Raw genomic sequence first — 125000 nt, 5'->3', positions numbered from 1 at the left:
TGAACCTCAAAAGCGATAAAGCAATTTACATCTAAACATTATACATACACTTTGGGTAACGGGTAATTTAGTCCAATGTTAAAATGGCTGTATTTCCAATGGAGAACAAACCGTAAAATCATAATTAAAAACCACACTAAACACTAGAGGAGGAAAATATAGCTGTGTAGTTTTATAACACACAAAGACTTACCAGTCATAAAAAATACAGCAATTGAACAGCAATGACCAAGACTCGAGCAAGCAAAAAATATATCCATGTGCATACACTCGCATTTGAGATTGAGTCACGAGTTTATCAAGTCAAGAGCCATGTAACTTTCAGTCCACCCCCATGCAATTAGGCACACGCACAAACACGCACGCACATACTCACAAACACACACACACACACACACACACACACACACGCACACACACTCACACTTTCATTCTCTATCTCCCTCCCTTTTCACACACACACACACACCCACACACACACACCCACACACACACACACACACACACACACACACACACACACACACACACACACACACACACACACACACACACACACACACACACACACACACACACACACACACACACACACGTCATGTAATCAAGTTCTATCACTCTTCTACCTAATGCTTGGGATTCAAACACAAAGCCCATAAATCTGCTGGACACGCCCTCTGGTGTATCATTTGTGCACTCAATCAGGCAACCATCAACTGCCTTATCCCTTCTGTGATGTCCTTATAACAGCAGATTGCGGACACGTTCAGCTTGGACTCAGATAGCTTGGATCTGGAAGACACCATAATCATATAGAAGTGGGTAATTATTTTAGCATAACTATTTACAAATGTGAGCGGAGAGTTGTTTTACTGTATTTATAATGTAAAACAAGATGGTTAACACCTCTGGCTCTGTAAAAATATTCTCCTACAAACACACACACACACACACACACACACACACACACACACACACACACACACACACACACACACACACTGTGCACTACGTGCTCAGCCAAATCCTAAACCGCATGCTTATTGCCATGCAAACACCACAACTCTGGCTCCTCCCCCCTTACAGTATTCACCTGGTTGCCCCTGACTACCAAGCCTCAGTCTCTCTCATGGTGACCACACGCCCAACCTTCTCCAGGTCTGTCTTTCCGTAACCGTGTTGACCTGACGGCGAGAGAGCAAGACCATAAGATCCATCTGGTTCACTCCTTCAGATGGGAGCAGAGCCATTTTACACACTGGGTGATGGTTGTCGTGGTGCCGGTGGTTAAAGGCGGGTACAGTACGCTGGGAATGCTGTGTTAAGGACTTCAGGAGTGTTGCTGGGATACAACATCATGCCGGTCCACCAGATTGTTGTGGCTCCAGTCCGGGACCCAAAGAGCAGTCCTCGCTCCAAGGACAAGCTTGAGGTGGGATTTATTTATTTATTTTTTATATTATTTCTGTGTGTTCTGCAGGTTACTGCAGGTTACGTAACAGTTCTTGGGGAGTTAATCTATTTCTCTGAAAAGGGTTGCACTGGGACTTCAGGGTGTTTAGGTTGGTTGTGTTTAGAGAGAGAGAGAGAGAGAGAGAGAGAGAGAGAGAGAGAGAGAGAGAGAGAGAGAGAGAGAGAGAGAGAGAGAGAGAGAGAGAGAGGGATGTTATCTTAGCCTATCTTTATCATCAGCTACAGGGGATCCACCATTTTACTTTCGGTCATGAAGACAGAAACAACCTCAGTATCTCTTTGAAGGTCTTTTCATGGCTTTGGTTACTTTTTAGTTCTGTACATTTAATATATTATATCAATTGATTTGTATATCCAGGCAATATTTCAACCATTCATTGGCACTGGAGCAGCTTAAGGAAGTAACACTTGATGGGACAACCAAAGATGGGTCTTGGGTGATCCGGGCCGACAAAAAAACCCATTCATGCTGCCAAGGATGCGATAGCAGACATACTTTTAACAGAAGGAAGTGATGTCTTGACGTTGTTGTCATGAATTCAGGATGAAGTCCTTAATGTATAGACAGCTTTGGACTAAATAACAAAAAGACTGTTTTGCAATTTTGGCAATAAGTAGTCCATGTGTACGGGGAATACACACAATATTTTAAACCTGTGCATTATCGTTTATCGTTATATATATATATATATATATAATTATTATTATACCACAGGGAACTCACTTAACACTCGGCAGGAACAGACAGACTGGACATGAGCAGACACATAGGTTTGGATTTTTGGGGGTGACACACAATATTTTAAACCTGTGCATTTGTCCTCCCACCTGAATTAAAACATGGAAGAAGCAGAGGACCTTTATTTTGAAGGAAACACTAGGACGTAACTCACAGATGCAACAGAGCCTCTAACAGTGGCAGCTCTTTGTTCTGCAGCACTGTGTGGATCTCTTTTGATCCCCAAAATACACCAATTCCCCACACAAAAAAAACCAAACAGGACAGAAGAGTAAATCATGCATACGTGTGTTGACTCAGGGATATTATTAAAGTAGGAACTAGGGTGAGGTAGTGATGCAACTAACCAAATATTTGAAAGCAATAAAGCATGTCTGAGAGCCTTATTGAATAACATTACGTTTATATTTGGATTTGGAGCGCGGTGAGACATATATATGTGTGTTTGTAGTGTTTTATTCTCAAAATGTCTCCCCGCCTCTTGCTTATTCCGCCCCCCCCTTAAATGTTTTAACTACACTACTGCACAGAATCATCCTTACTGTTTGCAGACATCTATAAAGAACAGAAACACAACCAATAGTAAAGAAGGAAGGGAATAGCCTAATTGAAATGTACAGCTAAACGCAATTAACTAATTGGGACAGGTGAACCTGATTGAGACACAGAGGACTCAGGCCTTCTGAGCGGGTCCATTCCAGAGTAGGGATTTGGGCCAAACTATTTCCTACAGTCCATGGGGCAATAATGCCTGCAGTGTTTATCCCTTCAAACACACAATACAAAGGTGTGGACAGGGTGTGATTATTTTTCCAGTAGCATGAACGTAGTCTTTGCCTCTTCTGTTATTTGCCTTGCATCGAAGGTTGGCCCTGCGAGACTAGCATTGAATTAAGGATTGTTAATCTATAGCCAAAGCATTTTTACCCTCAGTCACTTTTTTTTACCTTTTCTTACTGTTTAGATCAACTTCATCAAACCTGCCCATAGATGAACGCATGAAGCTGTCTATAAATATGTCGATTGGATTCTACTCACTGATAAATACTCTGAGCTTGAACGAGGAAGTGAAACTGTATTTGTGGTTTCGTGAATTGGTGCCGCAACATCTGATTGCACACTTGTTTTGAGAATACAGTTAAAGTAGCATAGAGCATTACTTCCTACAGTCACTTGCAAAACATTTGACTTTGAAAGATAATGAGCCGAAATAATGTTATATTATATATAATTTTTTTATTAAACAACAGCCATAATGCATGGATTGTTCCTATTGACACAACACTTAAAATCATATAATATTTTTGTTATAAACATATTATTATTATAAACAGTGGCTTGAAAAAGATTGTATGAGGTTGCCGTTTCTCAATTTTCCTATATAGCCTGTTATTATATTATTGGAGAGTAGGCTATTGATATAAGAATTACGAACGAGCGAGAATAGAATAGAAACACATGCACGCACACGCACGCACACACACACGCACCCACACACGCACACACACACTCGCACACACACACACGATCAGATGGATCCGACCGGGATTTGCGTTGCGATGGGAAAAACCCCTCTTTCATTTTAAAATAATAGTATGTAAATATGTTGAATAGGCCTCCCTCTTCGTTATACTTTTAAAATGTTCCCATATAGTCTATTTTATAGCTTACACACTGATATTTTAAAACAGGAATGCGAAATGCATCCTGGGATATTTAACGGTCCCAAGTCTACACCATGGACATAATAAAGGTGGTCTACACAAGTCACCATCGATCCGCAGGCTCGATATTTCGGCCAAATTAAGAACGCATCAAGAACACTTACGGGTTTTATGACAGTACTTGGCCTGATGCGTACTTTGAATCTCTACTCTCAGCCTCGTTTCCACATACGTATGTTTTTCGTATCCGTGCTTCCGTAAATTTACGGAAGGAGTCGCTAGTGTTTTACGTACGGACATGAATTTATTTACGGACAAAAGATGGGGGAGCGTATGATAATGGCCGTTTTTAGGAGACCGGTACTTTGGAACATGAGGATCGACATATACAGAGATAAAAACAAAACCAACCAGGCTTGGAAAGAGATCGGCGAGGAGTTTGGCCTGCCAGATACTTACATGTTTTGTGAAAAACATAAAAGCTTTCATACGGTTTCTCCGTAAAACGACGGCGAAAGTTAAATTTTTTGAACGTATATTACGGACATCCCGGACAGAAATTTTACGGAGGGGGAGTCTCGGAGGAAAAACGGACATTACGGAGAATCACATAGGAATGATTGGACTTTCGGTCGGAGACGGTTGGATCGCATACGAGAATGTACGTATGTGGAAACGAGGCGTCAAGGGTCTCAATGCGGCTTTGGTCCGTCTCAGTGTTGCCAACTCTTCAGTAAGGAAAGTAGCTATTGGCTCTCCTAGAAGTCGCTAGATGACGTCATCGCCTAATTTGCATAACCGGAAGTAAAAAAAAACGTTTGAGTATGCTATTGGGTTGAACTGTGTTTCTTCACATCACTGAGTTTGGCACAGAAATCGACCTTGCAATAGTTACAGTATGCTCGTTTATCGTCTCCAATAAACGGCTTTAACCAGCCCTTAAAAGCAGTGTTTGCTTCCCACTCTTTCCTATATTTTTGTTGGTAAAGTTTTGACTGCGACATGGTAAAGACACACACACACACACACACACACACACAGTGGACGAGGTGAGGTGAAGTGACTGAGCCTGAGGCAATGTGAGTCAATGTAACACAGCGATTTATTATTTTATTAAGACAAAGAAAATATTAAATTTTCCCACCCTGACTGTACGTCAGGGGGCGGGATCAGTCGGCGGCGGCTTGCTGGCCGCGACGCGGATTCATTTGCAGCCCGGATGCCGAGGCGGGAACGTCTCCTGTTAGCTCCTGCTAACAGAGCAGCTGGGAGGGACTGCTGCACGAGGACTGGGCTGCCTGTAAGTGCTTTGAGACGGGGAGGGGCCGCGCAGGCACCCGGTGCTCGTTGTGAAGAGGTAATAGCGATAATGCTTTCACCTCAAAAAGTCGCCAAAAGTCACCAATAACAGCTGAAAAAGGAGCTTGATTTGTCGCTTGTCGCTGTTTTGAAAAAAAGTCACCAAATTGGTCTGAAAAGTAGCTAAATATAGCGACAAAATCGCTAAGTTGGCAACACTGGTCCGTCTCTCCAACGTGACGTCATGCAATGCATTCTGGGGGAAATGAGAAACAACAGCAAACCGCTAAAATAGTACCTACTTTTTCGTATAACATTCCGTTTTGTGATACCTAACAACATTAAATACAATAAATAACAGTTTAAATCTTAAATACCAACAAGCAAATTGCACAAATTCGTTGGAAAATAAACCCTGCAACACATCCTTTAAGCAAGGTACGCTTTGATCAACAGCTGGCTCAGAAGTGAACCAAGTCCTTTCTCTTCATCCAGATGCTCCCATGCCATACAAGGAACACCAAGAGCCTAGACACTTCAAACTTAAAGCATTTAAAGGCCTCTACACTTTCAATTCCATGCCCATTATGTTTTGGCAGCAAAAGTTTTCCATTTAATCCAAATCAGAAATACTTCATTGATCCCTTGGTGTTCAATGACGAGTCCATTGCGGTCTGTCAGGATTAGTTGTTTATTGCTCCCCAAGGCTTCTTCACTGGGCTCATGTTCAGATGGCCTCCATCTCACAACCATTATTCTGCCGTACAAAAGCTTTTCACACTGGCAATACAATAAAAATGGTGTGGTGTGGTGAGGTATTTCTGGGATGTATCCCGTGTGTCAACGAAGGACTTGATGAGCTAGCAGACCGGCGAAAAAAGTTTGGCTACGCCTACAATAAGAGTTATAATAACTTTACTAGTTATATTTCTGTTTTTGGTGCATACAAAACGAACGAAAAAAAAACAAAAATGTACTAGTTTTTTGTTTGCCAGATAGAATGGAATTGAATAGAATGATCGGGATAGAAGGCCAGCGCGGTTGGCATTTTACCGTTGGACTGTGTGACACACTGGGATTATTCTGTGGAATGGATTTGGCATCTTGCTCTGGGTTGCCAACGGATACTTCAGACACTGGGACTTTGAACCCAGTAATTTTCAGCTGGGAGTCTGACACCCCAAGCACTAGCTATTGTACAAGCCCAAAATCAGAATCTGTATTAGAGCTGAATTACTACACAAGATTATATTTCATTCTTTAATGATTTAATGCATTTAACAGGAGTTTAGTTTAACTAGCCAAACATGACAATAAGGTATATTACATCTTAAACTACTCTGTTGGGCTTTTTATTTGACAAAAGCAGGCTGAGTGTAATAATAATAAAGGTTTGTGAGATTGGAAAAACATTCGATTTTAATGAAGGCATAGCAAAGGTCAGGAATGTATAAAACATAATAAGAACACTTGTGGACAGCTGTGTTCAAACAGCTTAAGTTGAAAAAATGCTAGCTAAAATTAACAATGGCTGCATTCAGTTGAAATGTTATTTGGTCATTATAAGATGCCATGGAACAATGGGAAGAAATGCTGGTTTAAAAGTGAAACTACTCTTTTACAAAAAATATGATGAAACAATCATTAGTGCAATCTTTTGGCCTTAAGGTTCCTCAGCCGCGAACGGGGACCCCTAGACTTGGCTGACCTGGGTGGTGACCACCGTAGTGTTGCCATTACGACCCCTAGTCTTGACTTCACGCGCCATTTGGCACCAGACGCATTGGTAACACCATAACAGTTGACAATAGTCGTCACAGCATGAACCCTGTGAGAGACAGTGAGACAGAGACGGAGGCAGAGACAGAGACATAGGGAGGCAGAAACAGAGAGAGAGAGAGAGAGAGAGAGTGAGAGAGAGAGAGAGAGGGGTAGTTCATGAGGGATTTATTTCCATTTAATAATTTATCACACTTTTATCCAAAGTCACTTCCTGGTGAGTTTGAGAACAATAACACTCTACAATCCAAATTGGAGTGTGTTTTTCAACCAAAGTCAGGGGTGTCCTGAATTTGACCCACAGACAGGTCAGCTGATGAGCTGTTCCAGGAAGCGACGGGGGTGCAGGAGACAGGGAGGGAGGGATTTGGCTGCCGATCGTTCGGAGCTATAGTTAACTCAATACGATTGTTGTACATGTGAGTAAGAGAGAGAGGAGCTCGAATGTAGACATCAGGAATTGGCTGCCAACGGATACAACATCATCAACAAAATCCTTGCTATGAAAGTCAGATTCATAGCAAGCAAGACCAAATTCCAATTCAAACAACCGATACACTTCAGGTTTACATGCAGATGTTATGGTTGTGACTGCCACCCAATCGTCTGCGCGCGTTCTAGTTCTAACCACATCATTGGTCCGGCCCATGACCCTTGACCTTCCGCTTACATTTATGCCGTAGCGCTCTCGCATGGAGGAGCGCAGGCAGCAGGACACGACTCAGCAGACGTCCACCAAGGTCAGACAGCAGCACCAGCCAAAGTCACCAGTGGTGCAGGGGAAGCACCAGTACCCGCAGCAGCCTGGGAGAGGAAGAATAATTGTTTTACTGGTCCTTTCTAATAAGTGTTTATTGTCCACTCAAAAGAAGGTAAGTGATGGGCTAAATATAGTAATATAATATATTAAAATATAATATATAGTATATAGTAAATAGTAAATAGTAAAATATAGTAGTAAGTAAACCATATAATTATACTTGAATATCACTACACTCTCTCGCTTCGTCCATTTAAAAATCAACATGGGCTGGTGTGGCAATTCTGCTGCTGTTTGTGTTTTAGTCATTCTTTTCCGGGGCTGGAGCTGTAAACCATTTTGCATGTAGAGCCCAATATTGGACTACAGTACCACATTTACCACGATAAGAATCTGCAAAACAAGAGTATGTTTTGTTGATCCGTTGATTGCTAAACTACAAATCTCTCTGTTTTCCATTTCAGGACTTACAGGTTTCCATGTCCGAGCAGCAATCACACACGCCACTGCTCCACATCCCCGACGTCACTGATTGTGTTGTGGTGGTTACGCTGGTGATGGCTGGCCGAGGCTGCTGTTGCTGGGGTTGCTGCTGGTAGGGCTGCTGCTGGTAGGGCTGCTGCTGGTAGGGCGGTTGCTTGTAGGTATGCTTTTTGTAGTGTGGCGGGTGTTGCTGTTGGTAGGCCATGTCTAGCAACGGTGAAAATGTTTAGATTAATTTTTTAACATGTTTCGCTTGGTTTCTTGTGTTATACATAAACTGATATCATGGCTAACCCCGAACATAAGCCAAATAAAAGGACTTTAAGCTAGCTAGAATGAAAATGGCGACTAACGTGTGGTGCCATATTCATGAAAGTAAAAGTCTTACCTGATTGTATTAAATGCTGATAAACTCAACATTATTGCAACTTTACGTTCATCTTATGTCGTCCTCTTTGCATGGGCATGCCTTTGGTTTAAGAAAATCTATTTTAGTGAACCAAAGGCATGCCTTGGATTCATTTTTGTTCTGAAGCAACGTTAACGCTTCACTGCATTTACGACTGAAAGGGGTTCCTAAGACATACATTCGTATCGTGGATATTTATGAAAGCCAAAAGGCACGAGTAACCCCTGACTGCAGCTCGCAGATCGAGGAGGGGCTTAAGTTTTCCTTAAATGTGGGCTGGCTTAAACGTTTAAGCCAGCCCACATTTAAGGAAAATTCCGCGCAGTATTATGGACTCAGACGGAAATACGTTCTCCCGCTTTCTGCAGAAAGCGGGAGAACGTATTTCCGTAAGTCCATAATACTGCGCGCTTTTCTGCCTAGAGGTAAGTTGCCGCTCTCTGTTCGTGTACATTATAAACTAATGTATGGATAGACCAACAAGTTGATCATTAAAATGTTCATGGAAGTAACATGCATAGGCCTCATGTTTATGTCATGAGGTTGTTTGAAAAATAGCATTTAGGCAGTGTTTTTCAGCTTTTTTTAACGCCATGCCCTCGTGCATGGCGTCCACATATGAGGACAATTAAATAAACTCCAATATTTTGCTTATCATGGTAATATTCTCCAAACCACATTGGTAAGATATGTTTCGTGAAACATTGAAACCTGATTTAAATTTTGCTATTCCCCTCCAGATTTGCCTGCACACTGCACCACGACATTGCACCACATAACATAACACACACATTACAAAACCAACAGTTATTTTAAGAACTCCTCTCTGTCTGTCTGTCTGTGTCTGACTGACTGACTGATGGCCTGTCTGTCTGACTGACTGACTGTCTTTCTGTCTGACGGACCGTCTGTGTCCTTATTTTCTCTGGCCGGTAGGTTCACTGCAATGCTTAAAAAAAAATCATATTTCATATCCAGGTTTATAAAAACAGTTACTAATGCGCTATATTTGTGTGTGTTTCTACCCTAGAGTATGTCTGAGAGAAATAAAGAAGGTAATCAATAAATCATTCACTTGAATTAGAGTATGATAAGGCATAATAACAGGATTTGAATATAAACATTTAATGCATGGCCTTACTCTTTGCATAGTGCATTCCATTTTGATATTGGAATTCTGCGTTGACAATGATCAAAATAAATGTAATGATATACATTCATTTATTCATTCTTTGTGTCCATTTGTTACCCACAGCTACTTTCATTGACCTTGTGTTGCCTTCGGAAAACATGCTGCAAATTAGGAGATGGTGGTGTCTCGCTCTCCTGCAGAACTTCCCCATACCGTAAGAGCCCTGAATATCACACTTTTGAATCAAATGACAAAAAAAACAGTTCTACGCACTGCCAACAGACCAACGTGAATGTTTTCATAGTTACTGTATGTTGTCATAAAATCACTAAGGTCTGAAGAAGACCGATTGCAGGACAGAAAACGGCGACGAGTGCAAGGAGGGCTACAGGTGAGAGGTCATGTGATTAATTAGTCTTGGAGTCAACTATTGCTAGACTAAAGCGTAATCCCTCCACTTATTTCAATTATCTGTTTCACATCTTGCATTGTTATTGTGCCTATAAGAACCGCAATCTGTTTCCTTTCTAGACGCTGGGAAATTGACAGAACTGGAAACCGGGAACAGGGTTGCCTGCTATGGGCCAGAAAAATACCTTGATACTTGCCTTTGTTAAACATTTATGGAAGCTTTTTTTTTTTCTTCTTTACCGATCAAATTTTTTTTGCCTTGGGTGAAAATAAAAATCAATGATGCAAAGTCTTCTGTCTTTGGTTTATTTGACTTAGCTAATATAATTGAGTGTACGAAATAATATGTGTCTATAGTCTTATGGAAATGCTATGGTTTATTTTTATATATATATATATACACATAATTATTTTCATGGTAAAAAAAGACATTTGAAATGACAAGTTAATAGTAGGAATGTCTAAGTCTATCAAATGCATGAACCTTTTTCCATATTACCGGTAAGTAATTGGGCCCTATTTTAACGGTCTGAAACGCAAGTGGGAAGCGCAAAGCGCAAGTAGCTTTGTGGCCGGTTCTACGGCGCTATCGCTATTTTACAGGCGGATAAATGACACTTGCGTCGCGGCGCAAGTGTCAAAAGGGTTGGTCTAACTAGACAATGAAATAAAGTTAGATGTTTTTCTTTTGCTGTATTCATTCATGTTTTACAGAGGATTCAACCTGAACCAGGCTTTGCAACAATAATAATCACATAACATTCATGCAGGCGTAGTAGTATATGCTAACTCCTAGCGTTACTGTGTGTGTGTGTGTGTGTGTGTGTGTGTGTGTGTGTGTGTGTGTGTGTGTGTGTGTGTGTGTGTGTGTGTGTGTGTGTGTGTGTGTGTGTGTGTGTGTGTGTGTGGCCTGCCAGTGAGCAATGGACATACGACAGTTCTTTGAAAGAAAAAAGACGATTCAGGTGAGAGACTAGGGATCTTCTTTTTCTTTTTTTTTCTGAAAAGTGTTAAGCTAAAGTAACATAATATAAACCAGCAATCTCTATGTTGTATCAAATTACTTATGTAGGCAAAGGTCCCCTGCTTTCTTTTTTTTCTTTCAAACCCGCAATGGAGAACAGCTCTGCTCTTGTGAAAGGAATTTGTGATTAAAACATTATTGTGTTTCTAAGCCCAATAATAATAATAATAATAATAATAAAGATATTTAAAATGACACGCCTCTGTGTGCCTTTTGATCATATTCTTAGAATCTGTAAATGGTCTCCATAACATTTTTTTGACATGACAAACTGACCTCAACTCTCCTGCCTACAATATATTTGTGTATGATTGTCAGTGTCAAGGGAAAGAGAGAAAGATGGAGAAGGAGAAAGCGCAAGAGTGAGGCAGGTACAGTTCAGGACATGCTAGCAGGGTACAAACTCCTAGATTCTGAAATGTTGCCTTGACTGAAAGCTGTTATTCAGGTTGCCTTGACAATACCAGTTAGCAGCCATGTGAGCGGTCTTTTAGTGCCTTGCGTCGGCTCCATACATGGCTCAGGAGGACCACAGGCCAAAGCAGACTCCAGCACCTAGCTGTGATGTCCGTTGAGAAGGAGTTGCTTGAAAGAATTGAACACCAAAGGGTCATTGACAGGTTTGCCACCCTCAATGTGCGGCGACATAGATTAAATCTCCCTAAGTAGAGTGTATAACCTGCATACATGGAATAGCCAAATGGGGATTCAGGGGAAGTACTATCAAAAATGTCCCTCTCTTTCTTTTTTTATATCTTTAATTTCTAAGTATTTTCAAGACCTGGATAAATAATCTAGATTTTTTGGGTTAGTCTTTTTTTTTGCTCTTGATGTGAAGCTTGTTTTATTATTAATTATTGAGGACGTATATTGGTTTATGAAAGTTCAGATAGGTGTGAAACCAAGTAGAATAGAGATGGCCATTCGTAAATAATTTACAGAAGATTTATTGTCCAACTACCTTGTAGGCTACCTAGTACTTTGTTCAATGACAATAAAGTTGAATTTAATCTAATCAAATCGAATGACTGTTGATACAAACGGAGGCACATGGAGATAACGGTCAGGAAAACCAGCTGAGTGAAGCAGGTTTTGGGCCCTATTTTAACGGTCTGAAACTCAAGTGGGAAGCGCAAAGCGCAAGTAGCTTTGTGGGTGGTTCTACGGCGCTATCGCTATTTTACAGGCGGATAAATGACACTTGCGCCGCGGCGCAAGTGTCAAAAGGGTTGGTCTGAAGCAGCCTAACTACCCGTAGGTGTGGTTTGGGCGTATCGTGCAACAAACCAATGAGAGTGCCAGCTCCCATCCCCTTTAAGAGCCATGAGCGCATTTGAATCGGACGAGTTGATATTTTGACAGCGCGTTTGCAGTCTCCGATGAGACAGATGGACATGAATTTCAAACTGCAAATGGCTCAGTTTATTGCCAAATAATATGGCCTAATTCACACATGGAATAAGGGGTTTTCTTCCACAACTTCAGAAATACTGAGTCCTCAAATAAATTTCGGCAAAGAAAACGTATATGATATAACATATGATATGCGGTAACTGTGGGTCTATTTAATGATATACGCAATACATTATAAACATTGTTTCTTATCAGTATTGTATGCTATCCTAATGTGCATGTGTCCCCGCGGTAATAGACATTGCCATTGATTGTATTATGCGTTACGTGTTTAGTTTGCGTGTGTTTAAACAGAGCACACACGCGCGCCCGCATTCATTCATTCTTTTTAACACTCACTCGCGGTAAAACAACGTTTTTCACGATCAAATACTCATCAATCCTAAAAGTTATGGGCATGTAGGCCTACACGATGTCTGTGTCAAGAAAATATGTGTTTGCTGTACGGTGTTTGCAGATGCATTGATTTAAAAGTACAACTTATTACCGCTGCATCAGCTGTTCTTTCCCAAATAATTTAACAAGAATGTGCAGCTAGGTAGATGAGAGAAGCAAAGTGTATGCGCGAGGTGCACATGCAATCCGTATGCATCGCATGCTCATGTATGCATGCGCCCTTAAAATAGCATCTGAACAACGCGCCACTGACTTTAAACCAGGTATTTCCTGGTCTGTGGCACAATTGTATTCAGAAACTGCAAAATACCGTTTGCGCCAGAACACGCCTCCTCCTTTCGCCGAACCGCCCCTTGGGGCGCAAGATCATTCCCTAATTTACCGGCGAGTGGCGGTGGTGGGAAAAGAACGCTCTGCGCCAGTTGTAAACTAGCAACGACACATGCGCCAGTGACTAAGTCACCTGCGCCGGATGCAAGATAGGCCTATTTTAACGGTCTGAAACGCAAGTGGGAAAGCGCAAAGCGCAAGTAGCTTTGTGGGCGGTTCTACGGCGCTATCGCTATTTTACAGGCGGATAAATGACGCTTGCGCCGCGGCGCAAGCGTCAAAAGGGTTGGTCTGAAGCAGCCTAATTACCCGTAGGTGTGGTTTGGGCGTAACGTGCAACAAACCAATGAGAGTGCCAGCTCCCATCCCGTTTAAGAGCCATGAGCGCATTTGAATCGGACGAGTTGATATTTTGACAGCGCGTCTGCAGTCTCCGATGAGACAGATGCACATGAATTTGCAAATGGCTTAGTTTATTGCCAAATAATGTGGCCTAATTCACACATGGAATAAGGGGTTTTCTTCCACAACTTCAGAAATACTGAGTCCTCAAATAAATTTCGGCAAAGAAAACGTATGATAGGCTATAACATATGCGGTAACTGTGGTTCTATTTAATGATATACGCAATACATTATAAACATTGTTTCTTATCAGTATTGTATGCTATCCTAATATGCATGTGTCCCCGCGGTAATAGACATTGCCATTGATTGTATTATGCGTTACGTGTTTAGTTTGCCCAAGTGAAGGAGTTCAAGTACCTCAGGGTCTTGTTCGCAAGTGAGGGAACTATGGAGCGTGAGATTAGCCGGAGAATCGGAGCAGCGGGGGCGGTATTGCGTTCGCTTTACCGCACCGTTGTTACGAAAAGAGAGCTGAGCCGCAAGGCAAAGCTCTCGATCTACCGGTCTATCTTCGTTCCTATCCTCACCTATGGTCATGAGGGTTGGGTGATGACCGAAAGGACGAGATCGCGGGTACAAGCGGCCGAGATGAGTTTTCTCAGAAGGGTGGCTGGCGTCTCCCTTAGGGATAGGGTGAGAAGCTCAGCCATCCGTGAGGAACTCGGATTAGAGCCGCTTCTCCTTTACTTAGAAAGGAGTCAGCTGAGGTGGTTCGGGCATCTGGTAACGATGCCCACTGGGCGCCTTCCTTGGGAGGTGTTTCAGGCACGTCCAGTGGGGAGGAGACCTCGGGGAAGACCCAGGACTAGGTGGAGAGATTATCTCAACACTGGCTTGGGAACGCCTCGGGATCCCCCCGTCAGAGCTGGTCAATGTGGCCCGGGAAAGGGAATTCTGGGGCCCCCTGCTTGAGCTGCTCCCCTCGCGACCCGACCCCTGATAAGCGGACGAAGATGAGATGATGATGAGAGTGTTTAGTTTGCGTGTGTTTAAACAGAGCACACACGCGCGCCCGCATTCATAAATTCTTTTTAACACTCACTCGCGGTAAAACAATGTTTTTCACGATCAAATAGGCCTACTCATCAATCCTAAAAGTTATGGGCATGTAGGCCTACACGATGTCTGTGTCAAGAAAATATGTGTTTGCTGTACGGTGTTTGCAGATGCATTGATTAAAAAGTAGCCTACAACTTATTACCGCTGCATCAGCTGTTCTTTCCCAAATAATTTACCAAGAATGTGCGGCTAGGTAGATGAGAGAAGCAAAGTGTATGCGCGAGGTGCACAAGCAATCCGTATGCATCGCATGCGCATGTATGCTTGCGCCCTTAAAATAGCATCTGAACAACGCGCCACTGACTTTAAACCAGGTATTTCCTGGTCAGTAGCGCAATGGTATTCAGAGACGGCAAAATACCGTTTGCGCCAGAACACGCCTCCTCCTTCCGCCGAACCGCCCCTTGGGGCGCAAGATCATTCCCTAATTTACCGGCGAGTGGCGCAGGTGGCAAAAGAGCGCTCTGCGCCAGTTGTAAACTAGCAACGACGCATGCGCCAGTGACTAAGTCACTTGCGCCGGATGCAAGATAGGGCCCTTTGTGTTTGTTACAGGGGGCTGTCTGTGTGAACTGTCACAATAAAGCTGGTGTTCTGGAAAGGGCTCAAAAAGAATTAAATAAATCTGGATTTTGGAGTTAGTTGAACCAATATTAAAATGATAAAGTTATTTTTTGACATATTTTTTGTTTTTGTATGGAAAAAAGGATGGGTGGTGGCTATGGGGCTCATTGGGAGCTCAGCACCCCTAAAGCTCTGACCTGTCGCTTTCGGTCACTTTATGGCTTAATGTGCCTGTAACTTCCTTGTTTCTTTAATTATGAACCTCAAAAGCGATAAAGCAATTTACATCTAAACATTATACATAGACTTTGGGTAATGGGTCATTTAGTCCAATGTTAAAATGGCTGTATTTCCAATTCAAAGTGTTTATTGTCATATGCACAAATGAGACGTTCTCAGTTGTGCAATGAAATTCTTCCTTTGTTTCCACAGACTGAATGCCAAGATTTTTACAAGATGGATGAACAAACCATAAAATCATAAATAAAAACCACACTAAACACTTGAGGAGGAAAATATAGCTGTGTAGTTTTATAACACACAAAGACTTACCGGTCATAAAAAATACAGCAATTGAACAGCAATGACAAAAAATATATCCATGTGCATACACTCGCATTTGAGATTGAGTCACAAGTTTTTCAGGTCAAGAGCCATGTAACTGTCAAAGTACACCCCCATGCACTTAGGCACACACACAAACACGCACGCACACACGCACACACGCACACACTTTCATTCTCTATCTCCCTCCCTATCTCCTTCACACACACACACACACACACCCACACACACACACACACACACACACACACACACACACACACACACACACACACACACACACACACACACACACACACACACACACACACACACACACACACACACAGACACACACACACACACACACACATTAGTCATATAATTAAGTTCTATCACTCTTCTACCTAATGCTTAGCATTCAAACACAAAGCCCATAAATCTGCTGGACACGCCCTCTGGTGTATCATTTGTGTACTCAATCAGGCAAACATCAACTGCCTTATCCCTTCTGTGATGTCCTTATAACAGCAGATTGCGGACACGTTCAGCTTGGACTCAGATAGCTTGGATCTGGAAGACACCATAATCATATAGAAACCATGGTCATTGGAATGGGGTCATTATTTTAGTATAACTATTTACAAATGTGAGCGGAGAGTTGTTTTACTGTATTTATAATGTAAAACAAGATGGTTAACACCTCTGGCTCTGTAAAAATATTCTCCTACAAACACACACACACACACACACACACACACACACACACACACACACACACACACACACACACACACACACACACACACACACACACACACACACACACACACATAAATGCACACACACATTAATTTAATTTATGACCGTTTTCGCCGGAGCTACTTACAATAAGTAACTACAACGAAGTTACAACTCAAAATGTGCAAGTATCATGCAAGTAATTGCATGATAGTCAAAGGGTCGAGAAAAATATTTCTTCTTCTCCTGTTTCTCTATTTCATCAGAATAAATTAAGTGAAACTCTACTGGGGTCTGATGGACGTACTCCATCACTGCTTTGCCTGTTTGACAACAGAGAGCCAATGGCCTTTCATTGGATCCACCCTTTTGACCAATGGTCAAGCTCTATCTCAGGAACGCATGTACACACACACACACAAACACAAAACATACACACACTGTGCACTACGTGCTCAGCCAAATCCTATTAGCACTATCACAAAGTAGTTGTGGGATTGGGGTTAGAGTTAGGCCTAATCCTCATGCTACCGCATGCTTATTGCCATGCAAACACGACAACTCTGGCTCCTCCCCCCTTACAGTATTCACCTGGTTGCCCCTGACTACCAAGCCTCAGTCTCTCTCATGGTGACCACACGCCCAACCTTCTCCAGGTCTGTCTTTCCGTAACCGTGGTGACCTGACGGCGAGAGAGCAAGACCATAAGATCCATCTGGTTCACTCCTTCAGATGGGAGCAGAGCCATTTTACACACTGGGTGATGGTGGTCGTGGTGCCGGTGGTTAAAGGCGGGTACAGTACGCTGGGAATGCTGTGTTAAGGACTTCAGGAGTGTTGCTGGGATACAACATCATGCCGGTCCACCAGATTGTTGTGGCTCCAGTCCGGGACCCAAAGAGCAGTCCTCGCTCCAAGGACAAGCTTGAGGTGGGATTTATTTATTTATTTTTTATATTATTTCTGTGTGTTCTGCAGGTTACTGCAGGTTACGTAACAGTTCTTGGGGAGTTAATCTATTTCTCTGAAAAGGGTTGCACTGGGACTTCAGGGTGTTTAGGTTGGTTGTGTTTAGAGAGAGAGAGAGAGAGAGAGAGAGAGAGAGAGAGAGAGAGAGAGAGAGAGAGAGAGAGAGAGAGAGAGAGAGAGAGGGATGTTATCTTAGCCTATCTTTATCATCAGCTACAGGGGATCCACCATTTTACTTTCGGTCATGAAGACAGAAACAACCTCAGTATCTCTTTGAAGGTCTTTTCATGGCTTTGGTTACTTTTTAGTTCTGTACATTTAATATATTATATCAATTGATTTGTATATCCAGGCAATATTTCAACCATTCATTGGCACTGGAGCAGCTTAAGGAAGTAACACTTGATGGGACAACCAAAGATGGGTCTTGGGTGATCCGGGCCGACAAAAAACCCATTCATGCTGCCAAGGATGTGATAGCAGACATACTTTTAACAGAAGGAAGTGATGTTGTGACGTTGTTGTCATGAATTCAGGATGAAGTCCTTAATGTATAGACAGCTTTGGACTAAATAACAAATAGACTGTTTTGCAATTTTGGCAATAAGTAGTCCATATGTAAGGGGAATACACACAATATTTTAAACCTGTGCATTATATTTTATCGTTATATATATATATAATTATTATTATACCACAGGGAACTCTCTTAACACTCGGCAGGAACAGGCACTGGACATGAGCAGACACATAGGTTTGGATTTTTGGGGGTGACACACAATATTTTAAACCTGTGCACTTGTCCTCCCACCTGAATTAAAACATGGAAGAAGCAGAGGACCTTTATTTTGAAAGAAACACTAGGACATAACTCACAGATGCAACATAGCCTCTAACAGAACTAGCGGTGAGGTAGTGATGCAACTAACCAAATATTTGAAAGCAATAAAGCATGTCTGAGAGCCTTATTGAATAACATTACGTTTATATTTGGATTTGGAGCGCGGTGAGACATATATATGTGTGTTTGTAGTGTTTTATTCTCAAAATGTCCCCCCGCCTCTTGCTTATTCCGCCCCCCCCCCCCCTTAAATGTTTTAACTACACTACTGCACAGAATCATCCTTACTGTTTGCAGACATCTATAAAGAACACAAACACAACCAATAGTAAAGAAGGAAGGGAATAGCCTGATTGAAATACACAGCTAAACGCAATTAACTAATTGGGACAGGTGAACCTGATAGAGACAAAGAGGACTCAGGCCTTCTGAGCGGGTCCATTCCAGAGTAGGGATTTGGGCCAAACTATTTCCTACAGTCCATGGGGCAATAATGCCTGCAGTGTTTATCCCTTCAAACACACAATACAAAGGTGTGGACAGGGTGTGAATATTTTTCCGGTAGCATGAACGTAGTCTTTGCCTCTTCTGTTATTTGCCTTGCATCAAAGGTTGGCCCTACGAGACTAGCATTGAATTAAGGATTGTTAATCTATAGGCTAAGCATTTTTACCCTCAGTCACTTTTTTTACCTTACTGTTTAGATCAACTTCATCAAACCTGCCCATAGATGAACGCATGAAGCTGTCTATAAATATGTCGATTGGATTCTACTCACTGATAAATACTCTGAGCTTGAACGAGGAAGTGAAACTGTATTTGTGGTTTCGTGAATTGGTGCCGCAACATCTGATTGCACACTTGTTTTGAGAATACAGTTAAAGTAGCATAGAGCATTACTTCCTACAGTCACTTGCAAAACATTTGACTTTGAAAGATAATGAGCCGAAATAATGTTATATTATATATAACATTTTTATTAAACAACAGCCATAATGCATGGATTGGTCCTATTGACACAACACTCAAATCATGTAATATTTTTGTTCCAAGCAATAAAAATAAATCTGACATGAAAATGTTTCCATGTCGACCAACCGTCAACAGTTAAGGTCTCTGTCGGTTGAGTTTGGACAGCAAACGTTCTGGAAGGTTCCGGATTTAATGTGACTGTAAATGCCCGGCGTTGCAGCCGGGGTAAGAGGATCAGCGGGCCTGACCTGGCCGTAGTCAGGACCCGGGACACGTGGACCGTCCTGTTACATCACGAGGGCTTGGGTAACACGTCGCAACTCATTTACCTGGCAACTGGGATGTGCATTCAAGTTGGATAACAGTGTGGATGCTTATGCCTGATGTCAAATGAAATGTGTGCTGTCATTGGATTGGTATTGCTTATTCTATTTGCCACTAGGGATAATTCTGACTAACCTCTTTTGATGTATGCAGGCCTACGTCAAATAAAAGTATCCAGAAAGGGGTCCATTTTCATGTTAGGGAGGTCCCAGAGGTGTCTAACCCTTACTCTTAATATTTGTACTACTCTGATTTAATCAGCGTCTGATTTCCCTGTCTGATTTGTCTTCCACCAGGGAGCGAAGGCCAGGAAGGCAAGTTCAGAAAGTCGATCCAGCAGCATCCCCAAGGTAGCCAATACAGAAGCCTCCTGCTGTTGTTGATTTAATTGATGACAGACATTTATATTTATGACAGATGGATGCTCATAACCAATCTCTGTCTTCAACCACATCTCTTTTCAAAACCCCTAGACACTTGAGACTTGAATAATGTATTCTGGGATAACGCTAATTATATATATATATATATATATATATATATATATATATATGTATACATAATTATTATTTTTACAATGGTGAGTTTGTTGTATGATTATTATGTACTCACAAAACTGCTGGTGTTTTCAGGGGAAGGGCTCTACAGCTGGGTTGGGTACAGCATTGAAGACATCGGCCATACCCCCCTCCCCTCAGGACATAGGCAGGTCAGACCCCCATCCCACCTCTGGATAGGTCCTAAGTCACAGTGATTGTCTCCTCCATTTATGATGGTCCATTTCCTATCTTCCTGTCGTAACCTGTGTGTGTGTGTGTGTGTGTGTGTGTGTGTGTGTGTGTGTGTGTGTGTGTGTGTGTGTGTGTGTGTGTGTGTGTGTGTGTGTGGGCCAGTTCTGGCCCACGAGCACCCTTGGAGGCGAGCGCCGCTGTCACCATCAAAGCCAGCTTAAGCAAGCCGCCCCGCCCGGTTGCCGCGACGACCGCCTCCCAGAGTACGCAGCAGAAGAAGACGGTGAAGCGCCGCCATCGACGCAAGAAGGAGGTCAGCGACCCCGTCGGTGGCCCCGTGGACGCCCCGGCCGAGGGGCAGGGGGCCCCGGCCCGGGAGGGCAGCCCGAGCCCGGACCCCCGCGAGAGGAAGAAGGAGAGGGGGGAGGAGCCAGCGGGGACCAGGGTCCGCAAGGAGCTCCCGGCTCCCAGGCCGAAGGGCCCGCCGTCAGACACCACCTCGGAGGACGAGGCCGGGGGCCGCGAAGACCGCAGCTGGAGCAAGGAGAGGGCCCGCAGGGGCCGGCGGCGCAGCGGGGGCGGCAGGGACAGGCCGCCCGGGCCTCGGGTGAGGCCAGGGGGGGAGCCGGGGGCAGACAAAGAGGCCCCCATGGAGCTCCAGACCATGGGTTCCCATGAGGGCGGGGGCGGTGGGGAGGAGACCGGGAAGCCGCCGGAGTGCGAGGCGGGCCCGGAGAAGCGGCGCAGCAGCGGGGGTCCTCCAGGGGCCCCCAGCCCCGGCGGCAGCTCCTCATTGGCCGGGGAGGAGGAGCAGATGACCTACCAAGGAACCTACCAGGAGCAGGGGGCGGGGGGCGGGGACTCGGCCGTTCCCACGGGGACCAAACACTGCGGGGCCAACGGTGACACGGGGCAAACGCTCTGCTCTGAAGACTCTGACGCGGAGGTTTGCAGGTGTGTGTGTGTGTTTATGTTTCATAATGCATGATTTAATCGCTGAAATGATTCAAGTCATTGAATTGACTGATGGTTGTACAGAATCTGCCACTGCGAGGGTGAGGAGGAGTACCCGCTGATCACGCCGTGCTGGTGCACGGGAAGCCTGCGGTTCGTCCACCGGGCGTGTCTCAACCAGTGGATCAAGTCCTCAGACACGCGCTGCTGTGAACTCTGCAAGTATGACTTCATCATGGAGACGGAGCTCAAACCCCTGTTCAAGGTACACACACACACACACACACACACACACACACACACACACACACACACACACACACACACACACACACACACACACACACACACATCCCTTCATGTCAACGGAAAAAATCACAGTTAAACACTCGCGTGTAAACGACGACTAAGATCAGATCAACTTTAGACGGCAAATTTGGGATTCTACTACGCACTTGAATTAGAACTAGTGGTACAGGTAAATAATCGGTAAAGGAACGATTCGCTCCTCCCTCTGCATGTCCTTTGTTTCTGAGGTTCTCCCTTCTGCCTCTCTTTTCTTGTGTCCCCCTACCCCAGTGGGAGAGGCTCCACATGACCAAGGGGGAGTGGAGGAAGATCCTGTGTTCGGTGGTCTTTCACCTCCTGTCCCTATCGTGTGTGACCTGGTCCGCATACGTTCTGTGTAAGAGGACCGCTGAGGACTTCCGCCTGGGCAAGGAGGGTCGGTACTGCACTGGTCCCACATGGCTGTACCAAACACATACGGAATTAGTCCTCCACAAAATAGGGGGCAGCATATTACCAGAAAGCTCCTGTTGGCCAGCGATTGTCAGCGTACGAGAGAGGGCGTCTAAGGCGTCTTAGAGTCGTATAGTATAACGCCACGTTGTGTGTGGAGCTCTGTCTGGGCAGCAGTGGATGTTAATGTCCACGTCCGATGGAGGGATAAGCCTCTCTGACAATTATAATATAACGCCACGTGTGCTGTACATATCCCAAACAACATCGCCGATTGTAACGGCCAAACCCAACAACGTTGCTACTCATTTCCATTTTCCTTTTTGATTTCCTTTTTTCTACATATCCAACCAGGCCAGTTTGATTTGTAATTGACTGATTTGTAATTTTGGAAAATGTTCAATCATTCATTTTGAAATTGACCAAAAACAAATAACAAATCATGAATTTTAATGTGAAACAAACCTTTAGAGACCCTTATGATCTGGGGTTCTGCTTTCCTCCCCATATTTCTGTTTGCTTGGTTAGGTGGGATAGCACTTCCTCATTGCACTAAGCTTGTATTGTGATTTACCTTTATTTGTATCCCACAGAATTCGATCAAAACGGGAGTACACCGATTCCACAAATATTTGTTGGTATGATAAAATGATATTCCAGAGATTAAGCAATAACCAGAACTCCCCTTGCTCTCTATTGCAGACCAATTGTGGAGATTGGCTCTCTTGAAGTACTACTCAGCAGAGGGTAAGCACAGACTAGAGGGTTTAGGTTTCAAATAAAACACAGTAAATAACATTGCGTACACTACTGGGGGACACGCAACCATTTAGTCCGCTTGTGTGTTTGATGCCCTTCTCAGGTGTGATGGAGTGGCCTTTCTGGACCAAGGTGACAGTGGTGGGGATGGGCATAATAAGTGGCCTATTCTTCATGCACATCCAGGGTGGGGTCTACCTGCAGCTCTGGCGCCGCCTAAAGGCCTTCAACCGCATCATCACGGTGCAAAATTGCCCCGAGAAGGGCCTGCATCCCCCTCGGGACCCTAAGCCCCGGGTCAAGCCGACGGGGGACACTGTGGTGGTCCCAGTCGGACCCTCCCCTGCGCAAGTCCCGGAGGAGCAGATGGACTCTGACCAATCGGTAGAGGCCGCAGTTGCGCCTGTCTGAGGCTCCTCCCCGTTCCAAACCCTGTAGTCCAAGGAATGACTGAAATAGCCCTGCCCTCCGTAGGGTGGTTGATTTAAAAAGAAAAGGCGTGGTTTGGGTCTAATTGGGTGTGGTGGACATGTTCCTTCATGCTAATCCTGACCTTCTGACTGAGTCACCAACAAGAGGAAGAGTACAGCAGAAGGAAGCACAGGAATGGAGGTACAGGCAGAGACAATTTAGGAAATGGGGAGTCGTTGGTTTATCACTACTGCAGTGCAAGTATAGAAGTACTGATGTTAAACTGGAGATCCCCAGTTGTAACTCAACTATTTTATATAGATGTAACGATGAAATGTAGCCAGTCAGTGACATTCAGTTTCAGTATTCCAGGTCAAATATTTACTGTTGCCAATTGTACGTTTCCAGTTCTTATCCCCGGTGTTTCCTATCTGAAGAATAACAGCCTCTGTTGTAATTGATGCAACTTATTTAGGCAACTTATGTATTGCGTTCATTGTGAAAAAAATGGAACTCGATCATTAATAATGACAGATCCACTTTCTGTGTCAACAAAATGTATTTTCTATTTCTAATTGGGTATGAAAATATTATTTATGCAAACATCTGCAATAAACAATAATAGATTCTGTTTTATGGCTGAGTGAAGTTAATAAGTGAAATGGCCGAAAGGGAGACGGCTCTATCTGCTCACATGTTGGGATGATTCTTGGGCGCCATCTGCTGGAGAACATTGGAAAGGTGGCAGAATAGTGTCGACCCGAAGTCCTTAAAAACCGACTAGTACACCACTTGGTGCATTACGATACCACAGTAAAAAGGCAGTTTCAAAGGGCTGCTTGTCCTGTTTTTGCCACAGAGCTCAGTCTGAGTCTGACATAGTAGCAGCGTCCTCATCCTCCTGGCAATGTGTGTCGTCTTCCTCTCCATCTTCAGCCTTCTCATCTTCCTTCAATTTGTCTTTACTACAAACCTGTCGCAGCTTGATGTTAGGAAGCTTTTTCAGGTCCCCGGTCCACGCTCTTAAAACAATACAGAATATTGAGTCAAATCAGTGAAGTAAATCACGAGAAGTCAAACTCAACCAAACCTCTGGGTCTAAGATATGCGTTTATATATACTTTATAGTACTGTATACTTTACTTTCTATAAGTAGAAAGTAAGTAAAGACATTGTTCCAAAAGGGAACAATGTCAAGATCATTCTAAGTAGCCTTTGGGAGAATGTCTAGACTTAAGCAGACTAAGACATAACTGATTCACTGTATGTTTGTTAATATCAACTTTGGGCTCCAACCTGAATGTCTTCAAATTCTTTGCATTGATGATATCTGGGATCTCTGTAGAGAGAAGGGAAAAGATCTGTCATTTAACATTCACAACCAGAACAATGAACAATTTAAACTTGACTGATTGGAAATCCGTGTCCTTTGGAGATCAAAGCCATCATTTATTATTGAAAAGGTAGTTTATTATGGTTAGCTTCAAACCCCAATCCCTTATCGGCCCCATTATAGTTGGGCCAAGTATAAGCTACCCGTGACCTAGCTCCACCATTAGCATTGGTTGATGGCACGGACAGACCTCTAGGTAGGCAGCAAGTTAGCATGGGGAGATATTTTGATCTCACAAAATACTGTTTCAAATCAATCCAGTCCATCGAAGAGACCAAGGGAGGAAGCATAGAAATATACAAGAGCCCCAACTCACCGAATCCATTGCTCTCGTACATTGCCCGCTCACGCTCTACTGTCTGTTTGATGGTTGTTTCTCTGGCTCCATGGAGTCGACCCTGGCGACCCTTTATTCCATTCACCAGCTCTATCTGTTCCAGCTCAGAGTCAAATCTGTGCAGGTACCTGAGCAAATGAAATAGTAGAATTTAGAAATGTGCGATACAGTTGTAAGAAAGCATTACGTTGGTATAAGCAGTCATTTTATCTATGCCAAGGGATGGCTTGTTAGGTTACTTACATCTCAGTGCTTCATTTTACATGGTACGATTACAGTCAGGATCCTTTTACCTTTCAATAATGTCACAAGCATCTGTTTTTGAGAACGTCGCCTTGTCAGCCTCCAACTGTCCCTGGAACCATAACAGTTTTTCCCCTGTATAGTTACATGGACAGGACACAAGCAAACACATTACTCAATGGAAGCCAGTGTAATTTAGGTCAATATTTGGTGTATGTGGGATTAAAAGAACTCACCAATATTGTTCAGCCGCCCTGCTTTCTCGTGTTTTTGTCTATAAAACATAACAAAAACTCTCAGCATGCCTTGTCAAAAGTACAACCTTAGCAATGGACTGTACCTTAACCACATTCAGTATTTAGATCTGCTTCAAATATGGTTCTCTTCAAATAAGTTGAATAAGAAAAAAAAATCACATAGTATGTTGTTTTGCACTCAACCTGATACTTTGTTAAGGTGTATTAGTCTTCTTGATGGAACAGTAGAAGAAATTTAAGAATTTAAATATCTAGGCCTCTGGCTTGATTCTCAGCTATTCTTTAAACCTCATTAATTCAATCACCATTAAAATATTTGGTTGTCTGAAAACACTTTATCGTTCTGTTGACTCACAAGAGGTCCGGAAAATAATTATAATGCCCAATATTGGGCTATGCTGATGTTATCTATTGTAACACCTTTGAAACAAATCGCCGTCCTCTTAATGTGTTATATAATAGTCTTTGTAGATTTGTGCTCAGGTATCCTTATAGAACCCATCACTGCCTAACGTATGAGTCCCTGAACAGGCCTGCCCCTAAATCCAGAAGGCAATTCCATTGGTTAATACTTACCTTCAAATGTATTTATTTAAATTTCCCTTCATATTCAAACCAACTCTTAATCCCTATGTGGTGGTTCATGGACCACCTGTTTCTAGTTAAACCTAGAATCAGCAAAGAAATTGGTCGCTTGTCGGGCATTCAAATTCAAAGCTCCATCAGATTGGAGCAACCTTCCTTCCTCACTTAGGTCTATCACTTCTTTCCATATCTTCAAATCACCTTTAGTTATGCATTATAAAACATCCTGCTCTTGTTTCTGATCTATCTTACCTTTTCTCTCTAGACTCATTCTACTCACACCTGCTTTCCTTTTGTCCACTATACTGTATATGTGTGTATCTGGGTACAAATATGTACTGTATACTTTACTTGTGCATGCAAGCAAATGTATTTAATGCTAATGTATTTGATTGTACTCTGTAATACTGGCTGGTGGGGGGTGGGGAAGGGGGGGCTAGCTTTGGGGAGCATTGTTGGAGTGTGCGTGGGTGTGTGAGTGTGTGCGTGTTTGTCCTTGTGCTTATGTGTTTGGATTTATGTTTAGTACTTACTCTTTACTATCTTTGTATTATTTGTCATTTCAAACTCATCGTTTGTTTTACAGATTATCCCTTTCATAAAATAGGGTCATCCTCGTCTTCCCTTTACACATTTATATTCTGACTAAATTAGCTAAATCACTTAATATTTAATCTTTAAGATTTCCTTAGTTAATGGGTTATTAAAAAACGAATCGTATACCTTGAACGTTTAGGCATACGTCTAGACAATGACAACGTCTGAAAGTGCTCTCAATGTTCGGGAGATCTGGCAAAAAAAATAACGCTACCTGTACCAACCTCTCTTTTTTATCCAGGCGTATCTCTTCTCTTGCAAGATATGCAGCTTTCCTACTGAACGGATGGACAACTTTTTCAGGAGCCTTGCCCTTCTTCTGTGCTTTCGGCTGGAAAAAAAACCATCTTTATTTATTTGATGCTCATTTGATAATTATTATAATATAATAATAATATAATATAATCTATTTCAGTCAAGGTTGTTTGAATATATTGTTGTTACCATACCATTTCAACAGTTCCAAGCGTGGTTGATGACAACACGTTACTCCGGTGTTGATATGTTAGACGGAAGTGGCTCTGTCCGTCGTTAAACTGGGTCCGACTCATTCTCAAGACCATAAATCCAGATCTGTTAGTTCCGTTGGGCTCACTTTATTAGAGGCCTACCTGTAGATTAACTCAGCGAGAGACTGGTGTGCAAATTGGTTAATTTAAAGAGCTGCTCAAATATTTGGTTATTGTGCATGTTTTTTGTTGGTATTTTGCGTTTACATTCTAGCATGTGCCAATGAAAATTCCTTTGTAAGGTCATTGTTGCATCTGTATTGTCAACTTTTTTCTTGATTTTCCATGATTCGTACTGTTATTTCTCGGATTGAAGTTAACATCGACTTCAACTCACATAAATTTGTGTGTGAATATTTATTTAGAAAGCCTTTTTCGCTTGACAGCATGTTGAAACTTGTCACGGCGTTGGGTTGCAAGATTATTTCTTGCCGTCTGTCGGCCACAGCGTTACAAATGGAAAGTGACGTAATCGGTCCCATGCCATTATCTGATTGTAATTTGATAATGACAAAGATTGTCACGGTTGAACTGATAGCCTCCCCAAAAAAGTATATATAACAACTGGCAACTAACGTTAAGCTTCAAATTGGCACTAATTAAAATAGCTGGTATTTGCAATGTACCTTTTATTAAAGACATCCAAGTGGACTCATTAGCTGAAGTCGCTGACTAAAGGCAACTGTTCTTCCTTCCCCTCAGTTTACACAGCTCCGGCATGCTCTATGAGGCCACATACCAAAAAAGGAGGAATGTGATTCTACAGTGGCCCAGGCCCAGGAGCCACCAGACCTGTGGCTACAAGCACACAGCCTGGTACATTGCATCACATCCGAGGGAGTTATCTGACTGTGGGTGTGTGCCTCTTTAGTGGTGGTGTTTTTTTCCTTTTTCTATCTCTCGTTTAGGTGAGTCAAAGCAAATCAGGAAGTATGAGGCCATGACAGTGGAGAGAAACGTAGACACACAATGGCACCATGTCTGCTTTTACCGCTGCTTATGTAAGGCGAGGTCCCAGGGAGATGAGACCTGTGCTACTGTTGCTGTTACTGGCCAGTCTGGCCGGAACAGGTAGGGATGGAATGATTATTTGACTACGTACTCCTGATCAAACTTTCCCATAGTCTTACCAAAGTTCCTTAGTCTCCATGCTCACCAATTTTTGTGTTCAGTTTATGTTTAGTTTGTGGTAATGATATGTTCCTGTGTATTGTTTAATCTAAGGTTGAGTAAAATTAAGAAAGGACTACAATTTACATTAAGAATGTGTTTGAAAAATGGGAAATATCATAAACCTACGAGAACATGTATCCTCTTGTGAAATGTTTCCTGTCACCCTTTTCCTGTGTTGAAGTCATTGGGTTCTGATAAATGCGGTGTGATAGACGACAAAACATCTGAAAACCTTATTGTTTTAAAATTGTTCTTATTGGAAGTGTGCATGTAATTCCTGTTATATTAGTGGTACAACTGCTAGAAAGTAATACTGACATTTCATTAGATGGGTTTATCATGAATGAACTATCCATTATCCAAAAGTAAATATTTCATAATATTAAACAATCACTTAAAAGTCTCTGCACTCAATAATGTAGACTACATTGTTGTGTCCTACATTCTAATTTACCGGTGAGCTACAGGGATCATCTTCCAATTGGTTTAGAATGTGTTATTATATACCTTTAGGAAAAAGGGTTACTTTTTCCTTTATGAAGGCCTTTGTTTCTTTCTTCCTTCACTACTGACTACATTTAGTCTTTTCCGGGAAGGCTGTTCATAAAGTGATTCATTTTTCAAGATGTGGAAATCGTATATAATAATTGAAAGGGAATATTGATCCTTTGTTGGCAATGTCAGGTCAGTTTGATGATAACTCCGATGCCCCTGAAGGCGAAGAGGAAGAAGTCACCACTAACGACCAATCCTTCCCGGCAAGCGGTGAATCAGAGGATGACCAAGGTAAGATGTCGCTGTTCGTTGGTTGTTATACGGTATGTAATAATTTGTTTTGATCTGCAGAGACCTCTGAAAGTTGGTTTTATAGAATGAACTGTGATTATCTGTGTTTGTGGGACGTCCAGGTCCTATGACAACTGAATCATCTCAAGACCAAACGAATGTCACGTTGACACCAGGTTAGTTCATGTCAAACATTTGCCAAGAAGGATTTCCCTGGAAATGGATCAGCCTCTGGTGTTTTTGTCCTGTTCCTATTTATAAATGTAGTATGTTTTGTATATTCTGTGGCTGGGTGATATAACTTGGTTGTTGATCGATTTCTTGATAAATGTTAGCAATAAAATAAACAAATGTTAATTATGAGGATGATGATGATCATCATCATCATTATGATGGCCTTTCAACCTTGATGGGACTAACCTGATTAAGTAAAGGTAATATCAAAAAAAGATAGAATATGCTTAAATTAAGCACATTATTAACATCAACTATATGATTATTGTGAGTAGGGTTCTGATGAGAAAGTTTATTATTATTATTATCATAGTCGTGGTTTCCATTTTTGAATGTGTTGTATTTTAATTCATGCGTCCTTTATGTTATTGTTGGTAAGAGGATCAAGATATGTTGAACAACAGTGACGCCGCTGAACCCCTGGATGAGGGTCTTAGCTTCACCATCATCCTGGTCCCCGTGGTGCTGGTGGTGGTCATCATAGGCATGATTGTGTGTGGCATCGCCATGAGCCGCAAGTGGAATCAGAAGATGACCACATCAGGTATATTAACCTCAAACACCACCTGGCCCACTTCCTCCTACACATCTAGATGTCTGTCCTCTTTCACCACTGCACCACCCAGACCTACTCTCTCCTACACATCTAGATATCTGTCCTCTTTCACCACCACACCACCCAGACCTACTCTCTCCTACACAGCTAGATGTCTGTCCTCTTTCACCACTACACCACCCAGACCCACTCTCTCCTACACAGCTAGATGTCTGTCCTCTTTCACCACCACACCACCCAGACCTACTCTCTCCTATACAGCTAGACGTCTGTCCTCTTTCACCACTACACCACCCGACTCACTCTCTCCTATACAGCTAGGTATCTGTCTTCTTTCACCACTACACCACCCGACTCACTCTCTCCTATACAGCTAGGTATCTGTCCCCTTCACCACTACACCACCCGACTCACTCTCTCCTATACAGCTAGGTATCTGTCCTCTTTCACCACTACACCACCCGACTCACTCTCTCCTACACAGCTAGATGTCTGTCCTCTTTCACCACTACACCACCCGACTCACTCTCTCCTACACAGCTAGATGTCTGTCCTCTTTCACCACTACACCACCCGACTCACTCCCTCCTATACAGTTGCAACTGTAGTTTAAGGCTCTTCTATATTTTAGTTTTCAATAGTTACTTATATTCACATACATTTGGACTCTGGCTTTTTAATCTGTTTTGCACACCATCGAGTACAGGAGTGGCTCTTTTACGCAGATTTTCTGTTGGTCATGTAAATAAATATTTTTCTTTTTGTTTATTCTATTAGACCTATTTTGTACATTTTTGTGTATGTGTGTATATATATATATATATATATATATATATAGTATACACACACATATATGTACATATACACACACATATATATATGTGTATATAATATATATAATGTGAATTCCAGCTTTTATTGCATTTCATCTTTTCTTGTTTGATTTGCACTGTTCTTTTGTTAAAAGTTTGTCTTATCTTTGACGTATCTCATTGTTTCCATAGATAAAACAAATGATTCATATATGCAAGCAAGCAGCACAGAGAAGGTACCAATGTAAGTACAGAACTCTCGATTGCTTTGTGTAAAAACTAAGCTGCTTTTTTATTATTTTTTGGTTTGTTATTTTAGTGCAATTTGTGCAATCTCTTTTTAGGACTCAAGGGTAACACGGTTGAATGCACAAAACGTCACTGAAACATTGTTGATGTCAGTAGTATTCCAGTGAACCACTTAGTCATTTTGGTTTGACTCACATTCTTGTCCATACCTGTTTTAGTCCACTTTGTCTTCCTTCCAGTAGCCGTAGCCTTCTTTATTCACCTCGGCTCCTCGTCTTTTAATTTGAAAGACACACTACAATAAGACCATGCAATTATCATACATTTTGAAAAAGACAATGTCTGTAAAGTTGAAAGTGATATCTCGGAATGATAATATGGCCCATATGTTCAAGAAATGTCTATTTATTTTTTATATGGGTATTTCTACTTGAAGGGCAGATCACATGTTTACTATCAAGCCAATTTTGTCTAATTTGACAACCTTTAAATCTTACATCATATGTTTCAATTTCTAAATAATCCAAAAATGCCCAATACAAGGAAGGTTCTTAAAACATTATCTGCAAGTAATCTGGAAGAAATGACCTAAATCTTGGAGTGTGGATACAGAGCTGTTTCAATGTCAACAAATGGGCCTAGCACTAGATGATGGCTTGCCGAAATGCCTTTTTTATGTTTCAATGTTTGAAAATAAGCGTAGTTAAAGGTTGGGTATGGGATTTGCGAAACACCATCAGATTTTGAAAATACACAACTCAAATGGTCCTACCCCCTCTCCTTCAACGCGGACTCTGACTCTACCCATTCCAAGTACATGGACGTGCAATCATGCACGAACGCGAACACAGATGCGCGAGAGCGAGCCAGGCTAGCTTGGTTGGAGTTTAGGGTTGTCTTCTAGTGCTAGGTCCAAATGTGGATTAGCTAGTTAGCTAGCTCCAGTAGCTAATACAGGATAACAACAAACAGAAGCTTGCTCTGGGTCACGAGCTTTGAGTACGTGCACGAAGGGGTCACGCGCGGGGAGCGGGGGAGGGGGAGTGCAGTATGACCGTTTGATTGACGTACTTACGGTCCAATGCCACTCGGTGGTTCTGGAAATCATTGGCTGGAGTTTTTCGAGCCCTGTCCGTTCCACAGATGATTGACTTGTTTAATTTTCATGTCAGTACTTCTAACTCAGTTGCTGTAAGTGGGTTATGATAAGTATTTCAAGTAATTTTGCAAAAATGGCCAAAAAAGAGAATTCCATACCCAACCTTAAGTCTATCTATGGTAATATGGTAATTCCCCCATCCACTAATCCTCAAAGATTGTTCATCACCGTGAATTTATCTAACCACTAAAATGACTGCCATTTCAAAGTAGTGGGGATGTTGATAAAATAAAATGATTAAAGCTATTTAAATATCCTGATGTAACCATTCATGAAATAACCCTAATAATGAAGACTAGACAAGATTATAATCTTTATTTAGTCCTTTTCACTTGGAAGATTCTTGTGTGTTCAAACCGTGTTTTCTGATCTCCAGGCCTATGTTTGACGATGACATCCCCTCCGTGCTGGAGCTCGAGATGGAGGACATGGACCAATGGGTCGAGAATAATGGTATGATTCTTTAAATCAAAGACAGCTATGAGGTCACCAATACCTGAACCTCTGTAGTTTTTTAGAACTAAAAATAAAATTGGATACTAAGTATAAAAAATATGCGGTTGAGAACTTCTCAGAGATGAGTGCATGCTTAATTCAGGGTTAGACTTTTGATACTCTGAGCTGAGCAAAAGTTTTAAAACCCTGGCTACGGCCCCAGTAAAGTGAAACAAAATGCAAATACTGTCACTAAATACGAGACGCGAGACTGACATTATACAGCAGAGGTCGCTATTGCACAATTTGTTAAAGATTATGCTGTGAGCCCTAGCAGTTCATGCCAAATTGAACTTGTACTTTAAAATTAATGAAGAAATAATTAATTTCAATGTTTGAAGGAAGTAAATGTGATACAATTTAGTTAGCCTTTAAAATCAGATGATAATTAGGTTTTTAAGTTGTGTTTATAAGTAAATAATTTAAGATAGCCTAGCCAGTTGGAGAACAAACATACATAGTAAGCATACGTCAAATGTTCATGCCGATGCTCTAACAGATAATTAACCCAATGGAAAGGTCAATAATAATAGCATGTATTGAGATGGCAATTTGTGTAGACACGTTGAGAGCCAGGCAAGGTTCATTGGTCAATGAGGCCCAGCACCATTGATCTTGTGAAATCACTTGTTACCAGCAAACAAAGCTCTTTCATTCACCATATTGTTTTGTCGCATGTGTTCCTGGTGTAATCTAATCTCCTTGAAAGTACTAATTAGTACAATGAAGGAGCTAAAATAAAAACATCCTAACATCTGTCTCAAGTTACATCACAGATGCCTGGCATTTTGGTGTAATGATCGTCATGGATGACAACAGATGAGAAAGTGTGTGCGTGGATGTGCTTGTGTCTGCATATGTGTCTGTGCGTGTGTGTGTGTGTGTGTGTGTGTGTGTGTGTGTGTGTGTGTGTGTGTGTGTGTGTGTGTGTGTGTGTCTGTGTGTGTGTGTGTCTGTGAGCGTGTGTGTGTGTGTGTGTCTGTGAGCGTGTGTGTGTGTGTGTGTGTGTGTGTGTGTGTGTCTGTTTATACTGGGGAGGTTCAAGGTCCAATCGGCCCACTGAGGACCTGTATCAGTCACACACTGTTTTTTTTCCCAGGGTTTATTTGCAAAGCTGCACATGTCCAGGTTAAAATGTGCCACCTACCTAGATATTTGGATAGAGAAGAGTAGGCCTACTCTATTTGGTAACTTAGCAGCTATTTATTTTTCCAGGACAGTGAATCTCTGAATCAAATCATAATGGTCAGCTCTTCATTTGTTCATCATTTTCTATTTTACGGTATTCTGAAAGAAATACAAATGTTGAGGCTGTGTTCACCAACAAATGATTTGGAAGCATTATCATTTACGACGATTTGTATTCAATCTCTTTCTTCTTGTGTTTCTTCTCTATAGCCTAACGAAAATAAAAACTGCTGACACCATCCCTCCCTGGAAATGTATTTACCGAAAAACATTCTCTTTTCAAGCAAGGACCCACTGTTACCTATATATATCACCAATACCTATTTCAGTCAATACCTTGAATATGCAAATAACTAGACAACATAATAATGCCTTTTATGAATTTTTGAATTTTCCATTCACTCAGTTTTGTACTTGTTTGTCTGTTCCTTGTTTATTTATTGTTTTCTATGTGTCCGTTGCCTTTTTGTATTTGGCTGTCCATGCTAATTGCATGGAACTGCACATGTGACGTCTGCGTATGATACTATTAGTTTGGAAAAAGTCTGACTGTAAGTAAGTCTTAATCTTCTATTTTCTGCTTCAAAGATTGTTTTATCCAATAAACTATGACTAGAATTAATTATTGTGATGGATAATAATTAATAAATGTAATGATTGGTAAACAAAAAACAAATACATAAAAATAGTGGTATTTTTTACAATGCGTAGGCAATATGTAAATCTAGAATTTTCCAAACAGTGCTTCATTCTGGCTCAACTGGTTTGTATGTTGGTGAGACTGAGAACCACATTATTCCATGATGGATTGGATTGAAAAACAAAACAAAAAAACTAAAGAGGAGAAAGACTGCACGAAGTCGTAATTTGTTGCATTGAAACTAATATAATTTATGTCAGAAATGTTAGATTGGCCGGATTTCTACAACACAATGTAACGTACAAAAAATCATTTGCATATTTAAAATGTCGGAGCCGAGTTTGTTGGCCGAACTTTTAACTCTTTATCTTCAAAGATACGCCCCGATGAGACATACATCTATTGTTTAATATCTGGAAATATTAATAAATAAATAAATATATAACGATTTGTTATTTTTTTTTATAACCATTTAACTAACAATGCAAGATACTCACTAGCAGATGGGTTTAGATCGTTTGATAAAAAAACGAATTGTATATTCATCAACGTGGGGAAATTTCTTTGTGTATATCAAATCATGGGAAATCCAGGGAGTAATTCCCCCTCAAAGAATCACCCTGGAAAAGCAACAGACTAATAGGCCTACATAATGTCAAGCAAACACGTTTATTATAATATTTATATAGAATATGGATGCTTTTAATGAGATCCAGGTGAAAAGCATAGACCCCCCCCCCATCTTATATTAATTAAAGCCTGCCAATTAAACAAATGTTTTCATTTTGTGAAAGGTGACTTCACAGCCGTCTCCCATCCAGGCACATTTCAAGTATTATGTACAAAGACATCATATTTCAGCGCCACATGGTGGACAGAAATCCACATCATCACTTCGCGACACATTTACGAGTCGTTGGAAAGAAATCGGTTCAACTATCCCGGCAGTTCTTGAAGAGGCGATGAAAGGCAAAGCACATTTTCAGTCTTGGATGTAGCCTCCTCTCACAGTCGGATGTAGATCACTGTTACTGAAGGAATTTAGTGAACTCGTAGATCTGGCCAGTCGTCAGCGTGACAGACCCACTGCTGTCGCCGTGTTTCGCTAGCTGGCTCACGCAAATATTGGTTGCTAACGTTAAATGCATTGTACTAACGACAGGGGATAGCCAACCGGCTAGCTAATTGCCTTCTCCGTGTTAGCATGTTAGCAATGCTAGCGCTAGCTACCTTCGCTTAGCCACAGAGTTGTTGTGTTGGTGGGAAACCAGATTGGAAAAAAGCGGAGATAGCATCGCAGGCTTTAGCATTGGACACAGCAGGACTCGGAAGATTTCATCATTTACAATTGGAGTGAAAAATAGACGCATGCAAACGAGTTTGTTTCTTCGTTTCCACGTTTCCAAGGTAAGCAAAATAAACAACAAATCACCTGAACGCAAAATCCGAACTACAATGCACTAATATCGGACGGATCGTGGGCCGAGTGTAGCATCAGTTAGCTTTAGCCAGCGGGCTACACTATTCTAAAGCCTGTGGACAAGCTAAGATAGTCTATAAAGTGAACTTATCATTACTTCTCAAGACCCTACGTTCTTATTGTAGCAAAGGTCAATATATGTCTATATAAAATACATTACTTAAAACACTTAGTACATTTAGTTTATGTATGTTTTACTCCACAACACATTGTGGAGGAACTTGGTACCCTGACTTTTCATCTGCTTGGAAGACCGGACTGAGTTATACACAAACTGTTTAATATGTTCTAGTAGTGGATCTAATCAATTCGAAAGGTATAGCATAGATAGCCGACGTACGCATGGATAACATGTGTAACATGCATTTAGGTATAGAGGCATGCTACTAAAAACTGGCGTTGGAAGCATGACTTGTAATGCTGTGATGTATTTATCCTCGTTACTTTGAGGAATGGGCTTAACTTTTCCGTAACTATCTTTTAAACGACGCTGATCAACAATCATATTGAATTGAAAAGGTAATTTAGAGATGTACACAGCCATTGCGTTAATGTTTTTGTTGGTTGGCGCTTGGATTAAACATATACTCATGACAGCTAAATGTTCATTTACAACAATATCATTGTTTCTAGGGTGAGTTTAGTTATTTGCGTGTCTGTCAGACTCTAATCGGGTGTACTTTTGCCGTTGTGTGCGCTGTAGAAGGGTTATCTCTCCTGACACATCCACCTGCTGAGCTAGAAAATCCGCGTTAAACCGACAATATAAACTCGAGTATAGTTGCTCAGAAATGGCGATAACGTTAACTGGGCTAATCAAAATTCGAACATTTGTTATAAATCACCATGCCATAGCAAAATGTGTATCATTCATATCCCACGTGCATCGGGCAAAAGCCAACACTCTGAAGTGAGAGTGCAGGCAATAATCCTTCCATTGTCTTTCACTTTGGAGTACATCGTCTACAAAAACTAGATGCATGTTTTTTGCAAGTTGGTTATGAACAGTACAGCTCAGAACAATTAAAATTGGTGCCTTAATGTTGACATAATAGACTAATGGCCATTAACTATACGTAAAATTGTAATCAGGGAGCTTATACCTGGGGTATTATTGAAAGCTGTTTGCCTATTTAAAGTTTCACCTTTTCCCTTTCGATTATTGGAGTTGTAGCTCCGTTAACAGGAGCTAAATGACTGGTAATACTAGATTTTGATGAAGGAATAGCGGCAGTGACCACAGCACATGGCTCAGTGCAAGGCCTTTGGTTAAAGTGTTGAAGAAAAATGTAATGGGCTACATTGCATCTTTGATTGAAGTGACCGTATTGACATTTCTTCCATGGGTTTTGTTTAAATGTAGTTTCGAATAGGTCTACAATTTCAATATGAGGGATTGGAAGTAGTACGTCTTCCGATAGTTCTTCTTACATGGCCCATAAATGCAACTGGTGTAGCACTGGATTGGACTGATGTCCACATCGTTCCTTTCCCTTATCAACTCCCCTGCAGCCTGTCCTTTCACACAATAAATCATATACATTCCCTGGTTCGAACGTGTGTTCTCTTTCTACTCACTTCACTTCCCTATACCTACATGTGCTTCTGTCTTTTCTCTTCATGGACGTCTTGATTTTGTTATAGCAAAGCATTTTGCACAGTGAATAGATAAATTACTCGTACAGTAAATGTAATGGGCACACAGGTGTTTTATATTACTCATGGGACCAAGTTAAGTGTCTCTTACTAATTGAAATGCATATTATAAAGAAGAATCCAGCACCAGAACATAAGGCATGCATTTATTTTGAATTGTGACTGGCCCCCACTAAGTTTTTGGTGTGTAGGATAGGAGTGAGGAGTGTGTAAATAATTCAAGGCAGTACCACACAGTGCTGGATTGGGTCATGAGCAGAGGGAAGGGATCTCAAAGGCATTCAGTTTTGATGCTAGCCGTGGCGAGAACACGGTGCCTGACGTAGCGCTGGGACAAATCAGAGATGTGGAAAGGGGACAGGGCAGTTCACGTGCTACAAGAGACCTGATCATACTTGAATTGGTCTTTCCTTTTTTGGGGGGTGTTGGACGCAGGGTCCAAAATCTACTTCTTTACCTGCCAGAGTGGAAAAATGTAATGGCTAAGTAATTGTTTATTTTTTTAATTCGTAGCTTATTCTTGTGGCATGATTGGAACAAAATGACAATTGGTATTTTCATCCCAGCCCACTGCTTTTGTCATGATTCTAGTATATGTGGGGTACCCTCAGCACTTGAAGACGCTACTTCCCAGCACTTTAAAGTTGATCTACGAGCTTCCACCACCACTGACCCGCTTTGTGATCAGAGAAGAGTGTGCTTGAATGTGCTGGTGCTCTTAACTCTGACCCCCTCATTCTCTTTTTCCATGTCTTGCCCAAACACAATTGTATCTGTCCCTGCCACCCCCTCCGACCCATCCCCCAAACCGATTCCCTCTCAAAAGCCCACCAAAATGGTTCAAGTGGTAGTGCCGCTGTAGGATGAAGCCCCCTTTTTTTTTTTTAAAGGAAGCCCTCTCCCAGTCGTTGTTCTATTGACATGGTAACTCATTGTGTGTGTGTGTGTGTGTGTGGGCTTCTCCCAGGCTAGTCCGTGACCTCCTCTCATACCATTCATTTCTACATCAAGACCTGGATAATGTGCCTCTATTACTAGATTTGTAACCCTCGTCATCAATGTACCTCATAGTCAGACTGCTAGCACTTTAAAACCAACACAAATAATCATTTTTCTATTATTTCTTTTGGTGTTAAAGCAGCAACTGGTCAAGGCAGTGAGCTATTGGAAATGTATGGGGATAATATATTTATGCAACGCAGGATGTCAAAACCTATTCCAAACTGTACAATGTGCTCTAAATGTGCACTTCAAATTGCACAATATACACTTTGGTAGTCCTCTAAACTAATTGCATTCAACAAACAATTGAATGAATTCAATGCACATCCTCCTTTTTTGAATGAACACATCAACTTTTAACATACAAAATGTGACCGTGCAGTAAAAACCGATATGATTGGTGCCTCTCTGCCTTGAAAGAGACAAATGCAACTCCTTTTTTGAGCACTGAATTATTTACTTGAAGCAGGGATGGCGTCAGAGCTCCCTGTAGGAATGCTTTGAGCAAGGCACACAGGGAGTTTCACAGACCCACATTCTTAAGCAGGGCAACCCCAGAGCATTCATTGATCCAAGTATGTTTTTCTGTCTGCATTGAACAGTCAAATGAGAAATTGCCAAAGGGTCAGGTGTTTATCCTTTTAGGTATTTACCTAAAGCATTAATGATTTACAAAATAATGGTGAATATTATTATGATATTTATAATCCTAAAGGTTTTAAATCAACGGCTGTAAATGTATTATTTATACCCTCTCACTCTTCTATAAAAAAATAATTACATGATTGTATTTGAGCAATGTTACAAGGCGTTTACTATTTTTTATTAAATCAATGTTTTTTTAAAGCTCTACTACAGGTGGCTGTGTGCAGGGGGACTGGGGGCAGCTGGCAGCTCGATCAAAATGCCTTAAGGTGTATTAAAGAGGGTAATCCTTCACAGACAGCGCTGCAGTTGACGAAAGCGAGCGAAGCCAGGCAAATCTCTTTCCAATACCTTCCTGCTGCCATCTCATCTCGCCACCTTCTGTGTGGTTAACAGGGTCTATTCTGTGTGACCACATTTCCGCTCCTCCCAACACCTCGTGCTCATCTGCCTTCCAGATGACACTACACAAAATAAAAGGCCGTCTTTTACACGTGCCTGTTTTTTCTTCTCTTGTCCAAAGGCTGTTGTGAAGGTCTACACTAATATGGTAGCGTCACCCGAGACGTGGTACTGTGTAGTAGAAGCGGTATCGCCTCTATTGTCAAGGCGTTGAGCAAGGCAATAACAATAAATGTAACACATGGGGGGACTTTTTGGTAGCTTGATGCTACTGCCGTTAAAACAAGCCCTCTGTTGTCGACTTTGAAGGCGTCTGGCTCTCGCTCTGTTGCTCAGCGCGTCAAAGGCCATGTTGTACCACCCAGTACGAGTAAGCTCTCACCCGGTTTTTGTATACGACCAGGTTCACAGCCTTGTCCAATATGTATGTTCCTTTTTTATAAATAATAAAAACTCCCCCCCTTCTCCACTTCCTCTTGATACTTAACTTAAGGAGCTTCCTCACAATTCCATTTCCATGCTGTAGCCTATGTTGGCTCTGCAAAGTCACTCTTTAACTTGTTTGTTGTGCATTTCTAACTGAATCATGAGTGCTAGTAGTTACCTTTTTCAAGGTTTCCATGGTAGCAGTTCAATGTCCCTTCTTGCTCCTGTTAGCCCCCTGTACCTCCAGGTTTATTCAGTTTCAAGAACATATTTATCTTTCTAAACGTTTTTATTTCATGGACTTTCTTCGGAAGTCCATCTATGTAGAGTAGAATTCTTAACTTTAAAATAATATTATGAATGCTACTGATTGAACAGGAAGGAAAAAATATGAATAGGATCGTCTTAATACCAGGGGTCCCCACTGAAAACTTGATCTGAGGAGTGGAAAGTGCTTTGAGCGATGCATCCAACCCCATTGCACTTATAAGACACCCAACAACACTATAGTTGCATTGGGAAGGAAGAAATCCCTCTTTATCAAGCCCAGCAGAGCATAGCCGTTTGATAAATTTCTGACTGGTTAAGTGTTGCTCCGGATGTCTTTTTCTTAACAAATGTGTGAAGAGAAGTAGCAGAAGCCAGCAGTCCTTCTTTCTATATTGGTGTACCACAATTACTGTTGATGTTTTTGTGGTTGCATCATTCTGTTGTTGTAATGGTTATGTTCGATGTAAAGTTGTGTTTTTATGTTCTGATTAGGCTGCCTCCTGCAATCAAAAAAATGTAAGCGCTCTAGAGGACTGTTAGGACTCTATTGTATATTCATGAAGATGTTTACCATTAATTGCTGTTTGCCATTAGTAGTATAAAATAGTCTCATCAGAAACCGAACTGGCTTGTTAAATTCAGATTAGATTTATAAGGTGATAGTTTATGGTATTGAAAAGGGTGTGAAAACTGTCTAAACTTGGAGGAAGAGTGGTTTGTAAGTGTGGTTGCAAGGGAAAGGGGGGTGCATTCCAGAATTGCTTTATGAAGTGTCTTTGTCTGCTCTGCTTCGTAGTTTACAGCTACTCCACACACTCTCCCCACTTGAGGATACGCTCTCCTAACGCTAAAGCCTGATGAAAGTGTCTGATTTTACTAAAGCTGTCAAGTTCTGATCAGATGGTCGATTGGTTGGTCGATATATGCACTTCTGGACCAAATTCTCTTTGGTTGGACAATTGCTGGTGTTACTTTCACAAGGAAAAAAACACTTCCATTATTTGCAGGAATATTTTATTTTTGAGTGATAGGCTATATTGGGTTAGAAATAACATTATTTATGAATACAAATTATAGTCGGGATTACTTTCCGTCATAATAATTATTGCATGGTTTAATAGACCATAAGTCAGGAGGTCATAACACCCCGGTTTTCCCCACTTTGAACTCGTCCAACTTAAGGATGACTGCTGGTCTACTAATACTGAACATCTTATCTAGTGAACATTTACTCGGCTACAAACTATTTGACAGTCAAATGCGTCTTCCATCGGGACCCATTATATTAAACCCATAAGATAACCTAGAATGTAAGTTTCCGACCTGTTGTCTGTCTTCTACGTTCCCTTCGCGGTGCTCCGTAGCTCGTCTGGTGTGACCCGCTTTTACTTTGACTCTCCACTATAACAGAGTCAGACTCGGACCATGGGTGGATGTGAAACCCACTTACTTCCTACAAACTGCACTGGCGTGATATTTAGGCTACCAGGTAAAGAAGACTGCACTGTGATACAGATACTTTTATTCCCCCCCCCCCCCCCCCCATCAACAAATTGGTCTGAAATCACTGATTGGTAATCAATAAATATTGGGCTTTTCCATTGTTATCACCCTCTCCTTGGTTAATGGAGAAGTGGTTCAAGTGGAACTCCCATTAAGCTCGACAAGCCCACAAGGACCGATCTTACCCTTCTTGGGTGGCTGCGTTGTATATAATTCTTCATGATGAGAGTGACCAGCATTGTTTATTCTAAGTCATTTGGCAAGGTTCCAACATTTGTTGAAAATGCGATATGAAAAGGCTTCATCAATTGGGGGGGGCCCATTAACGCATTGAATTATCCACAGATAAACATTTAAGAAATACAGCCAGTCTAAACTCTTTAATAATTTCAACTCGGTTGAGTCTCTTGCAGAATACAATGGGCTCATCTCTGTCTCAATATTGTGCGCGGATGTCTTGGCTCTCATTTAACATGCCACGTCATGTTTATTGTTAATCAAGTGTTTACCTGTCTTGGTCTGTTCAGCCTCTTAAGGCCTCCACACCTACTGAATCTAACCCTGACTTGGTTAGGTTATTATAAGTTAACACACCTATAGCCCAGTGTTTCCCACACATTGACGAGACTATGGCGCCCCGCCATAGTCTAATTTCGGCCGCCATAGTCTCTGCGTGCACATGAAGTATTATTATTATTATATATATTTTTTTTTTTTTTTTTTGCTCAGACGAAGTTCGTGTCGCTCATATTGGGAAAAAAAATCGCCACATACACACCCCCCCCCCCCCCCCCCCCCCCGTCCGTCCGTCAACAATCGCTCTCATTGGGAAAAAAAATCGCCACATACACCCTCCCTAATAGGGGGGGTGTACTAATAGGGGTGGGTATTGCCAAAGAAGTCACGATTCGATTCGTATCACGATTCACATGCCATGATGCGATTCTATCACGATGCATCGCGATACTTGAATTATTGCGATGCAGTGCAAATTTTCACTGAACATTGAAAAACTGAAAAATTAAGCCATTACCAGTGGCTGACTGGCTGTGTATGATCTGGATAGTGTGTTCAATTGATAACTCAAAGCAAATCAATTCATACATAGCTGTATTTATTGAAACGACTATTACTGGATACACTGACAAGAAGTGCTAAGGATCTATAAAACTTAAAATAACAAAATAAGGATAATCAGTGCCGTTTACATGGCCTCAGTGGTCCTTTAAACCAATGAAATGAAAACATTCAAACATTTCCCCTTTTGGAAGTAGCTGCCATTATAACAACAATATCATTTCATAAACATAAGAGGACAAACTGATGCCACAAAAAGATAATAAAAAATAAAAAAAATTTTTTTTTAATTATTCATTTTTTTAAATTAATAATCGATTCTTGGCGTCAACAATCAATGCAGTAAATCGTGAAAATTAGAATCGCGATGCATCGTCATGACGATTATTTGGCACACCCCTACTCTCTAACTTGGCTCAAGTGAGTCTTATGATTTGGGTAGGAATTCTCGTTCACATAGGCACGGCCAGTATTTTCATTAGGACGTCTACTAAATTGGTGTATAATGGAATGGGTGAGAGACAGTTTGCCGGTAGGAATGAATTTCCTAAAACATTTAGTCCGGTCTTAAATCCAATACCCCTGCAGCCGGCTTGCTAGGCATTGCTGAGCAGAGCTGTCAGCAACTGGGTGAACCATTTTGGACTTTTATATTTAGACTATTTATTTAGTCCCGTCTAATCCATATGCCAGCTGTCCAATTTAAAAGGCATTTAGTTGCACTGCAAAGGCATTACCAGGCTAACTCAATGTAATCGCAAGCTACCGTGGCCCTGTCCATCTGCCCCGTTATAGCCTCATAGGCCCTGGGCAAGTGTCCTGCCTTGGTGCACGGGGCAAGAGTTTAGGGACCCAGGTTCGTAGAAGATATATATATACACTCACTCACTCACTCTTTTTACTGCTTGGATTATTAATCAAGAGGAATAACCCCCAATGTTGGCTCATACTTTTAAAGGAAGTCTACTAAATGTCAATTTAAACCATTAATTCATGGGTTGATTGTGTAGCTCCATGTACCAAGTGGAAAAGGAGGAATTCCCAACACGTTACCCAGATGATCCTAGATAAATTTTACAAACCTGAATTTCACATCCTTTGGATAGATTATTCTTGCATCCACACAATTGTGTAAGGGACATTTTGTTAGAAATGATTGCACTATCTTTCAGATATTTCTCACAGAACACAATAGGAACCATTAGTTAGCCTGTGGCCAAAATCTGCTGCATTATTCTGTGTGGGCTTTTTTTTATTATTTTTGTTTATTGGACATACAGGGAGAGCTGCCTCCAATTGTAAGGATAGAACTGTACCACCTCCTCGATTGCCTCACACAAGGCCCTCTGGGAGATGGAGTTCTATTCCTAGAAGCCTCTGGGTTACCATTTGACACAGAAATCAAAATATTTCCTCCTTTCTTGTATTGGGAACATGTAACACTGAGTACTTCGATATAAAATGCAAGCCTGTTGTTGTTGGTGTATGAGGCAGGTACCGGTAGTCCACTTCAACCAAAGATGTTGATGGTAGTCTTTTCTTGGGAACTGGGGAAACGTGTTGGATCACTGTTGCTGTTTCATTGCCATCTTTAGTCAGGATTGACAGAACTTTGATAGGCTTCAGTTATTGGAGAGCACAGGTTAATGGAGGTTTTCACAACAAAGAAAATCCTTATGCTATTAAGCGCAGAATGAGCAAACAGCCTTCTGCTTTACGTCAAGATGTCTCTCAACAAAAGATTGCGCCCTCAGTTTTGCACAGGATTTCCTAACGGCACAAAAGCCTTAGTCTGCATAGCATTGCTCCTCACTATACCTCTCCCTTAACTGACCAAGCCAAACAGCATTTCCATTTTCACTCTATAATCCAAATAATGGGCCAACTGCTCCTCGGGTTCTCATTTCCAAATGATGCGTGGTCCCTAAGCAACCAAGGTGTCTACATCCCCCCACCCCCCCTTCCCCAATCCAAAAAAATATTTTAAAGTATCAGCCCATCCCTGCTGGACTTTTTCTGTTAAATTTCGGGTTACTCTCTACACATGTAAACCCAAATATAAGCCGATTTATTCAGACACTTCTGGAAACCCGGGATTGGCCGTTATGTTGTGTTCTCGCAGCTGCCCTTAATCTGCATCGTGTCCAAAGCGTTGAATGAACCTGCTGACCTCTGATCAGCATTTGCTCTGTATTGGGATCACTTGTTCAGCAGTTTGGTTGTTGATTGGTGGTTATTTTACTGCTATATGTTGTGAATGTTGGCTCTCTGTGTCTATTTTAACGTTTTCCTATTTACAGCATGTATGCTTCAAGCAATGACTTCACTTATGGCTCGCAGGCAAGACTTTATCATTATGCTCAATGTCTCTTTGACGCCAGTTGAAGCTTATACAACAAAAGGACCTTTCTCTTTCCGTCTTTCCCCTCAGAGACCTGGACACAAATGTGTTTCTTCACAGCTGGCTAGTTTATATATGTTTTTCTTCGCTGGTCATGTCTTAGCACTCCCTCTGTCTGGGTACTCTAACATCCACCAGCTGCCTTGTGCGACTATATTACATAACGAACAGCGAGTATTTTGCAACTTTTGCAACCCTTGTGCTTGATTTGCAAATAAAGTCCATATGCCTCAGAGTCATAAAGCCCAATAAGAGTTCTTCCCCTGTGTCCACCACCCCTCCAGTCTCACGGTTATCCCATGTCCACCAGCTGGGCTGCTGGTCTCTGCATCCTTACTCACTCCTCAGGATCGCTGTGTCCTCATCCATCGCTGTTGTCCCAACACCATCCGACTGCAATTCATTTTTTTTTTTAACACAAATAAGCTGTTTTTGAATGAACCTTTATACTTACTGATAACCCAACATTCGACCACTCAATGCACGATGCCTCACTCATTGTGCAAATATCTGTTCACTGTCCTCATCTGGCGTTGTTTTGTACTATCTCTTGATGCCTTCAGTGCCAGGCCTTAATGATTTCATCAGGCAGTTTCTACCTGGGTCACATTATCTGCCACATTCTTTTCATGCTTACCATGTTGAACATGTGGGTGTAGTTAGAATGGTCTTGGGGGGCCTCGGAGTGGGGCCCACAGAGCTTGAGATCGTCTTCTTGATTGTGAGTTTCATGACTTTCCACGTTTCAATGTGATTCAGTAAAGTCTTCTTTAATAAAACCATGTTGGTGAATGTTAACATTGAATTGGTAATGTTGCACACATTTGTATTTATTTATAAAGTCACATCTACATGCAGTAGAATCAAGGTTACAAATGTAGATTGTTTAATTAATAACGCAGTAATGTATTAAAAGGGGGTAGCACAAAGGATGTAGTGTACCTCACGGATTCACATGCACACCACATCGTTTACTTTTCAGTGTGATCACGGATCAGTGTTCAGGATTGGCCCGTCGGTTGGAGAGTGTATGTACGGTCTCTCTGGGGTTCATTTTGGAGGATAAACGCTGGTATCCCTGCGCTCTGATCTCAAATTTCTGGCCTCCCCCCTCCTCCCTTCTCCTCCCGTCTGCTTGATGTCATGTTTATTACGTGATGACCTCTCTGATTGCTTAACACGTGTACAGACAGCTTCTTACACTTTCCTTTTCTTTCGTCTCTCCCTCCATTCTTCTCTCCCCCTCCCTCTTTTTTACTACACACAGACAGTTCCAGCCCTCTTGGTAGGGACCAGCCTGGAGGGGACTCAAACACAGACACAATCGTAAGTAAAGATTTATATTTTACTCCAGTTAATCCTCAACAATATGGGAAAGGTCATAGAGGGGTGTTATGCGTACTGCATATGCTCAATAAGTGACTGTCAGGTTTGTGTGATGGATGAGTAATCTCATAGTGGTTTTCAATCCATTATTCCTCTTGTCTTGGGGGGTCAATTTCAAGGTTGAAGTTTGTAATTGAAATCTTGGCACCGTACTTATTATTATTTATTCATTTTTAAAGAGTCATTTTCGCAGGTATATGTCCAGTAGACTAGTATTGTGCCAATTTCACATCCAACCTTTTTTATATCCACATTGTTATGAGGAAGATTTAAACAAATTAATTTCAATACACTCTTGCAAGTCACAGAGCCAATAGTCAAAAGATCTAGACCAAGAAAATGTAGCGTTGTACATCTGTGGATCATGTGTCCTGACTGTTGGTGAAACCAAACCCCTCTTTACGGATGTGAACTCCCTGTGTCACCCTTTACAATGAGGGATTATGGATTGTGAAGGATGTATGGAAGGACCCACCCTTGATCTCATTGTTGTCAACATCTTTATGCAGGATGTGCACTTTCACACTTTTCCTCCGGTAACAAAGAAACCTGCCACACTAGAGAGAAACAAGAAGTTCATAAACTCCATTGTCTGTGCTTTAATTTTTTTAGGAACGTTTCATACAGGAAGTTCAGAGCAATTAGCAAGTGTGTGTACATGGGAGTGCATATGAATGCAGTTTGTTGACGTATTGTTATTGGGCTACCTGCCAGACCTTTTTTAATGGGATAGTTGTTGGTTCAATAAAGTTTATTTATTAGATCCTTTTTTAACAATAAATGGTACGCTATCCTGCTATCGTGTCATCCTTGACACGATGAGCTGGTTGTTTGTAGCATATTTCCTCAAAGACAAAAGGATTGAGTTTAAATTATTCATTGTTTGCACGTGTGGGGCAAATTAAAGGTAAAGTGATAGCAGCGCCCAGCATTGCTCACTCCTGCATTTTATAGTGTGTCCTAGCACTCGGATGTCAACGTGTTAACATTCCCTACCTCTGAAACTACCACTCTGGTGTCTGAGACAGGATAAAGGTTTTGGGGAAATGTTATCTATAATTTAGATTGTTGGTTTGGTATTCACCGCTATCCCAAAACGCATTTGTCCTTTAATTTCCCAAATTGATACTCGGGTTTTGATATCACAATATGTAACGTCTTGCGTCAATGGATAGGTTACGTATGGGAAAGAGGTTTTCTTACCCTGCGTTCACACTAAAAGATGCATTTGCTGCCCGAACGCGTTGACGCCTGAGTTTTGCGGCGCGTCAAATCAAGTTTTGCGGCGCGTCAAAGTCAAAACGGCAGCAAATGCTGCGGCAGCAAAGCAGCAACGCGTCTCTACATTCACTTTGAATGGGATCACGACGCGCGTCAACTTTTTGCATCTTTTGGTGTGAACGCAGGGTTAGTTCAACCATTATTGTAATCAAGAGTTTAAATGAGATGAATGCTCTAGTTTGGTTTAAATCAAGCCTAGGCTACTAAACGGTGTGGAACAGGTTTGCAGCTGCCATTGTCCGCTAAATTCCTGCTAGTATCCGAGGAAATGCTGGCAACCCAAACACTCCGCAGCAAGCCAAAAGACTCTCACTAGAAAGGTGCTTAAGGCAGCCTTAACTTCTGCTAAGGACAAAGAAAGGCTTCTTGTATAACATTTCTTGTGTATTTCAGTCAATCAATTATAAGTTGGTGCGATATTGACCACTAGTGTGGGGATAACTATCTTTTGATGATTTATTATCTGGTTTACTGTTTGAGAGAACACTGACCAAATCAAGTAGGTATAAATGTTTGCATACTTCCCAATGCTAACATAGATCCTTAATCAATCATAAGAAAAATATTTTCCAATGGAATGCACTTTTCTATAAAGTATGCTTGAAATACATTTTTGTACAGTGCCTACAGCTTGACCCAATGGAGGTGTACTGCGATTTAGGGATGTGCCATTCCCTAACCAGGACTCTAACTTTTACTCACTCATTGTAAATAATTCAGAGCTTCCATTTGCAGACTCTAGAGAATGTGGATTACACATGGATAATAAAAAACGACCAAGTACTGCGAAGTATTCTCGTGGGTACAGTACGAAATAGTCAGTCATTTTCAGTAAGCACATTTGATAATATAAAATCCCCAACCCTCAATGAATTCGGTCAGGTTCAACATGATGTAATGTTAGTTTAACATGCAAATCAAATGAACCAGCCAGCTTGGTCTATATGGAGGCCAATGGAAAGGCCCCATCCCCATGAGGGAAACATTTTCACTGGCAAGCCAAAAAATCACACCAAAATTTGTAATATATTTAAGGTTTGACATAATTTGAACCCTCTCGGATTTAACGCGTCATATTTTCATGGTCCTGACCCGCCTCGTTTAAAACCTTGTCCAATGTTTAAAAAATACTAATGTGAAATGAACCGGAGAGGGATATTAGGAATATTATGTTATGTTTGGATTAGAAAGTAAAGAATCGGATATTGAACGTCAAACTGAATAAATCAGGACAGATGTATTTTTGTTTTCAGTCTGTCAGAAAATAACCCAAATATATTACATTTCACTCAAACAAATCAATTTTTTTTACTGTAGGCTATTATATTGAACGAAATATGCTACATGGTGTGTGTTGTTGTGTCATCAGTTAAAATACACACCTTTGTGTGTTGCCTTAAGTGGGTTGCCCTGTTTTACTGGAGAACCAAGCCCACTTCAAACAGAGTTGAGCCGGGCCAGTATACTATGCATGGGGGAAAAAGCCATGAATGGAAGTTGCTAGCTCATTAACATACTCCCTCCCTTTTAATCTGTACACCGCTGATGTGGTGTTCTAATCGTTTGAAAGCAGACGGGACACCTGACTGCTGAAGATGGTGTCAGAAGATAACACTAGAATAGAGCCAGTGACACAAATGAAACAAACATCACTTTGTCAGGCTCAACTGAAGTGGTGGAAACTTGTCTGGTAGTTGTTTGAATAATGTGGAAAGAAAGAAGAAGTGGAGGACAGACTTCTTAGAGATAAGCCCACAAGTCAGTTGGCAAGGTATTGCGGTCAGCATCTCAATCATTTCTATTTCCAATACAAAAAGAAAAGGAACTGTTATGGTTCAATGAAATCTGTACCCTGCATGGAATTATCAATGGTGTTGATTACACATGTAACCTGTTTTCATCAACAAGTGTTAATTTGGTATGCATAACCATAGCGCTGATTTATATATATTTTTTTGGTTTAAATTAAATCTTGTTTTGCCTTTTTGCCCCACAGCCGAAGAATGTGGTTGGTAACTCTTCCTAGACTTTTTCTTCTTTGGTGCGGTTTTTAGCTTCTGACCTCCAAGATCAGCTATTTTGGTAATTTCACAGCAATTACCTGTGAAACGATGCTTGCAGTACTACACTCAGACTATCGGTCTGATGTCAATTGGTAGTTAATGATCCAGAAATATGTGTAATTATAGCTTGTGTGCAGCAGAAGCTTTGTTGCTGAGAAAGGAGGTTGTTTACTTGTTTACGACTGGAAGTATGTCATTCTCTGAAGTCATTCATTCCTCGGAAACTCTTGAAAAAAATAAAAAAAATCCAGCAGGATTTCCCAAACACATTCGGCTCTTGCGTCCCCTCCTTCCCTGTGTCACGCCGACAGGATGTAGTAACTTCAGTGTGCCACTCCTTGCTTTCCCTACCCTCATGGCATAAATAATGTTACAGATCTTCAAAATCTCATAAATTACTCGCGCCGAGTTTTGCAACACCTTGTCCTTTTTGATTTATTTTAAAATGTTACTGTTCATAACTAACGTGGATCACGAGTTGATTCAAGCATAAGCCGTTTATGCAATTTCTTCTATTTTTAGGCCCAACGGTGGGAAATGGTAATCATTTCCTGCTCTGTCTTGTAGTGACTTTTGTATTCATATTGTTTGGTCCATTGCCCACTAGAGTGCACTCTACTCAGGTAAACCCTCTTCAGCAGGCCTAATCAGGAGCCAGCCTGCACACTTGTTTATTATTCAAATAATCGGTGGTTCCGTGTAGGGGTGTAACGGTACACATAAGTCACGGTTCGGTACGTACCTTGGTTTTGAAGTCACGGTACGGTACAGGACGGTACGGTTCATAGTTAAGGGGAACATTTTTAATAACTGCTTCTTTGTCAACAACGGAGAATGGCCGTAGATCAGCAGCATTGAAAACACCAATAGACTAGGTTATGGCATTTAGCCGTTCTGAATTCCCAGAGAGGGGTTGCTGAAATAGTGTCGTGAGCTGGGTTTGCACAGCTCGTTTTTATTTCACAGCAACGGTGATAGTAACACCTGGATGGTGCCTTTTCAAATGCGTGTGCGTTTTAAAATGCTGTACTTGGACACAGAGAGCCCTCTCTAGCCGGAGCCCAGCTCTGTAACCACCCAGAAGTGCCTGTACCGTGATGGTTTGGTACAAATTCGTGTATCGTTAGACCCCTAGTTCCGTGACAGATCATTTGCATGGCATGGGTCTTATTCACAGTATTTTGCCGGTGTTGGTTTGACCATAACAAAATCGCATTTAGTTTTGTTATTCCAAACACCAAATCATAGCATGATATACAGTGTATGGTGCACAATGCTTATACTCGCATGCACAATATATTTATATTGGTTAAGTGCAGTAAATAATGCCCAAAAATGAATTATGTTTTATATTTGAAATATTTAATTTGGCATGGATATAAAGCATGCATATAGGGGTAAAGATGGAATAATAGTGAGCGGATTATATTTTAGTTAGCTTTACTTTGTATGCGTTCTGCAATCAAGACTTTGCGTAGATTTGCAAACACTCCTATGCATTTCAACTGCTGCTCAAATAAATTCATCCAGAACTTCTTGCGCTAAGGACCACAAAAACTACAAGAGACATGTATATGACACAACTATATGATGATACACACGAGATAAAATGTTGCTTATCGGTCGATGAGGTCCGTTTTCTCTGGTTTTTAGATCAATAATGCTGTCCCTTGAACCTTTAGGACCTTCTATGACCTTGTATAAAGGCCCCAGGAGCGGAGTGTTTCAATTTATCTGCACGGTTAGATGTGCAACACATTGACCCAGTTTCTTTCTCGTTGCCGACAGGTTCTGTCGGGTTCAAGCAATGAAGCCCAAAGAAGTGTTGGTGCATAAATCTTATATGAGCACAGTTGTAATACATTTCAGATCACGTTTTAAGGGGTTGAAGTGCAGCAAACCAAATCAAATCGCAGGCCACAGTACAAGGAGTACAACACGGAATTATTGATGTTTATTGTACAGAAGAGCTGAGCCCATAGTCACGAAAGTAAAGAATCAAGACTTGTTTTCACTAGCCGAATGTATTAAACTCATGATGCAAGCTGGAAGGAGATAACTGCATGGGAAACTTGTCAAACGGTGACACTGCATAATGTGTGTTTGGACTATTATCATATAAAGGTTTGCACTTGGAATTTGAATGCAAATTCAGTGTGTTAAAGGAGACATATTATGGTGTTTTCCAAACAAGTAAACATAGTATTTGAGTTCCAGAAAACATGTTTTTGAAGCTGTTTGCTGGAAATAGCTTTTAGGGAAAAAAATCTTACCTACTGCTATTCCCCTCCTGTTTCAGTCCCTTCAGAATGCACTGTTTCTGGTGTCTTAATTGACCAGGTGCTGCACATTGACCAATGAGCTGTCAGACTGAACCACAGCATGTAGGAGAAGGGATTGTTGCCGTTTGCGGACTCCTGGAGCTCTATATATTAGATAATTTAGTATAATAAAATTATCTATGGGTATTTATATAATATTATATCTAATATCACGGCCAAAAGCTATATGCGCCTCGGTTGACATTATGAATCATAAATACTGCGTCTGACGTCTCTGGTACTTCCACAACAAGTAAAGACTGGTTGAGAAGAATTGGGGCAAAGGAACTTTGGCTTTGACTCTCTGAAGTCCATGAACCGCGACATGGAGAAGGGGATTGTACTCCGGAAGCTTAGCAACCGGACTGCCGCCGAGCTCCCCTCGCCGGAGCAGCCGGACTGCCGGCAACGCCGGAGTAGCTGGACTGCCGCCGAAGCTTTGGCGTCAGTCCGGCCGCCGTCAAAGCCGTCCGGCTCCGGCAGCTCTGGCGGTGTACTCCGGGAGCTGAACTGCCACCGATGCTTTCCGGGTGCTCCGGCGGGTGTCCTCCGGGAGCTGAAAAGTCTGCCGGTGGTAGCTTGGCGGCAGTCCGGCAGCTCAGCTCCGGGAGTACAATCCCTTTCTCCTCCATGCCTCCTCGCAGCTCCGGCGGAGAGAGCTCGGCGGCAGTCCGGCAGAGAAAGGGATTGCACTCCCGGGGCTGAGCTGCCGCCGAGTTCCCCCTGCCGGAGCTGCTTGTCCACTGGTCCACAAAATCTTAGCAATGCTCTGATTGGCGGGGAGTGGGGAAGTGGCAGGTAATATTCAACTGTGCCCCCTTCCTACGTAGGAAGGGGTGCCGAAACTGACTCGCTCGTTTGGTTACTGTAGGCGGGGTACTTTCAGAAATGCATATCTCCAAAAATCATGTACAGACTTTTTTTCAAAGTTTGTATGCGTATGGGAGCACCAGAGACCCAAAACAACACCCCAAATCCCAGGAAAATTGTTGTTTTCATAAGATGTCCCCTTTAAGAGGCAATTCCTTTGTAAATTGTGCTCAGTAAAAACGGTACAATTTGCAACAGGATAGATACAAATATAGTGCCATGATTGTGAGTGGCCAATACCAGTGAAATTCAGTTTCACAGTCCCAGAATTAATACTAGGGTTTTGCCTGGATGTTCGATAGTTCATTCATGGTGTTCATAGTCCATTTTTAATTGGCTGTCCTTTTAAAAACCTTTTTCCTTTTAAAAACACCTGTTGGGTTAGACAAAACCATTTAAATTGAGTGGAACTAATGTTCCTTGTCAATGGCTGAGTAGAGCAGTATTGAGTGCAGCGCATTGTCTGGTGTAATTTGGAATCGAAAAGACCACATAAATGCCCAACTCGAATCGATGTGAAAGTGCAGTTTTGGTTAATTCAACACCGTACGAGCTGCCTGCAGTCTGCTGACAACGTTTCAGGGTCCATCATAATGGACTTATTTTTAAGAGTTTTGCCAACAATCAGTTTTGCCTTCGACACAAAGTGTCAAAGGCTTTTACTTTAAGTAAGCCTACTTTGATAGCTGGCTAGTTTTCATGCAATGTAATGACCGCCATATAATTGAGTGGTTAGAAGCGGTAATTGTTATTGGCTAGGAGCTTCCTCTCAAGAAAGGTGAGACTTGGAAGTAAACATCTTGAGCATCGGCACATACAAGCCTTTTGAGCTAACCCAAGAAAATACATCTCCCCTTATTGTTGGCCTTTTCGAGCAACACAATGAAACAGTAATTGTATGGTGTTGGAGGCCAGTGTATTTCAGATTGCAGGAGACTGATAACTTGGCCTGCGCCCGGGCACACACAATGGATGCTATGAGGAGGGAGGCGGGGAGTTGTCTGCGGTCCAAACATTCAGTTTAATCTTTTCCCTGGTTTCAGAGGCACTTTATTGCCACGTGAATTGTTTCCCCAAACAGTGGCCTTTAAATAGACCTTTACTTGGTCTAATAACCACTTCCTAACATGCAGATAGATGGTTGTTGGCAGTAATAATTGTAATAATAGTATTTTCTCCTCTAATGTAGGTATTTTTAAACGTGGCTGTGGTCTTAATGGTTATGTACGTGCATGTGGTATTGAGTGTTGGTTTTGTGAACAGAAATTGAGATGAAACGCATACAATCAGCCAGCAATTTCGTTCACGGCATACTAAACCTCTGTAGCACTTTTATCCCGTAAGCAACAGATACGACCACATTACTTCAATGAAACATCTGCTAACCACCGGTTTATAAGTCTGTTACTGGATTAGTGACACGATAATGCCCCCACATTCGGTCTCTTTCCTTCCAGAATCTGGCCAAACTTCCTGTTCCAGTTTATGCACTTCTAAGTTGTTGGGTTTAATGAATTGGTTCACTGGATTTAGTTTAGCAACTGCAAATAACTTTCAAGTGGTGAGGGATTACTTGTGCAAGGGGCTGTTTTAACTGTTTGAAACTTGGTTCACTATGGTTCGTCCACCTTTTAAGCTAAACTCCATAGCATTTGTCGCCAGGCTTGTATGGCCAGTAGCTTTCACCCCTGCTTACACATTCTGTGGATCAATATGGAACGAGAATGCTGACGGGCAATATTCATCAATAATTAACAGGATGCCTTTCCACCACACTGTCCTCTTATGCCTCGATCATAGCAAAGAAAGAGGAAAAGAGAAGAGATAATGAATAGAATGATTTTAAGGGAATCACAAGATGGTCATGCCACTACCAGATACGCATAATTGTGCTGCTTTTGTACTTTCGAAAAGTGGACGTGAATATAATTAAGTCATTCCTGGCATTAATCATCACCCTATATATTGGTGGATGGATCAGTGTTGACCTGGATCTATGCGTGCTTAAAAAAGGAAAACGAAGAGAGAAAGCATGATCTACTTTCCCAGTGCTTCAGAGCTGGCACACACTCACCAATATTACAGTGTATTTTGGATGTGAATCACTGTCGAGTGTCTACTTATTGTGCCGCTGCAAATGCCTCAGCCTACACAATGATGTGCACAGCAGTATGCAGGTGCCTAGCGGGGGGGGTGGGGGGTCAGCACTAGACTACTCATTATAATTGCTCCCTTGGTCGTGTTCTACGCTGAGACCATCACAGGCAGTTACAGGAAGCAGCCTCTCACTGAAATATAGATGGGGGCTGTATAGTCGCGGCACACTTATGTCCTCATTTTGACTCTCACCTGAAGCAGAAGCTAACGGATCTCTGCTTCCCCAAGTGCACGCTTCAGTGATCCCCCAAACGTCAAGATGAATACCGAGCAGGCCGGTCGAGCTACAGCTGGAGATGTGGACGGCTGCTCTCTGCCTGGAAAGCTCAGTCGATCGTTTAGTATGGTCATGTTTGAACATTGAAGATGATATAGCTGTGAATGACCAGATTCCAACAAGTTGGCTAATTCCAAATTCATCATTGTGCACTGGGCTAGCATTTATTTTAGCCACTGCTATTGAATTGCAAAGTTACAATAGCCTAGATACTGACCATGTGAGGGGAATACTTTGTATTACTTTCCAAAGATGTCCAATATGCTGCGATAGTCGCTTATCCGAACAATTGTAGATAGCATGAACAGGAGCTAGGTTACTGTAACTGCATGCCAACGGAACTAACCCAGCAAACTCCCCTTCTGGACTGACGATAATGAATTTGGAATTAGGCTGAATGCGGGTAAGACATGCACTAATCTGAAGATATCGCTTGGCATTCGTTTTAATTGCACAAATTGCAGACAAACGCAAATATATCTTGCCAGCTTCCTTTTTCCCTTTTCTAAAAAAAAAAATCCTTTTACCTTTCATGTAATGGTTAGGTATTATCTATTTTAATGTAGCTGCTTAATATCGCTGCCCTTCTGTCTTGTAAATAAAAACAAACGACAAGGATAAACTCCACACAATAAAGTGACTGAAATGATCGTCCTTTGGCCCATTCTCCCATTTTCAATTAGCAGGCTAATCAGGTTAAACAATTGGAGGACCATGAATGCGTCCCCCTCCGCTGGAGCAATGACGTATGCTGAGGAGCAAATGAAAAAGGTGGGAGGGTAGTCATGGGTAATGGGCTGAAAAAGGAGGCATTGTTATCGCAAATGCTGGAATTAGCCCAAAGCAAAATCATTAATTAATGGTAATCTGGTTGTTCAACATTGCCGCTTTTGTTGCGGTCCTCAGGTCGTTGTCAGGTTTTCCTCGGTGTGCAGGCCTGAGTCTTATCACCGTAATAACCATGTATGAGCTGCCAGACATTCAATAACCGTATGTCCCTGTGCTCCTCACCCGCACCCTCGAGCCCAAAAACAAACTCTATTGACATTGGCAACAAATACCGTTTTTGCATGACTAATAATTTGTATTTGTATAACTAATAATATGGAATCACATTTTAAAACAAAAATGGCTGGCTTCTAACGCTAACTCTAAAAATAAGCACGCATTAAATACAGGTTAAATTGAATGGGTGGAGTTTTTCCCCATCACCCCGCGAGTTTATTTAGTCTAAGCAAGGTTACTAAAATTTCCTATAATATTCTCCCCACCTCTTTGTGGATCGATGAAACTCCTGATTGCCACCCAGGGTGAGCAGGTTTCTGCCCGTGTGCCAGAGCCTGTGGGTTTGTCGGTCGGAGGTTTCCTCTGCCGTGGCAACCGTCTCGACGGAGGGACTGGCAGCCTCCAACACACACAGAGGAGAGATACAGCGGCTTGCTGGAGTCTGAGCATCTGTGGGTGCTGCATCCAGAGATATCACTAGCAGCGCTCGGAGCAGAATCCCTGGCGGACGAGAGGGGAGGAGCTGTTCAGGCAGGAGGCGGGATGCTATACAGAACGCTATACAGTAGTGTATAGCCGAGTGACAAGGGAGACAGAGAGAGAGAGAGAGTTGGAAGTAGCCGGCAAAGGAACGATGCGCAAGGCGACTCCGATTTGCGGATTAAAGTGCTGTCTGTGTTGCGGACTGAGGTCTTGAATGAAAACAAGACCTCAGGAAGCCCGCTAGCTTAAAGAAAAATAACCTGTGGATTTACGTCAGCAACCTGAGGTGGTAGTGGTGGGCGGGTGCCGGGGTGGGTGGTGGCAGCGTTGGCTAGCACCAGGAAGCAGCCTGGGTTTCCATCGCTTCTTTCCTCTATTCCTCCCCTCTCTGGAGCTCCGGGCCACTAATGAGTGAGTCAATGTGTGGCTGCAGCTTCATCTCCTCACTTATGAAGAGGCTGAGTCGCACCGCGTGCTGCTCAGACCTCCTCTCCTGCAGCCACACTTCAGAGCAGCTCCACAGACTGGCCACTGACCGTCCACGTCTAGCCGAGGTAACCCATATCGCCTGCTCGCCCCAGATTAGACAAACCCAACGTTTTTCGGTGTTACGATAACTGGTGCCACGAATGGTCCCGCCATGTTGACCGTTTTTTTTGTTGTTTGTGGCGTGCAGAGTTGGATAAAGGGGCCTGCCATTAAAGGAGGTTTTGTCGTAAACGGCAACATCTTACATGCTTTCTAGGGGAGCTGCCGTCTGAGCACTGATGCAGTAATTGATTCTTTAATGGGCAGTCACGCTGCCTTGACAACAGCCTAGACCGGCATTCAGAAGGAAAAGTCATTCTAACGCTTGGCTTCTCTATATTTGTGATTTACACAGATTACTGCAAGCTCCTCAGCCAGACAAAATGCTCTTTTAATGGATCAAATTATTGTACATGTGTGTATGTGCTTGTGATTGTGTGAGGTTGATGGCTGTGTTTCTATGTGTGACTGCCTGTCTGGGCCTGTTCTCAATTGTGTGATGCTTTCCTTTCATCAGTCAGCCTGAGTTGATTCAGTTTTATTGCCCCTAATGCATGACTGCCTCAGAGGTTGATTGACGTTGATTCAGACACCTGTTCTCAGGGCCAACTCTCTATCATGATTTTCTGCTGTTGCGATTGTTATAACATATCTGAAGTATTTGTCTTTATGTACGTAAAGTAGCTATCATGGGGATGTCGAGATGTCTCATGGGAAATTTACATTGACAGGTGATGACTTTAGATGTGCAATGTTCAATCATCAACTAAGGCAATCTTCAGGCAATTGTAAAGCAGGGTTTAACCCCTTATTGTTTGTAATAGTCTGTGTGGATTGGGCCCTAATGGAAACATTGGGCTTGGCTTGTGGGGAGAAGCACTTCCTTCGGTCAAGCAAACGGGGAGTTAAGGTTTCACAATGTTCCGCTGAGACTCCATAGGGCACTAGCTGAAAATAGACTCATCGATTAATAGCTTCTGTTGAGAAATGTAGACGCTTGGATACTTGTAGCCATTAGGCCTTTTATTTATAGCGGCGCTGGTCAATTGAGCCCCCTGCGTCATTCTATTCAATGCTTTTGTTTGTTAGTGGATGGCAGGATGAATATCATCATATTTGTATTTTTCAATTTAACGTGAATGTTTCCAGTCCGATGTTTTTTATGTGCCTCTTTTTATTTAAAGGAACCGAAACAGCTAAACCTTTTTTCTTTCCTGTTGCCGGTGAAAGTAAATACTGTCACGTTGGCAAAAAAACATTAACAGGAAAGCAATAGTTACATGAAATGTATTTCCCTCAGCTTTCATTTCTTGTAATACAGTTAAGAGCCTTCACAGAAATATGAAGGCTCGCCAGCACCAAGGATCACTTGACAACTCAGGTAACCCGTGTTTCCGTGAGACTAAGCACACAAACCGTCTTATATACACCTGTCGGAAAGGGCTGGAGTGAGAAAAAGGATTTGTTCTTGCGTACTCTATGAGGTGTAAATACACCCTTGAGCGAATGAATAGTTTCACTTCACAGAGCCCAACAGTATGGGCTTTAAGTGTGTGTGTGTGTGTGTGTGTGTGTGTTCCTCATTCACCTCAGCTTGGGATTGGACTGTGTCTTGAGTGCCAGTTTGGTCTACAACATTGACTCAAGTCCCAAACCATGTGTATCAGCAGCTGCACCCGGTACGGTCACTCTGCTGCCAGATAGCTGGGCACTAACTAAAAGAGCTAGTCCATTAATGCCATGCTAATTATCCCTGGGTAAAAGACAGGAAAACCTGCATGGTCGACGGTTTCAGCCGACTGGGCGTTGGATCAATAGACTTTCTATCTTGTAGACGAGCGCACTAGTTACTTAATTCACGGGTTTGCTTTGTTTTTGCTTCATGTTGAGGCCTAAATGATTTTGTGTCATATTTTTTACACTAATGTGGTGCGTGGGAGGTTGTTAGGAGGACGGTGCCATTTTTCCCGCTGACAAAAGCAACTCGGATGCTCTTTTTGCCTGCCTAACCCTATTAGTCGACTAATAGCCGTGGGTTTGGGGAGAACCTTCCCTCCTCCAGCTTCTCTCCCTCATGGTCCTGAGTCGTGTTATCTCTTGGAGAGAGCGAAAATCTCCCCTCCCCTGCCCTCCACACCTTCTCTGAGCCTCAGTTCGCTCCTGACCTCTGAACAGCTCTCTACAGTAACCGCTTACATAAAGTGTGTGTGTGTGTGTGTGTGTCCTTATATTAACACACCATGCTATTTTCTTATTCAGTTGTGGAAATGGGAATAAAGCAGTCAGCGGGATGTGGATTGTGAGATATGCCGTTGAAATCCGCGGGTTATTAAATCTTATTAGATTACAGTAAGAGGAAAAAGGGTAAAAACACACTGATCTGTTTTGTCTTATTATTGCATAGCTGACTTGAATGAATTGCCCACTGGCTATCTTTTTAGTATTTTAAAGGGATAATATTACTGCATTGTGGTGCTTTCATGAGATGGAAATTACTTTTTCTTAGCACCCATGTGACCAGCATCCCCCCCCCTTTTTATTTATATTTTTTGTGCTTTCAGCTTCCTCTTCCTCTGTACACTACACATGGCTGTTTGACAATAAAGACAAACGCACTTCACTCCTGTGTGTACGAAACCAATTACAAAAAAATTACCTTTTTCCCCCGGTAAATGGCAGGACCCAATCTGAAGCTATTCATAGCCTTTCCTCTGCCAGGCTCACAATACCAGGCGAGCCCTCCGCAGGGGCTGCTGTGCAATCTGAGATAGGACTAATGCTCCCCAGCAAAGTGACGCTACCACAGAGGCAGGAGGAGACAAGGCCGATCACACAGGGCTGGAGACATGGCCAGCTCAAGGTCAAAGCCCCTTCACCAAGGAGTCGTCGATAGTCATAGTTGTCGAAGGAAGTGGGAAGAAATGCTTACACCCTGAATAAAATATTACAGATTGCGGTAAATTATTGGTTTGGGATCGTCACGTCCCAACTGGTCCAGGTTCTCACGGGCCTGTTTTTAACTGGTGACGTTGTTTCCCTGTGGAAAGGAATGATGACACTGGCAGGCTGTACAAATGGGTGTTTTTCACATCTATTAGAGCAGATCCCATATGGTGAAATAAGACATTACTAGAAACCCTGTCAAAACCATTTTTTCTGTAAACATTTCGGTTGGCTGCTCTGTCCAGCTGGAATAAACGGAATCGAATACGCAGACACACGATCTGTAAAGATGTGTCTTCAAACACACCTGTTGCCATGTGCTATTTTGGTCTTTGAGCTTATTTTTGTTAGAATCTGTTGCACATGAAGTATCTTTACAGTGTTCCTCAACAGACAGTGAGGCAAATCTGGTCCCATTGCCAATTGGAAAAACGACCTCTCTCATTCTTTGATAAATAACTAGCAGCTGCGGTTATGTTTGATGCCAGACTGGTGAAATTCCTTTTGTACTGTTCGAATGCAGACATTTGTTATCTATTAAAAAATAACAAGGCTCAAAAAATGTGTACCAGCGTGCACTCACGCTAAGAATACCTGTCCGTGCATTGGTGTTGCAATGGTGTGGACATTTCCCCTACTGCTTACCTCTTCCCAGTATGACTATTTAAAGAGGCTACACATGTATGTGGCCTGTGTGATGTAGCTGATTAAACGTCATAAGCCCTGTTTTATTGATAAGAAGCCTTATTTCAGCTAGTGTTCTCCTTTTTCTACCCTTTTTTCAGGATGGGCAATTGTCTGTCTCGGTATTTAACCCTCTGTCATTCAAACAGGAGTTTCCCACATATAAGACTAGCCCTAATGCATAACTCCAAAACTTTGAATGTTCGAACATTTGAATCGTTAATAAAAAGGTTATCACATTGTCGTATCTTTCCCCGTCTGGATCTGAGACGGTGGAGAAAAACGCTACAGAATCGATCCACTGATTATAATTCCCATAGCAGTTTGTTTAAAATAATTATTAGTGTTGATATATCATCATTACAAAGTTTATTTTTCATGCCAACATTTTTTAAATTAAAAGGTCAACTTGCAGTCATCGCATTGCATCAAAATGTCTTGACACAATGTGTTGCACTTTCCTAGTGGAAATAGCAGCCTCCTAGAGGTTAAATCGCTGATTAAAGCCACACCTTTGGGTGATTATGGCCCATCCTTGGCATCCCTTGAGTAATTTCAGTAGATCTGCAAGCATGCCAATTTATATAACTTTTATGCAACAAACACAAACACGGACCTACGGATTTCGTAGTATCCCTAATAATGGCAATATGACTGTGTGAACAAAATCCCACCGGTGGCACATCCAACACTGTGACAACGGTTACGACGGCAACACTACTGTCATTGTTTTATAATGTATAAATCAATAGCTGGCCCAGTCTTAAGACTGCAACAAATTGGGTAATCTGATCTGATGGTTACCACAGACAGGCCACATGAAGTTACTTTTGTTAGTCACACAATACAGGATATTCAGCCCTAAAGGGCAGTTTAATCACCATCAGCCCGTTCATGAATGTCAGTTCGTTATGATTGAATTAATAAAGATTATCAAACTTTCTATAGTCTAAATATAGGAGCTGTGGAGCCTTGTTTGTGCATACATCTTTTGCTGCCACAAATGCGTGGACTTTTATTTTTCAGATGGTTATAAATGTAGCCTGTGTAGCTTGTTCAGAACCAACTGCTAAATAGCAGGCAACTACTGCATTAAAATGAAGACTTGATCACTCATGGTAGCTTAGCTGGAGGAGGGCTTCACCCCTGCCTGGGATGAGAGGTGAGGCATCTGTTGGTTAAAAAGAAAAAACACTGAACTTTAATTTCCTGAAACCTGTCTTTTCAAATTCATGGGGAAAAATTGAAGAGCTGCTTCTTAATTTAGTTTTTTGACAATTCCATAGTAAGATAAACTGGAGGAGAACGGCTGTGTCAAATCTATAAGCCAACACTTCTCTGCCCATACATACCATTCGATAATGTGACATTTAAAACGCCTCTTTCTTGCAGAACTTCAAGAAAAAGCCAGCCCTTGGCAAATGTCAGTAATGACACTGCCAGTGCCATCCAGAACATTTTCTAGTCTAATAGAAAAAACATTTGGTGAAATACTTCAGTGACGAGGACTTGGAGTCATAAAAAAACATTGAGCAAGTTTGACATCATAAAGGCCTACTGGTGAACGCAATGTCAGTAGCAGTGGATTTAAATGATTTTAAAACTGCATGACTTGCTGAGGAAAACACTGCACGACACTTTCCACCAAACCTTCAGGCGAGCCCTAACGCAGGAACAACTGCCCGTCCTAGTTCTTTGCACATTTGAACCAGGTGCTGGCGGTTATGTCTGATGGATTGGGCTTTGTTTATTGGCTACCCTCGGAGTTGGAATACCGGTAGCTTTCTGGGCTAGCCTCTGTCTGTCTGCATGTGTGGCAGATGATCCAAGACTCTAATGTTAAGCCAAGCTGGCTCACTCCCACCATTCTAACTCGTCTTTCCCTATGTCGCTCGCTGTCTGTGTTTCACTTGCTGGCTCTAGTTTCTTCCTCTACCTAGGGCTCCCGGGTACAAATGCTAATGTCCATTGTTTTATTTCTGAGCCATGAATAAAGATGAACGGGGTTATTCTGGCTGTCTTTTAGAGAGTGACTGAGTGTGTGCGTGTGTTTGTGGGGAGGGTTGGGGGGGGGTGATAAGCGATAATATATCACTTTGCCGCGAAACAATACACTGCCTGGAAGAAATGCGCCTTGAGTAAACAACTCTTTTATGCGCTCCAACTTCTTTTGGTTTTTGGGCTTCTATATTATTCTACTGTCAAACTTTGAAATTTCAGTCCAAATTCATAAGCAGAACGATAACTCAATGTTTTTCTCTCTCTCCCCCCGCCTCTTTCTTATGGTCCATCACCCTCTCCTTTTTCTTTGTGTCTTGTCTCCCCTCTACATCCACAGCATGCCAAGCCCTTCTCTTCGTCAGACAGCCTAGGGAAGGTTCAGGAGGTAGCAAGCTGGCTATTGGAAATGAACCAGGATCTGCTGTCGGGGGGCAGCAGCAGCAGGCGTCGGCGGGGCGGTCCCGGGGGTCCTGCGGCGCAAGGTAACGCCCCCTCGGCAGCCCAGACGCCCCAAGCAGCGGCTGAGGAGGGCGATGAAGACGAGCACATGAACAGGGTGGTGGTGGAGGAGGAACAGCAGCCGCAGCAGCCGCTCAGGGTAACGTCCTCTTTGGTTGTTAGCTTTTGATATGGAAGTGTTGACTTTTTGTTGTTTTGTTTTTTTGGTGTCTTTTCAGCCGACGGGCTGAGAACGATCATTCTTGTGATCCACACGCATCCCGTCTTTGTTGTAAGCCCGACAAGACGTTGCATTGTGTTTCCCCCGGATTTTGTGTAAACGTCTTGACTGTCAACCTACCCGAGTCAACTTTTCGGCATTAGTTCTTTTAGCGTTGATGGGTTTTTGGTGCTGTGCGCTCCCGAACAGCCGCTGTTCCGTTTCCACCTGCAGGTTTTCGTATGTGAGGCTGCCTTTCATAGGACAGACGTTGGCGGTCTCCAGTATAGTTGATCCCGCTCTAAGCCTCTCAGTCCGTGTCAGGCTGCGGATGAAGCATACCTGTTTGATCTGCTTTCAGGCGGAGGTCGACGGGGAGCGGGAGGAGCCATGGGTGCCCGGCGAGTCGGGGGTCAGCAACGGCCGGCGAGACGGGGCCGCCGAGGAGGGGGGCGAGGAGCCCCGCCGCCAGGAGGCCCCCGCCGACGGGCAGGCCGAAGGAGGGGAGAAAGGAGCCCGCTGGATGTGGGGGGAGGACCGGCCGGGCGCGCAGGGCGAGCCGTCGGTGGGGGAGGACGAGGACGAGGAGGAGGGGGAGGAGGAGAACAACAACAGTAGCAACCAGCGGGAGGAAGGGGAGGAGAGGACAGGGGGGGGCCGGAGGGAGGAGGGGGACGAGGAGGAGGAAGAGGAGGACGAGGAGGAGGAGATGGACCAAGACAGTGATGACTTTGAACAATCTGAGAGCGGGAGGGAGGAGGAGGAGGAGGAAGAGGAGGACGTTGAGGGAGAGGATGGACTGCGCTCTCCCTCCCTCAGGAACAATCTTTCTGTCCACAGCCTGGACTCGGGTCGCACACACCAAAGCTCGCCTAACAAAAAGAAGGTAAGAATCGGGCTCCCTCCTCTCTATTTATTCATGACTTCCATCCCAGGGAAACTGCTGCCAAACTCGTGTTTTATGCATCCGGTTATTAGGTTTCTACATATTTTGAGGTATATATATCTATTGATTTATAGAAATATTGATCTATATAGATGGATAGATGTAGTTTATTGTCAGACATAAACATATTTAGAACTATTGTTCTTTTGGATTATGTCCTCGTACATTTAAGGCAAGAGTTCCCCCTTGTGGTTGAAATTATTAACTACATAAAATATGTACCCTATGAAGACCAAATAAGTTTCAAAAGAGGCTCACAATTGAACCATTCATCTGCATTGGAACAGATCCGTTTTTCGGCTACTTGACGATATTCGGCCGTCTTCCGAAATGGATGAACGCAAATCATTTTCTTAAAAGCATAAAAGCCAGGGAAAATGTATCCTAGTTTGGTTTGAGTCTTCTCCATTTCTCAACACAATTGCATGCATGGTGTGTAAGAACTATGATTACATTCAATCTTTCCAGAAATTGGTCTTGGCATTGTTTAATTGACTTGTGTTTGCCATTACCAGTCCCCTTTATTCTGTCCAGCGACCACAGAGGCCTCCATATCTGGAATGCCATAACAAATTAAAATAGACCCGTAGCCTCCTCCACGTGCTGCTTTAGTCTTGGTGTTATTATAGTTGCCACGAAAACACATTGCCGGACATCAAAGGCTTGCAGATGGGTTGATGAGTGACAACTTTACACAAGGCTGCAGGGCTTGAAGGTGATTTATTTGTTGCTCTTTAACTGTATTCGTATGCTCCAATGTATACTGTAGTCTACTTTCTGAGCCACTGATCCCTTGTGAAGAATGGCTGTCCTTCAGACCAGTGAGACTGAATGTAAAAAGTTAATGCACAGTAGACACTGCAAAGTCTGTGTACCTGCAGTCTGTCTGAAAACATCCGGTTTTACCATATAGTTTCTATATCCACATTTTGAACCCAGTGAAGCATTAGTCATTATTTGATTTTATTACCTATGTGGCATCAAAGTCTCAGGTCTTTAAAATCACTCAACGGGAACCAAAAGCGATAATGGCATGGATGTAGCCTCGGTAATTAATTAGACTCACTTCCCTCTGATTCGGCTCGCGTAATGTTTGTTATCGCGTTTGTCTTTTCTATGTCCCCAGAGTCATTCTTGAATTACCTGAAATTTGAGACTCGGCCAGAAATAAGGTTAAGTTTGTAAGTGCCATGTCCTGAAGAGAATACCTAAACAGCCTTTTCCTAAAAGTCCCTAATTGGCTGATTGCTACTTTTACGGGCTGTCCAAAGAGGACGGACTGACACTCGACCACTAAACGCTCCTGGCGCCGTGGGCTCAGTGCATCAAGGTCACGACCCTTGGTTCATCCTGTTGCCTCTTTCTGCCCTGCCCCAGTGTCTGGTCGCTCCTGGACCTCCTGCTCTCCGGCTGCTCTCTAAATCCATGGCAAGCCTAACGCCGTGTTGAGCACCAGGGGATTGACGGACCATTTAACCCCATGACAGGACCCCTTGACCATTTCCTAGACAGGCAGCAGGCATGTAGGTTCAGGTAGAGGATAGGGCTCTAGCTATAGACAAAATTGCAGACATTTTGGTTTGAACAAGAACGCGTGCAACCATATTTTCTAAGCGAGTACAAGCTGCTTATGCATGTGCGTTGTCGTTGGGAGTTCTCGCCCGCCCCCCTTGTGTCACCTCAATTCCCTTCACCGACACCCTATGTCCTTTTTGATTTTTGCACTGAGCAGATGTCCCTAAGCTTTCTATTTGAAGCCATTAAAAGGGCACGATTCATACGATATGCAGGGTTAAATGTCGTCAAAATGTTGAGTGGTGGGTTTGCAGGAGGGTTGTAGGATACTGGTGGCATAGAGCAGGTGTTGATGTCTATACAGGGCCGTATGCATTAGCTTCTGGAGTCTGAACTAGTTTGAATGTTTGATTACTCCAAACATTAAATTCATTTTGACTCCCAAGTAATTTTTTCCTGTATAGTTCAGTAATTTTAATAGAATGAGGCCTCGCATGAATAAATCTTGAAATTGACGGAGGCTAATTGCACAAATATTGTGACAACCTTTTGAAGAAGAAAAAACACAATGGAATCACTTGTTTTTCATGATCGGCTGTTAACAAATAGAATAATCCGTAAATATATTGGCTTCCTTGGCAAGTGTTTGGGATATACTTAAACTGCCAGCAGCCTAGTAGATGATCTTGCTGATTACATACATAAATGTGTGCGCCTAACTTCCATATGTGTATCCTGGAAAGTCTGCAAGGAGATCCAAAGGAGAGCAGTTGGTGGGAGATTGAATGGGGAAACTGAACCACCAGCACAGCTTGTTTGAATGTCTGGCTCTGGGCACCAATGGTAATGTTTATGTCCATTTTGATCATGACTGTGCCGCCCAACGTTTCTGGTCCTCATTGCCGATGCTCCTCCGGCTACAGCTTCCCTGCTGGTTTCGATCAGGCAACACTTTCTTTATGTATATATCTTCGGCAGAGAGACGGGGCCTGTGGGTACTCATCTGCATGTCTTCAAGTCGAGCATTCGCAAAGTTAGATTTTAGCTGTCTTAATTACCAGAATGGGATGCATTGTTTGTTTTCAAACTCTTGCCCAAAAAGTTTTGCAGGTGCATTTCTTTGGTAGTATCTGCAGTTTAAAGTTCTAAACAAACTACTAAAAAACCAATATAATTTAAACTCATCTCAATGCACCCCAATATCCTTTTCAATTCTGACTTAAACAAGCTTCACTGTACATGAATATTTCAGCCAAGGGAGCATAAAGCGCCCTCTCAACCTTCCATTGTCCTCTGGTGAATGGCTCGTTCATATCGACCCGTCAGCATTGTAAACAGAATCATCTCACTGTCTCTTTGAAGGCATAGGCCAGGGGGTGCAGACCGCTCTGCAGAGCCACGATAAGGGGATAAAGCCGGAAAACAGACCCGAGGCCAGGGTGTATTAGTGTGTTACACGTTCCCAACAGCTGGCTGAATGCATGTTTGACCAGCATCATAATCAATAGGATAGGGTTTTAGCTAAATGTATAAATGTGCGGCTCACGGTTGACTCCCATCTCGGCCCCTGATGGAGAGGATGTGTACCTTGCTGCCATGAAAACCAATAGCGACAAGATTTGTTCTGGTGTGCAGAGTTCTGCCACCATCTGCTCGGGCCAGGACTGCCGTGCTGTCCTGGCTTACACGCACAATAGGGCACCGGGCAGGCGTGCACTGCCGCTGTATTCGCAGATAGCAGGTAATGAAGTGTTTGCTACTGTGCTGCTGTCCTTTTACTTCTCTGCAGGATGAAACTCGATGTGGTTCTTTTTTTCTAAAATGCCAGTCCGATAAACTGCTGGCATCTTGTGATAAGCGGATTGTTTGAAGAGTGTGAAGGGATTTGGTACACGACTCTACATTCTGTCAATTCATGGGCCGTATCAACACTAGCTTTGAGACCTTTTTAAATCACACGGTATCGGCCTGTTTGATTTATTTTCCTTCATTGCTCTTGTCTCACTGAATTTACTATCATTTAATTAACAGCCACCTCAGTGTAGTACTCTCACCTATTCCTACCTGCCTTCTTGTGAGTTCAACATCCAAGTATTCGCATGTGAAATCATACTGGCAGATGCATTTTGTGTTTTTATTTCCAATATATTGCCTTCCAAAACACCAGTCACACCACTCAACTTTGTATTGAGAACAGGTGCCTCTGTTATTCCAGACAGTCTAATCATGAACATGCTCTTCAGTGGGGCGAAGGTAATTATAGATATAGACAATAATTGTTGATGGGACATAACAGAAGAAGCAGAAATAGTGGACAGCACACACTTCTTTACCTGTCAATCACATGCAGACATTCAGCTTAGACTGATTCAAGTGATTGGCTATCCATTTATCGATTATCCTTGTATCGTTATTTCTCAAAGTGCATGATTGCACCGTCGTTTCCCCTACATTTAAGTGTTAAAGATGAAGCCTATTTTTTACACTGATAAGGAGAGGGTCTACACTTACTTTGATAAACTGAACTTGCTCGGCATTGTGGTGCAGTATCACCACAATGAAAAGCCCAGCATCCTCCCCTTATCTTATCCAATAGCTGCAGCCCTAGAGCCTGACCATCACAGATCCCTTCATGAATATTTGATCGGGACATATTTATGTATGCCTTTTCTAAGGGGCTCTATGCCGCTCTCCTCCAGGGCTGCTTTGTGTCCAAGGCCAAACTAAGCTAATGAAGCAATGTGTTGCCGGTGGTGGTCTCCTGTGGCCCTTACATATTGTGAACAGCTATGCAGCTCGGAGGTTTCACATTCAGAGGTGATCCTTTCTGTGTCTGCATTTCTGTCGCTGCATATCTGGCCTGGCGTTGAATTACAGTCGCTGCTTGTGAACCGTTGGTCAGGAAGTGATATACTGTATCTACGTTACCAACAAATCCTCACCATTGGATATCCATATAGCTTTCAATCAAAGGCTGAATATGACTTTATTTAAAAAACAATTATCTATTATCTATAAATGGTGAATCTGGTGTCAATCTTTCAGTGTTCATCTCCAACATTCGTATCGTCTCAGGGCTCCAGACTTACTTTGTTCACTAGGAGCACTGTAGCTCCTAACTGAAAAATGTAGGGGCGCAACCAAAAATTTTAGGGGCACACACCGTTAATCAACATGCCAACCAAATATTCACATTTCTACGAATTTTCAATGTATTGCTAATAACTATTTTGATAATAGATGCAGACATTACAATGTGCTGGTTCAAATTCAGTGTCACATTTTTTGTGATTCTCATCTATCCCAACGGTCTCCAGGTTTGCGCATGCCTGCGTTCGACAAGTACGGAAGCAACAGTTTCACGGGAGTGCGCCCGCTTGTCGTGCCGCTTGACAGGACGCTGAGCCTCCTCTCTGCTTGCTCGCCTCTCCATTGAGGATGCATTATCAGGCCCGACAAACGTCTCCCGTGTGAAAATCCCTTTATGGCACCTGAAGCAGAGTCCGGCACTGGTTTGGGTGACCCGCACAATTTGGATGAAACGAGTCGGGTCGTACGCCTGAACAGCGCGCGTCGGGCGCGGGTTTTGCGATTGCGAGCCAGACTTCACCGGTGCTGGATATGTTTATCAGGAGCGGAGGAGTCAACTAAAACCGTCAACAGTGGATGATGTGCTTTTTTTGCACAACAATCTAAAGCACCAAGCCAAACACTAGATAGTGTAATTCCCATCTAATGTTTCTAATTTTCCATCGGGTGCGGGTCGGGTGTCGATATCAATTTATAGCGGGTCTGGTCGGGCTACTGTCGGAACACGGGTCGGATGCGGTTTGATGTATTGCGGGTAGGCCTACGGGCGGGTGCGGGGTTTGTAAAATAAGACCCTTGCAGGACTGACTTGCACTGGCACACTAGCGGAAGGTCGGAAGAACGTGTCAGTAAAGAACGTGTCAGTAGTTTGCTTGCTCATTGTAAACACACGTAGCCGGTTGTGAAATCTTTCTCCTTCGCACAGACGTTTACGCGCGCTCGATAATCTCTAGGACCCTCCCCCTCGACACATTAGCGCCATTCCCTATCCTTCATAAACTCATTGGCCTGCTAAAGATTCCGGATTCATTGATGCGCCCATTCCACGTTTAACGTGTAAAAAAAAAAAAAAAGGGCAAATTTACTGGTCGCACATGCACGACCAGATGGAAAATTCGGTCGCACACTCAAATTTTGGTCGCAAAATGCAACCATTTGGTCGCAGTCTGGAGCCCTGCATCTTCAAATGTTTTGTGCTAAGGCATGCGGCAAGGTGTAGATGTCATCTCAGTAACCCTGTCTTTGTCAACTGATGGGGCAGATCAGGCACTGAGGTCCTCTCAACCCCCATGCCAACATAATGGGCTGACTCACCAGACCGCCGCCACACAGTGATTCACACCCTTGTAAAACACTGTTCTCATGGAGACCTGGACCCATCGGAAGCAGCTATGGTTATTTCCTGTTTAAACACACTGCATGCGTGGCAATAAGCGGGCTTGGTGGAGTGGCTATGGAGTAGGAGCTCTAGAGAGGAGAAGTTAATACTTATAAGGCTGATTGGCCTCACACAGAACTTCATTATGTCTATAGGTTTGATTTCTTAAGATGGCATGTGATTGTGTTTGTGGGCAAAACTTGTGTTGGAGATGGTATAGGCTTACAAATCAGACTTTAGATTCTGATCTCAAGTGAGCTGAGCAGGATAGCTCAAATCTATCTGAACGGGAAGTTCACTTTCTTTCTCTTCATATTTGTTTAGATCCAAACATGTTGCTGGACGTAGGAATCTGTAAGCGCATAATTGGCCATCGCAAACTCTGCCAGTGCTAGAAAACTATACAGAAGTGGCTGAAGGTTTCAATCAATTATTGTTGACTGGCCACTGTAGAAATACACCCATAATCCTAACCCTTCTGAGGCCTTATACAGGTTTTTTTGGAAATATGTCTACAACGATAAAGGAAAACAGGTTTCCGGCCCAGGTTCTGTGCCGTCTCAGCCCAGCACTTTTGCTGTTATATTTTAAGATTGTTGGATCCCGGATTAATGATGATACAATGAAGATTTCTCTATACTACTAAATGCTGACTCTTCTATGCCGACCCTTTTGCTTCTTCCAGTGATATAATCCATCGCTATGTAGTTGTAACAAGCATCATAAACAACCCATCTGGCTAGTTCTACTGCCTACATATGGCATTGCCCTATGCTTGGCAGCCATGTATTCTAGTCATAACCACTAGATGGACCCAGTCGGCTGAGTTTCATCATGTGTAGCTCACAATGCTGCAGCCGTGTTTATTGCCAAGTTCTGACCCATTCATATTAATCTTGCTCATGGCTTCTCACCAGGTTTCCACGTTTAAGAGTGGGTACCCTGACATTACCTTGATTTGTAGTAAGAGTGCAGAGGCTATGCTGAGTCAAACCATAGACACCCTTGACTATGAATCATATAGCTTTTGTTTCTACGTTTCATTTTTCAGCGAAGTGACAAAACATTCCTAAAAGATAACTGAAGGCAAGCCAATAGGGGGAGCTATAGGTGTAGTTCAGGTGTAGTTCAAGCATTTCAATTAGTAAAGTCTATTGAAAATAACCCCACGCTCATAATTGTATGCTATTTTTGTTGGAAGCCTGTTAAATGGAAAAGGCTCAATCTTGTACAATTCCCCCCCCCCCCCCACACACAGCTATGCACGCTAATAGACGCACACACATGCACAACCTTTCTGTAGCTACTTTTTGATGAACAGTGTTTGCATTGTCTCATGGTAGTTTAAAACTAGCAGTACCCCCCCCCCCCCCCCCCGGTCCAGCTCTTTGGCTTTATGACATACTTACAGGGATTAGGTTGGATGGCTCTGTCTGGTATTGTCTGCAGTGTGTACTCCTGAGCCATAAACATTGACTTTGTCACAATGGAAACTCTGTCTGAGCATTACTCCTTATGATGGAATTGTTTACCCTTCAATAGAGGAATGATGGAAAAATTGTTCATTGGTGTTTGTTGTTCATGTATAGTACAGACTAATGCTAGTTTATCTACTTTTGATACATTTTCAGCCATTTCGGCTGAGAAAACTAGCCGGACACTGTAAAGACTTTTTTGGTCAGTTTTGTATTTATTCTTGATTGAATTGCCAGCTCGGTATAGTAGTTCCCCTACCATCAAATTCAAAGGGCATTTTATGTTTCTTACTATCTGTACCACTTCTTTTTTATATTGTAGCACCGTGAAAATTAAAACTGCAATTGCCCTTGTCAAGAGCGTCTACATACAACCCCTCAAAGGGACGATGAAGACTATTCCACAACACCCTAGGTTGAAAATTCTTGCTTGGCTTCCTACCAATTACCCTGGGCTGATCATGTTATGGAAACTCAAGCACATCGCTGTTTCTGAGTATCGTAGCTTGGTTGCCTGAGATTAGCTGGAGAGCTCATGTATCCTCTATATAGAATAAGGCTCTCTAAAGGTCTGGGCTATAAGAAAACCGAGCAGTCTCACTGATTAGTTCTCACCTCCTGATCACAGTAGGTTTACAATATTGCTTAATTTGCATATGTCGAGGGTAAACAAGATAATGGCTACACTGCTCCTGGGTCAGATAATGAATTAGTGTTGAATAATTAAAAGCTATTGGTAACGTACAGAAAGCCAGTTCCTGACGGCACGTCTTCTGGTACAGGGAAACCAAGTGTTAATTAATTAGTAAAGATACATAGGATATTTATCAGCAATCCTGCAAAGGGTATGTGTGTGAATCTTGACAATGTGTCAAATGAAGCGTAGCTTAATGTGTGGGACTCGCTATTACTTGCCAACTGTAATTGGCCCCCTAAAATAGACTCGTTGATTTGCTGACATAGTAAGACCCAATTAGTGGAATTTCTTTAAGGCCGCTGCCCTATGAGGAGATAAGTACAATGCTAACGTTATCCAATACACACCTCCTTATAAAATTGTATTCATACAAAAAAAGATTCAAATGTTTAAAAGGGGGGAAACGGATCACATTGCGTACAGGGCTCTGCGGTGCTGAAGCTTGAAATGCTTGAGTGCTAGTCCTGTGGTGCTCCTGCCTGCAGTCCATTAGGACTGTGTTGCTTCAGGGACTGCCAACCTAACGGGGCTGGAGGATGAGGAAACTCCGGGACCACAGGTGTCGTATGATGACCGGCGGAACACATGCCAGCGCCGCGGGGTCACAAAGGCAGATTCTGCAGTGACTCCTCCGGGGCAGACGAGCCCTGGGCGTCTCCCATCCTTTCTCTTCACACGGCCCCCCGATGGCAGCTGCTGTTCCTGGCATGGGGCGCAGCAGTGACCTCACGCCCCAGAGATATTTTAAAGTGAGGCGGTGAGTTGAGTCGGGCCGGGGAGGGCGGGGAACGAGAGTTCTTAGAGGACAGCACAAACAGGAAGAAAGCCAGTGGCTCATTACAGTGCTGGCTAGACGGGCGCACATCTATTTGAACAGAGTTGTTTGCGCTAGGAAAAACAGCACTCCCGGGTCGATTGAGTGATATGGGGCGTTGATACCCTGTTTATTTGTTTGACAATGCTGCGGCATTGCCCCATCTCGCGGTTCTCATCTGCTGTCGGTCGCAGAAAGATGTCGAAGGAGGAGGCTAAGAGGGAGAAGGCTAGCCAAGCAGAGAGTCGGGCCTTGCACCTAGCGGAGCCTAAGGATGTGTCTGAGGAGCACGTACACCCTCAGAAGGTCCTCAAGATATTTAGCATCAACATCATCGCTCAGGGTCTGCCCTTCTGTCGCCGCCGGGTGAGTTTGTGGTCTACGGGGCCACACTTTCAACTTCCTTATGGAACGCTTTAATGTCAGGAGTCATTTCAACTTCACAGACCCATGCTGGCTTTGGGAGCCTGGACATGGATGTGCACATTCGATCCATGATGATGGATCGCTGTTTGACCCTGGTGTTTAGTTGATGGTTCAGAAGGACCGGAAATGTTGCATTGGTTAAAATGGAGTATAGGGGGGTTGAAAATCCTACACAAAAACACTCGCCCAACATGTTTCATCCACTGTATTCGTCCTATTTTGACTTATTTTCCTCTACCGCTTGTGTTTGGGAAGTGGAGGTCGATTCCTCCTAAGCCTTGACCAATGGACACTGCCATGCCTCAGCATTTTTATTTTTTTTATATATATAAAGTTCAGCCCTGAGATACTCTTGCATTGATCAACTAATGAAATTGTAAAACATTTATATTTAATTAATTATGATTTAATTACATTTCTTTATTTTATATGATGCTTATATATGATAAATAATCATACATGCATATTCATAAATAAATTTGAGACACTTTAAAGACGGAAACCTTTTTCATCATGCCCTCATTCATCCTGACATCCCTACAAATATATGAAAGGTTTGGTCTACGTGCGTAGACGCACTTGTTTCTCTGTCCCCTCCACCCGCAGTGAACCTGACCACCGTACCCCGTGTCCTTAAAAAGACTGCAAGTAATGAACCTATTTTTAGGGTTTGGATGATTCCTTTAGGCTAATAGATGCATTCATGTGCTTTTGTGTTCAAAATGCATTCTATTGATATTCTGCATTCATATAAGTTGAATTTCTGCTGAAGCTAGTTTTAGAAGTTAAAAAAACGATGTCGTTCTCATCTGAAATGAGATGCATTTATTTGTTGTTTACACCATACCAAAATTAAAACATGAGTAAGTTCATGTTCAAAACTGTACATGTCATGGTCATTGCCAAGCGTAGCTACCTGGATTGTCTAGTCAAATATGTTGGTTCTCAAGCTAGTTGATATGGTTGAGTGTTTCATTTGTGCCTTGCAGCTGTGTATAGAAGGCATACTTTTTAAGGGTTTGGCCGGCACAGTCAAACTATGACCTACTACCACATAGCTGCGATGTCACAGAGGTCATGACAGAGTTAATACCATATAAGTACAAAGAAGACAGACCGTTTAAAAATAAGTTTAATTAAAGAATAGATTGACGGAAGATACGTCATTCATTGAGATTAACCTATGGCGATCAAGTCAATGTCTACTTTTAAATGATTCATGTTTATATTTGGTTAACTTTCAGCTCTGTATATTACGAATTAACGTTGTATATTTTTTTAGAATGTTCCATAATTTAAAACATTTCTGTGAAGCCCAACACAATGTGAATAATTGTCTTAAAATTAGTAATTTCCTCCATATTGGCTCAATATGTTAAGACAATTATTCTTAATATCTAAAATGTCGTTGATGTGCATGCCGTCTTTATTCCTCTTGGCTATCCCTGATCCAAGTTATTCTTATCCCTGGCTCCAAAGCTGTGAGAGTAAAGGAGTAGAATGCTAATTTTGGTTTCATTAGTATTTTTTATGAATTTGTTGTATAAACTGCAGAGTCAGCCATTCAGCTTCTTTGAGTATTCTAGTTATGGCCAGCACAACGTCTGAGCCAATTAAAGCATTTTTTATTGTAAGGAAAAGAGATACTTTGATAGCTGACCTATTTTAGGGAGATGTATTATGTTTGCTGAGAGCAAAGTCAAAGATCTTCTGCTTAATTCACTTTGGCAAACGTGACCCTAAGCTGTGCTGTTTGTGATTTGAGTGAATGGGAGGAAAACCTCGAACACCCAGTTCATAACCTTCATAATACTGCAATTGCAAGGGTTTTAATCAGTGGGCCAAAGGCTCAATCGCCATTGTTACCGACTAACTACAAAATGAAATAGTTCGCTGTGACTTAGCTGACATTTATTTAAATAAAACATTTGAAGTTCTTCTACACATTATACACGTAGCAAACATTGGCCCTGCCCTGGTAACTTTGGTAACTGTAACTTTGTAAGCATTTTCTAAGCCAGTTCTACAGAAATACTTTTATTTTCATCTGATAGTACACCACTTGACAATCATGCACTAAATAGTTGTAAAAGGTCTATTTAGCCAGAGTGCACCAAACTGATCTAAGGGATTGAAACATTTTGGTTTTTAAAAGGCTGCTATTGTGGAGGATATATTAAAAGCTCTGTATGGGCTCTTTATGAGGTGGTGGCTTCCTCTGGTGATCATTTCTGTCTCTTCATTGCCGCTCCAGTTGAGTCTATTGAACTGCCCATCCTGGATTTTACAGGGTGTCAGTGGTCCAATTTAGTCTTGATTTACATGCAGGATATAGTGCTGAGTCTGCTGACCACTTTAAAACCTGCTTCTGGGCCAAAATAAAGATTTAAAAAGTTTTGTTGGTCCTAAAATGTAAAGTATTGATACCATGTACATGGTACATATGCAGTGTTGCCCTAGGGAAAAGGCCAGAATGGATATCAAGCTGTAGTGGATGGCATCCACTTGTAGGACATAAACAGCCATGCACTTGAATTGGGGTTCTACTTTTCTCTCACCCTGAAGCCCACGTTGCGATTCCACTTGTGTAAGGTGATCTGGACCTACCCATTGAAGCAATGTCCACATCAACAACAATCTGCGAGAACCATATGTTTGCTTGAGCAGTTGGCTCAGCTTTGACACTGATACCAAACCTGTGATTATACTTGCATTCACATGTATTTATTTAGCAGCGGCTTGCATGAGTGAGGGTGAATAATCAAAGCATGCAACCAGATCAGCTACACATGTGTTCTGCAGGAGGAAAGCATATACTGCAGTACATCTGTAGGAGTTGGTAAGAATACATTTGTTTTCAAATCCTTGCATTGCGCAAGCAGACCTTTAAGAGGCCACACTATGTTTGAAATGTTCTCATTCTTTTGTTATTTCTTATGATAATCTACGATCTATCGGGTCTAATTAAATGCATGAGTCTGTCTCTGATGGATACAGAAAGCCGGAATGCTCACATATATACAAGCTGTAATTAAATTTACGTTGCAGATGAATGTCTAGTTTCTTCCCTATACCGACCAATAATGAGATAAAATATATTTCCAACTCGCCCTTCTATTTTCTTTCTGGATCAGTATCTCTTCTTGCATTTGCTTTACCTGGTTATCTTTGGGGCATGATCTGCATAAGTGTGGGCTCCAATAATATTTTCAACCTCACCCGAGTATCTAATTGCAACCATATGAATGAATAATGGGATAAACGCAACATCCTTGCATTAAAAAAAATTACTGTACTGCGTAGATGACATTTGAACATGCTATTTGATAGGCCCCTTTTTTGGACAAAACTCGGAGTGTATACATTCTTAGCATGGGTGGGCGCCAGTGGGAATTGAACCCTTTAACCGGCAGTGTTGATACCAGTTGAGCTTCATGAACCATGCATATAATTGACTCTGTACAATCATAGCTGTCTGCATGACTCCCCTGAGACACTAATGGCAAGTTCACACCAGACGTTTTTAGCCTGATTTTCCAGTCGCCCACAAGTTTTGTGAAAATGCAGACAAAAGCCCCAGCTCAGTCATATCACAGCGTGCTCCCTTGAGCGGTGATCATGTAGTGTGAACTACTATGTCGAACACACTATCCTCGCTGGGCTGTTCTCCCAAACCAATTTCGCCCCCATATTCTATTCTTTCTCTTCCTTGTTTTTTCACTTAAAAAACAACTTAGACCTACATTCTTTGAAGCATCACTTCTCACATGCGTTTGCTTGAGTTTGGAGACCAGCAGATCCGTCCGGTATTCCTCCTTGTGTTCATGTCAACATGAAGATGCCCGATAAGTCTTGTAATGTGCACAGTGCAGCGGTTGATGACTTTGAATGTCGTGTAAGGGCCAAAAGAGTATTGTATGTGCTAATGGAGAAGATTATCGGACACGTTGAAACTTTCCCTTTCTATGTTCTGCACTAAGATCTTAGTGTTTGACCCTCGTGTGCACCTAAGCTCTTTGTATCACCACTAGGGACAGCGATGGCACACTAGATGCCGATAAAGCATTAGCGGAAAGTATAACCTGCTCTCATACTTAACAGTATTCTCTAAAAACCATAACATTTTTCACAAATTCTGAAACGTTGTTGGCTGTTAGTGACCTTAACAGTCGTCATTTTTTATGGTGAAAATCTGATCATGGCTTATAGCTAGGTAAAATGTTGTGATTTCGTAATTATTCTAAAATGTCTGCTGCGTTTGTATATTTCTAAAAGGTAAATATAGCTTTGAATTGCACTTTCGGTACATCACAAAAATGAAAGGGGAAAGCTTAGCCAGCCTGGAAAGGGGTCAAAGCAGGAGTGAATTCAAAGATTATATTACATTAACCTTACAGCGAGTGTTTACATAACTTCACCGTTTACTGTCCCCTTTCCCAAGAGTGCTCCGTCTGTACATTGACTTATTTCCCGAAACCCCTTTCTATATATAGATCCCAAAAAATACTCCCTGCTTCTGCACTGGTTCTCCAGCCCCAATGTTAAACTGCCTGCAGCTCAGATAAGAGGAGTCTGCGCCGAGGGCACATCATTCTCCACTAATTTGGAGCTGAGCAGATGAAATGTGGTAAATGGATGGAGGTTTCCCTGACTGTGCATCATGCCGCTCCACCCGCTTTTAGGGCGCTCGCTCCCGTTGCCTCATCAGTTCGAGGGGCTAAAACATGATATCTGATCGTTTGGGCTGACAGATTTAACAGTATTGTGCAATAGGCGGGGAGACATCTTGGAGAGCTGTCAAGTGATTATCTTTTGAAGTTATTTTGTTCCTACTGATGCAATGTGTCGTAAGATATAGCCACTGTGAAGTTTTAAGCAGAAATGTCCTTTCATGCGATGGGTTTCTTTATTAAGAAGCCCTTCAGGGGAGAGTTTGAGAGCATAGTATATTTCCAGAATCAAGCCTGGGTTTCCTCATGGGCCGTGCAGCCTCTTGCTGGGGAGAGCCACTTTGAAACACGGGTGGCACATTAAACTTGTTTGGACTGATTTTTCTTTATATTTGTTTGAAAGGCAAATTCTGCCACATAGCCATGGTGCAGGAAAGGGCTCTTTGGTTAGGCACCATTTATTCTGTCTTTGGGTGGTTGCTTTCCAATCTGAATGTATGCATCCATAGATTATATGATGGATCTTTGTATTGTCAAAGAAGAAACCAAATGACAATTGTCATATTATTCTCATTTGTTCATTTCTGGATATGTTTATATTATTGTATTGAGTTGATGGAGTGTGTGTGGTGAAAATGAAAAAAAATTGGTGTCTCTCAAAAGTTTTGGTTTGTCGTGTACATAGCATCCCCCAACACACTGAGGGTAGGGACTACAGGACTATTAACATTCCCGAACAAATTATTTTATTTAACCTTTTCCCCTCTATATATTGGGACTGCTTGGTGATTCGACACCACTTGACCACTGATGCCCCTTGCATCCGGTTCAACAAATACCATTGACTCCAATTCCTTCCCCCAAGTGATCTCAGGCCACTCCTAGGGATGAGATGGACCATATCTGTCCCGTGCACATGGACCTCTACCGCGCCGCACAACCAAGAGTGGGTAAATGAGGCACAGCTGATGCATCAACACAACACTTCAAGTGGTCTGTCCTTCCGCAAGATCCACCACGCTGAGCAAGATGAGATACTATTGCCCTCAGGCTCCAAATAACATAGAGGACAGCATGGCATCTGGCACAGGCTATTCTGAGCTGCACAACCATTCCAGGGTAAGGCATATAGCTCCGCTCAGCAAGCGAGACAGCAAGCAATACAGCCAGTGCCCAGATCAGCCACGCTGTGCTCTTGGCTGGCATTGAAATGAAGCAAGAGAAAGGCAACAGCCAAAGCAAGAGGGCATTTATCGTATTATGGAGGCGTACGTACATAAATATGCCGGTCCCGATAATTTTGTGTTTTATATTTTTGAATACGTTTATGATTCAAGGAATGTAAACCACGTGTATTAAAGCCTGTTTATAAAGGCTAATTTTCACCATATTTGATTTCTCTATTTGTTGGCACAGTGGCTTACGCTCCTTCTCAACCTTTAGTAGAAACGCGATGCCCTGTCATACACGGACGTGGGAGAGCAGGGAGCATCTCTTCCGAGCACGTGGTTTAGTGAATTTGAGAGGCTGTTTTTAAATACTCCGCCCGGTGCCCAGATAAACTGTTATAGTGCGATGCATTTGCTGCAGTGCACATAAAGCATGCGTATAGGGTTCATGGCTGTCCCACCTGCTGGGGGGGGGGGCCTACCACTGACATTTTCCCACACTGCCGAGGGGCTCGGGGAAACACTGCCGTAGGGAATGTGTCTCATCTCCTGACCGTCAGTATGGAAATGAAGAAGGCCATCGGTGTGACTCGTCCCATGCCCATTGCTTAACACTCAATGCTGCAACTCTGATGCTTGTTCGGTTTGGGCTCTGTTCACGCTCTAGTTAATGAGGACATAACGGTGATGCACACACTGTCACCATCTTACCTCCCTTGATGAGCCTCTCACTAAAGTAGTTTTTTTTAAAGTCATATTTTTCTTCTTTTTATGTATTTATATATCTCCCCCCCCCACCCATCTTTCTGTGCCACCTCTAGTGTTGTATCTCAAGTGACCCAGCAGATCCCCCTCTGAGAGCACGAGCAACAACCCTGAACCGGAGTTGATTTCCATTTTTGCTGTATTTTGTTCAGAGGTTTATAATATGGCAGCCTTATAACCCTAGGAGGGGCTCCCACGTAATTCACCCATGGTAAAAGTTTGTGGACGGTTTCAGAGATCCAGTTTATTGGACAGTGCAGTTTAATGTAAAGAAAGCATATGTATGCTATTTGAGGCTGTAAGGAGATGGTTCTGTGTTAATTTGCAAAAAATGTGTCTTTCAAAGATTGAAAACATTATTTGGTATATTTTTGGCATGCATTTTCATGAATTATAGTCACTAGCTGATGGATTGTGAGTGCTGCAGCTTTGTGTCGATTTGGATAAACCTACTTGCCTCAGTCTCGCTGTGAATTGAAATGTGCATTTGGACTTTGCCCTATTCCAAAATGGAGGCAGTCCTTTCATACAATTGGAAATAATTGAGATGTTAATTGTTTGTATTACTGAGTACTGGGCTACTCAAATTGACTTTTTAATCTCCCTCCTACCAGTGAGTCATGAAGGCAGCCTTTCCAGGCAAACAGAAATGCTAATTGATGTATCCTACAGCTGTTATTTTTACGTTATCAATTCTGGTATGGATTTTACCTTCACAAAATGACATAAATCCCATCTTGTATTCAGACATTAATCATTTAAAATTAGCAGGTAGGTTATCAGTCCAGAATTGGTTCAATGTAGCTCTAGCCATAGGCTAAACAGCTATTCATTATTTTCCAGTAAATGATTTACTTCAGTACAAAAAAATCTATATCAAAGTAGTAAGGGACATATCTACTGAGTTTTGACCTCCATTTTGGCTGCTCGTTCGTAGATGACATGGTGTCACAGAGGACGGTAACATGATTCACAGCATCACCCTGAATTCGCGTTGTGTTTCATGTGGAGTTGGAGTATGTCTGGGCTTGAACCATCCCCTATTTATAAACTATGTCCACCTTATAAATGACCTGGGCTTTACAGTCACTCTAACCTTAACATGTTCACCAAAGTGAGCACGGCCGCCCCGGACAGCACAGCTCAATCAGCTTCCTGTCCAATTATGGTAACCGTGTCTATGTGCAATAACAAGCGTGGTGCCTGAACTGAGACAAAGACCAGGGCGTCTAGCCAGGGAACAAAGAAATTGCCTTTGTGTGTATAAGTTCGAACCATGATGAGGCAATGTTGACCTGAATCACTATTTATAGTGTCTCGACAGTTCTCCAGCTCCTTCTGGGACCCACTGCGTGGGCTTTCAGTGCCACCAGGCCCCCTTTTTAAAATTGACAGTCTCTGAATAGAAGATTGGCTGCCCAAAGGACACATCCGATGGTAAAGCCATTCTCAAGGTAAAATTTATGAATGCCTGCCACATCAGATTTTGTCGGATGTGCTTGCCCAAGATATGCCCCCTCTAGATCAACAAATCTGTACAGAAAAAAATCTGTTGTGGGGACAACATCTTGTAGTATTTGAATGTTGACGTATGAATCTTACGTTTTCAAAAATCAAACTAAAATCCATCAAGGGCCTGGTTTTCTATATTCTCGTTTTTCCCTGTCTCAGACTTCTGAAGCCGTCTGAACCGCAGAGGAGCTAGGTTGTTCCTTGCCTGCTGCTCACATGCCTCAAAAAGCTTAGACTTTCTATCCTGAATAACCCAAATGATGTGGTTATGTGCTTTCAACATCCATATCGGTACTCAACGCCCACCATATCATTGTAGGAATTTTGACGGCGTGTGACATTATCAAATGTTTTACTTTCCTTCCGCGCTATTCTTTCAGTATCGTGACAGCTTTTATACTCAAATGGTTCCTGCTCTTCCCGATAACGCAAGCGCAAGGTGATGTCCTCTAATTTCATGTCATCAAAATGATTGGACCCTTTCAACTTAAAAGTTATATATAGAGCCCTTTCCACTTCTGTCCGCTCAATAATATAACAATGTGTAGTAGACTGGCAGCATAGTATTGATTCAGTGTTTATAAGGCCTCACATTCTGCTCTGTCTGCTATATACACTTTATCTTTTTTTAAATCCTTTTTCCATCTTCATTCATTTCAACTGCCCCTTCCCTCCATCCCCCGTCTGACGTCATCAAGTCTTTTCAGAAGACTGCAGGGAATAGATTAATCAGTCATATAATGTGTGACAATGACTCTCTCTAAACGATTGCCAATGCAAGAGAGACTCGATATTTCCTCTGTGGACTTTTCCGGTTGTTATGAAATTCATATTGACGGATTGAGGTTATTCCAAAAGTAATATACATGTTCCTGACCTTGAACGAAGCATTTTAAATCTAAAGTGACTTATGTGAGGAGCTTGTGAGGAATTAATATAAAGACCCAAGGTTCATAATCATGATTGCTTATGCATCCAATTAGCTGAAGATGATTTTAAACACAATTTTAAGTGTTGTTAAATTGGTTATTGGATAGCCATTGATTTTTTTTTTAACCACACTGTCACACTGAACAATGCATGGCAGCCTGTGTATAAATCCTCTAGGCTTCCCTTTTGATCAACTTGTTGCATTAGTGTGCAGCTGATGACAGTTATCATAGAAGAATTAGCAGAGCATAGTGAGAAGAAGAGTGATTCCTCTAATCTGGATAACGAAGGCCTTGCGTGCTATCTGTCTTAACACCCCTGGGTTAGCACCGACCACAACAATTTTGATAGTATATTTTTTGCAGTAACATATTTGTAATAGATTTTATGAAGTCAATTTGTTTCAGTTTCATGATTTTGGAAAGCATTCGGTCTGAAATTGTATCATGATGAATGCCAATTGTATCATCCACTTTAGGAGCTCGGTCCGTGTCACTCAGAAAAAATACTTTCATATCAAGCACAACACACCCATTCCAAGTTATCATAAAACCATTAAGTGTATTATTGTGTCTTGAGGCAATTCCGTGTAACCGTCTGAGAAAGCAATGAACTGAATGTTTGTTTCGTTATGTTTTTTTTTAAATGAAGCTTGAGATGATTGTATCTCGTGGACCATTTTTGCACAGCGAAGCAATTGGACGCTACACCACCACAAAACATTCTGTCAAGTTCTCCGTTTGCTACCAGAGTATCCTAGTGTGATGGAGAGACTCAGTGCTGCGCTGGTGTCACATTTGTTCATCATCCCTTGCATTCAAATGAATTCAGTATGGAAAATGAAGCGCTCCTCTTGTTTTTGTGCAAATACCGCGCTAATTTGCTTCCTCATACTTCAATTTGTGGCATAGACTTCACAGTGGGGGAGAACACCATTAACAAAAAACTGCACAAAGCATGAATGGTGTTTTCCTTTTTCACATTTTAATTGGATAAACAGATGCAAGTTCCCTTTCATAAGTCCCTGTTGCTAAGAGAATTTTCTTTCCTCCCCTTCCTCCATGTGCTGCTCCGGTGTTGTGCTGCTTACAAAGGTAAGAAAGTTTTCACATGTATTCCATACCTTTCATGTCGCCATGTTTCACCTGGCTTTGCATTTTCCAAATATCAAATCTCTACTGTGAAAGAGTCCATACTGAAAGAGAAAGTGAACTTATGTCTTGCCTCTAGAGGGCAACATAAACTCACTTGTTCGAAGAGCTGTCTGTTTTTTTGGCTTGCTTCCCCCCCCCCCCATGTCAACACCCCACTCAACCTTGTTAGTCCGAGTTGCACCCAACCTACTGCATAATGAACTTCACTATTTCTCATTCACAGGCTTTCAGTCATAGCAATGCTGTGCACACGTTTTTGAATTGGGCTTGCCAGGGCATCGTGCAGGGTGACTCATTGGCTATGCGTTTCTTTTCCTTTGCCACAAAACCAAGTGCATTATTATTAGTGCCCATGTTCTCATAATAACCAGTTCGTTCCTTTTTTTTTCGTCGTTTTTTCGCTTTTCTTCCTGCATGCATTCAACGTCATAAAAGCCTCGGTGCAGGTTCAGGTTGTTATGACGACGGGGTGCAGCACTTGGTTCAACATTAAGAATTCTGAGAAGCTCTTGCTTTGTGGCTTATCTCTAGACGAGACACTTGCACTATGCAGTTGATGTTTGGCAGTCTTGTTGTCCTTTTACTACTTTACATACGTAGTATTTTGATAAAAGCCTCTGCTATTTGACTTGATGGATATAAATATTTGAAAGACTATATACTAAAGACTCCTATATCCTTCGATGTGCATGCACAGGTGTAGGTTTTTGGGTCACCTTTGAGGGGTAGGCAGTACGACCGCCAACAATGGCGGCTTTGCATAGCACGACGCCCCAGAGGAGAGTTGTACTCGGGTGGAACATAGTGGTGTGAACTTTCAATGACAACGTTGGTTCAAAAGCCACCTTTTACTCTGTCCCCTTTCTGGCTGTAGCCTGTACTAGGGGCTCTCTGCTGGCTTCTATTGTCTTCTCTAACGATAGGTCAGTAGGTCCTTGCCTGCCTTTTAGTCATGAAAGTTGGGCCAACTGTTGAGGTACTGCTTTTCTCTGGGCACTGGTGTAACATTGTTGACTCGTGTTTGATAAACTGCTTAAACAGATCGAAATCTCCTGAATCCAACCCTAACTATACTGTATAGGAATGGATATTGTCAAAAGTAGGGATGTCAGTTTTACATTACTCTTTCTCCCCCCGGCTAGCAGCGACGTGATCTTTGGCTGCGAGCCATCCTCGGACAAGGCATCCGGGTGCTTGTTCTTAATGTGGTACAGCATATTTGCTAGTACTACTACTAAACTGCAGAGTAACAGACGCATTAACATTGGACTTTGTTTCCTTTGTGGAGGAAATGATCCCACACAGAGCTTCGTTTAGGGTGCTTACATTTTTGGCCGCCGTGTATATGCAAATTAAACCTATAGACCGAGATGTGTAAACGGTCAGAAATGTTAGCTGATTAACTGTTAACTGTTGACATCCTTAGTCAATAGAGACGCAGAGCGCTTGTATTTATCTTTTGAGGTGGTTAATGATGAGGTAGCTGAGCCAAGTCTTGGCCTCACACAAACTGCCTTTCAATGATTAATTGTTTGTACAATAATTCTTACTATTTTTTAATCACAGTGCTTGTGATCAAAGCTAGGTGGCATCGCATTCTATGCGTCATATTTCATGACACAGCCTTGACTTCCAACCCATTAACCCTAACGCCAGCACATTTAACAAGTATATAAATGGTTTAATGACATTGGATTGGGATTGTATATTATATTTCGTATTAGGTTACCTAGAAGTCTAAAGCGTTAACTTCACCCATCGCCGCTTACTGAACACCCAGGCAACTTAACCTTATTTGTTTGTCTCCTAGAACTTAATGTTTACACTGATGCCATTCCCTAGTGAGCCTGCATTTTGATTAGCAATCCCCAGAACCCCTTAAAACAGCTTAAAAAAGTGATCAATTCCTTTTACTTTTAATATGGATGAATGGGATTCATTAAAGTCTAAGTCAACTCCCGGTTTCAGCTCGATTTCGAACACTGAGAATCAAACCAAGGAGTTCTAGGAAGGAGGATCATTCCTATAATGATGACCCACCCTTACTTTGTGGTACTTTTAAGCCATTGACCCCGTTGCGATCATTGTTATAGTGAGCGTGTGCTGTATATTGTTTTCAGGAATGTTTTCCATGGTGGTGCTCCCACTACTCTTTTGCTTCCCTACAAATAAGATTATGGCAAGCCTCAAAAGATAATTATTTGAGAAGGATTTTTACTAATCAACATATTTAGTAGCTATTGCAATGTTTAAATGAGGCCCTTAGAGACAAAAAGCTCTGCCTACTAATAAAGGGTTAGTCATTTTATAGACATGAATAGAACGGGTTGCAATGTTTTTCCTTTTAGAGTGATCCATCCCCCACAATGGCGCTTGTTTGATTTCTCTTTGGAAGATGATTCCCAGTCCTGCCGTACAATATCATAAAAACGTTGCCTAATGTTATATATAATGTGATATGGGAAGTGGGCCTAGTCTCATACTATGGAAGCGTGCGTCTGCTGAAACTATCAAAGCCCTGCTGTAACGGTCGGACTCGGGCCGATGAACCGAAAGCCAACGTGATTCCGTGGGTTTGCTTTTTGCCTTAGTAAAATAATACATTTGTGTTAACGGGTTGAAGTTCTTTAGAAATTAATAGGAAAAAACTATCGGATGATAAAATGCGATTCCGCATCAGTAGTCTTTGCGGTGCCGGTTGCAGTGCTACTGGTCAGACATGAGTCATTCTCTGAACCAAGTATTGGTGTGTGAAGAAGTTGTATTGTGTTAGCTGTAAGTGATGGATGACAATGAGCCTGATTCCATAGCTACATTAGATTCCCCAGCCTTATGTCCTAGCAACATGAGCCAATGTGACAGGACTCAGATGGAATTAGCTTGGCAGCCTGGTTGTTGCCATTTCCCTCTCCCTATTGCGTATCATTAGCTCAATTTTATAGGAGCAGCCGTCCCAAAGGAAAGTAATTTCAACTTATTATACGTCTTCAGAGGTTTCATCCAGCAAGTAATTGATGTGCTCGAATTTTCCTTTCACAACAATTTTTTGGATGCACCCAATTGAACTCCATTGGTCAAGTCTAGCTCCACTGCTAGAGCATTACATCACCATCAACACTGCCAGGGATACAGGTTTGATTCCCACTGACTGCCACCAATGCAATATGGTGAGTGTTTACACTCATTATATTGGAAGGTGCTTCAGATAGCCCCATCATGATTAAGACTACCTGTCAACATAAATACTCTTTACTTTTGAAAACAATGCGAAATGTTGAACTTACCAGAGAGTAGCCAACCAGAAGATTGACGCTTGCTCTTATAGAGAATCTATTATTGAACTGTTAAATTTTAATGAGGTTTTTATGGCTCTACCGAGGGCCAAAACCAGTAGGGGATGAAGAAGTCGTGTAAGACATGGTCACCAGATGCTCTTTTGTGTAGCCCATTTGCGTCCTCTTAAGATGTTCTCTGGGCCTTAGGAGGATACCCTCCCTGCCACCTCTGTAGACTGCTGTGTAGTGCTGATGTTGCCCAAACAGCCTCTTTAATTTGTGATGACCGTGGGAGACTGGGATCCCAGGGTTTATTCAGAGCATTGTGGCCAGATTGTGCTGCTGCCTCTTTTTGCTTATGGCCAGTTGTACTGGAGCCAAATCAGCTCCCAGTCATCTGGCCAGTCACTGGACAGAGTGCAATATTTTTTCAGGAAGTTGAATAAAGTCTTCTTATATTTGATTTATGTTTACAAGTCCCTAAAGTTTAGTTTCACTTTGAATTCTGCTAACTTGCTCTATATTTGGAGGTATCTTGTTGAAATGAATCGTGCACTTTATTTATGACGGGGAAAGAACTTTACATATAGACTAAGTTGTACAGTGGAGCATAGTCATTTGTATGAAATGTACTTTGGACGACTGGAGGGTATGTGAACATCTGTAATGGGCCATTTAAGTAGTGTTAAAAGTGGCTTAAAGAGGGTAATTAATAGGTAGGACTTCTGTGTGGAATTTGTTGCATGAAAGTGTGGACGAAGATGCTTTGTTTAATTTTTTCAATATTTGTAATTTAATCTTGAAATCTAAGTAGTGGATCTTTTCTTCCCAGACATTTTCAGTACCATTGATTCAATGCATCGTTGGCTTTAAACTTTAAAGTCAAGTGCTACTTATTTACTTTCTATTCCGTATCGACTTTGCACTTTGCATAGTATCAGATGACCTAAGAATGTATGCCACGTCGCTTGTCGTGACTTAATTGCCACAATTAATATTTATATAATATTTTATGGATGGAGGCCATACTTTTTGATCTGGTGCCCAATGATTTTTAGTTATTCTATTAATACTTCAGTGCCGTAAAATGGTGGTTTGCTGTGGTTATGCTTTTTAAGGGGAACCCTTAACGTTTCACCCTCAATGAATCTATTTTCGGTTTGTGGAATGAAGTGAAGCCAACCTTTCTAAGCATTACAAATAACATTGTAAATCTAGCCTCTAATCCACTCCGTATTGCCTCTACATACAGTAACTGTTTTGTAATGTGATCTGGCATTTCTTGGTGCTGATGCATGGCGTATGTCTGCGAGCACAATACACAGAAAGCAGGTGATGTGTCCACTTCAGGCTGACTGAAGGCTTGGAAGCCAGCCCACTGTTGTATGCACGTCTCCCCTGCATATCAATTAAGCTACATCATCACAGGCTGAATAAGAGACAGATGGCTGGGCCATTACAGCAGGGGGCACAACAGCAAGCGTTAAGGTTCCAGCCCTAATTTCCAGGCCGTTGGTGCGCTGCCCAGATGTACTTTTCTTATTATAAGAGCTGTGATGTGAATGTCAGGCCCTTTTGGTGCATACAAATACTCATGTGGGTCTTTCATTGTATTTCTGCTTGTTAGGCATGGTATTTTATATATTTATTTGGTGTGCTATTGAGAGGAAAATATACATTTGTTCAAATGCTGGTGATGTCCAGTTCTGCTGAATTATTATATTTGCGTTGTAAAACAACATAAAATGCTCTCCAATCTAGACGTGTTCGTCAACGTGCTCTGCAGATTTCAGCATCGGGGGGCAGGCCTCGCCGTCGTTGCCAGGATTGGTTCACTCTAATGGCAAACAAGAGTCTCATCCCCAGATAAAGCCAGAGGCAATGTTTTGCAGCCTGGAGGCCAGCAAGAACAATCTTTGTTACCAGGCAACAGTTTACCGATGGAGGGAGGCTAGCAACAGGGTCTCCCACTGCCAGCCCCTCCCTCGCCTGTCCTTCATCATAGTCGCATCAGGATTAAACCTGCCGCTGGCCTGGCATTAAAAAGTCTAGCCCGTGCTGATTTAATGTTACGCAAGCTTGAATATTTCGCACTGCATGGCCTTGATTTTTCCCAAATCCTTCCTCCCACAATTTCTCCTTTTTGTCTTTTTTTGGATAAATGAGACATCTCAAGGAGCTCGTGGCCCTGGATTAATCCTCAAGAACACTTAATTAGTTACCTTTTTGTTATAAACCAGGCAGAAGACGATCATGTGTAGTATTCTGTTAAAACGACAGCATCCGCTTTAATTCCTGCGATTGTTCAACCAAGTTGGCAGAGGTTTGCGGCCATGAAATCCCTTTTAGAAAAATAAGCTTGTTGCTTGCTTTGGAAGTTAGGTTGTCGTCATCTGTTTCCTGAACAGTTAATCAGCCAAGTTCATGCGTTTCCAGCCACAGAGAAAGGAGGCCCTTGTTCGATAGATGCCAAACAGTCGTCGTGACTATGGCCTGTCCCCAGCCTCAAGCACTCATTACCATACAGCTGTCCTGTGTAGAGGATGCGATGAGTTGGAGACCCAGGGATGCAGGAAAAAAAATAAAAGGCCTCTCTTCCCGAATCACCTCACAGGCTTGAAACTCCCCAGATGGGAGGTGGGGTTCAACCCATTAGGCACATGGTCTATTGTCACCACGATAAGGTCATCTCGGGGAGGATGGGGGTCATGAGTGACTTGGGACCGGCCAGCCCAGTCTTTTTTTGTCGCCTGAAGTTTGTACAATTAAGCTGTCAACAATATTGACAAGGCATCTTTAGACAATGCATTTATTTTTCCACCTCAAAAGCGTCAAATTGAAAGGACGCTTAGATACCACTCGAGCCATTTGTGAACCCATTTAGTGTCATTAGACAGGTGGAGTAATCTAGATTATGCAGCGGTGTATGGGGCCCATCGCTTGTGTGTCTAGGGCAATAAGACTTGTCAACGCCTCAGTGTCTGTGTAACCCCAGCAGGGCTCATGCCCCAGGAAGAAAAGCGATGAGTGGAAGGGAACAAGCCAAGATGCTTGGTGAGAATTTGGTCAGCGCCCTATTAGAGGATTCCTTCCCTCAACTTTATCTTTTTGTTTATAAAAAGAAAATTGGGCATTCACACTTCCTCGGGAAAGCAGGGGAAAGTCTTATTTTCTGGGAACTTCCTCAAGACTCAAATGCTCATTTTACAACGCGTGTCTTTGGTAAAGATGAAGTGTCGAGTGCACTTTTACATTAGATGCTCTTCGCACAAAAGCTCTAATAGATGGCCTACCTCAACATTGTTGGAAAGGTTAATGCATCATTTTGCTCATTATTCTCCACCCCCGGAAAGGACTTAACAGTATCCAAATATCTGGCTGTGTTGGGTTTTGTCTTTTGTTCCACTGAACCAAAAACATGAATGACTGTTTTTTATATCAAAGTTCCTCGTAGAAAATAAGCTGCATACTGAACATCCTGACTCCACTGTCCCCATATTACATGTTTCTGTCATTATTTTTTTACCAGTCGATAGGATCTCTTCACTGTCTGAAGTCCAAGACTGGCACTCCACTGTATAGCCTCCAAGGTTAACACCCAGTTTACATCCCAGAGCATGACTTTTATGACCCTTTAAATTGTTTTCTGCAAACTAATAGAGGTCAAATCTATCACCCGACCAAGGTCACAATGCAGTTCTTGAAATTGATTTGATGGCATGCGCCATAAACAATGTCTAAAATGGACAACACTGTGGCAGAGCGAGCCATCCCCTCTACACAACAAGAGGAGTAAAGAACACAACACAGACTGCATCTCAGCAGTGGCCATGCCTCCCCGTGTCGAGTGAATGCCCTGTGACACGGAGTATCATTACAAAGCCTAAATGCTTTATTTTTAGAGGACTGTGGGTAGCCGGCTCTTTCAAATGCCAATTCAGGGTGGGAGATTTATATAGGGAACCGAAGTGCTGGTTGGTTGAGATCAGGAAAAATGTTTGTTTGCAACTGTTTCAACCGTTTATATGTTGAATGGTGCCTAGTAAAGCTTGGGCCATCATTTTAAGGCATTTTCGAGACACATTTGTCTCAAATGTGTACAAGTATTTGGAAAGTAGACGGTTTGTTTAATAGAAGACAAACAGAAGGGTATCTTTTACAATGGCAGGGTTCCTATTGGACAGCGATTTTGAAGATGTTTTGCCCTTCTACTTTATGTACACTCAAACTTCCTATTTCAGTAATGGCTTGCAGGTTGTGTTTTTAAATTATTCAAGCAGTGTATTCTTTGAAGCTGCACCCACCCTGTTACTTAGAGGGTAACCAGTAAGGAAACATTTTGGAGTCAACAAAGAAAGCTCGAATAGCCTCCCTGCATTAGTCTCATGAAGCTTTTCCTTTCGACATTGTCATCTGTCAGACATGCTTTTAAAGGCTGCGGTACAGTTTCTTGCTCGGACTAATGTGTCAAAAGAAACGAAAGGCATTTGCCTTGTGCTGACCCGGGTACATAATGATTGTGTGATAGAAGACTGGCAAAAGATTCCCTTTACATAACTTGATCACACGCAGACCACACAGAGGCTTTGAGCATGCAGTATAGCAGTCTGAATCCTGGTGTGTAGCTATTAAAATACCACACACTGTCCTATTCACCCTGATCCCTATCAATCATTCCATGTACACATCAGGGCTTCAAACATCAGCCCTGCCCAACATTAAAAGGGTTCCTGGTGATCTGACACTGCTGAATTTGATGAGATGACATTCAGGGTCGAAAATTAACAAGGGCCTAGTGGAAGAGAACAAATTCTATCTGTCCCAAGTGTTTGACAGTTTATATAAGGTGTTGAAGCGTTAGAGGTGCAGGCAGAAGGCAAATAGATTAGCTTTAATGTTCCACAGAGCGCACCCCCACCCTTCTGAAATGAAACAGTTATGACCCTTGACCCTGGCCATCAAACCTAGCACTGTTAGCACAGTTCCCAGAAGACCACCAGCCTGACCCTCGCTATGATCTGTTTTATAACTTCAGCAGCATGTGGTTCCCTTGATCTCGTGAACAGTAAGCCGCTTTTCTTTAAACTACAAAGCCCTGCAAATGTCAATGTCAACACGACAACAAAAAGCCTTTTCAGCTATTGGTTTTTAAAATTCGCTTTTGAATTAATATCACCCCTTGATTGGTTTTAGGTAAATTGGTTAGTAGTTCATGAAATTCACGAGTCAACATTAAAATATTAATGCTGATAATAGTGTAGGTTAACTTGAGGGGCCATGTATCTGTAACCGGTTTCAATGGAAGGCATATAAAAGGGAGAGTATGCTCTGTCTAGTGCGTAGGTCCCTGACACAAAGTCAAGTAGAAAACATGATCCAATGACGAAAAGAGTGTCCATGCCTGGGTCACAGAAACTTCAAACGTGCAGGTCTTCAGTTCTGACAGCTCTCTTGTACACACGCAGACTTGCACACATATACACAAAAACTATCACTGCATTTCGTGTGACTCGATGTCCACTATAGAGTAGGCATAATTTTTATTGCTGGTGCATTGCATCACTCAAACTCTGTTGGGACGTATTAAACATCACCACATCCTCTCATGCCCCGTCTTCTTATTTATATTATTTCAAAATTTGTGTATTATTATTCATGGCTCTCTCTCACTGTGTGCAGTCAGCTACGTAGGAGGTGATTGCACTCAGTCAGGCTTTAAAGTGTTTTTTTCCAACTGAGATAACTGATCTGCTCTTGGGGAACGAGCAGCCTGGCCTTTCAAAGCCCCGATCAGTTGTCCCCCGAGCCTCAATCAATTGTACCTTCTTTACATATATATAATAACAATGGGAAAAGACCATCCATTGCCGACTCACCTAGTGTTGAATGCCGACCATTTTCCCCACCCAGCTGAGCGAATAAAGGATTACAGTCACGTATGAACTTTAAAGATCCGAAACACTGATCACGTTCCCGTTGTCGGTTCTCAACTGTCAATATGATTCATCCCCAGAAGACTGAAAACAATGACTCGTGCTCAACTCTTAGATTGCTCCTGTGGGCCTCACTCTCTCTCCAGTGAGTTATTGTGTATTGTTTTGCAGCCTCTTGAAACCCATCAGCTTCTGTTTATTTTACAGCTGGAGTTGGGACAGCTCTGCTCTCTGCAGCTCTTTGTCCACTTGCCTTTTTATGTTTATTTATTTTAAGCTTTTATAGCTCTTTTTTTGTTTGGGCACAGGGAAATTAGAGGTGTCATCCTATGCGATGGATAGTGGCCACCACATTGGGCCACATTGTTTCGCTACAGAAATAAACCAACTCAGTTCCTCCAAAAACATCTCGATTGCGTTCTGAATGAAAGTGCACTATGGGCATTGTCGTTTGGGAGAATGGCATATGATTAGGGGATATTTTTAGGCTAAAATATAACTTTTCTTCACAAACGGAAACCTAGGTAGGAGACTAGCTGTTTGGATTTCTATTTTCATTTCTATTCTATACTGTCCACTGCCTCCAGGAATGATTAGTAATTCATTGGATGCTGTCATTCATCTCTATCTTGCATTATTCCTCTGCCAAGTTCCCTCGCAATTTCTTTAAATGCCCGGTCAATTTATACCTGCATCCATTTAAATCATTTTTCCTTCCCTTCTGAAAACTGAAAATGTTATGGTTTTAAAATAAGCATTTGCAATATTTCAGGTCAAAACCTGAGTGTACCCATGGGCATTTACCTGGCTTTTGTCTAGATGAATGCATCATTCTGAATGATCAACATCAAGGACATATATGAGCCATCTAAATAGTTGATGAGAAACCACTCCCAATAGGAGCACCAAATTCGGCATAAGAAAAGCTTTTGAAGGATTGGAAGGGAAATAGCAATGCTACATGTGAAATTCTTGCCATTGAAGAATTGGTGTTTCCCATCAATAATTCTTTGATCGGAAAACTAGAGCTTGCAACCATGATTTCCACTTGACGTTGCAAACATTAGGACTCTTGTTGCATGCTCAATATAAAATGCTGTGCACTACTTAAAGCTACGTTGATAGTTTTTCGGATCACAACCTTTAATTTTTAAGATATTTGGGAAACAAACCTAGTGTTGTTGCAGCATCAACCTGTCTTATCGGTAAGCCTTCCATTACGACGGTAGTTGAAATCTGTGTCCACCACAGTTTGAATTCAGCGCCGTTGGCAAGAAATCGGCAAGAAACCAAACCATATGGCAGGGCGTTACATAATTGTCGTTGAGCCAAAAGACAAATCACATATTCCCAATAAATTGGAAAAAAAAGACACAACTAGAAATATTAAACCAGCTAATCTCAATTAATTAGACCATTAGGTCATTAGTCACTTGGTATCTTCTGAATTTAACGCAGTGGCACAATTGTAAAATGATTTTTTTTATCAATATTTGTTTTCTTTTAGACTCAATCCGCCGCTTAATCTCTGGTGGGGAATGGATTTTTTTGTTTTGTTTCCTAGAAGATGATTTAAAGATGATTTGGTTTCAGTTTTGCCAACTGTGAAATAAATGAAGGCGATCATTTGTATGTGTTTATCCAATTCCCTTTTTGTTTTATTGGTTCCCAAAGTAAATATGTAGCCTCTGCTGTGTTCCAGCCTCCCTGAAATCCGGCTGTGTTAACAAGAATTACAACCTTATATTTATGTCAGTTATTTTCTGTGCCAGTAAGTTCCACCATTATTACCCAGTGGGATTTGGCCTTGTGTTTGTGTGTTGCTGGACCGCCAACTCTGAGCCGTTGGTGGTCCTTTGCAAATAAATTGAATCATGGTTTAATTCGTTTTCAATTGATTAACCATCAATTGGAAATTCAGTTTGCAAAATGAGCTCCGGCAAATTCAAAAGTTGAATTTTGAATTTGTCATTTATTTCCTATCCCTGCTAATTGATGGCATATGGGAGACGCCAAGCCCTTGACCCTTGATTTAATTTCCTCCCCAACCCCATCAAAACCCTGCTACTTGAGTCGCGTTGAGTAGGCTGTTAAACCAAACCCCATGCAGATGACACTGTGGTTATGCTTGGCAAAATACCCTGATCCATGATTCCCTATCTCCCAACCCCCCCTCCCCCACAAGCATCATTCCATCCCTCTTCATCGCATTGCGTGTCGTCTGTCCAATCTGGATGTGACTTGCACCGTTGCGCACAAATCCATTGATGCCAGACCCCCAATCCCCTAATCCTTGACCCCGACAGCCACCATTCTCCTGTTTTGTCACAGCTAGGACATCGCACAATGACATAGTTCTCTTTAGGGGTGCATCAGTGCCCAAGAAAAAAATCTTCCTTCCAAGTTTAGCCTATTACATATTAACATTTACCAGGAGAGGGGACCCCCCCCCCCCCCCCCCACGCACACACGCATGCATGCACCTGCATTTATTGCTTTTAAATTGTAAAGCACACATCCATCCCCTCTTAAGAAGCATTGAATCCTTTGATGCACTTCCTCTTGTATTTGCGACATAGCTCTAAGGATCTGTGATTAAGACTTCACACATCCAAGGTCATGTTTGTTCTGCTGGCGTGTATATAAAAAAAAAAGACAAGAAATTCCCACAATCTGCATACTATTTATGCACAAAAGTCAAAACGATGCATCATTTGCATTTTGCCTCCCAGTTATTTTCCCTGAAACGCAGCCAACGTCTGGTACAGCCCAAATAGTTTGCACGGCAGAGTTTACTGATTATAACAAGAAGATAGGAGCCGGGCCTGATGAACATCTGCTTGGTGGGTCTTCCCTCTCTGTGACCAGAGAGGTCTCGGTAAGCAGGGTGGTCAGTGCCAGAGGGGAGGCCCGTCGTCGGTGCTTTACGGAGTGGCAGAAGGGATGTACAAAAGGGAGATTGCAGACCATTCAGAGGCCACAGTGCAGCCCCCCTCGCATGCCGAGCATTCCAATGTGCTGTGTAAAGGTTGGGCCAGTGGAGAGGAACCAAAGGGGCTTTTTTCTCACGCGGGCCACCTCAAACACACACACACACACATACACACAAAAGGCCCTAACGCCCTGTCTGCCAGAGATCCCTGATCCCCTCCCAGCCACCCCTCTTTGTGTACTTTTTTTTGTTTTTACTCAACAAAGGCAGCTATAAACTAGCTAGCTTACAGTGAGGGTACAATTTCCTCATAAGGCAACATCCTGCTGGTCCTTAAACCTGTAATGTGTATATCAAATATTTTTTATACGATTTAATGACTATATTGACCATATTCCTTTTGATACACTTTCATATTTGCCCTGAAGTTGTATCGGCTTTCTTTTATGCATTAAGTGCAGTAAAACCCCTTGGCTTTATAATGTTATTTTAAATTTCGCAAAAATTTTCATTTGTTTTCACCCACACTAGTCCTTTCCGGGTTGCAATCAATTTGACTAACTCTTTTCCCTGAAGTGTTATCTCCTCATTCCAAAACATTCTGTTTTTTCCGCCCCTTTGTAGATTTTTGAATAATTACCGGTGCAGGCTTGGAGTGGCTGATTCTGTGCTAACCAAATTGGATTGTAAATTGTAAACAGAGCATTATACTTTGCAGACTTGTGCAAGACCTAACTTCTAATAAGTAAAAAATGCCCATTTGTGTTTGTCAAGACAGGATCTGTCATGTGTCAATCAATTTGAAGTAAGACGTTGGCCATTTTGACGTGAAATATCAGTCAAAAGTTTGTTCACATAAATATCAGCTGTGAAATAAAAATTTGTATCTTGGCAATATACATTTTGTAACCCTTGCTCGAACATGGCAATGTGGTGCCCTGCTGCAACTATCGCCAAAGACGTAGAAGGCGCATAAATTGTAGTTGGTAGAGATTGGCATCAGTGATGTGGCAGGGAAGACGGGGCGCAGAGGGTAGGGATGGGTTGTTTGGGGTTCCGCGACAAGTGCAGTCTGTCTGTTGTAAATATTTGTGCTGGGCTAATACGTCTGCGTCATACACACGCCGTACGGCTCCCTCTCAACCTAAAAGAATCGATACTCCTCGCATGCTATTGAATCTTGGACTGCACCATATTCTCCTTTTCATCGGGGAGGATGTAATCCGATCCCCGTGTAAGAGCCGTCGTGTGGTCGCAGAAGAGGGCACGGTTCCTCTGCGCTCTGACGCGGCTCTCCTCCTCCCCCTTTTCCTCCCTCCCTCTCTCTCTCTCTCTAGCTCTATCGCGAGTGCCACTGCCTTTACCTTCTCCCCATCTCTGTCCTCTTACTGTTGTGCACTCCTGTGGGGGCTACCGGTGGCGTATGCTTCTACGAGCGTTGCGTCGTTTCTTTCCTATCCGAGCTGGTTTCGGGGTCGACACGGAGGAGCTCCCCGCGCAGGAGCCTACTACAACACATGGCAGTGCGGTGCTGTGCCTGAGCATGTTCACACCAGAGATAGTGTCGGATTTACCCGAGAGTACAACGCTGCCATCGAACTGTCACAGCAATCTCCCCGCCACGCGTAGATATTTGGACTTGAGCATTTTTCACTGAAAGGGGGAAACCAACGCGAAGCACCACGATGGGGTTCTACGGCACTTTAAAGATGATTTTCTATAAAGTGAGTAGCTTGACTTTCCTACTGCTGTCGACGTGCAGTGTTCTCTGCGATTTTGACGTGCCGCATCAAGAATATTTGATTGGCGCGGTCGTCTACTTTCGATGTTTATTAACGCGTCTGCTTTCACTGCGCGTCTCCCTTTTCAATGACCACTGCAGAGGATGAGAACCCGTGTAGCTTACCACCGGCAGAAATGCTGAGTTAGTTATTCCTATTAGTTTGGACAGAAACTACGCTATGCGCTCTGCAGACTGCAAATTGGCATTCCTTTCCTAGTGTTTTTCTTTTAAATAAAATAAAACGAATTGCGGTGCCTATGGGATTATGTTAAATAATTGAATTGTAGTGGTGCATTACCAGGTTCTTTCGGATTCAAATTGGACTATTCGTTTATGGAACCTTTGCACTTTTGGCAAAATATAACTTTTTTGTAGTTATGAATTGGTCTGTCCCTTCTAATGGTTGGGTTTATTGCACAATGTTTTAGAATCGGATTTTCTCGTTGCCTCCAACCTATGTGCTCTGCCACTGGGGGCTACATCCTATAGCTGATAGTGGTCCTCCTCCCATTGGCATAACAGTTTGCCCACGAATGCCTTAAAAAGGCAACGGTTGTATTCAGACTCGGATATTACCGTTACGGCCAGACGATGCATTTGGTTCTTTCATTAATTTCTGTAGCAACATTAAGCTACAGGATAATGCAAATTCTATAATTTTCTGGCCAAACTGCTGCCAAGGTGCAAGTATGATGTGAGTGGGGTGTTAGTGGAGTATTATTCCTGACATTGTGGACTTGCCCCAGGCTTTAGGCATAGATTATGGGTCACTGTGTCACACTGGTGGAGTATAATATGTTCAAACGTTGCGTTGGGGTGTATTGTAGGAATTATTATAGAAATCTAAAATAAAATCCTTGGTTTAAGATCTGCAAGGGCTTTAGCTCCTATATTTAGAAACGTTTTGAGGGATAATTCAGTGACATTGTCTTAAAACGGGCAACCTAATGCATGGTTTTGTCCTCTATGATGCGAAAATACAGTATAATCCTCGAAACTGAGAATCCCTTTTAGCGTGCAAGTTACCTGCCCCTCCCATGTCTCTAGTTGTACAATCTCAACCTGAAGCAACCGTCTGTCGGGGATAATGTTAAGCTTACTATAGCAATGTTCTATTCATCAGCTCAAATGCCGATGAAAAATTAAATATTGGAATCCATAGGAGGTGAAAATGTATGTTCCCAGTGCATTTTGTTTTGACCAATACAGTATAGCAGCATTTATTCTGCAGTTACTTAATCTAGCCGTCATTGAAGTGCCTCGGGAAGACCTCTTAATGTTTATTTTTTCAATCGGTTACAGCTTCTCTTTCCACCCTTTCGACTAGGTTTGTCCTTTTTTGGGGAGGGAGTGAGCGCAGTATACACACAGATCTTCCGCTCCTTAAATAGATCATTCCCTATCGATAACATCTTCCCAATCTTGTACAATGTACAGTTGTTCGATCTCCACCCCCGCCCCCATCCCTGTATGCTTAATAACACGCTGAATGAAACACACTTTTGAATGACCCTTCGTCTGTAACGAGTGCTGCCACTGAAATGGTCGGTGGTTATTTGTAAATGAGTCAGTTGGTGAATTGAAAGCATCATTATCCTAAGACGTGTGCCTGCATCAATCTCCCCTCTCGTACTGGCCATTCATTCACCCGGTCCTGGGATGTCCTTCCCAGCCCACAGGCACAACAGCCCTGGCTCCAATCTTAATTGGTTGTTACGGTTTCCTTACTCAGTGTTTGTTTACGGGTGGGTGGTGCGGAAGGGTTTGACCAAAAAATAAATCTCATCACCGTATCACTCCGGCTCTGGGGCATGCCTTTTATTGTTCTGAGTAGGCGTTGTCGTGACGGTGCCCTCCGGTGAACTTCCGACTGTAGCATTCCTTCTCTTGTTTGGTTTGTTGGCGTTGAGTGTACTAGTCAAATGGCATGCGGAAATCAAACCTCTACAGGTCCTGCTAAACCTGTGCTACAGGTCGACACGCTGCCCACGTCTCCTGTCTGCCGCCTGCTCTCGTTCCTGTTTAGAGGCTTAATAGCTGTGTATGTGTAACTGCGTTAGAGTAATATCACAGTAGCACATTACACTAGTGTTTTTCTCACTGGTGGTTTGTCGATGTTAAACATTTTGAATCACATTGATTGGTTACATCTGCTTGAATTAATGCCTTTCAGGGCCCCTCTTCTTTTAAGATAATGATGACTATCAAAATAACGTGTGTCCATGGTTATTCAGCCCAAAACCAAAATCTACAGCAAACCAAAAGCAGTGAACACGAAGTACTGAAACACTGTGGAACTATTAATAAAGCCAAATAAAACTGAGCTAAAGGGCTTGTGGATGTGTTCCTCATTTCAAAGGGGATTGGGGTTAAAGCGTTATACGGTAGCCAAAGAAAATAATTTGGGCCAGTCGGGCTGACCCCAAAACACAGTTCAGCAGCCCGTGTATTTATTCAACTTGCTTTTTAATAATCTTTAAATGAATGCAGACCGGCCCACATTCTGTTTTGATGGACACTCGCCATCTTCTGATTTGATGTATATAGAAATGAACGCATTATTTCCACTGTTTGCACTACAACAATGCCCTTGTTGAGAAACGGAGAGACAGATTGGCTGAACCTCAGTTGTTTCAATAGCCTGTGTAGGCTGCTCTTGTAGGGCATTCCAGGAAGAGGAAATATGACGTTAGCACTCTGGTTTTCTGGATGACCACTTCCATCATCCTTACTCCTCCACAAATTGCTATATTCAATGTGTGCTGCGTATTTTATGTTTTTTTTTGTTTCAAACAAAGGGAAGCTAATATAAATAAGGTTGTTTTTTGGTTAACCGTCCAACCAAACTTGGCGTGTTACCCCAGCATGAATAGGCCAGCCTGTGATACTAAATGGTTCCTGCAGTGCAAAAGCTTATGTTTGAAGCCCAGCTTGTGTCCACATTTCTAGTCTTTGGTGTCTCTGTGTTCACTTATATTGACTTTTTTAGTACAACTGGCCTCCAGCATGGAAGGTGGCCAGACCCTCATCTGGGTCAACAAGCCACATTTGCTTGTACGTCTTCACCAATGACCGAAAGAGCCCTAAAGAAACATTATGGAAAGTCTTGCATTCAAATCCTTGCTTTTGTCAATTATGGAAGGTGTTGTTTTAGAAGAGATGCACTCCTTCAAACTCTTTGAAAAAATAATCAGTGTGTTTCGGTCCCTATTCTCATTGAATGCACGTCTTGGGATGGTGTTTGCTGAGAGTCTGGCCATTGTAAATCAGTGAGATGACGTCTGGGACGGAGTATCGGGTTAGGGTTAGCGGAACTGTGAAATCAGAAAGGTAATCTCAGTTCCGTGTTGAAAAAGAAAAAAACACATTTTCTGAGATGAAATAATCAGGAGGCAGAGAATGGAGCATTCTGTGATTTATATACCACCCGCCAAGTCTCTTGTATTCACATAAGTTCTTTCTGGCATCCCGCACTTCGGTATGTTTCTATTAGCTTTTTCGAAGGAGGCCATTGAATAGGAGTGTGATGTCAATGATGTGGCGCGGTCACTGATCATGTTTGTTTCCCCCCTCTCTTCTCTCGCTCTTTCTCTCCTTGGCAAATAGATGAAGAGGAAGTTGGATCATGGCCCCGAGGTCCGATCTTTCCCTTCTGGTAAAAAACCCTGCAAAGGCACAGAGTATCCAAGGTAAGAAGACCAGCCACCAATTGCGCTGGGCCTCGCATACTGCACCGGGGTGACACGTCAACCACTATAATGTGATGCGCTTAAAGGCTCTGAATACTTTATACATGTAAACATGCCTGTGAGGGGACGAGTATATCAAAGTGGTGTAACTGTAGTAGCAACAACATTCATTTGACTTTCCCGTCCTGATTCGACTCCTGTATATGGCCTGATGTTTTGAAGATGTATAAGAGAAATCTCAGTTTTTTCTATCTGAGCAGTGGTTCTTCTCAGGTGCGTTTGATTGGCCCGCTTCTCGCCTATTTTCCCTTACAACAAATGAAATCCATTTGACAAGGTCTCCAGCTCTCCATTTTCCTTTTGCCCAATACCCGAAGGGTTGAGGTATTCCTCTGGTTGAGTTCTGTTAACTGCCTACATACGGGCACAGGGGTGCCCTTTGAAGTCCGATGTTGCCCTCAAGGTCCAGCTAGTTTTTATCAGGGGGGGGGTGGGGGTCTAAAATGGGAAACCTAGCTAAGGGACACACTTTGATGTCTCTGGGTAAGGGGGGGGGGGGGGGGGGGGGGATGGAGAATATTCCACTGTATAGTAGTTCAATGCACATGATGTGGAATTATTTTTTCCTTAACTCAATCTTGAACTTTTCCCATAGCACCTTATGTCATGCAATGCGTCAATCTTCCTTTTGCTTGTGCCAAAGTGGATTTCAGTTCTGAAGTGACTTCAAAGTGATATTTCTAGACTGAATTTCTTCCCATCCATCTAAACTTAGACACTCTTCCCAATGTGTAGTATTGCATGTGAACTCTTCAGTAGGTCAACACTCCCTTCCTCCCTACGTCTTGCAGCCCAACGGGGATAGTCCCATGCCCGGCCACGCCCACCACGTTTGGCCACATCAGAACAGCCAACGGTCAGGGGACACAGAGACGGCGAATCACCTCCATCCAGCCACCCACGGGTCTCCAAGAATGGCTCCGGACATTTCAGGTGAATATTGCGAGAGAAGTCGGTGTATGTATGCAAATGCAGAGGAGTCCAGCGATACTTGGTCTTTCACTTTTCCCATGTGATTTGATAAGCCCTCGCCAAAGAAATCTAATCTAAAAGCAGATTTTTTTTCCTAATCAATTTTGCTTAGTTGTACAGGTAATTACTCTCTTGTTTTTCTAACCCCCCCTCACCCGCCCACCCATATTACCATGAATCACTGTAGCATGGAAAAGAAATAAGCCTAACCTTTTCACAGTAAAAGCACGGTTCCCAGTGAGTGTTCCTCCGCAAAGGACTTTGAGTGTGTTTTATGATCCTATAAAATCTGCTTATTGTTTTAACTGGGCAACTTAACATACTCTGTTCTTTGTTTAGGTTTTTTTCCTTTCCATTTAAAAGCATGTGTGTGTGTGTGTGTGTGTGTGTGTGTGTGTGTGTGTGTGTGTGTGGCACCTATGTTGTGAAGCCTAACCTGTGAAAAATACGAATTTAATTTAATCAATTTGTCCGCAGGCAGCTTACATTCTATACATTCCCCAGTCTAGTCCAGGCCTGTGGGCCATTCAGCCTGCAATAACTAAACGCCTGAACCAGCACGGCTAGGAGAAATGTTTTGGTAATTTCTGTCCAACTAAGACTTGTTTGTGGGGGCGTGATTTAATTGGAATCCTACACCACGCATGGGAAAACCCAAAAGTCCTAATGCAATTTAGTTGATTTGGACTTGGAAAAAAAATTAAATTAAGCAGGTGGTGGGTCTCCTTTGTTTGCACTGCTCTGTCGTCTAATTGGTCTGGAGTATTTTCAATATCAAGAGCCACACACCGTAACATTCTGTGATGTGACTTCCATCAAGCAAAACGGTGTTTGGAAGCACCCTGCTGATCTATGTGTAGGTGAGTGGTAATTACTCGTGTGAGAAGATGCGCTTATCACACGTGTGTAAATTGCCATGCCCTGATTCAGACGCTCGCGCTGTAAGCCAGCGCCTGAGCTCTCGGTTGTGTTAGCGGTGAGGCACACCATCAGCAGAGGCTCCCGGCTAGGCAGCCCGTCACGGTCGCGAGCAAGGATCCCTTTGAACCCCCCGTAATTATCTGCAGAGCCAGCGCCTCTCGCTGCAGCTTTCAACTGCCAGATTACAGGTGGTTTGCATGTGCCACATTTTCCGTTCTACCTCGTCGACAAAGATTACTCTGGGATCTCACCGCTCTACAGCGGGAGAGGCCGGATAAGCAAGCTCGCTGTCTAAAAGCCATCCTAGGCATGCTAGGCCACTGTGAAATCTAGTTAGTAGGCTTAGGTGTGCGAAGTATTGGCGGTCCTCCATTGCCCACTCTCGCCGACGTCCAACTTTTTGCTTTAGTTGGTGTGACTCCATTACCCACAATTCTCTGCAAAACTGTAGGAACGATAAGCCCCTTATGTTCCACGTGATGTTTCCTGATGTGTGACCGTCGTTGCTGTGTGTTCCAGAGCTGGAGTGGCCCGGAGAAGCTACTGGCGCTGGATGAGTTGATCGACAGCTGTGAGCCCACGCAAGTCAAGCACATGATGCAAGTGATCGAACCACAGTTTCAGCGAGACTTCATCTCCCTGCTGCCCAAAGAGGTGAGAACTCTCTCTCGCTCTCTTTCTTTCTTATTTCCCCGTCCCTTGCCACCACTTCAAACCCCACTTATCACATCAACCTCCGCCTGACCCCCATTCGGCCCGTCCACTCCGCTACATCTTCCCTTCACCCATACGCTCTCCTTGAGAACCCTTTTAAGTTGTCTGATTTTTCCCCATCGCAGAACACTCTGTCAAACGCTGCCGCACTTAAAGGTGTAATGAACAATCTTTAATGGGTGGGTTATTGCTGGTTTGTTTTTCTGCATAAAAACAGTCAGTGACTACACTGAGATTGCATTGGCTTTCGGGCTGCTGCAACATCACCTTCCGGCTTTAAATACAGCCCACCTCCTAGTTGATCAGCTATGGGATCATGGTGGTGGGTTAGGTGTAATATGGAAGTCGGTAACATTGACCTGAAATGGTGTCGACACTACTGCCCTCCCCAGAGCCATCCCCTCGGGACTGTATAAGCCAGAGTGGGTTCAACGTGCCATGTGAGGGGGAAGTCTAATCTTCCTTTTTTCCAGTTCATTGAAACTGAATTTGTGGGCAACTTCAAGTCGGAGTTGTGAGTGGATTGGAAAGCGTGATGGAGGTTTATATATAGCTTCAATAATATTCTTTGCACGGAAATGAGAGAAGTGAGAGCCCATTTTGGTCCATGGGAAAACAAATTCATCTAGTTTTAGGTGAATTTCTATATCTGTTTGTGTTTCAGCTATTCACTATGCAACGGTGTCTCACCTCATTCCACACCGTAAGCTCTTTAATAACACATAGGGCATCCTCTCTTGTCTCTCTTCCAGCTGGCCTTGTATGTGCTGTCATTTCTGGAGCCAAAGGACCTCCTCCAAGCAGCCCAGACGTGTCGCTACTGGCGCATCCTGGCCGAGGACAACCTGCTGTGGAGGGAAAAGTGTCGAGAGGAGGGTGCGTGATACGAAGTCCTTGCCGGTTCACACCTATAGAAACATAAAGTGCAAAACAGTGCTTTCATTCAGGGGATTGAATAAGCGTTCCTTCTGCGTTCTTCTGATCTTATCTTCTCCTCAATTCCCACAGGGATCGATGAACCCTTGCTGCTCAAGAAGAGGAAGGCGGCAAAGCCCGGCTTCACCCACAGTCCGTGGAAGAGTGCCTACATCAGGCAACACAGGATAGACACCAACTGGAGGAGAGGGGACCTGAAATCACCCAAGGTAGGCTCTTCCTTTCATTAGTTTCTATTGGATTCCTTGTCGTCATCCATCTCCTGTGTGCGCTGAATCTCATCCCTGTGCAGGGCAAGTGACTAAATGAAATGAATTGAATGAGAGAAAGACCTTGCCTTTCAATATGTGCTAGAAGTATTGCATTTTATATAAAACATAAGCTATACATTTCTTATATTGAATTCATACTTGTGCACAGGACGATTCCATTCGTCTTCTTTTAGTACCTGCAGAATACTTCAATCTAGGGGCCGGTCAAAGGAAAACCACGAAGCCATGCACATCATGCAGCTATATGGTTCACCTTCCAATAAGGCATGGGAGGGTGAACTCTTTAATCAGTTCATGGTGAAATTATGTAGTTCTGACAAATGGTGATATAGGTGTACTTACTGTACTTCTTTTAAACCCAACTGCATGTACAACGTGCTCTGGGGTTTGCTGAGTTAGCAGTTCCCTGGCCCACTTTCTGCCCCAAAATGTTCACACAGAAAACTTTATAAAAGCTGTGTGTCTACACAGCTGTGTGTGTCATGCATGAAAGTGTACACCGCCCGCATACAGCACCACCTGCCTCCCGTGTCCTCAGCCGTGTGGACGTTGAGTCGGTTAACCTCCCATTAATAACCGTCTTCTGTCTCCCCCCCCGCCCCCGACCTCCCCCTCATTCCTCTCCCCTCTCCCCACCCCAAGGTGCTGAAGGGTCACGACGACCACGTCATCACATGCCTCCAGTTCTGCGGCAACCGTATCGTCAGCGGCTCTGACGACAACACGCTCAAGGTCTGGTCGGCTGTCACGGGGAAGGTAAGGGTCCGCCCCCGCCGTCATCTCCCTCCCTCACTGCCGCCCCTCATCTTCCTCCCTCTTTCCGCTGGAGTCCGGTTGGCTGGGGGTTTCATTGGGATTGTTTTTCAAGGCTTTCCTGTCTACCTTTTTTCCCTTTCTAATAGGCCCGTTAAACAGCATGGGGGATTCAATTGTTCAGGAGCTCAAGATGTTGTGCAACGTCATTGTACAGGGCACAACAGAGCGTCAGCAGTTGCCTTGTCTAGCGTTACGCATTTCCAAGCAATGCATTTTAAAATGGCCTCCCTCCGGCAGCCAACTTCTCATTCATGCTACACACCCCCTGTCCTGATGGTTATTGATTACTGGCATTAGCACATCCACCGAAACTTTTCCTTGCAGGACTCCATTTTGTCCTTTTTTTATTTAGCATTTAGCCATTTTGCAGTGAAATGACTTGCGGCATGGCAAGGAATCCCACACTCTGGGTCAGTATTTATACTTAAGCCGGTGCAGCAACAGAATCATTGTGCCTCGGCTGGTCTCAAATTCATTACAGCTCTTTCTGGACTGCATTTTTGCAGAACATTGGCCAAATGTGTGTCTCTTAAGGCACTGGCTCCTTCCTCTTTGTGTTTCCATGTGCAAAAAAGGAATTGTATCACATTGGAAATAATACCGTGGCTGGTATCGCATCTGGCATCCGCTTTGGCAGGAATAAAGAGGAGATAAAAGCCCTCTGAGAAAGCGGATGTCCAGCATGATAATTCTGGCTTGTTTAAGATTTGAACACGTTGGACCAGAGAGGGAAAGGGGGATAAACAGGCCCGTTTTGTTCCTGCGTAGGCTCTTCCTCATGAGCGAATAAAAGGTTTGTATCGGGGCCAAGCCGCAATTACACGGATATCAGCCACAGCGTTTGCTGATCTGTACAGATCTGGCCAAGGTCATCTGATTGCCACACGCCACTGATTGGCTCGCCCATCCGCAGCCGAGGCTAAGATCAGGGGTTTATGGACTTAAAGTGGCAGTGGCACCACCCCTCCAAGTGGGGAAACATCTGTGGTTGAGTCCTGTTGCCCCCGAAGGTTCCTTGGTATTGCCCTGCAGCCAGCCACGGATTACGCCGCCATGTTGGTTGGTTGTGTAGTTTGTCAATATCGAATAAGGCGCGTTCTTTTCATGTCTTCCCAAATTAAGCTCAACCAAAGCAACCAGGAGGAAAGCCGGTTGGAGGGAAGGAGAAATGCATGTGGGTCATGTTTGTTTATTAAGTTAAGGATGTTGAGGAGCGTAGAAGCGGAAAATTTCCTTGTGTATTTGTCTATATATATATTTATATAGATATATTCAATGCACATCCCTCTCCTTTCAATGGTTTGCTGTTGACAGAGAGAAATCCTCACCGGAGAGGAATGTCCAATTAAGCTCAGTGGACGATTTGATTTTAAGTGGCTGTCGATGCCAGTCCCAAACAGGAGGCAACACACACCGGCAATGCCGCCACCATGCTCACTCATCCCCCTCCTCTGCCGTCAATACTCGACGTCTGTTCTTAACCAAAGCATTTCAAGACCCGTGGGGTGATTATCAAAGCAAAGGCTTTCAACCTGTCCACATGTATCAGGGGTGGACACGGTAGTGCCTTATTTTCTGGTGACATTGAAGCCTTAGGTGGTGATATTTGTTTTTTAGGAAGACACTGATCCAGGTTTCCATGTGGCTCCAATACCAAGCAAAGACGAGAGGAGCTGCAACATTAACAGAAATCACAAATGCAAAACCTTGAGTGGCTTGGATGTCCGAAGGAAAACTCCAGAAATTGGTCTGCACAACGGCACAAACGTGTGCTGTATCTCAGTTCAAGAAACGATGATGAAAAACGATATTTGCGTTAGAATGATCCTAAACTGCTGTTCTTTTTGATGGATTTAAATTGGATGGGTATTGTGTATCACAGAATATCCAATGCTGGTATGACTCAGATTCTGCAGTGTAGAAAATTGGATGACTGCCTCACTGTTTTCCAGACCAAATCCTTCCTTAATAACCAATACCAGGACCAAACCTGTGAAGACCACGCGGCTGACATTTAAGGATGTTTGTGTGACCGTGGTCTTATTTTGTAGCCTGTGACGTAAACTCCCACCGGCCCTAATGACTCTTGGATGTCTTGCATTCTAACCATTGCTCAAAAGCATTTGTTTCGGAAGGAACCAAATATATTATTCAGTATAAATTAGAGCTGTCAGTTAAACGCGTTATTAACGGCGTTAACGCAAACCAAATTTAACGGCGTTAAATTTTTTATCGCGCGAATAACGCAAATATTTTATAAAAAAAAAAAAATATATATTTTTTTTTTTTCTTTGGCTCAAAACAAAGAAGCAGTAGCCTGACTGCTATGTTCAAATGACATTTGTTCAAAGCAGTCGTTTAATTGCACTATAGGCTCTTTTTTTGTATCGTCCTGTTTTGATCAGTGTAATGCCAATGTTGTTATCAATAGAAAATCATTTGCACAAGGCAAGCCGATGCACTTCACCATGTTGATAAGAGAATTAAAATGAGAAGAATTATGGGACAAAAAAATCAAGGGATATTTAGCATAGAAAAAGAATTTGCGATTAATCGTGATTAATTAGAGTTAACTATGACATTAATGCGATTAATCACGATTAAATATTTTAATCGCTTGACAGCTCTAGTATAAATATAGAACCAAAACAGAGTGAGGAAATGGTTAGTTGTTACTTGCCCTGTTTAGTTGCTGGGGCGGATCTTATGAGATCAGCCAACAAGGCATTCTTTTATAATATAGCAACTTGCGTATTTTGGTAAAGCCTGAAGCTAACATTGTTTCATTATTCAATCCAAAATTGGCAAACTAACCTTAAGCTTTTTATTAATTCAAATGTAGCATCTGATTATTAATCGCTTTTCATGAAAGTGCGGTAAACAGACAAAGTGGTGTTATCGTCCCACGTCCGATCCAAGGTTTTTGCTTTTTAATATTCTCCTAATATCTTATTATACAGCGATGCAGGGAATTACGCCCTACCTGGGAGGCAATCATGAAATGAATACATGAACCGATTCGGCACAAATGCCGGCCTCTCCTCTTTAAGAGCTTTGGGACGTAACGCGGACACACAAGTTCGATAAAAGAATTACATTCTTTGGGGAGGAAAAAAAACCTTGGATATAAAGGCCAATTACATAAGACATTAAGGCAGTCAGTCTGATGCATTGACTGAAGGTGCCATACGACCAAATGTTATTGCAGCCAATTAATCTTTTGAAATTGCAGGGCTTTTTTTTTTTTAAAGTTAAACCACAGGTAACGGTGGCTTGCAGTGGCCACAGCAGCTGTTGCCTTATGCAGACTCTGGTGCACAGATGTATACGTCCTGGATGCCTCTTTTTCTCTGCTCGTCCTCTACCTCTGAAGATGTTAAGCTCAAATCAGCCCTCCTTTTGCCTTTCTTTCTTTTCTCTATTCCCACACACGCACGCACGCACGCGCTGCTTCAAAGGCTGCCTGCTGTTTAGCAGAGCAGCCCATGTCCTTGGTGTTGTCAGTCAGCACCAGTCTCAGCTGTCGGGCTGATTTAAAATGGCAGCGCTGCTGTCTCCCGCCATCAGATCCAAGGGAGGGTGTGCTCTGCCAGATGTTCTCGCTGTGTGGATATTGGCACACCTTCAGACCCAATGAGGCAAGGGCTTTTCCCCTCGACGCCTGTTCTCACGGCTTCAAACGACGTTCAGAGATTTCCCGGCGTATAACCTTAGTTCTCCCCCCACTGAAACTGTTGGTGTCTCCGTAGGACTCTTGCTTTCCATGGTCATCCCGGTGCAGTCGTCACGGCACACAGTTTGACATGGGTCCTTCAGAAGGTTCCATGCACTCGTGGCCGCGGTGATGAACGATTTACCATTTTGACGGCACTAATACCAGCTGGGCATTTTAATAGACGGAAGGGGGTGGGCTTCCATGTTTCCTGCTGGGTGTCGGGCCAGCGGATTTACCCCCAGCCATTTCCTAGCGATCTATCACATGCCGAGCATACCTTTCATGAGATGCAGAGTCCCTCAAGCATGCCGGGGGGACGGTCGGGCGGCGGTCTGCATAACACAAGCCGTGGGAGTCCTGCAGTCTGGCTTCCTCAACCAAGCCATTATAGCCAAGGAGCCAACTTATAATCATCCCCTCCTATAATGGTGCAGTGTGACAAAAATAATGTAATGGCTAGCTATTACTGGCTTAAGCTTTTCATTTAGGCAGGTTCCTGCAGAGTCATCCCCCCCCCCCACCCAGCCCCCTAAGCTCCCTTCATATCTAGGGAGTCTCTTGAATTACCCTATTTTACGTATTTTTTTTAATCTTCATACCATATTGCAAAACGGCATGGTATGAAGGAACCTATACTGTGTATACTGCGTAGACATTGTCAAATGTGTGTGGGAAGGGGGGGGGGGTCAACGACAACGACCGAAACGTATCATGACATATACAGTTAAGGTTCAGGGAGGAATGCGTGTGTGCAAGCCAAGCCAACCGTCGCGGTTTCCCACACAGATAAACGTCCTCAGCCGCTCATCTGTGATATCCCTCCCCTCCCACACGCCGCGTGTGAGCAGGCTCTAATCACATGCGTGATTCCCCTTCCTGGAACATGAACCTCTGGCTTTGCCTTGCTAAAAAAATATGATGGCTCCCTAAAGACCTCGGTCGTCTACAATATTCCTTCCGTTTGCGGTCTGCTCCTATGCATGCGGTATAAGGGCTGACAAGTGATTGTGAATAAAACCCCTCGTTTGGTTATAACGCAAAGCTGCTTAAGCGTCAAACCACGTTGCCGGTTGTCATCTTCCTATTGCGGGTTCTTCCCTTGCGGGCTCAGCAGATGTCTTGATCCGTTCATTACCTTAACTAATTAGTATACAAAGACCTGGGCGGGCAGATGGACGGCAGGCAGGGCTCTTTAACGTCGCAGTGAGGCCGGCGGTAAGGTCACGTCACATCAGCCGGCTGACGGTAAATGACCTTAATGAGCGAGTCAGTGAATGGGTTCTCTCCATCCAAAGAGGGCCGGAGGGCGGGGAGGCGGAGACGATGCGTCTTCCTAATTTTGCTGCTGCTGCGGTAAAACACCTCTCCGCGCTCTGCATCGCCCCGGCCCCAGCCGCAGGGTGATCCGATAAACCACGGTCCGGACCAAACTTAACAGCCAATGAGAAGCCACGTGCCACCCCCTCAGACATGTTAATTGAAGATATTAGGGATAATTAGATTGGGAGTGTGAACGGGCCAAAGGGCGTAGCCGGGAATCCAATTGATCAGAAAAGATTGCTGTAACCGCTGTGATCAATAGCTCATCTGCTTTGCCTAATTAGGGGTAATGCATCCGTTGGGCTGGTAATGGCACTTCTCAGAGCCCTTTTGATATGAGAGCCCTCGCTTGCACTGGTACAACGATAATTAAACAATCATTTGATCGGCGGGGGAAAGGGCAGAGCAGATGGGGGGGGGGGGGGGGCAGTGGACCCACCAATAAGGGCGCAGCAAGCTATGTTCTTTTCCCAAATAAAACGTCCAATATTTATAGTTGTATATAATAAATGAACCAAATGGAAATGATGATCTGCAAACGAATCTGAATCCTGTAGCTGTTGTATTTCTACCAGACATTTTTGGTATTTACTCCAACTCTGATGGTGTTGTTTTTAAAAGCGTCCGCCGAATGCTATGCAAACGTCATGTTTGCATCCAATATTTCCCCAACGTCGTCTTGTTTATCGATGGTGTTTGTGTGTGTGTGTTCTCTCTCCCTCCAGTGTTTGCGGACCCTGGTGGGCCACACGGGCGGCGTGTGGTCGTCCCAGATGAGGGACAACATCATCATCAGCGGCTCCACCGACCGCACGCTCAAGGTGTGGGACGCGGAGACGGGAGAATGTATCCACACCCTCTACGGGCATACCTCAACAGTACGCTGCATGCACCTGCACGAGAAGAGGTATGGCCACCACACTCCCCCCAACCCCCCCGCAGTGTCACAGGGTTCGCTTCCCCCCGGGCTGTCAGTCAGAGTGACGGGAGAAACGCATGCCTCGCTCTCTGATTGGGGTTAGCGTACGCGTCTGCCCCGGCGCTATGCGTTGGCACTCGAGTGTTGGTTTAGCTTTTGTCGCCGGCGATGAAATAAATGAATTACCAAACAAGGCTACTGGGGGCACAACACTTCTAGCAGTCGACGCTATCCGCACAACATGTAGCCTGGCACACTCCACATTGTGTCCTCCAACCTTTCATCAGCGCGTTTATTTGTTGTTTTCAGAGTCGATGTGGAAAACATTGCGACAGGTTTCCATCAAAGGCTTTATTAACAAGCCCGCTCCCCGGTGAGGCTTTTCCACTACAGAATCCACCCAGCCCCCCCCCAGCCCTCCCTCCCTCCCTCCCACCTTATTACACCAAGGGAGCAGGCCTCTGAGGCAACGCGCATACAGGATAACATTACCCACCATGCACCAGCCGCCACGCAGCCCCTGACGGTGAGCTGCTGTCGCGGGGTAAGCCGCTCACTCCATTGACTCACTCTACAGCACTCCAGAGACTCCTCTGCCGCCTCGGGGCCCTCCGAGGTCTCTCCCTAGCGTTTGATTGCTCACAGAGCAGGAGAACATGGCTACTGACAGCGTTGTGTGTGTGTGTGTGTGTGTGTGTGTGTGTGTGTGTGTGTGTGTGTGTGTGTGTGTGTGTGTGTGTGTGTGTGTGTGTGTGTGTGTGTGTGTGTGTGTGTGTGTGTGTGTGTGTGTGTGTGTGTGTGGCGGGGGGGGGATGGTTGGGCTGCGAGGCACTTTGTTTCCGAAAAGGGCAACATGCCCCATTCTGTCACCGTCACACACACACACACACGCACTGTGTCGAGTGAGGTCTGCGGTATGTTTTTTGTGTCCTCGAGTATGGACATGAATAATGCAGCGATGGGCGGTTTGGCTGTGTGGAGGCAGGGACGTATATAATGTGAGCACCTGCCCTTTTTATTATCCGCTGCGGTCGGGCGTGGGGGAAGAGGAGGCCCCGGGAGTCAAAGGCAGATGTGTTGCTCAACACCGAGGAGCCTAAGGAACGCCGCTATACCAACATTTCACAATGATCTCCTGTAGCAGGGCAACGCCGTGACTCACTACTGAAAGACTGTGCATCCTGAGCAAAGCTCCGCACAAGCCTCAACTGGAGTAATCTAAGGCTCTTCTTCTTCTTTCCCTCCCTCCTTCCATCCCTCCCTCCCTCCCTCCCTCCCTCCCTCCCTCCCTCCCTCAGGGTGGTGAGCGGCTCCCGTGACGCCACGCTGCGCGTGTGGGACATCGAGACGGGCCAGTGTCTGCACGTGCTCATGGGCCACGTGGCGGCGGTGCGCTGCGTGCAGTACGACGGGCGCCGCGTGGTCAGCGGCGCCTACGACTTCATGGTCAAGGTGTGGGACCCGGAGACGGAGACCTGCCTGCACACGCTGCAGGGACACACCAACCGGGTGTACTCGCTGCAGGTGAGCCTCCCCCCCCCCCCCCCCCCCTGCTACTGGTCACTGCTGGGCGCTGGTCGTCCATTCCGGGAATGCCAAGAGAGTTGTGGTGGAATGACGCGTGTGTGTGTTCTCTTTTGGACCCTTTTATCCGTACATACATGGATGTGAAATTGTGTTGGTGCACACATTTGTTGGCTTGCGTGGGTAGGATTCTGAACCGGGGATTGTACCCCTAACCCCAGCAGTGGTGTCGCCATGCGTTGCCCGTTGAGCCGTCATGGTTGGCACAACACAATAGGTATACGCCGAAGCTAGTGAAAGGTGGTACCGGACTTTTATGGGAGCAATTCATAAAGTTTTATTTTAATCTGTATTACGTCTGAGACTTTTGAAAGGGTTAATAGTAAAACGATGAAATATTAGTTTTTTGTGTGACGTCTTCAGCGGTTAGCCCGTCCCGTCCCTTGTATAATTGAGTGCGGTGTAATTGCGAGAGGAGCAGCCATTTTGAACCGCTCGCCTCCACCCCCCCACCCCTGCTCCCTGCCATTAGGTCGGCCTCATCATTAGTTCAGCGGGTGCATGCGTCACATCAGTCAGCACCAGCCACCGGTGGAGAGGGAACGTAGTAAACACAATTATTTCCCAAACGATTTTGAGCATCGACGGGCCGGTGAAGTATTCCTCTCCTAAATCCTGCCGCGGCTTTCAGTGAGCCGGTGATGGATGAGGACACCCAGAGTCTTATCTCAAAGGGACTGGCCAATGTGGACTACACCGCAATGTTGTTCAAAACATGGTACAAATCCGCTGGGTGGTTATTGTAGTCCAGAATGTTCTGTCTTTTTTTTGCAGTGCAATACCGTGTTCCCGTGAAGAACGAACCCCCAAGGCCCCCCGCTATTCTTTTTCTTTTTTTACTCAAAAGATTGACTCTCTGTATCTTGGAGTGTTCCCTCCTAGAGCAGAGGAACTTTAGTTCATCCGACTGTGTTGGAGACGAGCCATTTTACGGGTCAATTCTTAACCCAGTGCCCTTTCTCTTCCATGCACTTTTTAAAGGTTTATTTAATTTATCATAATGCAATTCCCCTACCAAACTGCACACACACACACCTTCATGAGCGCACACACACACACACACATACAGTGTGAGTGTGCGATGACCCCTATGCCCTCGACGACGTGCCCTGATCCAGTCTGGGTGATGACTGTGCATTTTCCACCCGTCCCATCAACCTTGCACCGCCCACGGCGAAAGGTTGTGTACTGCAATAGGCTATGTACCGTCAGTGTGTTGTAAGACAGGCTCTGATAGGTTGTCTGTCATTGGGTAGTAAGTCAGGCTCTGATAGGTTGTCTGTCATTGGGTAGTAAGTCAGGCTCTGATAGGTTGTCTGTCATTGTGTTGTAAGACAGGCTGTGATAGCTTGTCGGTCATTGTGTTGTAAGACAGGCTCTGATAGGTTGTCTGTCATTGTGTTGTAAGACAGGCTGTGATAGTTGGTGTATTTATTATTCCGTTGTTACACTGTTTACCGTTTTATTTGTGGGTGTTGTTTGCCCAGCCAACCTTGAATTTCCTATTAATTCAATCTATAGCCTATGAATATAAATACAAATTATTTTGTGTATTGTGTCCAATGACTACATATATTGTCTCTGACCTACACTACTGAAGTCTCAGTGTTGCTTATTGTTAGATAATCAGATATCGATTTGTTTTTTTATCACAGTCACCATCAAACAGTAAACACATCCCCCAGTCCACAGTCCCCATGCTATTCTCTGCTGTGGGTGTGGTCGGTCAGTGGGTGGATGGCTACTTGTTACTCGTACTAGTGTGTGGAGTTTACGTGCACACTGTGGAAGTGTGACCACCACTGCCCGCTGTTCTATTAACATGATCAGTAAAACCTGACCCGTGTGTGTGTGTGTGTGTGTGTGTGTGTGTGTGTGTGTGTGTGTGTGTGTGTGTGTGTGTGTGTGTGTGTGTGTGTGTGTGTGTGTGTGTGTGTGTGTGTGTGTGTGTGTGTGTAGTTTGACAGCATCCACGTGGTGAGCGGCTCCCTGGACACGTCCATCCGCGTGTGGGACGTGGAGACGGGGAACTGCATCCACACGCTGACGGGCCACCAGTCGCTCACCAGCGGCATGGAGCTCAAGGACAACATCCTGGTGTCCGGCAACGCCGACTCCACCGTCAAGATCTGGGACATCAAGACGGGCCAGTGCCTGCAGACCCTGCAAGGTGAGCCCGTCCCAGAGAACCGGCCAGCCGACAGGACCCGGGCCGGGGCTGGGTAGGGGGGGGGGGGATGGCTTTGTGGCTGGGCTAGAAATGGTTTTTTGAAAAGGGCTTTGTTTTCTTGGAGGGCGACCAAGCGGTGGAACAGTGCTCGGGCCGTGGGGGAAGGCTCCAGAACCAGCGGGCCGTGCGTGAGGGGAATTACACATTGATCCGAAACGGCGGAGATGTTGTGTTTTTATTCTGGCCCACGCTTAAATGCTACGCTTGGCTGCACAGGAAGGGGAGTCTTCTAATACAGGCACTGAATTGCCTGGTGCGATTTTATTTTCTAAACGTTACAATTAGCGGGGATTCATCGTAGTTCACAGTACTGGAGAAATGCATTTTGGTTTACAGGCAGGGAATTTAGATTTATTTTTTATTTTTCCTTTTATATTCTTTCTTGAAGTTTCATCTCAAGAAAGAAAAGATTCGGAAGACAATATCTCTGAGATGAGCAGGCGGGATGTCTATGGAGAAGGAAAGATACAAAATGTAGCGCCTGAGATTCAGAACAGTCGCACCCCGCCCCTCTACCCACCCGGGCCTCGGTGCCCGCCTAATGGCCCCCCACATCTGCGCCCCGCTCCCTCCAAAGCCCCCGTTAGGAAGCCCTAGACCATTTATTCCGATTGTTCCATCCCAAACCGGGACGTGCAGCACAAAGGGAAGCCCCCGCGAGAGAGGCGAGGGGGGGGGGATGAAAGGGAAGGGGATGAGTGGTAGGGGGCATGGGGTTTGGAGGGTGAGGTGGGGGGGGTGGGGGGAGGAGATCAGGGGAGAGGAGGTGTCTCTTGTGAAGAGAGCGAGAGAGGGGTTGTGAAGGGTCGGGGCACAGCGAGAGAGAGAGCAGCTGATGGGGGAGGTTCTTTTTTCTTTTTAGTTTTTGTAGGTCACATAATTAGGTCAGCGGGCAATTTGTGTGCTGTTCATTAGTGTGTTTAGATAAAGACAATAGGCCGCCGAAACAGCCTCCGTCGCTCAGAGCGTGAGCCACCCACCCCCACCCGAGGGCTGGGGGTGGAGCCGGGGAAAAGGGGTTTTGTAAACCCTTCCAATTAACGCAAAGGGAGAAGAAACAAGGGAAACAAACAGCCTCGCTAACGAACAATCCCGCATTTGTATTGCAAAATGGCAGCCGTGTGCTTCTCCCTGGAAAAACACAATCAGGGGATTAAATGGAAAGATGTGGCTCTTCCATTGGTTGTGTTGCAGGCACTTTAGGTTTGCCGAAGCCTTAATTGATTTATATTCCGATATCATTTCCCCGCCTGTAGGGAAATCAGAGTAGCTGCACTCCCTTGGGTCTCATGAGGATGCAGCGGCTGGGGGACGCAGGGGGTGTTAAAGAGGGCGGTGGTTGTGTGGTTGTGGTTGTGTGTGTTTGAGTTTCGTCAAGCAGGCAAAACAACCGGCGGCACTCCCCAGTCTTAGGGTGTTGGGTTACCGACGGCAACAAATAAACACACCTGCAGTGTCAGCATGGCCGCGTCGCAGTAGTAGCTGCAGTATCGGTTGCTCCTCTCCCCTCCGCACCTGGCCACGCCCTCCCATCGCCCCTCTCTCACTCTCTCTCTCACTCTCTCTCTCACTCACTCTCTCAGACAAGGTGTTGACGACTCAGCGGTTTCCTCACCTGCATGTTGGAGCATCATTTTGCCTTTGGTAGCCAAAAGTAGAAAAAAATAGCGCTTGCATTTAGATCCATAAAGAAATAAGCTCAGGTTTAGGGTAAGGGCTAACCAAATCATGGTCATTGTTGTTGTCATTATTGTCATCGTTATTCTAGTTTATGTTACTATATTTCTTTATGGGCTTTAATTTCAGTGTATTTTATTGCTGGTAGTCATTTGTTGCCATTATTATTACGACCATCATTATTATTATTATTACCGTCCCTATTGTTCTCCTCATCATGACCCATCTTAATGCGACGATGGTCCTTCCCTGACCTTGCCTCCCTTTGCCTCTCTCCCCCAGGGCCCCACAAGCACCAGAGCGCCGTGACGTGCCTGCAGTTCAACAAGAACTTTGTGATCACCAGCTCGGACGACGGCACCGTCAAGCTGTGGGACCTGAAGACGGGCGAGTTCATCCGCAACCTGGTCACCCTGGAGAGCGGCGGCAGCGGCGGCGTGGTGTGGCGCATCCGGGCCTCCAACACCAAGCTGGTGTGTGCGGTGGGCAGCCGCAACGGCACCGAGGAGACCAAGCTGCTGGTCCTGGACTTTGACGTGGACATGAAGTGAGGCGGCGGCAGCAGCAGCAGAGGACGAAGAAGTGGGGAGGAAGAGACCCAGGGGGGCGGAGGAGGGCGTGTGGAGGATGGAAACGCACACACACAAACACACAATACAGAGCAGGGTGTATGGGGCGTGGGGGGGGGGGGGGGGGGGGGAGGGAGGACTGCGAGGCAGGGTGAAGTGGGGATGCTGGGAAGATTTGAAAAGCTCACCCCAAATCGACACTAGCCCGGCGCTCGCCTCGGCCAGTTCTCCCCCCCACCCCCCCACCCCCCCCAAGGCTGTCCACACTACTGTCCGGCAGTCCGGTTCCCTCCAGGAAGACCACCGGTTGGAACCGCCCTTCCTGTCCTCCTATTGGCCAACCTAACTGAGGAGGAGACCCACCCAGCTGCCATCCACTGACCGCCACTCATCTAAGCCGCCGCACTCGCCTGCATGAGATCAGAGAGGAGGGGGTCGACCCGGCACGGGAGGTGGCGGAGGAGCCCTGATTGGTCGACGCCCCCCTCCTCCTCCCCCCCACCCCCCCCCCCCCCCCCCCTGAGGAAGAGGAGGAGCATGACGAGGAAGAGTGACTCTTCTGAAGTCAACGGCTTCACTGAGACTTTCCTTCACATAAAGCTGACAGACAGGATGCTGAGATGTATAAAGATATATTATTTTCTATCCTTCCCTCTCCCCTCCACCCCACCCATGCTTGACAGACAGACACACACACACATACACACAGACAGACAGACAGACACAAGCACAGACATACAGTCATACACACTCAGACAGAAACACAGTCACACACAAGGTCACACAAGCAACAAATGGTACACAGGAGATTGAGAAAGGGGAACTATTCTAGGAGCAGATATGTTTGGTGGGGAAAGGTGGTGCACACACACTCTCTCTTGTTTCAAAAACTAGGTTAAGGAGAAGGGTTGGGGGGTTATACAGTTGGCCCCCGCCCACTAACTTGTCACTCCAATTCCGTTTGGGGGTTTTTCCGTTTTTATTTACGCACATTATTTTATTTTTTTCTCCCTTGTGTTTTTATTTTGTCACACAATATCACACCAAAACACAACTGTGAATCGCGTTTCAACGTTCAGTTCAGCATAAGAAAAAGGAAGCCTTTTCCTCAGTCTCACGGTTGCCCATGGCAACGCATGGCAGTATTAGAGCCTACTCCGCTGTTATTATAGTTTTTGACACAATGGGTTTTTTTCGGGGGGGGGGGGGGGGGGGGGGGTGCGCAAGTTTGGGAGCTCAGTCTCCTCATGAACACGTGCTGTCCAGGATTTTCAAAAAGGGTTCAGGCGTCTCCTCAGACGGCCTGCTGTGGTCAGAGGAAGTGAAGTCAGAGGAAGTGAGTTTTTTTCCGAATACCCCCACCCCCTTCTTGCCCCCCACCTCTCCCTGCTCCTCCCCCTTCCCAAGTACTGTGTTTCTTGTTTTGTTTTTGTTTTTTACCAGTGGCCAAACTGTATTTATGCTGCTAGATGGACGGAACAGAGGATTGAACTTTTACTTGCTGTGACGTTTTAGTCCCAGGCGAAATTCCAAGGTGAACTCATTTAGTTTGGACTTTTTAAAAAAGACATGGAGGACATGCAGAAAAATATTAAATAAAACGAGCAAATAGGAAAACAAAACGTGACGGATACCATCCCGGGTTGTTTGTGTTTTGTTTGTTGGTGGGTTTTTGTTGTTTTTTTTGCATTGTTTTCTTCGTTTGTTTATTTGCCACTGAAACTTGAGCCAAACGTGCCTCCACGAGGCTGGATGTCCAACAGACAGGAGAGCCGAGAGGTCGAGACGAGGTGTTGAGTAAGAGGGCTGCGTGTCTGTGTGCGTGCGTGTTTGTGTTTGTGGGTGCGTGTGTGTTTGTGTGTGCGTGTGTGTGTGTGTTAGAGTGTTTCTGGGCAAACCTAAACGCATTCCTTGGGTCGAGAGCTCTGACGGCCTGCTCTTGAGGGGAAATTACAAACGGCACTTGGCAGAAGAGATCAAATGAAAAAAAGGAAAAAGATCGTTTTTGTTTTTCTTTTACCGGTTCAAAAGTCCCGGTGAGTTCGCATCCCAAAAACAGCGGACGCCATCGCGAGCATATAGAGACAAAACGCCAGGAGTCTACGTGCTCACGGGGACGCGCCGGTTTATAGTGTCACATGCTTTTTTTGAGCGGCTCCAACGCAACAAGTGATCTCGCCGAGCAGTGACCGAGCGAACGGGAGGCGCTCGGGGAGTCAGAGCGAGCGGCCTCCATCCCACCCCCTCCCCCCCAGGAATCACAAGGCGAGCTGAACTGTGAAAGTGGTATAACACTGTATATTAAACAAAGGAAAAAAAGAAAACGAATCTTGCTCTGGATCTTCTACCTGGTTTTCTCCCTCTGTTTAATTTATGGTCCGGTTTGAGAAATCACATCTGCTTTGCAGGTGTTACGATGTTGTTCATTTTTTTTTGTTTTTTCTGGTTCATGTAAACTGCCTGGCAAAAAAAAGAACAGACAGTAAAAAAACCTTAAAGGGATTGTGTATTTGTTTGATTTACTTAGAATTTTTATTTTCTTATAACTTAAGTGCAATAAAACGTGGGTTTTTCTTTTTCATTGCAAGCTTTTCCCTCGTCAGTTTTTTCGTCCGTGTGTGTGCCAAACTCGAGTCTGTAGAAAAACACTTGGAATATACAGTTTTCACGTCCATGTTTTCAACGAAAATTACAGTTCCCTTTTATTCCGTCTTAAAATGCCCTTCGAAGAATTCTAAAAGTGTTTTCCTTAATACACGTAGTAAACATCAAAACATATTTACTCGCCACACAACATTATGCAGAACATTTTCTGGAAATCTTTATAGACACACAGGAAAAAAAACAACATTCAAAAGCAATTCTAGCATTGCTTTATCTTTGACAGTTCATCACACCTTTTCAAACGGCTTGTTCAGCTCAATACTCAGTGATTACGCTATATTTGTGGTGTGTAATTACGTGTGGCGTTTACAACCAGCATCAGCAGCATGCTGCCCACATGCACACCGTGGTCCAGGGGCGCGTGTATATATAGAAGACCGCTTCACGGTCTCCTCTTGCCCGTTGCTTAGCAATGGCTCCCTCTCTTCCTCAGTCAGAAGGTGCGCTCGCGCTACCATAGTAGAGCTATTGTGAGAGAACGGTGAAGGCGCTGCATCCTAACATGAATGGACACGTTGGGGGAATTTCCTCTTCGGTTGGCAAGGTTACCTCAGCATGCTTGTTTGTTCCCAGGCCATTGCTACACCGTGTAGCGCAAGCAGCTGTTCTGCGTTGTCGAGAGTGGTCCTATAGACACGAATGAAGAGCAAGGGTTACTCGTTGCTACACCGAGCTATAAATACTAATAGATTTTGTGTACCATATATTTTTTGAGTCAAAACATTGGCCGACATGGATGTCGGATCATTGGGAAAAATCATTGACATAATTCAAAATCAATTCATTATGTTATTTGGATCAAATGCTCTGAGGAAGTCTTCTCATGGAGAAGAGCTCATCGCAAACAGAAATACATTAATATTTCTCCATTCTCAGCCCCTTAATTAACTTCCTGAAGGTGAAGGTGATGAATCATCCTATTTTCCTCCCAGTTATTGGCCATTCATCTACCTTATATCTTTCCCGCCTCGTCCGCACCGCAGTCCTACTTGACGAATGTTTGCTATCCTTCACAGTACACCTCTCGGAAACAATAGAGCCTATAGGAGTGTGTGGGGGCTGACTTGGCCCCGCACCGCACAACCCAACCACACGCGTGATGGATGTAAGGAGGAAAACGGTTGCATTGGACGGGGAGGAATGGGGAATGCTCCTTTTGCACCACTTGTGTTTAGGCGGAGGACTGCAAAAGATGGATGGGATTAATGCTGAAGGGTTTAAATGACGAAAAAGTAAAGGTCACAAGGGGGAGTAGGTTGCGTGTGTGAGTGTGTGTGTGGAGCGCACCCCCCCCCCCCCCCCCCCCTGTTTATCTTTGTTCAGTAATCCTGGCCGGGAGCGATGCTGCTGCTCTTTCCGTTCACGGGAGAATCTCAAAGGCCTGTAAGTGATGCGGCGCCCTGGAATTCCACCCCTCACTGTAATCCTGTTTTCCTTGACCTTGTGCTAACAACCAGAAGAAGAAAAAAAAAAAACATTAAACCACAGGAACTGTGAAGATTTCTGGGTTGTCACGGTGACCCCCGATGCTTCATGATGGCCTCATGAATGCGCATGGTTAGGGGGTCGAGTCCTGGCTGATTATATCGGTCGCTCTCATCGCGAGGACCACACCAGCACAACCAGAGGGGGATTATTCTATTGCACTGACCGCTCTCCAGCACTCTGTAGGTAGATGGTGATTCTGGGTCCCCCATGGGGAGGGGGCGCAGAAGGTGAGGGGAGTCTTCAAGCTATAGTCTCTCGGTACGTAAGGCACATTTAGAGCTATAATGTCACCACTGGGCTCCCTTCCTTGTCGCTCCTGTGTGTGTGCGTGTGAGAGAGTTTGTGTGTGTATTTGTGTGTGTGTCTGTGTTGTGTATGGGGATGAGTCTCTTCAAAAGATGTAGGCCTATTCTCAAACATTCGAGTGGATGACTTGCGCGGTCACCTTTCGCTGTAATGATTTTCCACTGTGGAGAAAGTCGAAGCATAATCCGTTGTAGCGCTGCACTATTTTACAGCATTGCAGTAATCCTCCCAGTGGCTTCTCCTCTTTCCTTTCCTTTTTTCTTTCCCTCTGATGTCAATAATCAGTGCTGGGATCTGTAGTCGGTGGTTACAGAGTCCTGGATATTGGCCCAAACTCAAACAACCCCCCCTGTTGCGTCTAATAGAGGATTTTATAGATATGAATAATTTTTTTGTCCAATCCTGAGGAAGATTTGATTGTTTACCCTCTCACTTCTCCGCATATATATCTAGGTGTTAATTGGAACAAGTGGCAGATACTGGCAGTCGGTCTAAGCTATCTGCATCAAACAGTTATTCCCACAGTGTGAAGTGGTATTATGGGAAGCCACAGCTACGGAAAAAATACTTTGTACCAGCAGGGTTGGGTACTTTGTGAAATGGCCCAACGGTTGAATAATCCCTAGTTACTCCTTCTTAATAAACCCTGTAACCAGCCTTGGAGAGCCAAAGAAGTGTATGGGAACATGTATGGGAACCCTAACGTGAACATGTTTTGAGGTCTTCAGTGTAGTGAGGCATGTCTGCATGTTTTGTACCTTACGTCATTCAAACCACTGCAAGCCACAAGTCATCGGGACTACTGCAATCAGTGAAGGCGCTGTTATGTAATTTCCTATAGTTGCAGAGGAACAGGGCAGATGCACTTGTGCGTGTCTGTGTGTGTGTGTTTGAGAGAATGATGGATTTGTGTTCAGGTTCAGGCTGCTACAAAGCCCATCTGTACGGCTGTAGTATGTGGGTGGTCGTGAATGGCAGGCGCCAGCACACTACCCAGTAGGCTGTCTCTAACGGACGGATGCCAGGTAGGTATGCATCAGTATTTGCAAAGAAATATCAATAAATCTGTGCGCTTAATTGTCTTTCCCTGTGTGAGTCTATAGACTCGGCGTTCTGTCCCTGGCCCGACAGAGTGCACACACATCCTATCGCTCGGGCGTTGGGCCAAGATGAGCTCAAACCCATGTGGGCCGGGGTGTCCACACGGGCAAACATTCCTGTGTGTATTCATGTCTGTGTGTTGTGCTTGGCGTCCTCTCCACAGACGGTCCTTATGGACAGTCCTGGAGGAGTGGGACTATTTCATGGGGGTTTATTTCACTTGTTGTGCCGCAGCTAGACCTCAGTGCAGCGAACCAGATAAGGGGCAGATGTCTGAATGCAGTGCCTAGGCCCGATGCTAAGTATCAGATTCAATGTAGTCTCACAAATCAGACTTTAAATTATTATCTAAGCCTTGGGTTTTTAGATTATTATCTAAGCCTTGGGTCTTTTGATTAATATTTAAAGTCTGATGGCAGGCAAGCTCTAATCAGGGTGAACGTTGCACTTTCTTTGGCTTGAAATTAGTTTTGACCAATCAAGGGCAGGAGGCAGGGATCTGTAAGCGCTCAATTGGCGAAAA

The 125000-nt window shown here is 43.5% G+C and overlaps 4 protein-coding genes, 1 long non-coding RNA gene and 1 pseudogene across 10 annotated transcripts; 4 read left to right on the top strand and 2 right to left on the bottom strand.

Moving 5' to 3' along the window:
- Nucleotides 1-1140: 1140 nt before the first annotated feature.
- LOC115540977 (uncharacterized) lies at nucleotides 1141-10505 on the top strand. 3 transcript variants are annotated; one of them, XR_003976246.1, is made up of 7 exons: nucleotides 1141-1432; nucleotides 7638-7826; nucleotides 8179-8358; nucleotides 9637-9661; nucleotides 9862-9952; nucleotides 10072-10129; nucleotides 10270-10505. It is a non-coding gene; the product is annotated as an uncharacterized LOC115540977 (long non-coding RNA). The 3 variants fall into 3 exon arrangements; XR_003976245.1 differs by having other exon boundaries at nucleotides 8179-9661; XR_003976247.1 differs by lacking the exon at nucleotides 7638-7826 and having other exon boundaries at nucleotides 1154-1432; nucleotides 8179-9661.
- Nucleotides 6577-8831, bottom strand: LOC115540976 (cornifelin homolog; annotated as a pseudogene).
- Nucleotides 10506-17186: 6681 nt separating the features above from the next.
- On the top strand, nucleotides 17187-23959 carry marchf1 (membrane-associated ring finger (C3HC4) 1). The gene is made up of 8 exons (XM_030350493.1): nucleotides 17187-17556; nucleotides 20029-20082; nucleotides 20365-20441; nucleotides 20626-21417; nucleotides 21502-21682; nucleotides 21997-22141; nucleotides 22861-22905; nucleotides 23021-23959. The coding sequence occupies exons 1-8, from the start codon at nucleotides 17482-17484 to the stop codon at nucleotides 23326-23328; spliced, it is 1677 nt and encodes a 558-aa protein (XP_030206353.1). The 5' UTR covers nucleotides 17187-17481; the 3' UTR covers nucleotides 23329-23959.
- Nucleotides 23783-27350, bottom strand: tma16 (translation machinery associated 16 homolog). Its single transcript, XM_030350494.1, has 7 exons — nucleotides 27190-27350; nucleotides 26965-27071; nucleotides 25538-25575; nucleotides 25352-25436; nucleotides 25038-25186; nucleotides 24625-24667; nucleotides 23783-24350 (listed from the first exon to the last, which is right to left on the bottom strand). The coding sequence occupies exons 1-7, from the start codon at nucleotides 27301-27303 to the stop codon at nucleotides 24191-24193; spliced, it is 696 nt and encodes a 231-aa protein (XP_030206354.1). The 5' UTR covers nucleotides 27304-27350; the 3' UTR covers nucleotides 23783-24190.
- A 725-nt stretch (nucleotides 27351-28075) lies between these two features.
- Nucleotides 28076-34986, top strand: tmem154 (transmembrane protein 154). The gene is made up of 7 exons (XM_030350495.1): nucleotides 28076-28320; nucleotides 29107-29208; nucleotides 29331-29384; nucleotides 29822-29986; nucleotides 31003-31054; nucleotides 32595-32671; nucleotides 34112-34986. Exons 1-7 carry the CDS (start codon nucleotides 28227-28229, stop codon nucleotides 34114-34116), a joined length of 549 nt encoding a protein of 182 aa, XP_030206355.1. The 5' UTR covers nucleotides 28076-28226; the 3' UTR covers nucleotides 34117-34986.
- A 387-nt stretch (nucleotides 34987-35373) lies between these two features.
- fbxw7 (F-box and WD repeat domain containing 7) lies at nucleotides 35374-121505 on the top strand. 4 transcript variants are annotated; one of them, XM_030350489.1, is made up of 14 exons: nucleotides 35374-35948; nucleotides 46671-46729; nucleotides 63740-64000; nucleotides 64422-64946; nucleotides 102131-102213; nucleotides 103065-103206; nucleotides 104686-104820; nucleotides 105633-105756; nucleotides 105889-106025; nucleotides 106731-106844; nucleotides 112665-112846; nucleotides 114157-114382; nucleotides 116402-116612; nucleotides 118632-121505. In XM_030350489.1, the coding sequence occupies exons 3-14, from the start codon at nucleotides 63809-63811 to the stop codon at nucleotides 118898-118900; spliced, it is 2340 nt and encodes a 779-aa protein (XP_030206349.1). In that variant the 5' UTR covers nucleotides 35374-35948; nucleotides 46671-46729; nucleotides 63740-63808; the 3' UTR covers nucleotides 118901-121505. The 4 variants fall into 4 exon arrangements, with proteins under 4 accessions (XP_030206349.1, XP_030206352.1, XP_030206350.1 ...); XM_030350492.1 differs by lacking the exons at nucleotides 35374-35948; nucleotides 46671-46729 and adding an exon at nucleotides 57596-57800; XM_030350490.1 differs by lacking the exons at nucleotides 35374-35948; nucleotides 46671-46729; nucleotides 63740-64000; nucleotides 64422-64946 and adding an exon at nucleotides 73980-74341.
- Nucleotides 121506-125000: the final 3495 nt, after the last annotated feature.

This window comes from Gadus morhua, chromosome 3 (assembly GCF_902167405.1).
Source record: "Gadus morhua chromosome 3, gadMor3.0, whole genome shotgun sequence".
NCBI classification, from domain to species: domain Eukaryota; kingdom Metazoa; phylum Chordata; class Actinopteri; order Gadiformes; family Gadidae; genus Gadus; species Gadus morhua.
This window is presented reverse-complemented; position numbering and strand designations above follow the sequence as displayed.

What these genes read in the sequence shown, in the direction of transcription:
- tmem154 (XM_030350495.1), top strand. Translation starts at nt 28,227, where the DNA reads ATGTCTGCTTTTACCGCTGCTTATGTAAGGCGAGGTCCCAGGGAGATG. An exon ending in GGCCAGTCTGGCCGGAACAG is followed by an intron (nt 28,321 to 29,106) that starts GTAGGGATGGAA and finishes TGGCAATGTCAG; the next exon opens with GTCAGTTTGATGATAACTCC. An exon ending in TGAATCAGAGGATGACCAAG is followed by an intron (nt 29,209 to 29,330) that starts GTAAGATGTCGC and finishes TGGGACGTCCAG; the next exon opens with GTCCTATGACAACTGAATCA.
- tma16 (XM_030350494.1), bottom strand. Translation starts at nt 27,303, where the DNA reads ATGGTCTTGAGAATGAGTCGGACCCAGTTTAACGACGGACAGAGCCAC. An exon ending in CGCTTGGAACTGTTGAAATG is followed by an intron (nt 27,072 to 27,189) that starts GTATGGTAACAA and finishes TTTTTTTTCCAG; the next exon opens with CCGAAAGCACAGAAGAAGGG. An exon ending in AGGGCGGCTGAACAATATTG is followed by an intron (nt 25,437 to 25,537) that starts GTGAGTTCTTTT and finishes GTAACTATACAG; the next exon opens with GGGAAAAACTGTTATGGTTC.
- marchf1 (XM_030350493.1), top strand. Translation starts at nt 17,482, where the DNA reads ATGCCGGTCCACCAGATTGTTGTGGCTCCAGTCCGGGACCCAAAGAGC. An exon ending in GCTCCAAGGACAAGCTTGAG is followed by an intron (nt 17,557 to 20,028) that starts GTGGGATTTATT and finishes GTCTTCCACCAG; the next exon opens with GGAGCGAAGGCCAGGAAGGC. An exon ending in TCCCCTCAGGACATAGGCAG is followed by an intron (nt 20,442 to 20,625) that starts GTCAGACCCCCA and finishes TGTGTGGGCCAG; the next exon opens with TTCTGGCCCACGAGCACCCT.
- fbxw7 (XM_030350492.1), top strand. Translation starts at nt 57,654, where the DNA reads ATGAGTGAGTCAATGTGTGGCTGCAGCTTCATCTCCTCACTTATGAAG. An exon ending in GGGACCTGAAATCACCCAAG is followed by an intron (nt 106,026 to 106,730) that starts GTAGGCTCTTCC and finishes CCCCACCCCAAG; the next exon opens with GTGCTGAAGGGTCACGACGA. An exon ending in GGTCGGCTGTCACGGGGAAG is followed by an intron (nt 106,845 to 112,664) that starts GTAAGGGTCCGC and finishes CTCTCCCTCCAG; the next exon opens with TGTTTGCGGACCCTGGTGGG.